Here is a 118943-nt window from a genome sequence, read left to right on the forward strand (position 1 = left end):
GCCACATTAGGGGCTCAGTGTTGTCTCTTCAGCTGGCAGATCAGGCACTCAGCAGTGGCTGTAGCCACATCTGTCTCGGTGAATGCAAGTCCAAGTTGCTGAGCCTATAATGACCTTCATTACTGTCACCACGGCCACTTTGTTCAGGAGTCCACAGGAGCTGCTGGGGAAGGAGGCTGTGTAATGTCTATAGAATGGGGTCATCTTATCCACCTCATTATTAAAACCTTCCTCTACCCTTTGGTGAACATTCACATAGAATACCGATATCTTCATATTCTGCCATTTAGAGAGGTCTGTCCTCATACCACTTTCTGAAGCCTTTTGATTTTCCACTTGTGTTCAAGTCCAACTACCCAGCCAAACCATGATTTGGTGCAGAACCATCTCTTCCCAGGCAAAATGAACAAACTGGTGTACTGCTTCAAGTTCTGTCCACTGGGAAGACATCCCTTCACCACTATCTTCCAGGGCCGTCTCGAGAGAGGCTTTAGTGCTGTGGCTGTCCATTTTCAGGTGATACATGCATATCAGGCAGAACCAGGACTTTTCTTCCTTGGTCAGCTGAACACAGGCAACTCCCCATGAAGGCATGGGTATGCGGAGAGGGAGAATGTGATGTAACAGAAGAGGGGCCTTGGGCAAGTCTGGAAATTGGTTACGAGATCCTATAGGGCTAGAGATTAACTTCCTCAGGTAGGGATGGAAGGGCTGCCTCTCACGGCAAAAAACGGTTGAGGTTCCTAGCTTCATTGGCATCTGCCTATAGAACCCATCCTAAGGTTTGTCACATTCCTTCCCAACCAACACCCTAACTTCTAACAAGAGACCCTGGCAGGCTGAGAATTTGTGCTGTAACTCAATGCCAGGAGGATTCACGATACTGAGTAACTAGTTACACTCATAGCTAAAGTTTTCTTCAGCAAAAGATACCCAGGAGAAGCAGCAGGAGAACAGTATGCATTGGTGCAGTTCGGGGGACCTAGCACAAGGCTCTCAGGTTCCTCCACGTCCCAAGGCACAGAGGTGGGCTGTCCCTCCAAGAGAACTTGGGGATGTGGACACCCTCTGCCCGAGGAGGCCTGCTTCTGTCCCTGGTCAGGAGGCACTGTCCACGTAGGCATCACCTGCTATGAACTCCTTCCTCAGTTCTGCAGGAATGGACTTTGGGTTTAGTTTTCAGTACGTCAGCCCCACAAACACAGGGCCATCACAGAAGCTACCAGATCCTTTATGCAGACCTTAAGCTGTGAATTAAAACTTGTAAGTTCCAAATTTATCATCTTAATTTTAAAGAAATGTTACAGTCCTTTGACTAAATAATTATGCTTTTAGGAATAATAATAAGGATGTGCATAAAAATATAATTGTCAGGATAAATCATCAGAGTACTGTTCATATTAGTGACAAACTAGAAACCACTTACGGGAAACAAGTAGGCATTTAGTACATAAATTATGGTACATCCATAACATGGAATGCTAAGCAGCCATTAAAAATGTCACAGAAGAACATTTATTGACATGAAAAGGTAATCAGGACATACTGATATGGGAACAAAGTAGACAGCAGAATAACATACAGTACTGATTCCACTATTGTAAATTATATGTATACGCAGCAAAAAAAGATTTGCAAGGATGTCCATTAAAGCAGTAACAGTGCTTAACCCTGGGGAGTAGTATATCAATGTTTATTTTGTTCTTTGTTTACCTGTAGGTCCCTTAATTCTATAAATCACATAATTTGCTTTTGTAATAAGAAAATGTTAACATATTTCAATGCTTCATTTTGATTAAAACAAATCCATTTTTTAAAAACAGGTTTTCTCAGAAGCAGAAAGTTGCCACAGAGGCAATGATCTTCTCTGCAGAAGCTGGCCGGAATCACAATCACAATCACAGCTCAAGTGTGATTCAAGGTGCGAACGGTGCTTCCTACAGTTTCAAAGTGCTTGTGTCAGCTCCTGTGACCTGCAGCCAGGTGGCTCACTTCCAGCCCAGCCCGTCCTATTCTTGCTGAGTCACCATCCTCATCATCTTCAGAGCCATGTCCCCTTGGTCAGAAGGAACCTAAAACCAAGCAGTATCTGAGTTAGTGCTCATGGTCCTGAGTTCAGGGGTGACATCCTGAGACCCTACCTCCAGGCAGAGTGCCATCTCTAACAGCACCCTGAGAGGAGAGCTGCACTCGGATGCATTACCTTCTGCAAAATAACTTCTGCACTGGACAAAAGCTTTGTGGACCCCAACCATGATGGCTTTCAGGGGTCTAGAGAAATCAGCATTTATGAAAGAACCTTCTACTCCATTTGGGGCTGATCTGTTGGCTTCTTTGTAAGGACTGTGCTTATGTCACTAGGACCCAGCCTTTGCTCAAGGACAGGGGAAGATTCTAGACACTTTAAAGGGTTCTCTATGTAGAAGGGATCCCAGATTGGGAAAACAGCCAAGAAGAAAGCTAACAGCAAACCTGTAAAAAATACAGACAAGACCCAATGCTGGGTGGCACCCCTATTTTTGTATTGTTATTCAACTTTCTTTCGTCTTTCTCTTTGATTTTTCAAATAATTCCTTTGAAAAATCTCCTCCCCACACACCATCAAGTGCAGGAAAGTAGAGTCCTCAGTTTCTCCTCTATAGAAATTGGGGAAGGGTATATGGCTCCATATTCTGAAATTTCATGGCTCCATGTTTCTCCCTGACTCTCCTGCCAAGAGAGGTCTTTAGGAGGTACAGGCACAGTAGGGCACTCCAAAATCACATTTAATCAAATGAAGGGGAAGTAAGTGGTGGGAATGATTTACTAACAGTCTTCTACAGCTATTTTAAGGCTGCCATAAACTGATTTTTTATTCTGTGACAAACCAAGAAGAAATGGGCCTGCACCAGCACCCTGGTGAGGGCGTGGTGTTAGTGCCTCCCTCCTTCCCCCTCCTGCCTGCCTTTGCAGTAACAGTTGTAGTAACAGTTGTGCTCTGAGACTTCCTACTAGCATTTCCCAGTCAATACTGACAGTCCTCAGACACTGAGGGTCACATGAATGCCCTCTTAACCCCACATCCTACTGCCTTGTTCACTGTCTCCAGATGACGTTTCTTAAAGGGCCAGCTTCTACTTCCCGTTTCTTAACAGAGGCTGTCTTCTGTCCCTCAAGGCTCATTGATTTATTCCATCCTTTCCATGCTGGCTTCTGAGCCTGCCACTTCCCTAAAATGCCTGCCATGATGCCTAAAGGCCTCAGTGCAGCCAGTGTTGCTCAGTCCTTTGTCTGAGTTCTCAGTTTGACACCACTGGCCCCTCTGTGTTGGGGACCCACGTGTCCCTGGTCTCCCTCCTACTTCAAGTGCTCCTTTCTCAAGTCTCATTTGTGGGTCCTCCTTTTGCCTCCTACCTCTTAAGTGCTGGTGTACCCAAGGCCCCATCCCCAGCCTTTTGCGTATTCGACCCCCAAATCTCTATTTCCAAGGACAGACATTTGACTCCAGATCCATGTATACACAGTTGATATATTCAGTTTCTTTATGGACATCCCACATGGCTGTTTGACAGCAGTTACCAAGTCCCGCCAATTCTCCCTCCTAACACTTTACCACATTCCTCTTCTCTCCCTTCTGGATTACTATAAAAAGGACTTGGATCACCTCTTTGCCCCCAGTTTTGTCTCACATCCTTGCTGCTAGAATGTTGTTTCTTAGGCAAATTTGGTAACTTCACTCCTTTGTTTAAAACTGCTCATTGGCACCCCGTTGCTAGGAGGACAGGTCTGAGCTCCTTAACATAGCATGCAGAGCCTCCCTTCCCAGCCTCATCGCTCCTGTGTCCCTCCTGAGGCCCAGGCTGTCTGAAGGCTGCTCTGGACCTGCACACACTGCGCTTCTTGCTCCCACACCTTGTCCTCTGTACTCAGCTAACTCTCGCTCTTGTATAGAGCCCAGTCTTCCATACCCTGAAGCCTGGACTGGGCACCTTCCCTGGGTCAAGCCTCATCTTAGCATTTCTTATGCCATGTGATTAGACTCTTTGCCCGTCTGCCCTCCTGGCCTGTGAGCTCCTTGAGGACAGAGATGGTGCACCATCCACTTATATACCTGGCAGTGATCAGCAGTCACCACTCAATGAATACAGGATCCAAAGAGAAACTGGTTTCTCTTCAATCTTGCAGCATCTTCATTTCTGGGAAATTCTTAGGAGACTAAGGGTCAGACAGGTTAAGGATAGGTGTCTGTGGTCAGACCCCTAATAACTATTGAGGCTAAGTCTACTACACATGAGGCCCCCTTTCTTCCTTATCAGGGTTTCTCGACCTTGACACTACTGAGATATACTGGGGTGGTACAATTCTTTCATGTGGGCTGTCCTGTGCACAGGATCACTGGCCTTTGCCCACTAGATGCCAGTAGCAGCCTCCCCCAAGCTGTGACAACCTAAGTATCTTCAGACACTGCCCAAGTCCCCTGGGGGACAGTTGTGACCCCAGAAGAGAACCACTCATGCCCCTGAAGAGTGGCTTGTGGAGAGGGCCCGTTGGTCCCAAATCTCTCTCAGCACCTTGTCAGCCATCCGAGTAAAAACACTACATGCTTGATGTGCTAAGAGAGCTTTAAGACCAGTTTCCTAGGCCCATTTTCCAGTCAGACAGCGGCCCCTCAGCCCTTTCTGTATGGAGGGTCCGTTCTGGGCATAAAGGAGCCAAGTAGGGAGGGCATGCCAGAGGGTGCCTTGATGCCCCTCCCAACTAATCTCCTGGCAACGGCCATCCTGAGAGAAAGAGAAATACTATTTAATATTTAAGTGGCCGGACCAAAGGAAAACCCTGAGGGAAGTACAATGGCCCCTTCTGCCTCCTCCTGGTATTCTCCCTGTGGCTCCTTTGCAGGTGTGCGAGTGTGTGTGTATGATTAGTTTCATTCCCAAGCAATCTTCCTCAGCCCATGGAAAACCACTCAGACAGCACACAGCCTAAGAGAAAACTGTTCACTCTGCAGGAGTGCGGTAGTCTGAATGCCCATTTTTGCGAACAGAGCCTCTTCTAAACTGCAATTCTAGAGCCACCGCGGCTCACAGACACTTCCCCACCTTGCACCATGCACTGGCGACTCAGCTTTGGAGAGCACCTTAACAGAGCACTGAGCTAAGTTCTCATTCCCTCAAAGTGTCAGAGAAAAACAATTACCTCCCTCTTCCCCCAGGACAACTTGTTCCTTCAGGACAAACTGTTAAAGAGGAAAGCAACACTGAAAAGAGTAAAGGACAGAGAGCCCAGCTTAACTCTCTCAGAAAGATTTACTTTCTAGAATGAGAATTGTTAGAATTTCTCAAATGAAGCAAGCACACCAATAGCAGAATTTCATTACAGACCTTCTGAAACACTCCCAAGTCTAAAAGCATTTCTTATAAGACCAATCCAGGCAGCACAAACACGCAAAATCAATAGCTGTGGCTTCTGTCTCAGAACAGGTTAAAGTCTGGGACAAAAGCTGACTCTCACCATGTGTCCAGCTCTGAGAATCCAGTAGAAAGTCAGGTTCTTGTAGGATTTAACAAAAGCAGATGTTTCAGAAGATGTAGAGTTAATGTACAGGGCCTTCCACTTCAGCTGACTGAATTTGTGCAGTTCTGGCCACTTCAGTTTCCGCATCCAGGCCTCCTGACCTGGTGAGAAGGGCAAAGAAGGGCTTGGCATGAAGAGCTGGGTGGAGCAGAAACAAAAATCTAGGTCCTATAACTTGGTGTTTCCCAAACTGTGATGTGCATAAAACTCACCCAGGGATCTTATTAAAATGCAAATTGTGATTCAGTGGGTTTGGATGGGGCCTGTGCTCTCCATTTCTAGCGACCGGTGGTACCCAGGCTGACTGAGAGAAACCTAACAGCCATGAAGCCCAACTACTGTTTGCCTCAGACTCTCCCACCACCATATGCTTTGTAGAAAGGAAATCAGGGACTTCTGGAGGTGGACAGGCAGCCAGGGCAGAAATTTCAGATTTAGGAGATATAACATGGCTCGTGGAAGAAATGCAAAATCTCTTCAAAATAGTCCTCAGTGGTCTTGGTTTACAAATGGCAGAAATTTCAGTCCTGCTGACTTGAGAGTCGCACCACACCCATCAGACCATGTGCATCGACCTGTCCACAGGTTCTGAGAACATGCCCTGCGCCTCCGCCTGGCCCCACTGAAACCGAGAGAGACCACGCAGTGGCAGGGTGACAGGGAGTCCATGAAGACCGCTTCCCCTGGCACAGGTTTATGGAGTTGGGAGGATTCAGTTTTAATTCACCTTCTAGAGCTGATCTGTGACAGGGCACAAACCCAAGGTTTTCCTTCAATTACATAGTGTATTTGTCTAACGGTCAGGAAAATGTCTTCTTTTTTTTAAATTTTTGTTGTGGGGTAGGTGTTGTTCTTTTCTTTAATTGCACTCGAGGGCCTCAAAATCTGGATGGGCCCTGGCTTCTCAGAAGGGTCAAAGCCTCATACAGTTCTGACCCCTTTAAATAGTCAAGGTCCGGGGTGGACAGATGTAACAGGAAAAGGCCTTCCTCTTTGCATTTCAATGTCACCAGTCCTAAGACAAACCTGTCTGGGTCCCATGGCGCCTCCACATGCCCCTCAGAACAGGTTCCTACCTATGGTGTCCACAATGAGGTCAAGCTGTCCGTTATACACAGTCACATTAACCCCTGCTTCTAGCAACTCGTCCACAATGCTGATGACTGGCTTCATGAAGTCCTTCTCCATATTCAGGAAGACATTGGTCGCCTGGCCTGCACATGGGAAAGGAGAAAGAGGGAGCAGCTTGGAATCTGCCAGTATGTAAGGCATCTTTCAATCCAGAGCACCCTGGGCTCCAGCGCCCAAAAGTAACTCTGTGCAGCAGCGTTAACTTAACAAAGACTTAACAGTTAACTAACAGAGACTGAACTTACAGATGCTTCACTGCCAGGGCCCAGGGGGCCCCAAAATCCAAGTCTTGAGCTGGTCATCCAGAAGGGAACATAACACGCACACATGCTCTATTCACTCAAATGCTGTGAGGACAAGCAGGTGCCATTTTAATGAGGAACTGAAACCTAGAGAAGGCTAACAATGGCTGAGGAAACAGGGAGGCTCAGAAGATCCTGTTTCGGCTGGTCCTCTCAGGGAACAAACTAGGGTTTTTGGCCAATGTTAAGCTTTCCTCCTTTGCTGAGGGCCAAGTTTTAAGTTCTGAACAAGTGGGGCTAGCTTACTGATACACCAAATCAGACTGACACCAGTTCAGAGCTAGCCCTCAGCAAAAACGTGGAAGACTAAAGGAGATGGTCAGGATGCATTCCTGCTGGGTTCCTGTCCATCATCATCATCACACTGAATAGCAAGAACAAGAACAGCTGTCATTTATTTTTATTTACCAGTCACTGTGCTAAGGAACATCCTATCTCACCTCTTCAACAACCCCAGGAAATAGGGAGTCTTAACTTGTGCAATGGTTAAAGAAAAGGAGGCTCAAAGAGGCTAAGAAACATGCCCACGTGAAACAGATACTCGGCAACAAGCTGGGATGTGCATGCTGGCCTGGCTGGCAAGCTGGAAATCAAGTCACTGAGGGCACTGGCTGAGGAGTCTGCCTTTCCAGGCCATACACACATACATCTAAAGCTGGAGAGATTTCTCTATTAGTCATCATCAGCAAAAATGTAGTCGAGACTAAAGATTAAAGATAGCGGTGTGAGAGGTGAGACAGAGGCTTCCTTCTAAAACTACATATAATACAAAAATATAATTAATACAACTAATCCTGAAAGAGCAACAGGAAAGAGGACTGCGCCAGATTGCATACACCTGGAGAGAAGAGCAGACCTCATGGAACGGGGTAATGTACCAAAGCTCGGCTTGGCAGGACCCAAGGCCTTCCCTGACCCCAGCTCACTGGTGGGAGGAAGAGAAACGGAGCGGGGAGGGAGTGGAGGCCTGGGACTGCTGAATACTTAACTCCGGAGATCTGCCCTGGGAGCACAAACCTACATTTCATGGTGCTTTCATGATAGTCTCATGATTAGGGGATTGGAAAGCTAAGACAGGCAGAATTCCTGGAGAGACTGAGATTCCAGCTGCTTGTGGAAAGCAGGAATCCATATCCGGCTGTTCTGGAACAAAAGAAAGGTGAGCAGTCTAAGAGACTTCCTAACAAGGAAGCCCTTAGCAAGAGGGCTGCTAAAGGGGCAAGGATTGCACAAAGCTTACTGCTCAGGAGAAAGGACAGGTAGACAAAATTGTCCAGGTGCACTCCACCCAGCAAGTTGGGAGCTTTCACAGTTTCCAGGTGCTCCAGCTCCCTGGCTGGCTACACAGCTCCAAGGAACCCCTCTATGACAGGAAGCCTACTGTACCTTTCTCCTGGTCAGCCCCACCTGGCTCGAAAACAGGCAAACCCTACTCTGGCGTTAGGCCAGCCAGAGGGAAGATCTGTCTATAGCAACTACAAATGCAAAGCATAGAGGCTTATACTTGTGTGCTCGGCCAACTGGTTCAGGCAGTGGAGACAGGCATAGCAGCCGGGAAACAGGAAACAGCTCTTTCCTCCCCTCAGGCACCAATACCACTCCCCTGCTACCTCCAACATTCCTTCACAGGCTGAGCAGCTACAGAGAGTAGAGCTTCTGGACACCAGAGGGCGCCATATACAAATATGAAATGCCAAAGGAACCTGGTTCAGAGTAAAATTAATATAACTCTTGAGAAAGATGACATGGACCTCATGACTCTTCTTGAAAGGGAGTTCAAAATAAAAATCATTAACATGCTAATGGAGATACGGAAAGATATTCAAGAACTCAGGAATGAATTCCGGTCGGAGATCCAATCGTTGAAGAGCACAATGGAGGATATTAAAAGCAGATTAGATATGGTGGAGATAATAGATGAAATAGAAACTAGAGAAGAAGAATACAAAGAAGCTGAGGCACAGAGAGAAAAACAGATCTCTAAGAATGAAAGAATACTGAGAGAACTGTGTGACCAATCCAAATGGAACAATATTCGTACTATAGGGGTACCAGAAGAAGAGAGAGAAAAGGGATAGAAAGTGTCTTTGAGGAGGTAATTGGTGAAAACTCCCCCAATCTGAGGAAGGAGATAGTCTCTCAGGCCATGGAGATCCACAGATCTCCCAATACAAGGGACCCAAGGAAGACAACACTAGGACATATAGTAATGAAAATGGCAAAGATCAAGGGTAAGGACAGACTACAAAAAGCAGCTAGAGAGAGAAATAAGATCATATACAAAGGAAAACCCATCAGGCTAACATCAGACTTCTCAGCAAAAACCTTACAGGCCAGAAGGGAGTGACATGATGTATTTAATGCAATGAAGCAGAAGGGCCTTTATCCGGCAAGATTATCATTTAAATTTGAAGAGGGTATTAAACAATTTCTAGATAAGCAAAAGCTGAGAGAATTTGCCTCCCACAAACCATCTCTACAGTATATTTTGCAGGGACTACTATAGATGGAAGTGTTCCTAAGGCTTAATAGCTGTCACCAGAGGTAATAAAACCATAGTAAGAAAGTACAACAGCTAATTACTAAGCAAATGCAAAATTAAATTAACTATCCCCAAAGTCAATCAAGGGATAGACAAAGAGTACAGAATATGATACCTAATATATAAAGAAAGGAGGAGGAAGAAAAAGGAGGAGAAAAAGAAAAGAACCTTCAGATTGTGTTTAATATGTAACAGCATATTAAGTGAGTTAAGTTAGAATATTAGATACTAAGGAAGTTAACCTTGAACCTTTGGTAACCATGAATCTAAAGTCTGCAATGGCAATAAATACATACCTATCGATAATCACCCTAAATGTAAATTGACTGAATGCACCAATAAAAAGACACAGAGTCACTGAATGGATAAAAAAAACAAGACCCATCTATAGGCTGCCTACAAGAGACTCACTTCAAACCCAAAGACATACACAGGCTAAAAGTGAAGGGATGGAAAAAGATATTTCATGCAACTAATAGAGAGAAAAAGCAGGAGTTGCAGTACTTGTACCAGACAAAATAGACTTCAAAACAAAGAAAGTTACAAGAGACAAAGGACATTACATAATGATAAAGGGGTCAATCCAACAAGAAGATAAAATCATTATAAATATCTATGTGCCCAACATAGGAGCACCTACATATGTGAAACAAATACTAACTGAATTAAAAGGGGAAATAGAATGCAATGCATTCATTCTAGGAAACTTCACACTCCACTCACTCTAAAGGACAGATCAACCAGACAGAAAATAAGTAAGGACACAGAGGCACTGAACAACATATTAGAACAGATGGACCTAACAGACATCTACAGAACTCTACACCTGAAAACAACAGAATACGCATTCTTCTCAAATGCACATAGAACATTTTCAAGAATACATCATATACTAGGCCACAAAAAGAACCTCGGTAAATTTGAAAAGACTGAAATTGTATCAACCAGTTTCTCAGACCACAAAGGTATGAAACTAGAAATAAATTATGCAAAGAAAATGAAAAATCCCACAAACACATGGAGGCTTCACAACATGCTCCTCAATAACCAATGGATCAATGGCCAAATAAAAACAGAGATCAAGCAACATATGGAGACAAATGACAACAATAATTCAACACTGCAAAATCTGTGGGACTCAGCGAAGGCTGTGCTAAGAGGAAAGTATATTGCAATACAGGCCTACTTCAGGAAAGAAGAACAATCCCATATAAGTAGTATAAACTCACAATTAATGAAACTAGAAAACGAAGAACATATGAGGCCCAAAGTCAGTAGAATGAGGGACATAATAAAGATTAGAGCAGAAATAAATAAAATCGAGAAGAATTAAACAATAGAAAGAATCAATGAAAGCAAGAAATAAACAAAATAGATAAGGCCCTAGTCAGACTTACCACAAAAAAAAGAGTCTACACACATAAACAGAATCAGAAATAAGAAAGGAAAAATCACTACAGACACCACAGAAATACAAATAATTATGAGAGAATACTATGAAAAATTATATGCTAACAAACTGGATAACCAAGAGGAAATGGCCAACTTTCTAGAAAAATACAACCTTCCAAGGCTGACCGAGGAAGAAACAGAAAATCTGAATAGGCCAATTACCAGATATGAAATTGAATTGATAATCAAAAAACTACCTAAGAACAAAACTCCTGGACCAAATGGCTTCACTGCTGTATTTTATGAAACAGTTAGTGAAGACCTAATACCCATCCTCCTTAAAGTTTTCCAAAGAGTAGAAGAAGAGGGAATACTTCCAAACTCATTCTATGAGGCCAGCATCACTCTAATACCAAAACCAAGCAAACACACCACAAAAAAAGAAATGTATAGACCAATATCCCTGATAAACATAGATACAAAAATACTCAACAAAATATTAGCAAACCGAATTAAAAAATACATCAAAAAGGTCATCCATTATGATCAAGTAGGATTCATTCCATGGATGCAAGGATGGTACAACATTTGAAAATCCATCAACATCATCCACCACATCAATAAAAAGGACAAAAACGACATGATCATTTCCATAGATGCTGAAAAAGCATTTGACAAAATTCAACATCCATTCATGATAAAAATTCTCAACAAAATGGGTATAGACGGCAAGTACCTCAACATAATAAAGGCCATATATGACAAACCCACAGCCAACATCATACTTAACAGCGAGAAGCTGAAAGCTTTTCACCTAAGATTGGGAACCAGACAGGGATGCCCACTCTCCCCACTTTTATTCAACATAGTACTGGAGGTCCTAGCCAGGGCAATCAGACAACACAAAGAAATAAAAGGCATCTGGATTGGTAAGGAAGAAGTCAAACTGTCCCTGTTTGCAGATGACATGAGATTGTACATAAAATACCCTAAAGAATCCACTCTAGAAGTGCTAGATCTAATATCTGAATTCAGCAAAGGTGCAGGATACAAAATTAATACACAGAAATCTGTGACATTCCTATACACTAACAATGAGCTATCAGAGAGAGAAATCAGGAAAACAATTCCATTCACATTTGCATCAAAAAGAATAAAATACCTAGAAATAAACCTAACCAAGGAAGTGAAAGACCTATACTCTGAAAATTACAAGACACTCATGAGAGAAATTAAAGAAGATACCAATAAATGGAAACATATCCCATGCTCATGGATGGGAAGAATTGATATTGTCAAAATGGCCAGCCTGCCTAAAGTAATCTATAGATTCAATGCAATTCCTATCAAAACATTAACAGCATTCTTCAACGAACTGGAGAAAATCATTCTAAAATTCATATGGAACCACAAAAGACCTCGAACAGCCAAAACAATCCTGAGAAGGAAGAATAAAGCTGGGGGGATTATGCTACCCAACTTCAAGCTCTACTAGAAAGCCATAGTAATCAAGACAATTTGGTACTGGCACAAGAACAGACCCATAGACCAATGGAACAGACTAGAGGGCCCTGACATAAACCCAACCATATATGGTCAATTAATATATGATAAAGGAGTCATGGACATACAATAGGGAAATGATAGCTTCTTTAACAACTGGTGTTGGCAAAACTGGACAGCTACATGTAAGAGAATGAAACTGGATTATTGTTTAACCCCATACACAAAAGTAAACTTGAAATGGATTAAAGACTTGAATGTAAGTCATGAAACCATGAAATTCTTAGAAGACAACATAGGCAAACATCTCCTGAATATAAGCATGAGCAACTTCTTCCTAAACACATCTCCTCAGGCAAGGGAAAGAAAGCAAAAATGAACTCATGGGACTATATCAAACTAAAAAGTTTCTGTACGGCAAAGGACACCATCAACAGAAAAGGCATCCTACAATATGGGAGAATATATTTGTAAATGACATACCCGACAAGGGGTTAACATCCAAAATGTATAAAGAACTTACATGCCTCAACACCCAAAAAGCAAATAACCTGATTAACAAATGGGCAGAGGATATGAAGAGACAGTTCTCCAAAGAAATTCAGATGGCCAACAGGCACATGAAAAGATGCTCCACATCACTAATCATCGGGGAAATGCAAATTAAAACCACAATGAGATATCATCTCACACCAGTAAGGATGGCCAGCATCGAAAACACTAAGAACAACAAATGTTGGCGAGGATGTGGAGAAAGGAGAACCGTCCTACACTGCTGGTGGGAATGTTAGCTAGTTCAACCATTGTGGAAAGCAATATGGAGGTTCCTCAAAAAACTAAAAATAGAAATACCATTTGACCTGGGAATCCCACTCCTTGGAATTTACCCAAAGAATACAACTTCTCAGACTCAAAGACATACACACCCCTGTGTTTATTGCAGCACTATTTACAATAGCCAAGATATGGAAGCAACCTAAGTATTCATCAGTAGATGAATGGATAAAGAAAATGTGGTACATATACAGAATGGAATACTATTTGGCCATAAGAAAGAAACAAATCTTACCATTTGCAACAACATGGATGGAGCTGGAGGATATTATGCTCAGTGAAATAAGTCAGGTGGAGAAAGACAAATGCCAAATCATTTCCCTCATTTGTGGAGTATAACAATGAAGCAAAACTGAAGGGACAAAATAGCAGCAGACTCAGGGACTCCAAGAATGAATTAGTGGTTATCAAAGGGGAGGGGTGTGGGAGGGTGGGTGGAGAGGGAGAAGGGGATTGAAGGGTATTATGTTTAGAACACATGGTGTGGGGGATCACAGGGAGAACAGTGTAGCACAGAGAAGGCACATAGTGGACCTGTGGCATCTTACTACACTGATGGACAGTGACTGCATTGGGGTATGGGTGGGGACTTGTTAATGTGAAACCTTCATAAGAGTGTATATTAATCATACCTTAATAAAAAATAAAAAATAAATGTAGTCATCTTGCCCGTCCAGCCATATTGGGCAGGGAGACAGGGTCCCTATAGCCAGGGAAGCTGGGGCTGGAAATTACTGTCACAAAGATAAAAAGAGGCAGTTGAGCTGAAAAGATGCACACCTATGAGACTGACCTTTTCTGCCTCCTGTGTTGCTCACAACTCTTTCTGCTCAGTGCCACAGCAGGTTGGGCACACAGTTGTACCCCTCCCTTGCAGCTTGGACACCATTTTCTTTTTGTTTGAGCTAATTAACTTTTTTCTTCATTTCTAGAAAACTCTTAAGGGGTGAGAGAGAGATGAAGATCTAGGAAGAGGATGAGGCTTGAGGTCTTTGCTGACTTTGCAGGCTGGGAAAGTGGCCTGCGCTGCTAAAGGAAGCGAGCGCCAGAGCCAGTCTCAGCTGCTGTCATGGGATTGCCCTAGGAGGGTATAGTCTGGGGTACCTAGGACATGAACAGAATGCTCCTCAGTTGGCAGTGCTTCCCCTCCAGGAGTCTGGGAGGGCCCACTTGCTTGTGGCTTCCCTGCAGGACTCAGCAAGAACTTATCCAAGACTTCTGCCCGGCCTTGGCCCCTGAGGACTCTACTATCTGCTCATTGTAGCCCTCAGACTGGACTGCAGCAGGTGCCAGACCTCATCCAGCATCAGGATGCCTATGGATGATGGCCAGAGGGCTGGTCGAAACCTGTCCCAAATGACCTTTGTCTGAAAGTCACACCCACAGCCGACTGTGGCCTTGGGCATGGCTTTTTAGTATGAACTTTTTATTATGGAAAACTTCAGACTGATACAAATTAAAGAGTTATGATTCCTGTATACCTACACCTGGCTTCAACAATTATCAGCTCATAATCATCCATTTCATTTTCTCTCCCCACCCACTTCCTTACCAACCCCTTACTTTGAATTGATTTGGACATGTTATTTCCTGTCACCTGTTTGCTCATCTGTAAAATATGCACAGTACTATCATTCTACCTATATTACCATCACCACCACCAAAACCCATTCTACAAATGAAGGTCTTTTGAGCTTGTACCCCACCCCCCACCCTACAAATGGGGCAAAGTTAGTAAGTACCTCCCCAGAGGCAATCCTCAGGAATAATTTTGAGCTTCTTTCTGATGGGCCCGTTCATGAGCTGACTTAAGGTGTCCTGCTGTAGGTGTCCCACGTGGCGTTGGCAAAGACGAACTACAACAAACTGGTATATGGTGAGTCAGAGAACTGGACGTAGGACCAAGGGGACATCTTTACCAAGCTGCTGGGGTGCTGTATGTAAGAGGGAGGCTTCCAGCTGGAAAATGAAAAGTGTTGCCTTGATTCACCCCAAAGGGACAGAATCAGAAACACACTGAAAGTGGAGATGCCTTATTAGTTTTGACTGCTGCATTTTATGTGCTTTGGGGTCACTGAGATTATCCAGCATGGCCAAAGGAAGTTGGCTGAGAAGAGGAATCTAGGACTCCCACAGTCTTCATATGCCTCTTATAGGAGGACGGTGCCGGGCCTTTGGCACCCAGTGAAGCTGGGTCAGTCGAGAGTAACTTAATCCAGCCCGATTCAGGAGGACTGACATTGTGATGCTGGCTTCCAGCCAACAGACGACCAACCAGTTAGCCAGCAAGCACACAGAAACTGGTTTCCAAACTTAAAGAACACCATGCTAAGTGAAAGAAGCCAGATACAAAAGACCCCCTCTTGCATGATTCCATTTATATGAAATGTCCTGAAAGGACAAATCCAGAGAGACAGAAAGCAAATCAGTGGCTGCCTGGGGAAGGGAGTGCAAATGAGAACAGACAGCAGACCTGTGGGATCTTCCTGGAGTGATGGAAGTGCCCTAAACCTGCACTGTGATGACTGTACCACTCTGTGAATGGACTAAAACCACTGAATTATACAGTTAACATGGGTGAATTTTATAGTATATGCATTATATGTCAACAAAGCTTTTCAAAAAAATTGATTTCCTCTTGCACAGAGTTGGGGAGAGGGGTCTAGTAACTTCAAAGTTCACTCACCTAGGTAGCTCTGGGTCAATTCTAGGCTCAACTTCATTTCAGACATGGGAGCGCTTTTAGTTAAGATGTTATAGAAGTTCACCCCATCTGCATTCTGAAATACAGAAGTATATCTGGCTGTTTGTTTTCTTTGTTTACACATTACCAAAGCTCCAAAACAGAAAGGCACCTGGCTCTCCATCTCATCCAAGGACAGCTCTAACTCCGTAAATTTCCTCAGACTGGAAAGAAATGCAGCTCTGAAAACTCAGAGACGAGAGGGGTCAGTTCAACCTCCGGGGGACAGCAAGCAGCTCATGTGAGTGGAGCTCAGATGTTGCAGGAGAAAACCAAGGTCCTATGTGTTAATTTACAGAGACAGGGCTGCGGAGGGTCCTACACACTGGAGTCCTCAGCTGTGCATATTTCCCTTCTGCTCACTGGGGTCAGAATGTTGCTTGGCAAAGATTCAAACACTCACCTCTGCAAGACATACTGTTTCTTACAGAAGCCATACATTCAGCCAAGGGACAAGCAAGTCTTGCAGGCCTGGGTGGCTTTCTAACCCTGTCATTGCTCAGACCTGTCAAATTTAGCATTTGGCATGCAATTATTTTCAGATGTGTAGAGCCTTGTGCTAGACCCTAATCCTGACAACACCAACTAAGGGCCCTTTATCCACAGGAAAACACTGAGTGGGCTGGCCCCTGACATGTCCCATTACCTGTTCAATGACCATTTCCGCTTTTCCCCATAGCTGTGTGGCCTTTTTGTAGAGCCCCTGATTTACAGCATCCCGGACTTGTTCTGCAACCTGAATCACCTCTGTCAGACCTTGGTCATCGAGAAGAGACTGGAATACAAACCAAGAATAAAAATGCCCACTTTGTTTAGAGATACAAATCTGGCACCGCTACAGTTAGGAATGGGTAACAGAAAGAGCAGGAGAAAGGAGAAAGGGGGGCTCATGTATAAAAGTACACTGTTACAAGTCACATATTTAATGATGAAAGAAATAGACCAAATGCAAACTAAACTGAGTCTAGATTGTGTTTATGGGTGTTCATGGTGATCTTTAAACTTTTTTGCATATTTGAAAATTTTTTTTTAAGTTTAGGGGATTTTTAAAATGATGTTTCTTCTACCTGAAATAATGGGTGACTGTGCTATTGTTTCTTTCCATTTGGCTAGCTGTTGTTTAGGGTCTCCAGTTTATATGGACTAAGTGTCTGTGCCTAAGGAGCAGAATCAACACATAAGCATCCTTCCTCAGGACAGAGCCAGAAGAGGTCAGCTGGGCTGTTCACCACAGGAGGTGCAGAGGTGCGGACTCATCTACTTACCATGCTGTACAGGTAAGGTCCCCAGGAGAGCACCGAATCTAAAGGAAACCACATGTGTATCAAGTAAGTTGGTCATGGCTGTCCCCCCAACAGGAAAGCCTAGCCAGCTTCCCTCCCAAAGCAGAAAGAGACCGAAGCAAGAAACCCGGTGGCTGTGAGTTTTAAGGCTCCTCACTAAGTCAACAGTGCCTATAAAGGGCTGATGTCCCCAGCAGCCGAGACGTGTGACAAGGGTGTGGGGCCTTTCTGTTGACTCAGGACTAATGACCCGTCATCTGGCCTGATACTTGCCCAGCAAGTGAGTCACAGCCAATGCCCGCATTCCCCCAGGCAGGCCTTACCCTTTCTGACACCTTACCCCACCCTCACGTTTCTGCCCTGCATCCTGTTTGCTCTTCCAGTTGGGGGATACTAGCTTCTGCCAAGGAGCTTCTTAAGGAATAATACTGATGGTTTTGTAATTCAAGCATCTATGACTATACTGCCAATCAATTCCTGTCTGTTTCACAATTATATTGAGAATTTACTAAGAGACTGAAGCCAGCAAAGGGTTTTAGAAAATATAAATATGAATAAGACAATGCTTACCCTCAAAGAGAATTGGGCTTGGTTTAGACAGATTCACAATGACCATAACACTAAGTAAGGCTAGTGCCATTGAGATGTGCTAGCAAAGTATCAAAGACCATAACTTATAAACACATTTGAATGTCACTCCTTTGCTTAAAAGCCTTCAATGGTTCCCTAAGGCCCAGCATCTCAAAGTGTTTTTCAAATAACGTCAGCTCTGCAGGATTTTAGTCTAGGTATTAGAAGAAAAAAACGATCTTTGCTGTTAAATATCTGTGGGGTTATACAAAATATAACACATTTCTTTACTGCAAGACTTCTCAGAGCCTTTAATGTGCCTGTGAAATCTTGAGGAGATGGAGCCAGTATTTAGCACCCCCAAAACTTATTTGACCACAGAGCCTTTTGCAGAGCACCTCACTGGGCTGGTATTCTTCTGAGTACACCCTGAGAAATGCAGGCACACCAGGTCCTCCAGGACCCAGGTATCATTTACCTCCAGTATAACCACCAAGCCTATGCCTTAGGTTCTTGAAATACAGAATCATCTGCAACTCTCCAAAGCATCCCATTCCCTGCTTGATCTTAACCAGGACTGACAAAGTCTTTCTGTAAAGGGACCAAGGCCAGTTCGTAGGCCAGCCATTCTCTATTGCAACTACTTAACTCTGTTGTTGCACCACCACTCACTCACAAATACGTAGATGAATGCACGTGACTGAGTCCCAATAAAAAACTTATTTACCAAAGCAGCAGCACAGCAGAACTGACTCTATTTGTAGGCCACAGTGTGTTTATCTCTGATATAGACCTTAGAGGCCCAACAGAACTTTCTGCAGTGTTGGAAATGTTCTATATCTGTGTGGCCCAAAACAATAGTCAATACCCACATGTGGCTATTGGCACTTGAAAGGTAGTTAGTGCTATTGAAACACTGATAGTTTTATTGTATTTTAATTAGTTTAAATTTAAACAGTCACATGTCACTATGGGTACCATACTGAAGTGCAGGTCTTCTTAAAGCATGCAGCACCACCTGTGTTATCTTTCCTAGCACAACACCTACTACCTAGCAAGCAATTGGTAATTGCTCTTGAAAATTAATAGTACTTCTCCTTCCAAAAGGAGGAGTTCTGGGATGGAGGGGTGAAACTTAAGAGTGGATCGGAAAGGAGGTATTCGATCTGGGCAGGAAGATTCATAAGGGTCACAGCAAGGTGAAAAATGTAGATTCTGGGCAGGATGAGTAGCACCTGCAAAGCCATGAAGCTAAACTTACTGGTCTAGTGTAGGGGGGCACTGTGTGATGGGTCAGGGCATGGATTTTAGTACCTGCTGCCTGGGTATGAATCCTGGCTTCAGCTGTGTGACTTTAGGAAAACTGCTTAACCTCTCTGAGTCTCAGTTTCATCATCTCCAAAATTAAGATAACATCCATCCTTACACCTGAAACTAATACAATGTTATGGCGACTACACTTCAATAAAATTGTTTTTTAAAAATCCATCCCTGGGAGCTGTTGTAAGCATTAAACAAAGTTAACACATACAAAGTAATGTTGTTAGGAAACTGTGATGAAACCCCAGAAGGAAGCAGGAGGGCCAGCACTGTAATTTTTTTTTTTGAGAGGGCATCTCTCATATTTATTGATCAAATGGTTGTTAACAACAATAAAATTCTGTATAGGGGACTCAATGCATAATCATAAATCAACCCCAAGCCTAATTCTCAACAGTCTCCAATCTTCTGAAGCATAACGAACAGGTTCTTACATGGTGAACAAGTTCTTACATAGTGAATAAGTTCTTACATGGTGAACAGTGCAAGGGCAGTCATCACAGAAACTTTCAGTTTTGATTACGCATTATGAACTATAAACAATCAGGTCAAATATGATTATTTGTTTGATTTTTATACCTGATTATATGTGAATCCCACATTTCTCCCTTATTATTATTATTATTATTTTTAATAAAATGCTGAAGTGGTAGGTAGATGCAAGATAAAGGCAGAAAACATAATTTAGTGCTGTAAGAGGGCAAATGTAGATGATCAGGTGTTGCCAAGCTAGACAAGGGCAACAAAACATCCACGGAGCCAGCACTGTAATTTTGAGTGAGATCTGGTGAGATCTGGTCACATGCTGGACCTTCATGCCTCTAATCAAGGCTTTTGCAGTTTCAAGATGTCCTAGAAGCTCATCCAGGAGGGAAAAACAAACAGCAGCCTTCTTGCAATGCTCACTCAGAGCTCTCAGTTACGCGCTGCGGTCCTGCCCAGAGATGCCCAGAATGAGGGCACCACCGGGGAAGAACCATTCCAAGTAGCATCAGAATGACCCAAGTCCATTATGGACATGGCTCTGTATGAAGTCAAGCCCCTATCTTTTTTGGGGAAAACATTACCGTTAATAAATTATTCTTCTTAAAGCAGGCATAATCACACATTGCCAACGGTAAAGGTACATTTAGAAGAATTTTGGTAAACATATACACCCATGTAACGACCACCCCAATGAACATATATAAAGCACAGAAAGTTCCAGTACATCCCTTTCCAGTTTATTCCCCTCCTTTCTCCAGGAAGGAGGCAACTTTTCTGTTTTCTAACTCTGTAGTTTTGCCTATGAAAAGCCACCTTTTGTTTGGTTAGAGAAGTAGTTCTCCACCAGGGGTGATTTTGTTCCCCAGGGGACATTTGGCATTGTCTGGAAATACTTTTGGCTGTCACACTGGGGTAGAAATACTGGCAGCTAAAGATGCTAAGACCCTACAATGCACAGGACAGTCCCCCAAAGCAAAGAATTACAGGACTGAAAATGTCAACAGTGCTGAGATTTAGAATCCTGCGTTGGCGTTAACCCCATGGAGGAGGTGAATATTTCTGAAGTCACACCCCAGATGTTTGCAACATAAACTTTTATCTATACTCCCAACGAGGATGCTCAGGTTAGGAAACTGCAAACCTGAGTTGCAAGACCTGATGGTAATCTTGCCTGCACCATTAATATGAGCAACAGATAGTAATTTCACCCCAAATGCTCATGTTAGTATCAGAGTGGTGGAGGGAAAATGACAAAAAGACCTGGATTTGAATCCTGACCAGGCCACTAATGCTGGGTGTCAGAGGGCAAATTTCATCACCTGAGTCTTTAGACTGTCTTCAACTGTAAAATTTGATTCTTTTGTTATGAGAACCAAGTAAGAGAATATGGTTCAGTCCATAGCAACTCATGGTTGATGCTTTGTACATGAGTTCTCATCCCAAATTTTGTGGATGATCGTGGAGCAAACACTTTCTGTACTGAATTCTGCAAGGACCCAGAAGATTCTATGGCCTTGTTCTTTGACCTGGTCAACACAGCCCAATATCCCAGGGAAGGACGGGGAAAAGGAAGTAAAAAAATGTCTGACAATTCCACACTCACCAACAGGGGAGATCCAGGAGTCACCCAAAGCAACCCCAGCGAAGTTGCACCGGATGGTCCCTTGCTGAATGGCCTGAAGGAAGAAGGGCCAAGAAACATCTTTGCTAAGGACCTCCGTCCCCTCAACAGCAAGCCTTTATCCACTGCCTTTCCTCAGTTGCAGAAAACTTCTGAGTATCCAAAACTTTGGATATTCCCTGGGTATCCAAAGAGCTTGGACACACACTGGGGAACAAAAGTAACTCTTTCCTGCTGCCCTTCACAAAATGAGTAGGGATGTTTGAGCTTCTCTCTAATGTTTTCCCAAGGGTGTTGGCAGGTGTGTGAGGTCTGGTGAGCCCCTATCTTCTTTAAGAGGGACACTGGCACCGTCCCCACTAAAGTCTCACAAAGTGCTCAGGGGACTCCTTGGGTACAATCGTCCGTGTCCAAGTGGCAGTCACTGAAGGGCCTCCTCAGGAGATCCTTAAGGGTGGGATAGATGCTTTAGGACTAGGAGCTCATGCTCCTCTGATCCTTTTAACTTAAATTAATACATCTGTCCAGAAGCAGAAAATTGGAAACAATCTTAGATACTGATCAACCAGATGGGTTAGATGAATTATGGTTATTTCCATGGTACAAGGTGCAACTTAAAAAAATTTGTTAAATTTAAAGAGGCAAAAAATAGTGCATAGTATACACTATCATTTGTATAAAAAAGGGAAAAAAGAATATATACAAAGGGGTTAACATCCAAAATATATAAAGAACTCACACGCCTCAACACCCAAAAAGCAAATAACCCAATTAAAAAATGGGCAGAGGATACGAACAGACAATTCTCCAAAGAAGAAATTCAGATGGCCAACAAGCACATGAAAAGATGCTCCACATCACTAATTATCAGGCAAATGCAAATCAAAACCACAATAAGATATCACCTCACACCAATTAGGGTGGCCAACATCCAAAAGACAAGGAACAACAGATGCTAGCAAGGATGCGGAGAAAGGGGAACCCTCCTACACTGTTGGTGGGACTGTAAATTAGTTCAGCCATTGTGGAAAGCAATATGGAGGTTCCTCAAAAAACTAAAAATAGAAATACCATTTAACCCAGTAATTCCACTCCTAGGAATTTACCTGAAGAAAACAAGATCCCTGATTCAAAAAGACATATGCACCCTTATGTTTATCGCTGCACTATTTACAATAGCCAAGATATGGAAGCAACCTAAGTGTCCATCAATAGATGAATAGATAGAGATGTGGTACACATACAAAATGGAATATTATTCAGCCATAGAAGAAAACAAATCCAACCATTTACAACAACATGATCGGAGCTAGAGGGTATTATGTTCATTGAAATTAGCCAGGCAGAGAAAGACAAGTACCAAATGATTTCCCTTATTTGTGGAGTGTAACAATGAAGCAAAACTGAAGGAACAAAACAGCAGCAGACTCAGATTCCAAGAAGGGACAAGCGGTTACAAAAGGGGAGGGGTGGGGGATGGTGGGTGGGGAGGGAGGGAGAAGGGGATTGATGGGTATTCTGATTGGTACACATGGTGTGTGTGTGTGTGGGGTCACTGGGAAGACAGCGTAGCACAGAGAAGACAAGTAGTGACTCTGGCATCTTACTACACTGATGGACAGTGATTTCAATGGGGCATGGAAGGGACTTGATAATATGGATGAATGTAGTAACTACAATGTTTTTCATGTGGAACCTTCATAAGAGTGTATCTCAATGATACCTTAATAAAAAAAAAAGAATATATATGAATTAGCTTACATAGGCATGACAAACCTCCAGAAAGACACAGAAAAAAACTACTAACAGAGGTTGCCTTACAGGAGGAGACAAAGGCAAGAGAGAGAATTTTTTTACAGTATAACTTCTACATTTTCTGAACTTTGAATTATGTGCATGCATAAGATATTCAAAGATCTAAAATAAGAAAGCAATTAATATCCTGACTTTAAACACTGGTAATTAAAGGGAAAGAATTATCCATTTATCTGGCTTTTCCATAAGGAATTTATTTCAAAGTACCAAAATAGTCCCAGATGATGAGGGCAAGTTCACTTTATAGAATACCAGGCTCACAGATGTGAACGAAACGTCAGGAGGAGAAAAACCGTCATTTTGAAACTCCTAATAAAATTGCTGACTTAGGTAAGAATGACAAATTAATGCTAAAACCATTAGGTGAGAGATGAATGAAAATTGGGAAATCTATATAGTGTGAAATAACACTACTCAGGGGACTTTCTGCCCAGGGGGAGGGTGTAAGAGTTCAATGGAGAGATCAGATTAGATCTAGACATTATGTGCCTTCTGATAGGAAGCAAAATGAAGTTCAAAACATCACCTACATCAGAGGTTGGCAATTTTTTTTTTCTAAAAAGGGCCAGATATTAGATATTTTAGGCTGCGTAGACCAAACAGTCTCTGTTGCATATACTTAACTCTGCCATCATATTGCTGAGGCAGCCACAGGCAATATGTAAACAAATGAGAGTTCTAAGAAAACTTTTGGACACTGAAATTTGAGTTTCATATAATTTTCATGTTTCCTGAAATAGTCCTTTTCTTTTAACATCACCCCCAACCCCAACTTGAAAATGTAAAATCATTCTTAGTTTATGAGTGATATAAAGACAGGTGGTGGACTAGATCAGATCTATGGGCCATAGTTTCCTGAAACCTGACCTATTATAATATATTCTAGCCAAAACTTTTACCTTGAATGAATCAGGCCTCTAGTTATAACTTCGTTTTGTAGAACAGACAGTGAAAAGAGGAATAAACTAAATAACACCATGAAGATGTTACCAAACAAACCCAGAAAATGGGACATTCTGTAAGTTAAGTAGTCTGCTTTCTTTTTCAGATCAGGGTCATAAAAAGGGACTGTGCTAGATGAAAACAGCCGGATGTAATTCATGGATCTGGGTTGAGTACTGGCTTACACAAACCAGACAAAAAGTACATGTTGGAACCATTAAACAAGTCTGAATATTTGAGGTGAAAATTTACTGAAGTGGGAAGGTGAGGATTAGTGGTTGAAGAAAGCAGGCTGCAGACCTATGGATAATATGATATTGTATTGGTTAAAAATCTTTTTATTTATAAAAGCCCAGAAAAAGATGTAAAGGCTACACTAAGGTGTTAATAGTAGTTATCTCTATCTGGTTAGAAGGTGAACTTTTAACTTTTAATTTGTTTGTTATATTTTTGAATTTTCTGTCATGCACATACTGCTTCTTATAAAAGGTTCATTTTTTAAAAGAACCAATAAATCTTAAAAAAGCAAAAGTCATATAAACTCACTAAAAAATGTAAACACCATAGGCAGGACAAACTGTGACAAATTCTTACCTCTGCCCCACTTGTGCCTCACACTCACTAATTAACCACAGTTAACAGGTTATATATCCTTCTAACCCCTTTGCTGTCACAAGCATTAATACACACGTATATGTGTACAGATCTATCCATTCTTTATGATGATGGCTGCGAAGTATTCCATCATGCAAGGTATACCATTTTATTTAACTAATCCTGTACAGACAGCCATGAACTTATTTTCAGTTGATGGACATTATAAGCAATGGAATATCAAACATCCTCTGACACATGTATATTTGTTAAGTATTCCCAAGGGAAAGATTCCTGGGAGTGAAATTACTGGGTCAACAGGCACATACATTTAAAAAATTGATAAATACTGTAAACTGCCCCTTTAAAATGATTTGCCCAATTTCCATTCCCACCAAAAGTGCACAAGAACACTTATTTTCCTGGCTGGGTGTTACCAATCTTGTAAATATTTGCAAACTCATAGATTTGGCTTACTGATAAAAGTCGAGTGTTTTCACATAGTCCATAGCTGTTTGCATTTCTTTTATAAATTGCTGGCTATATCCTTTGCCAATTTTCAATGTAGGAGATTGTCCTTTTTTTTATGGATTTATTGATATGAATACTTTTTCTTATCATATATATTTATGTATGTGTGTGTATCTTTTAAAATCATTTATGGAACTCTAAGAAGTTTTAAATTTGTATGTGGTCTACATCTGTCAAACTTATCCTCTGGGTGTTTCATCTTATGAAGGAATAGCCTTTCCTACCCAAGATTTTAAAACTCTTTCCCTAAATTCTCAGGTTCTCTTATAGTTTAGATGTTTAATCTGTCTGGAACTGGTGTTTAATGCAAAGCAAGAATCCAACTTTACTATTTTCCAAAGTGATAACCATTTGTGTCCATACCATTTACTGAATATTCTATTTATTCCCCAATGACTTGAAATACTATCTTATCATTTATATATGACTACATATATGATACATTTATAAGTATCTATAAAATATTTCTAGACTCTATCCTGTTGCATTTAACCTATTTTTCTGTTTTAATGCCAGTACCACAGTATAATACTGGCTATAGCTTTTTAGTTTGTTGAATATCTGGCCAGGGAAACTTCACTGTTCTTTTTGAAACTCTTTATGATTATTATTACAGATTTACTCTTACTTTATATGCACAAGGTCCTATTCAAAGAATGTTCAATAACATCTGAATACAAAAAGTAACAAAACCAGTTTTATCTGAAGCCAATACACTGAAGTCATCTTCCCTGTTACCTTATGAAGTTCTGGACCAATGCCAGCAGCCATTTTTCCTCCATACGACTCTGAGAAAATGTAGAATGGAATCGTCTAGCAAGAAAAGGAATTTATGAAGAATTAAATTAGAATGTTTACTGCATGTAAGGCCATGCCAAAAAATCTGATTTTGTCGGTCTTTCCCCCCATATCTGATTATTCTATCTCAGTAGAATACTGGCTCCAGGGTCACTCTTTCAAGCTAAAAACCATGTTTAGTGATGATAGAAACAAAAGTCCACAGCCTGTTCTTGGGCACAAAAAGGTTTTCTCTGGAATCAGCTGGGCATTGAACTCTTGGAGAAGTTTACATTTATTCTGAAGCTTTAGTGCTGCAACTGCTCGCCCTGTGCATAGCTGCTCCTGAGTCACTGCTCACCTGGAATTCTTTGTGGCTATCGAAGAAGGTCTTCAGGAGAACCATCATGTCTGACACCACAGTAGCAAGGTCTTTGGCATATGCATCACTCCTGTTCACATAGCTGAACCCAGTACCCACAGGGTTATCCACAAATAGCAGACTGGCCGACTGGAGCTACATGCCACAGAAATCAAATGCTGCAATCAGTTGGTCAGGCACCAATTATCTTTTGATCATTTCATATAAGCTCAATAAAAACCACACCTGTGCGGTATCAGTGTAGTTATAATCCTATTGCTAAAAGCGTTTTAAAAAATAAGGGGCAGGGACATAGGCTACTATGAAAAGAAAGGAAAAGAAAAGGAACAGCAAGAAGGGAAGAGCGACATATACATAGGGGCAAAGCATCTAAGCTGTCACTTCCAACAGTTTGCAGATGTCCTAAATGTAATAATCAGTGCAGGTAGAACCACACAGTGTCAGTCTGAGCAAGAGCCTGAAGCACTAAGAGTACATCCAAGGTCTGACTACCACACAGTTTTCTTCAAAATGAATCCAATTTCCACATTGGCTTGGCTTTCCTCTATACTACAAGGATATATAATCTATACCCCTTCCAAAGGGGCTTAGGGTTATAGAATTTTACATCTAGAAGGATCCTTAGTGATGACACAGTCCTGCCATGTCCTTTAATGATCAGGAAATTAAAGCCCAGAAAAGGCCCTGTACTTGTCCAAGGTCACAAAGTCGGACAGGTAATGGCAGCATCTGGAATAAGGCCTGGGTCTCCTCACTTTTCATTCAGGCTCTTTCCCAATTGTATTACCCTCTCAGTTCTGAGAGGTCTGGAGACAAGCCAGTCAGGCACTCTGCTCCTGCAAGCAGAAGTGAAATTTCAGTTGGAAGTGCATACAGGAATGTTCTAGGCCAAGGGAACAGCATGTGCAAAGACCCCGAGGCAAGAGTAAGTAAGATGCACTTAAATTAGACTAGTACGGAGATAGATAAAAATCAAAGGACTCAGAGGGGACCTTAAGGAAAAGGTGATCCTGCATTGAGTCCTCAAGAAGTTCTAAATATATATATGAGTATGGTGAGGGAGGTGTGAATGTGTGGATGAAGGAATGAAGTCCAACCAGGAAAACTGCCCATGCAGAGGCCTGAAGGTAGAGTGCACATGGACAGATGTTGGAAGATGTGGCTGGAGGTAGGCAGGGGCCAGCTTAAGCCCAGGAATCTGATCTGATCCTTCAGGTAACTGAAAGATGTTTAACTAAGGACTGATTTGCACTGTAGAGTTTCCACTCCCTTGGCGTGTGGAAAGTGGACAGGGTAGGGGGACACTTTGAAAGCAGCCTCTAGAGGGGATGGAAAAGGGATGATGAAGAACACTAACAATATGTGGGTCACAGAGCAACCACAAGACCTAGCAATTTCACTCTTAGGTATGTATCCCCCAAAAACTGATAACAGAGGTACAATATTTGTACACCAGTGTTCCCTACACTATTCACAAGAGCCAAAGGGTGCCAGTGTCCATAACAGGTGAGTGGATAAATAAAATGTGATATATCCACACAACAGACTACTCGGCCTTAAAAAGGAAAGAAGAACTGATGTATGCTACATGGACAAGCCTTGTAAACACTATGCTAAGTGAAAGAAGCCACACACCAAAGGCCACATATTGTACGATTCCATTTTCATAAAATGTCTACAATAGGCAAATCTATAGAAACAGAAAAGTAGATCAGTGGTTGCCTAAGGAGAAACTGGAGGTAAAAGCTAAGGGGTGTGAGGTTCTGTGGGCTGAGAGGGTACGAAAATGTTCTGAAATCACTGGTGATAGCTGTAAAATTCTGAATATACTAAAAGCCTTGAATCGTATACACTTTAAATGGGTGAGTTGTACAGTATGTGAATTATATATCAATAAAGCTATGTTTTAGGGAATCATTTTCAAGCAAAACTGATTGGACAACAGGGATGAGGGGCAGGGGAAGACGAGGATGGCTCTAATTTCTGGCTTAGGCACCTGAGTGGAAATTGGCTGGTTTTGTGGGTGGATAAAGGGTCTGGTGTAGGACAGAATAATGAGCACCACCTGGGGTTCTACTGAATTGGGATGTACGAGGGACAACCATATGGAGATATCCAAGAGACAAGTGGCAAAATAGTTTTGGGGCAAAAGAGCAAGTTCTGAGCTAGAGATACTGACTTGGGAGTCACCTTCCTTGCACTGTTTATGCAGTTTTCAAGGATGGAGTTGCCCAAAGAAGACATAGGAGGGAAAGTTGCCGAGGACACAGTACTGGGAAATAGCAACATCTAAGACATGTCAGTGACCAACAGTGCTGCACAGAAGTCAATGAAAATGAATCCCAAGAAGCACCCAGTGGACTTGGACTTGAAAGCTAGCTCACCTCAGGGACAACAGCTCGAGTAGAGTTATGGGGACAGATTGCAGTGACTTAGGGCAGTGCTTCCCAACCTCATCGTGGCCACAGAGGAAATAATCCTAGAGTTAATGCGCTGGGTTCACTAGCACCTACTTCCTCCTGTGCCCAGATCCCTGGTGGGAAAGCTCTGGGCTAAGGGGTATGCAGGAGGTAAAGAACAGGCAAGAGCAAACACAAAGAATTCTGGTAAGAAAGGGTGGGAGCTGGAGGGGTTTGTGAGGTCAGGCAAGAATTTGTTTTTAGGTTGGGAAAGACCTGTGTACATTGGCACCTCCAGGAAAAGAAAGCTAAGGGGCATAAAGATACAGAAAGGTGCTGACTCCCGAAGTGGAGCTGGGGAGGAAGTGACTCACAGAGCACACCCTTGCTTGTTGTTCTAAGATGGGCAGGATAGTAAGAAAGGGCAGAGGGGCAAATACATTTATTAGTGAGGACAGCTGGTCATGTGTGATGGCTTCTGTTTGCTGGTGGGGCAGGGAGACAGGTTAGCTCCCGGGGAGGGAGGGAGGCCACAGTAGGAGCCCCGAGGATAGTGGAGAACATATGCAGCAGGGGGCTGTTGGGAGAGGAGCGGAGCAGGAGCTCAGAGCAGAGGGTGGCTGTGCGCCCAGAGCAAAGCCACAACTGGGAAACAGCATCACCCGGCTGACAGTGTGGCTCTGCCCACCAGTATTGGGCAGCCTGTGGATAGGGGCCGAGCTGGTGCAGACTGGGATTGACCCAAGGCTGGGCCTGGCGAGGCTGTGACGGGAGGAGGACGGGGAGCCAGCACTGGGAGGCTGACTGGAGAGAGGGTCAGGGTAGGAAGTGATGCTAAGAATAGGGGAAATAGGCAGAGAGCTAGACATCAAAAGGGTAGAGGACAAGGGGTTTGAGGTGAGGAAGTCAAGAAGCAACACAGGAGAGTAGTAGAGAGGAAAGGGTTGGAGACGTGACCAGAGAGTAGGACCCTGGTGTCAGACTGCAGAGATGACCTGTATGTAGGAAATGACAGGTCCAGGGTATCTGCCAGAATAGGTTTCTGCACACAAGTGAAGGGAAGGTCATGTAGTTGGAAAGGCAAGAGAGACCAGTGTGGGACAAGCTGTCCTGAGAAATTAAGAAGCTGGCTCGAGAAGAAGCCTGTGGTAATACCCACAGTCCCAGGACACACTGAGAACAGGAAGGGGTTGTGGGGCAGGATTGCTAAACTTGTGACTCCACCCAGAATGGGGCAGGGCCCTGTAAGGCTCAGCCTCCGAGAGCCCATGTGACAGTTTCAGTTAGGGGCCATCCTCACTGTACCCAGGTAGCTCTTCGTGGTTTGAGAGCACTGTCAAGGGGCCCAATTTCCTCAAAGTTTCCAAATCCAGTGCTGGAGCCACCTGGACCACCCTGTGGAAGAGAAAAGAAACAGAAATAAACCCAGAGAACACATTAGTCCAATCACAGTCACTACAATGACAAGCACAGTTACTACGATTTAGGATTTTGTGATGGCTGGTCAACCCTATACAAAAGGCACGGTTGCTCTAAGTTAGGCAGGGACATGGGACACGCATCATAATGAACTTTTCCTGCCTCTGATGAAAATGCTGAGATATGAACAGTATAGTAAGAACAGGAGGGATTCCATCTTAAGGCAAAGATTCCATTTTAAAAACCAGGGAGTTAGGAGGTAAGATTCCTAATATATTCTTTGGTAATCAGACAATAACCCACCCTACCTTAAGGCAAGGCAAGCAGTCCTAACTGATATGTTCCCAGGGAACATGCTCTAGGGAAACCACTATCTTAGAGAAGAACAGGATCTATTAATTTCTTGTGTTAAGTTTATCTTACACAACATCTAGAGGACTGACCGTGGATGGTAACATAATGTCTCTCACCAGAGAGAGACATCATGAGACCACATACGAAGCCTACACATCCCTCCCTCCTGCACCGCCACCCGTTGCCCCATTCTTGAAAGCCTTAAAAGACAGAATCCTAGGCCCTTAAGTGGGCCTCTCTCTGAGGCTGCCCTCACTCCCCTGTCCTCCAGTGTATACTTTTTAAATAAAGCTTTCTCACTGCTCAACTTACTGCGTTTTGTCTCTGTGCTTTTCCAGTGGTGTCTTTGTCACTATGTTATTTCATTCTATTCTCTAGACTTAAGCACAAGTCTTCACTCTCTCTGTCCTACTTCAGACAAGTAGGGAGGTGCTGCTGAGAGCTCTGATTTGGGCTTGCACGTTCCCGTCACCTGGGTGACCCAGACAGGACTGCAGCTGTGTGATCAAGCTCTTTAGTAGCCTGCCCAAAAATCTTTCTTTGCCTTTGGGAAGTTCTCAGAACATAATCTCCATCCAGTGCTCTGCAGCTCCCCCATATCCTGGGGTGGAAGGGGCTTCATTCCCACACCATGCAGATACAAGCAGATCCTGGATGCCAGGTGACCCTGGCTTTAGGAGTTGGCAAGGGATCTGCCCTATGCCAAGCAGAAGTTAAACGAGCTTCCCTTTTCTTTCTCTGCTCTTCCTTGCTCTCTCTCTATTCCCTGCTACTCTCAATTTAATAAACTCCTTCCTTACCTATGCTTGTTTGACCTGCTCAAGAATTCTTTCTCCATCAGAGTCAAGAACCCTCCCCCATCCAGGCTGAGGTTTCCACCTGGTGTTCCACCTAGTGCACAGGGAGAGACCCCCCCCCTCAAGACACAACTACCTGGCAACAGATCCAGTGAACCTGGGGTGTCTGTACTGAACCCTCCTAGTAACTGAAGTCTTTCTAAAAGGAAAAGGCCCCAGAGGGAACTTTCCTACCTACTATTCTCCAAGCTTGAACCCTAGCCTGCCATGGAGCTCACTGGCCTTCAAAATACTTTGTCTAACCCCTTTCCTTTCAGAGAGCACTGTCAAGGGGATGTGGTAATCAGGGGCTCTGCCAGGACTGGATCTGGAGCCTAGTGACTCTCCTCCCTACCACCCTCTCCTCAGCGTCTCTGAAGATTAGCAAGGGGCCCAGACTGAGGAGTAGTTGGATCAAGTCGATCCCCAGGATACAATGTGGCTGACATAAAAGTCCCAGGGCAGGGAGCACACAATACTCCGGGCCTCTAGGGCCAAAGGTAAAGCAGGATTCTGAGTGGAAGCGTGGTGCTGGGATCCCCAGCTGTGAGAGGCAGAGTTTCTATGGGTTCTAAAGGGCTAAGAGAGGGAGGAGGCCCTTCAGGAGACAGGGGTAAGATGGTACTTTACCAGACAAAACCTTGGGGCCACCAGAGCCAAGGAGGCTTTGCTAAAAGCATTACCAACTGAGATGAAGGGACAAGTCAAGGGCCTTAAAAAAAAAAAAGGCTACTGCCTCACTGCACATGAGCAAGATGGATAGGAAAAGGAGATGTGCAAAGATAGAAGAGAATAACTCAAGCGAAACAGAAGTCAGGGCAATTTGGATTGGGAAACCTAAAGAAGAAAAAGATATATAAAATCAGCACTTGGGTAACTAGGACCCCAAAAGGGAAGGTCTTTATGAAACTAATGTTTTGAACCCACACCAACCTACCTATTACAAAATCAGGAGGCTACAAATCCCTGTAATTACATGCACTCTGTATCTTAAGATTTCCTAAAGCACTATTAAAAAACTCACAAACCGGAGGGAGCTGATCTTCACAGTGGTATCGATAACAGCAAAAAGACTCAGCCCCAATGTCCCTCAGTAGAGGAACAGGTCAGTAAATCATGACGTCTACAGGATGTAATGTGAAACTGCCATGTAGAATCACAAACTATGAAAAATTATATTGAAAAATTGAAAAATGCTTATAATGCAATAAGTAAAAAATAAAAAACCTAGAAAGTATGTACCCTCGAGTGAGTGCTGGGCCCCTTTTCCCAGTGGGCTTATTAGGATGGGCCAGGAGGGAAGCCAGGAATCCTAGGGGGCTTGGTCTTTGAGGAAAAAGCTCAATTTCCTGTTCTGCTTCTGATAAGCCATGGTTGGCAGCAGGAGGTGATCCACCCCCAGCCCAATGGCAACAAGAAGCTGGCTGAAGGATGCTTTTGGTCTCTTCGTACAGAAGCATCCTGCAGCGGCATCTTTTTTGTCTAGAACTTTGGGATGAGATACTATCATGGCCCAGCGCTACCCAGGGACTGAAACATGGTTGAAGGTCAAATGCTTAGATGGCTTCAAAGTGTACCAAAAATAGCTCACTATTCCACTCAGTGTTACTTCACTCAGATGACATGACCTCAATTCTCAAGACCTGCCCAGAGAAGTTTGTGCATGGGTCCTCGGCAGACTGCTAAAACAGGTCTCCTTTTAATCTAAATTGATTATTTCGTCCTTAATATTATATTTTTTTCTTTTCTCTGAGGGCTCTGAGGAAATGAAAAGCAGGTTAGTTAGCCAGCCAGCTGATAACCTTCAAGAGCATCTCAGCTCAGAGTGTTAACTTAACCAAAGGGCACAAACTATGGGGGCCAGGAAGTGCCTGGGCACCGCATGGAGCAGAGGAATCTGAGGGCTCCGCCTCCTCCAGGAGCTCCTGCCCTGTCTGAAAGGGAGCCAAGCCACTCAGCTTTGGCATAGTAAATTCATGCCCCAGATTGCTAAGTCTCCTGATTTTTAGAAAAAGGAAATCTCTTGATTTTTAAATGTTGGAAATTAATTCAAATAGGACAACCACTCCACTCAGCAATAGACCAAAAGAAAGGTTTGCAACTTCTGACATTCAGTGGTTTTCAAATTGCGCTCCTGAGAGCCCAGAAAGTGCCACACGGGGGGCATGTGACAAAGGGGAGGATGAAAGGATGGGACGGGGCACCCCACCCCCACCCTAGGGCTTCTGCTTTCTTTTGCTTTGGCCCGTGTGTTAGCTTTCACTTGGGGGTGGAAAAAGTTCTGTTGATTAATAAGAAGTTGGAAAACCATTGAAATCCCCAAGATTAGAAAGCCCAGAAAAGGGAAGTGTCTTCCCATAGCTTTAAGTGGCAGGAAGGCATCAGGAACCGCGGTCTCCTGACTGGAGGACCTGGCCTTGTCCACAGCACTGCTCTCCCCAGTCCTTGACAACCTGGTTTATCTTCATCTCCAGCCACCCCAGAGGTGGACAGAAATTCCCTGGGCTACATGTATGGGTTCCTCTGAAACATTTTCACACCTGCACCCTTGGTTAAGCTTCACCTCCAGCCCTCAAGGGAGACACTTGGGATAATCCTAAAAAAGAAAGGCCCATCCCTGCAAACTGCTTAGTTTTGCTTTCTCTCACCAGGAAGTCTGCACGGGCTGACCCAGGAGGCGAAGCCTGGGGCAATAGGAGGCTGCTTGTGATACAGACATTTTTAGAGGAAGTGACATTTGTGTCCCATGGAGGTGAACACCAGGGCACCTTATTTCCTGCTGAGCAACCTGGGGGCCCATCTAGGCCCATACCTACAGTTTCTAGAGACTGAAGCAAGACCGTTCTTCAACTCCTCCCTAGAGACTGATCTTGGTGAGTGTGGGCCACCTTTGACAGGTATCTCAGATATGCAAGGAAGGATCCTCTGCTTGACCCCAAATATCCTTCAACCAGTTTCCTGCCTTCCATCCTACAATCAAAGCCCAAATTTAGAGTGCAAAGACACCTATAGAGGAGAAGGCTCAATATTTAACATGAATATACAAAAGGCTGAGTCATTTGAAAAGACTGGCTTTTTCTGGGAGCAAGAAGTTAAAGTCTAGGAAAGGACTGGGAAAAGAGGGAGAGAGAGGGAGGGCTGGTCAGGGTACCTCTCTTTGCTTTGGAACCTTCAAAAGACTTTCTGTTAGCATATGGTCAACGGTATCTTCAGGAGCTTCCAATAAAGGGTCCTGTTGCTGTCTGGGCTCAATATAAAAGGACCCTGCCAAAAGGCTAGAATCCCTCCCTCTCTGATTTGGCCTCCCTGGCACATCACTGCCTTGAAGGACAATGCACCCAAGCATAGGATCCCCCAGCTGGCTACTGCACCAGATCAGTCCTTTACTGCTGAGCTGTGAGCACTTGAGAATAAGCAAAGTGGTAGGTAAGTGGGCCAGGCAGTGAAGCCGATTTTACCTGAAGCCACATGACCAGGGGCAGCTCTGAGTAGTTCTTGCAGGGGCTGGTGGCATAATAGAGCCACCAGAACATGTGGGCATCCTTCCGGACGGTCACATAATCCCACACTTCCTTTCCGTCCTCTGTGGGCCAGTCGATGACAGCGCCTGAAACAAGAACAATTCGATATTCCTGAAGAATGTCTAATGTCCAGGTAAATCCCAAGCCCAGTAGATACGGCTATGCTAGGCTAGAAATGATCTGGTTTATATCTCAGGCAGATTACTCATTCTAACATATTGTGGATAAGGAAAACTACCTCAGTTACGAAAAACAAACCAAACTTAGATAGTGGAATAGGAGGTGGGGGGCTTTCACTTTTTCCTCTACACCCTCTGTAATATTTGGATTTTTAACCATAAGTGTGAAACACTATTACAGTTGTTTTAAAAAAGAGAGATTTACATATTTGGGAGAAAAAAAAATCTCAAAAGGCAACATGCTGGTTTTTGTATCTCATTTAATAGATGATTAAAGGGCATCACAAATGACTGGAGCCAAGATCTGACTCTATTATGCCAGGGCAACTGTTAGGTTTTTTTGAAGGAAAAAATAGAAATGTAGGTCCTCTCTTAATGTTATAAACCAAAATAATCCCCAAGCAGATTAAGTATTTCAATTTTAGAATTAAAATATTAAAAGTAACATTAAAACATAGTTGAATACTTTCCTGACCTCTGGATGAGGAAATGATGTAAGCATACCCCAGAGACTACAAAGGAAAATACCAACACAGCTGAGGACAGAAACTGACTATATTTCTGTACAAAAAAATTTCTGTACATTAAAAATAAGGCAGACCACAAAGAAAGATCTGCAACAAATATGACAAAAGTTAATTTTCCTTATTTATGTAAACCATTTAAGAAAGGGAAGTTTCTAATAGTTAGATAGATGGGTAAAGGCCATGAGGAAATAATTTCTGATAAATATGTGAAAGAACGGTTAACATCACTAATACTCAAAGATATGAAAATTAAAGCAATGAGGTCACTATACAATCTTTGCTCATTTTCGTGTGACAGACAAAAAATGATGGCAGGTGCTTGATGTCCACAAGAAGACAGGAAATGCCCCTCAGCACTGTTGGCTAGCATGAACAGTGGCGTGACTTTCAGGGAAGGCAGTCTGACAAAAAATTTATCGAAAGCCATGTATACATTCCATCCTGTTAGATATGTCTTAACATCTCCTGGTCTGAATCAACAACTGAGAATTCGAACTGAACACAAACTTGCCTTGTGACCTTAGGCAAGCTGCTGAACAGTTCTGTTTTCCCTATTGTAAAATGGGGATCTAGCCCTCCAGCTTTAATCCTGCAACTCCAATTTTCGTTAATTAACTTTTCTAGCACTGCAAAACATGTATCAAGGAGAGTAGGTTAAATACATTTTCTAAGTCACTTTTGCTAAAGTAACTACTTTCAAGGCACCATCTTTTTTTCTCAAATACCACTCTGTGGGTAAAAAAAAGGTTGATGTTAAAATGTGATGAGAGAGGTGACCCTTGGTGACTGGAGTTCTCTGCCTTCCCTTCCTCCTTTCTTAATTTCAAGCCCCAGTGGCAAGTCAATGAACAAAAATTGGTCTTGAGAATATAAGGAAGTAGATGAACAATGCAGATTTGTACCTGGTAAGGATGGAGATGAGGAGAACCTTCAGCAAGTGGCCTGAAGAACCAAACAGGACCACTAGAGTATTATAGATGTGGCTATAAGGTCTATACACAAGTAACACAGGTGTACCGTCTCCTTGAAAATGACAGATAAGGCTCAGGTCCCTTTTGACCTAACCCATGGCACTTCTCCCTCCCCAGGCACTGACCACTGTTAAAAACTTTGGAGGCAACATATTTGACAACATTTCCCAGCCACAAGCTGAAGATCCATATTTTACAAAAGGGAAAACAAGAACTCTTAAGCAACTCGCAAGTTTGAGGCCCGTTCAAATTCTCAGTTTGAATTTAGACCAGGGGATGTTATGTTGAAAGAAAAGAATACAAGTCATCCTTATTAAAAGTGAATTTGCTTTTGCCAAGAAGATTTGTGGTGGGAGAGATGTTATCTTGTCTGTTGTGATCAAGCAGAGGGAGAAAGGCCTTATCTCAATGAAACATGCACTTTGTGGCAGTATTTTCCAGGGTCTTTTGGACTGCAAGTTTCAGCTCAAAGTAAAAACAACATCAGGAAAAGGCAGGTGGTCTTAGAATATTAGAAACCTCAACTGATCAGTTGTTCCTCCAAATCATATATTTTGCACAACTGCTGCTACGTAGGCATAGGGAGGAAAAAGGCACCAGACCATGCGGAACCAAAAATGGGTGGAAAAAGCACTTTCAATTTAAAAAAAGAAAAAGAAAAAAAAGATTCACAAGCAATATAATTACTCAAGGTAAAAACCGGGGAAAAGAAATTTGCTTTAAAGAGCACAAACTCACTAAGAGGCTCTCATCCTTGGAGCAGGCAACGGCCGCCGAGGCACCTTTTGCCCGAACCTACCCGTGCTGAGGCCCAGAAGCTGCACCACCACCAGGAAAGAGCTCGAAAGCACCAGCTCCATGACGAACACTGCGCGGCAGCATTTGCGGCAGGCTGGACAGGCGCCCCACCACGTGATGGCGGCGGGCGGGGCCCGGGTGGGGCCCGGGCGGGGGACGGCATGGGGCGGGGCCCTGTCCGTCTGGTAAGTCTGGGGGCGGGGTCTTTGAGGGCGAGTCGCTAGCATCACCCGCGTGCGCTCCGTGGGCGGGCCCATGGAACAGTGCTCAAGTGTTCTGTCCGCCCGACGATGGCGTTCTTGGCGGTTTTGGGGTCAGAGCAGAGAGTAAGAGACGTTTAATGCATTTTCTGACTTAGGTTGTGCGACAGGACTGAGACGCTACGGAGAAATAACCAGGAGGACGAGCCTGCTTGCCCCATCCAGCTTTTTACTTTCCAACAAATGGCCTGGCATTTCAAAAACTGCTGCATCTGCCTCATAACAGATTAAGCCCAAATCAGCTGGTTCTTGGAAACTGTTGAATTCTGGATTTTCACAGATCTTTTAAAAGTTATTTTTCATATAAAATTACATACATAAAGTTTGTTTTTGGCAGGGAGAATTCCCAAGGAATCAGTACCAGGGGTCTCAGTATCAGTGGCACATCCCTGAGCCTGACATAGGCAGTGAGTACTTACGTCTCCCCATCTTTATTCATCTCCTTAATAAATTTGTGTATTATTCCTTAAGGCAGAGTGTTTAAGACCACAGACCTTGAAGATTGGCAGGTTGGGATCTGAAACCCAATTCCAAGGCTTTGACTTCTATATTTTTATCACCACCATGGGTTTGGAAATCTTAGACATGACCCTCCATACCACACCCCCGATTCTGGGCTGCAGGAGGACTACCAAGCGCAGCATGGACCTGCAATGGCCCAGTCAAGGAGGTAGAAAAGTAAGGTGCATTTGGGCCCTTTGTAGAGAGCTCTGAACTCTCTAAAAAATGGTAACAAGGCAGTTAAGTATATATTAAAATTATGTACATTATGGACGTTTTGGAAATTTGAAAAAATTTTACATCCTATATAACCATTGTTGGCATTTGGGATATTTTTTTCCTCCAGTCTTCTACTTAAGTTTTTTACATACAATTGTAAAAATGCTATTTTTTTCTTTCGATAATTTTCATCAGCATTGTTCTGTGTTGTTAACATCTTCACAACAGTCATTTTAAAGAGGAAGGGGAAGAGAAGAAAACGATGGTAGAGATGTTTTTGTGTGTGTGTATTTGTGTTTAAAGGTCATTTTTAAATGAGGGTGTGCTGAATAACTCTCTGAGTTAGGGAACTGGATTATGCGGGGGCTGTATGAGGGTCGGGTCACTTTTGAATACTCTGCTTCAAACGTACACGACAAAAAATGCATAGTGTGTAGTACCTGAGAGTATCATATGAGAACCATGTGCCTGGCTTATTAGAAAATGCTCTACCTTAGTATCAGAAGGTCAGTCACTTTGCCTTCTTCCAAGTTTGGGATAAATTATTTTTCTAGTATGTGCAGAGCCTGGGACACCCACCATATTCTGGGTGTTGTTGGGGAATAAAGTATAAAAGGACTTGGGTTAGTCTGGATCACAACGCAGAATCCTGAGCACAACAGCGAGTAGCATGCTACCAATATAGGATTCACACAGGTGATGTGCCTCTGGGCAGGAGGGTTGGACAGGCAGCCACTAGACCAGATCTGTGCTACATTAGGTTTTATGTTGATGCAATGAAAATGTCCCTCCTCTTCCTCAGAGCTAACCCACTGAAGGAACTAATCACCTGAAGGAATGTGGCTAATTTCCACAGCAACTACCTACCAAAACTCACATAGGCAGTAACGAACTAGAATCGTCAAGGAGAAAGAAGATGTGAATGTACTTGACAAAGTTGAGTGAGGACTGGAAAATATGGGAGAAGAAATGGACTGGAAATCATTCTTAGAAGCAAGTGAAATCCAGACAGGCCAGAGGGATTTTTTGTGCTTCCAATTTTCAGTTTCAGTTTCTAAATTTAAATTCTTTGCAGGTGCAACAAAAGGAATAATAATTCAACTCTCTCATGTTACGTAGAATGCACTGGAATACAGTTTATTTCTTGAATTTCCAAACTCAAATAAAAATACGTCAGGAACCAGCGACTAAGAGTTTGAGTCCATTTGTACACGTTAGCTGGTCTGGGACCTTCTACGTGAAGTTGCCACCAGAGCAGCAGTGATAAGAAGCTCCCCCAGCTCCTGCCTTCAGGTGTCAACAGAGCCTGAGTAGGGAACCTGGACTATGGCCCTGGTGGTAATGAGCACCCCCTCCCCTCCTGCACCAGAACAGTGTCAGAGAAAGGCAGCTAAAACAGAATAAATAAAATCCAGAGTCTCAGAACTTAATTTGAAAATGTTCAGATTTAAATTGAAAATTACTCATTATACCAAGCACCACGACGTCTCAAACTGAAAAAACAAACAAATAAAACAGTCAAGAGATGCCAACCCTGAGGTAACAGTACATGTTAATAATAATGTATTGTTAAAAAGAAAACTGCAGGCTGAAAACGGAGTCATTTATGTTAAGGCCCTACATCAGTAAACCAAAATTTAATGCCTAACCTAATTACGGTTTCAGCCCCCTCAGGAATATAACCTTTGACCAGCCAAACTGGAGTTCCCTGGAGGTAATTCCTGAGAGACACCTTCACCCATAGGAGGGCGACCTTGTCTAAACAATGCATTCCTGGTTAATAAATTTCTTATTTTTTAAAATAGCCCTCTCTCTACTTTTAAAAACCCTTCTTTATCTGCAGCTCAGTGGAGCTCCCATCTACTTGCTGGATGGGATGTTGTGCAAAGCAAGAATCATTTAATAAAGCCAATTAGATCTTCAAATTTAATATATTGAATTTTGTTTTTTAATGTTATCAGTATTCATTCATCAATTGTAACAATATGAAACACACTAATGCAAGTTGTTAATATGGGAAACTGAGTGTGTGGGTTAGGGTGGGGGGAGACCGAGGATATACAGGAAGCTGTGCATATTTTAGTCTCAATTTTTATAAACCTAAAACTGCTCCAAAAATAAACTTTTTATTAAGTTAAAGAAACCCTGCTCTGCAAAAAGATATGTCAAGTTCAGTGTCTTCACTGGAGAATTCTAACAAACATTGAAAGAATTAACAGCAATTCTAAACAATCTCTTCCAGAAAATAGAAGGTGGCACACATCCTAACTCATATTATGAAGCTATTATTACCCTGGCATATATGAAGTCATTATTATTAAAACCAGATAAAGACATCACAAGAGAATAAAACTATAGACCAAAAGCCTTCATGAATTGAGCCATGAAAATCTGTAACAAAATATTAACAAATAGAACTTAACCATAGTTAAAAAACAAAATTCAACTGAGTAAACTTGAAGATCTAATTGGCTATATTCAATGATTTATGAAATCGGCAGCATCCCACACAGCAAGTAGAAAGGAGTTTTGAGGAGCAGTTACAAAGGGGAAGACTCTTATAGGCAGAAATGGGGCAGGACATAAAAGTTATTAGAAAAAGAAAAAAAGGATTATTTCAGACAGGGTCACCTTCCTTTGGAGGACAGGGTGGGTGTCTGTCATCCAGATTAGTTCACCAGTGCAAATCAGGAAATTTCAGATTAATTGGTTAAAAAAATCACATTCCTTCAGTTAAGTCTTGGTTTGCTGGCCCTAGGGAAAATAATGCCATTTTGGGACTCTCTTCCTCCCCTCCTCCATCCTCCCCTCCTCCATCCTCCCCTCCTCCCCTCCTCCATCCTCCCCTCCTCCATCCTCCCCTCCTCCCCTCCTCCCCTCCTCCATCCTCCCCTCGCCTCCTCCCCTCTTTCATTCCTTTTTTCCTTCTCTCTCTCTTTTTCTCTTTCTTCTTAAACAGCATTATATGAAAATAATTATTTACCATGACAAAATAGGATTTATTGTAACAATGTAAGACTGGTTCAATATGCAAAAATCTATCCATCATATTAACAGGATAAAAAATCATTTGATCATATAAATTGAATCAGAAAAAGCATTGACAAAATTAAACATCCATACATACATGATAAAACTTTCAAAAAATAGGTCTGGAAGGGAATTTCCTCAGTTTGATAAGGAACATTTATAAACCCTTCTGCTAACATAAACTTAATGGTGAAAGATGGAATGCTTTCCTCCTAAAATTGGGGACAAGCAAGTATATCCTCTCTTTTTCAATATAATGCTAGAACTTCTAGCCAGGCAAGAAGAGGAAAGAAAAGGCATACAGACTGGAAGTGAATAAATAAAACTATCCTTATTTACAGATGACATGATTGCCTACATAGAGAATCCCAAGGAATCAATGCACACCAAAAACCCTTCTAGAATTAATAATTTAGTTCAGTAAGGTTGCAGGATATGAGATAAACATATTAAAAATGAATTGTAGTTCCATATAATAGGGAACACATGCACACCAAAATATAATTTCATTTACAATTGCTTTAAAAAGTAGGTATAAATCTAATAACACATGTATAGGATTTATATGCTGAAAACCACACAATGCTGATGAAAGAAATCAAAGATCCATGTAAATGGACAGTTCATACCATGCTCAAAGATTGGAAGGCTCAACATAGTAAAGATAGCAATTAGTCCTCCCACAAAAAATTAAATATATAGATGGATATTCAGGAACTAGAGTAAAGGTAAAAGAACTAGAATAGCTAAAACAATTTTGATAAAGCACAAACAAAGTGGATAGAATTCATTGTGTGATTTTTAGACTTACTGTATAACTACAGTGATGAGGACTGTGTGGTCACAGAGAACAGAAATAAATCTGCACAAATATGCCTAACTGATTTTTACAAAGGTGCAAAAGCAATTCAATGGAGGAAACATAGACTTTTCAACAACGGTGCTGAAGTAACTGGATATCCAGCAGCAAAGAAAATAAACCTTGCAGTAAGTCTCACACCTTATCCAAAAATTAACTCAAAATGGACCATTGTCATAAATACAAAGCATAAAACATTGGGGGATGGCGAAGTAGAAAATTTGGAATACAGTGCTAGGCGAAGAGTTATTTGATTTGAGACTAAGAGCATGACCCATAAAATTAAAAAGAAGCAAGAAACCCAAGTACAACATGGATAAGAGACTGGAAGAGAAATTTCACTAAAGAAGATAACAGGCAAAGACACAGAAAGATACTCAACAGTATTAGACATTAAAGAAATGCAGATTAATACCACAGTGAAATATCACTACATACCCCTTCAGAATGACTAAAATAAAAAATATCAGCAATGCCAAGGATATGGAGAAATTGGATCACTTCATACATTGCTAGTGGGAATGCAAAAGGGTACAGCCATTCTGGAAAACAGTTTAGCAATTTCTTACAAAACTAAACATGTAGCTATCATATGACCCAGCAATTGCAATCCTGGGCATTTATCCCAGAGAAATGAGAACTTGCATTCACATAAAAACCTGTAAATAAATGTTTATGTCAGCTTTATTTGTCATAGCTCTAAACTGGCAACTGTCCTTATATCCTTCAACAGGTGAATGCTTAAAATGCCATGAAACGAATCATTGATATACACACCGACCTGGATGAATCTCCAGGTTGCTGAGGGAAGAAAGCCAATGCCAAGGGTTACATACTTTATGATTTCACCCATATAACATTCTTGAAATGACAAAATTAGAGAAATGGAAAACAGTGGAGGGGGGGTTCTATAACAGAGCAACAGAAAAGATAATGGTGATGATGGAATTATTCTGTATTTTGAGACTCATCAATGTCAATATCCTGGTTTCACAGGGGGAAATTGGGTAAAGAGTACCTGGGATCTCTCTGTATTATTTTCTACAACTGCATATGAATGTATAATTATCTCATATTAAAAGGTTTAATTTAAAAGAAGAAAGCAAAGAGAAGCATACAATATAAATTGATCTGCTTCTTGCTCTTTATATCATATCCTAGACACCATTCCATGATAATGTATTTGGAAGTACTTCATAGGGATTAATTGAATAAATGATACATTCATACGGTGGAATTCCATATAGTGTTCTATGGATGTACACTAATTTTATTCAGTTAAATCCATGTTGATGGACATTTACTTTGTTTCTTGTTGTTTGCTATCACAATGTTTCAATAAACATTGCACAGGATTATTTGCACATAGTCTTAGTCTATTTGTAGAGTAAGTGATTAGACTTGGAACTGCTGGGTCAAAGAATACATGGATTTATAATTTAGACAAATATTGCCAAATGACCCTATAGAGACCTCTTAGACCCTAAATGGGTCTTGACTCCCCTCCCCCAAGAAAAATCCTCTCCACCGATTTTTGCAATCATGAACATTACAAAATAAATAAGCACACAGAATTAGGAACCTACTACTCAGCCTTATTAATGTAATGTTAGCACTTTGATTCTTAAATTAGATCCAATTTAATCACATTAGATCTGACTCTTGGATTTATAGTTTAGATTCACTGTTTTTTCCTCACTTGAGGTAACCATAGTAGGGGAAATGGGAGTATTTTACTTATTTGCAGAAAGGAAACAAAAAATAGACAGGCAAGCACTGAGAAGCTATCCACTGCTTAGGTAACTTTCCATGTTTTGGAGAAGCGTTTTCAGACTGGGGATAGACAGACCCTGAGGAGTACTCAAATCGGCTTGAGCACTTCCTAAACACAGGCCTGTGTGGTTTTAAGAGAATTTAGTTCCAGATCTCCTTTTCTCACTTAGATTCCTTCCTAGACCTACCCGAGAATGTGCCTGTGTTTCTATTCTCCCAAAAGAAATGTATCTTTTTCTCCCTTCTGCCCCATCTACACAGCCTCACTAGCACCTGCTACTATACTTGCTTATTTGTTTCTACCAGACATTTTTTAATTTACGTTAACTTTAGGGGAAAATGTAGTGGATTCTGCTGTAAATAATGCACACAACAATGACTATTGATACACAAAAATCTAGTATCCTGAACTTGAAAAAACTGCTTCATTTTATTAACTCCTCTTAGATTTCTTATGCCCTTTCAGTTCCATCAGTTGCTTATTTATAAGATAATTGATTTCATCTACCAGATTAAATTGCTAGTACATCTGGATATAATAGTTCATAAATGTCTGTCTCTCTGGCCATCTGCCATGAATATACAATCCTTTTTATGGAATTGTCATTTTCACCCCAGTTTCATCTAACTTTAGCTCCATAAACCTGAGCAAGTGGTGTAATCACTTAAGTTTTAATAGAGCTTTCCCAGATATTGAGAAAGTGAATGACTCTAATGACTGGGTAATTATTGATCCTACCTGAATTGGTGGCTGATGGAGTACTGAAAATAATTTTTTTTAAAGAACGCTCTTTAGGTGATTTTAGCATGTTACTTGGAAGGAGTTTAAGGAATTGACTAACATTGCCAATAAAATAAGTCCTTCCATTCTTATGTACTTATATAAAGGAACATGTTTTCTCAGGACTTTATATCTATAAAAACACAAGTAGGTCCATAATTGATGTGGACCCCCGTATCATTTAGCAATGTTCACCAACGGACTTTGATTCACTACACATACACAAACACACACACACAAAGCTCCATGTATTTCATAAATAGATATGTTTCCATGTCTATTTTATTTTCCCTATTTGCTAATTATGTAACAAAATGTGTGATGTTTTATGTTATTTTGATCAATTGTGTACCACTAATAATAGTAATGATAACTCAATCAGAAGACCTAGAGCATTAGGGTCTCAGGAAAATAACAGAAAAAAAATTTTTTTTCAGTGTATCTATTGACTACAAAGTATTAGCTACTTACTAGTCCACTGACCTGGGGAAGTTACTCAACCTCTCTGAACTTTGGGCTTTTTAAAAATCATCAAAATGGGAATAATAGTTCATAATTCATATCTTTTTAAGGAAAACTAAAAAAAATTCTTATGAGGGAGAATGAAATGGAATTTTAATGATGTAAAATTTCTGACTTATTTACCTAGAGGCTTATTTTTAAATTTTATTTTATGGCTAGTGGTGGTATTAAACTACTAAGATATTCCACTGGATACATTTAAAAAAGTGATTATAAAATATCGATATTTACAATACACTAGGAATTACATCTTTTCCGACTTTTTTAAAGATAATTTTTTTGTCAAAGCATAGTTGACATTAAATATTATATTGGTTTCAGGTATACAACAGTGGTTCGACAATATATATTACAAAATGCTCATCATGATAAGTGTACTGTGTGTCACCATACAAAGGTATTATAATATTTTTTACTGTATCCCCTAAGTTGTACATTTCATCCCCATAACTTATTTTATAATTGGAAATTTGTATCTCTTTATCTCCTTCACCTATTTCGTCTGTCCCTCCACCCTCACTTCCAACCGCTTATGATGAAAAATTTTGTCAACTAAGTATATTGGGAGTTACTGATTTTTCACATTCTTTTATGTATGTGAGCACGTATCTTAGAAGACCACTGGTGAGAATTGCTTGTTTATCCATACAGTTACCGATCCTACGCAGCGCTCAGGAGGAAAGGGATGAAGCCCTTGCATCTGTACTATACTTTCCCTAGCCCTGTCAACAGAACCGAACCATCCCCGCTCCGCGTTCTTGCCCTTCACTAAGCCTGTAGTAGCCACTTGCTACCAATAGGTGGCACACGTTAAAGGTTCCAGGGGGCGGGCCGGCGGAGCGCGCGTCTCTGAAGCTCTGTGGTGCCTCGCGACTTCCGCTGAGCGAGGAGCAAGATGGCAGCCTCCGAGACGGTCAGGCTGCGGCTTCAGTTTGATTATCCACCACCAGCCACTCCGCACTGCACGGCCTTCTGGCTTCTGGTCGACCTGAACAGATGCCGAGTAGTCACGGATCTCATCAGTCTCATCCGCCAGCGCTTCGGCTTCAGTTCTGGGGCCCTCTTGGGCCTCTATTTGGAGGGGGGGCTCTTGCCCCCCACCGAGAGCGCGCGCCTGGTGCGAGACAACGACTGCCTCAGGTGCGCGCGGGCCGGGTGAGGCGGCGGGCCTCCGGAAACCGGGGTCCGTGGGGGCCGGCGCGGGGATGGGGTGGGGATGTCAAACTGCACAGAAGTGAACCTCGGAGATTCTGATTGGTCTAGTCGGCTGTGGAGCTCAGGAATCTACACTGGAGCGAGCATCTGATACCAGGATGCTTCTGATGCAGGTGGTTGGTGGACCAAAGGTGGAAAAACCCAGATCTTGTGTGAGCAGGGCCCGTGTTTATTTGAGCTTTGATTTAGCAAATGCTCACTTAGCCAGGCACTGCAGGGTCAGGTGCAGGAGACCCAAGCAAACAGAGGGCTGTCATGTTTTTTTTCATAAAGGTGCAGCTTTTCTAACAGTGCTGCTGCAGTATTTCCTGGGACTTCTGGTGGGTGTCATTCTGTGTTTCACATGGGCGTTTTGTGGTTCACTTAAATAGGTGTTTGGGATCTCTTGGGGTATAAGAACATGTGCCCAATTATATATAACAGCAATAAATGTCTTACTCATATCAAGGTCATTTTCATATATTTCATTTGCTGCTGTCTTCAGTTAACCAAGATACCATTCATATCCGCGTCTCTGTTCCAGAGCCCTATCTGTGAATTCAGTAAATTCACATGGTAACTATATAAAAATATAGTTGGAAATGTCACTATATAAGGTAATTAATTCACTGTCAAATCAGGTAAAGGGTGACCATTTTAAACTTAAAATAACCAATCTAAGGGTGTAAATATTTCTGAGTTCAACAAAAACAAGTTTGAGTCCATCACTTGCTCTTGGAATATTTTTTAAATGATTCGAGATGTGTATCGAGGAGCAGGTGTGGTAAGAATTGCTCATGTATGGTTGATTTGTCTCAATAAAATGGTAAAATATGATCACTTCAGTTTGGACTCATATTAGATTGATTTATTCAAGACTTTATTTTATTTTTCAGATCTCTTCCTTTATTTTTTAGATTAAAATATAGTTGATATACTTAGGACTTCTTTTTAAAGCTCCAGCTACAGTGGATAAATTCGAGTTGTGAACTGGCAGACTACTTCCTCTTGCTTGCACTTTGTTGAATATTCTTTTCCCTAGATCGTAAGGTTTCTTCAGAACATTAGGGACTTTTAATTTGGAACAATTACTACATCTTTGACTGTGTGTGTGTCTCTTAAAATCAGGAATACTACGATTTATTAATAATGTTTAGCTGCTTCTAATAACAATTTGAAGTAGTCCAAATTTCAGAAACAGTTCTTTCTCCTTTTCATCCTCTGTGACTAAATCTCCCCTCTCTCTGCAGTTCAGGGACTATTTAAATATTGCAGTTGTGAGGAATGCAGCCTCTCCTATGAAGTTTAGTTTTTTTTTTAGCTGCCCTTAAGTTTACTTTCTGAATTGTCCCCTGCGCAGTGAATTAATAACTTGTGACTAGCTAGCTGTCAGCATACTGCAGTTATACTTAAGTTAATGAATTGCTTGAGGATTGTAACTCTTTATAATGAAGTTAATGTCAAAAGCAAACTGTGAAAACTGGTAAAAGAAAAAAATACAGCAACTTGGCAGGAAGAATTTCTACTAAATGAGTCAAATGCACAATTGCATATGGAAAGAAATACTTCTGTAGCTGGCTACAGTGGTAAATGGGCCAAACCTTAGGAAACAATTGAAATTGTAAAATTGTTTTGTGTTTTTGCGGTTTCATGTTGCCAGTCATTCTGTCTTCCCCTGCCTCACTTTCCGTAGAGCTACAGAAGAAAAGTCTCTTTTCTCAAATGTACCTGACACTGTTGGAGCAGACCAAAATAAGTAGCTTTGTGCTTCTGTATATTATCTTCTTGTGTGATGCAGGCAGTCAGGCTGACTAATTATGCCAGGTTACGATGCTAAGTGCAGAATTTGGTTGAGAAAGGAGAGGTCACCATGGAACACAGGTGGCCAGGGAACTTCGGAGTACTTGGAAGGAGAGGTTGGAAAGGTTGGATGCTCCAGTATAGTTGTGGAGGCAAAAGCTAGCCTGACTTGGCAAAGCAACAAGTCTGATGAACAAAAGGATTCTGTTGGGTTTGCTGGGAGTATTGACAAAAGTGTAATGAGAAAGGGGGAGTCAGGTTGTCGGAGTACTGAGAAATGACCCCAGAAGCTGGAGAGGTAAGCTCCATGCCTGGCTGGCCTGGCCATTTCCCCATAGCGTATTCTCCTTAGCCCCCAGCATCTGATTTTCTCTGCTCCTAAGTTGCTGACAGTGGGTTCTTGACGGATGTCCCAACTCTCCTGAGAGGAAGAAATGCTCCCATTTGCTTGGAGCCCCTTTAATTGTTTGCTAGGGTCGCCGTAACAGCATACCACAGACATGGGGTGACTGAAACAACAGAAATTTCTTTCTCACAGCTCTGGAGGCCAGGAGTCTACGATTAAGATGTTGACAAATTTTGTTTTTTTCTGAGGTTGTAGATGGTGCCCTTCCCAATGTGTCTCGCATGACCTTTCCTCTGTACGCAAGCATTCCTGGTGTCTCTGTGTGTCCAAATTTCCTCTCTTACCAGGATACCAGTCAGATTGGATTGGGACCCACTTTAATGGTCTCATCTTAATTTTATCACTGGGTAAAGTCTGGGGGGACATAATTCATTGTATTAATAAAAATTAGAGCTAACATTTGGGTAGCACTTGTTCTAAGCCTGGCACTACTGTGAATATATGATAGCTCATTTGAGTACTATACTCATTATCACTACCCATTTTTACAGATGAAAAAGGCTGAGGTAATGATAATTTAAAAATTTAATTGAAGTGAGAGAAAGGATTTGAACCCAGACAGTCACTTTGGCCTTGGCAGGCGGTAGGTGGGAGTTCTCAGTGTGCATATAGTCTGTATTTCTTTTGATAGCATCCTAGAAGTAAAATTGAAGGTTTAAAGGAATTACCATGTTATTTTGATAATACCACTCAAGTTGCCCTGCCAAGAGTTTGTGTAAACAGTGGAGAGTCTGTTTAAAAATTTCTTGTAATCAAATCTCTCTCATCGCTAATCACACAGGTAACTCACATCTTTTTGTAAAAAGAAAGCTACATTTGTTGTCTGTGATCCAAGTAGAGAAATGAAGAACATTGCCAGGGAATGTATACACTCTGAAAGGGAAGGCAGAGCAGGCACAGGTGAACCATTTCTTGTTCTCCACATGGCATTTGTCTCTCAATCTTGGTATATTCCAAACCGAAATTATTCTCTTCTAGAATAGCAGATAGTGAGGCTTCAGCAATCACAGGTCATACCTCCATGCCAAATATCCACAGGGCCAGTGTCTTCAGAATGGGTGAGATGATGCCAAGGGTTGCATTTGAAAGCGTGGTGGTGTTCCGAGCTATTCTGAAAGGCAGGGTTCTGTGTATATTGGGTGCAGCACATCCTGCATTCCAGTGATTTAATAAACCACAATGACTGAACAGAGGGTCTTGTAACCATTTTCAAAATTTAATGGAAAGTTTGGTCCTAATATTGGTTGTCTCAGAATGGAAACTTGAATCATAACATTGCTACAAGTTAAAAACAAATTGATCAAGAATGTCAAGGACCAGCACCATATTCTGCAAGTTTCCCAATAGTTCTTAGGTTTACTGAATGCCAAACTAGCTCTTGCCAGTTAAGAATTACTTTATGTAAATTTAATGTCAAAAGGAGAAATAAAAAGAGAACTATAAACAGGTATTAAAATCTGTATCAAATTATATGCAGATGTGTTTGGAGGTAGAGCATACTGATGTCTCAACTTCTTTTGAAACACCAAAAAATAAGACAGATTGATAGTTATAGGCATGGATGAATGGATAGATATGTCATAAGAGAAGTATAGTAATGCTGATTACAGAATCTAAGTGATATGAATATCGCTGTAAATTCATTGTAAATTCTTTTAACTTCTATGTATGTTTGAAAAGTGTCATAACATTTTGGAAAATGTAATCAGTGGAAGAACTAAAATTAAACTATGAAATATGGCAAAGGAAAAGTAGGGGGGACTGGAGGTGAGCTAAATCCTTATTTTTCATTTTAGAGAGTCAGACATTGTCTAAATTTAATAAATCAATACATGTGTGTTCATGTTATTTAGAGCAATGGAGGTAACAGAGGTAAGCAAATAGAAACATTTAAAGAAATTATCTCTGAAATGAGATGAAGGTGTTGTATGCATTAAACTTGCCTTTCATAATAACCTAAAAAAAGGAAAAAAAAGAATTACTTCCGTGCTGCTATGTGCCGAGGTCCACAGCTGGGAATACAGGTAATATGTTTGTATAATTTAAACCCCTGATTTTTCAGAGCTTATTTTTCTCTTAATTGAACTGTGCTGTTGGTAGCTTTTATTTTACCTTGATTTGTATGTGTGTATTTGTGTATTCTGAAGAATAATTAAGGATTTTTTTTGACTACCACATTGAGATAAATCCATATGGCTATTACACCTTAAACATTTTGAAAGAGTACTTGTATCTTCTTATTCACTAATTGTACTTTTTTTTCCTAATTACTGGCATACATTTTTTTAATTTTTTAATTTTTTAAATTAAGGTATCATTGATACACACTTATGAAGGTTTCACAAGAAAAACAATGTGGTTACTACATTCACCCTTATTATTGAGTCCCCCATACCCCATTGCAGTCACTGTCCGTCAGCATAGTAAGATGTCACAGAGTCCCTATTTGTCTTCTCTGAGCTACACTGTCTTGCCCATGACACCCCCACACCATGTGCACCAATCATGTTACCCCACAATCTACTTCTCCCTCCCTCCCAACCTGCCCTTCCCGACCCTCCCCTTTGGTAACTGCTAGTCTGAGTCTGCTGCTGTTTTTTTCCTTCAGTTTTGCTTCATTGTTATACTCCACAAATGAGGGAAATCATTTGGTATTTGTCTTTCTCTGCCTGACTTATTTCACTGAGCATAATACCCTCTAGCTCCATCCATGTTGTTGTAAATGGTAGGATTTGTTTCTTTCTTATGGCTGAATAGTATTCCATTGTGTATATGTATCACATCTTCTTTATCCATTCATCTATTGATGAACACTTAGGTTGCTTTCATATCTTGGCTATTGTAAGTAGTGCTGCAGTAAACATAGGGGTGCATATGTCTTTTTGAATCTGAGATCTTGTTTCCTTTGGGTAAATTCCAAGGAGTGGAATTCCTGGGTGGAATGGTATTTCTATTTTTAGTTTTTTGAGGAACCTCCATATTGCTTTCCACAATGGTTGAAATAGTTTTCATTCCTACCAGCAGTGTAGGAGGGTTCTCCTTTCTCCACATCCTCACCAACATTTGTTGTTCCTAGTTTTTGATGTTGGCCATCCTAACTGGTGTGAGGTGATATGATACCTCATTGCGGTTTTAATTTACATTTCCCTGATAATTAGCAATGTGGAACATCTTTTCATGTGTCTGTTAGCCATCTGAATTTCTTCTTTATATCCTTTGTCCATTTTTAATCAGGTTATTTGCTTTTTGGGTGTTGAGGTATGTGAGTTCTTTATATATTTTGGATGTTAACCCCTTGTCGGAGATGTCATTTACAAATGTATTCTCCCATAATGTGGGATGCCTTTTTGTTCTGCTGATAGTGTCCTTTGCTGTACAGAAGCTTTTTAGTTTAATGTAGTTCCATTTGTTCATTTTTTTGGCAAGCTTTTTTATGCACCCACTGTGCTTGACATTGGGGAGACTCTCAGCTTTCCATCATAGGTCTGAACTTATTAGAAATAGCCAGCTGCCAGTTTATGGGGGAACAGAATTCCAAAATTCCTGATATAATTTTGTCTGAAACATGTATTAGCCAGGGTTCTCTAGAGAAACAGAAGCAACAGGATGTAGTATAGACATAGATGTATAGATGTAGTTTTAGATACAGATATGAGATTTATTATAAGGAACTGACTCATGTGATGATGGAGGCTGAAAGGTCCCAACATCTGTTGGCAACCTGAAGGCCTTGGAGAGCCAGTAATATAATTCCAAACCAAGTCCAAAAGCTTGAGAACCGGGAGAGTTGATAGCGTAAATTCCAGTCCTAGTCTAAGTCTGAAGGAAGGAAAAGACTGAAGTCTCAGCCCAAAGACAGTCAGCCATAGGGAGGGAATTCTCCTTTGTTCAGCCATTTTCTTCATTCAGGCTTCAATGGACAGGGTGAGGCCCATTCGCTGTGGGGCAGGCAGCCTGCTTTACGAAGTCTATCAATTCAAAGGTTAATATCATCCAGAAACACCCTCACAGACACACCCAGAACAATTTTTAAGCAAATATTTGGGTACCCCATGGCCTAATCAGGTTGACACATAAAATTAATAATCACAAAATGTCATGGAATTTTATGATGGCTGTCACCACTCCAGAGAACGTAAATTGTTCAGTATTTTCCTAAGTTTAAACAAAATAAAAATAAAATATGATATTACAAGAGTAGTGCACATTTAAAAATAAAAATGGATGCTTAGCATTATCACTGCTTGGGATAGGCAACATAATATAATGGAAAGATTATGAACTTTGAAATGAGACACTGAGGTTTGAATCCCATATCTGCATTTACTAGCTGTGGATCTTGAGCAAGTTACTTGTCTGAACTATAATTTTGTGATGTTTTCAAATGAAAGGTACTTCATGGTGATGTTGAGATGAGAGAAAATATGTAGAAAATGTTTGGAACACAGTAGTCAATCAAATCATTCATTTGAAAGTTGACCATAAATGATGCCATATTGACCATTTTGTTACAAACTTTTGGCCTTAAGTGGTTGGACATTTTTATCATTGACTAATGGCACTGACCATTTATAGTCATCATAGCACATAACTACATCTTGGAGACATGCCTGTGAATTACTCATTCTGGCTCTCTCTCATTCTTTTGATAGAGTTAAATTAGAAGAGCAAAGAGTTGCTGAGAATCCTGTGGGAGTCAGTAATGGTGACAGTACTCATTTATTACCTAGAAAAGCAAAGAAGCGGGCATTTGAGTTGGAGGAAGATGAAGAGGCTGAATTAGGTTACAGAAATTCAAAGAAGCATTGGAAGAGTCAAGAGAACAACAGTGAGACAATGTTGGATCTAGAACCAAAAGTTGTCACACATCAGAGTGTAAGGAAAAAAAACAAGAGGAAAAGCAAAGCTGCGTGGAATGTAGTGGATGGTGAAGAAGCGACCAAAAGAAAGGCACCCAAGAAAAAGGAGAAATGTGGATATAAAAAACAGACAAAGAATCCCAAGTCTTCTAAATCACAGACAGTGAAAGAATGGGCTGCCCAGAACTGTAGTTCCTCAAAAGGTTCCCCTGCTAGAAACAGCTTTGTTAAAGCCAGAAAGAAAGTTGGTGTGGGCATTCATGTAAAAGATAGTCCCAGTTACTCCTCAGAGTCTGAGTCTAATCATGAGTCCACCAGTGATGGGCTCAGCAGTGTCACTGTGGAGGTTGGAAATTCCTCAGAGAAAGTATCAGCAGAGTTATCAAAGGAAGGACCCTCTACAAAAAACACAACTGCAAACAAAGGGGCTACAAAAACTGACCTTAATGCTACTGCCATCAAGGGCCAGACAACCAGAACATCATCTTCTAGTTCAGAATCAGACGACCAATGTGTGACGTTAAAGAGCGCCCTGGAGCGTGCTGCAGATTTCCGAAAGACAGTAGGCCTCTTCACAGGCTGCCCAGGCCCAGGGCCGTCATCACAGCCTCCAAATACTGCTGGATGGAAGTACTCTGACTCAAAGGGTGGCAGACAGGCTCCTGGTCCTCCCAATGTGACTCTCCCCACCAGTTTGGGAAGAGGTTGGGGCAGAGGAGAGAACCTTCTTTCTTGGAAGGGAGCTAGGGGTCGGGGCATGCGGGGGAGAGGTCGAGGACGGGCACATGCTCTTTCCTCAGCTTTAAATAGAAACGCTGAATTTCAGAAGCAGCAGCAATTAAACGATATGGTAACAAACACATCTACTATTATTCAGGCAAGTATTTATTGTGAGTTTACCTCCTTCCTTTTCCATGGTGGTGTGTCTGGAGTTGATGTGATGGGTTCACGTTTTCCATCAGTAACAAAGTCCCATGGCTAATACTGTTTTTCAGAATCCAGTTGAGACACACAAAAAGGACTACAGTCTGTTACCGCTGTTAGCAGCTGCTCCTCAAGTTGGAGAAAAGATTGCATTTAAGGTATATTTTTAAAACAACAATTACAACAAAAAAGATTATCTTCCATCCAAACAAACTTAGTCATTAGCAGGGCAAATATATATGTGTGCATACACACACACACACACACACAGTTGATCCTTGAACAGCATTGGTTTTGAACTCTGGGTCCACTTATATGCAGATATTTTTCAATAAATACAATGGAAAATTTTTTGGAGATTTTAACATTTGAAAAAATATTTTTTTTAGCCTACTTTACAGTAAGAATATACTGTGTAATCCATACACCATACATAATTGTCTTAATTGTCTGCTTATGTTATCAGTAAGGCTTCTAATCAACAGTAGACTATTAAGTTTTTGGGGAGTCAAAAGTTATGTATGGATTTTTGACTACATGGGCAGGGGGGTTAATATCCATTGTTCAAGAGTCAACTGTATATATATATATATATAAATTATTCCCAGATCATATCTTATCTATTCTCTGCCTAGCATATAGTAGGTACCCAGTAATTGTTTAATTAATGAATAAAAATAGCTCAGCTTGGTGTCTGGAATATAGCAAGTGCTCAATAAAAATGCGTGTACATACATACATAGCATCAAAAAAGTTCCCCCAAACCAAAGACACCCTGCTCAAAACCAAACATACCTTTCCCACTGGAAGCCCTACACCACAAGTAGGGCTCCCAGAATGGTGGAGTGGGCACCTCAATGCTGCACATTTTTTCAGAGGTCGGGGAAAGGAGCTGCAAGGCTTGTGTATTTGTGGGCTTTTTCTTCTTTTTTAGCTTTTGGAACTAACATCTGATTATTCTCCTGATGTCTCTGACTACAAGGTAAGGCCATTTATTTAAAAATAACTAAGTGTCAGTATATTAAAGAAGCTAAAGTCATATTTAATACTAATATGGTAATAGAGTTTTTCAAATAATTTAAGTGTCATAAAGTAGAACATAAAAGCATTGCAAGAATATAAACTTTTTAATAGTATCATTGTGAAGTCTCCCAGTGTTATTTTCCTTTCACTTGGAAAGAATATAGAATGAGAATGATGAGTTTAATTTTTTTATTAATATTTTTCTAGTTAACTTAGATACACAAACTTACTGGAGTAACCTGTCCCCTGTGAACCTAAACTTTGAAAAGACATAATAAGTACCTCTCACCCAGAAATAAACTTGATTATTTTCATCATAGGAATCTATTTCATATATTGTTGAGTTACTGCTGGTTATTATGCTATAATATGGCTTCTTTTGCATTATCAGTTAACCAAAGGCAATTCACAAATATTATCTTTGGAATTTACTCACTTAATATCTGTATGGAACTTTGTATTAGCATCTGAGCTTTATTTATCACAGTTCAGTAAAGACTTGACTCAGTCAGTGGGATTATGTGTTTCCTTCCCTTTTTTACCCATTCAAAATTTTGTTGAAAATCTCAGTAAAATGCATACTTTCTTGTTTTGGTGTAATATACTGAATGTAAGCTCATTTTAAAGTGACAGTTGGGAATTTTAACATAGTAATAAAAAGTACACAGAGATTTGATTATGAGCTGATACTTTAGAAGGCTCTTAAAATCTTGGTAAGAACCTTTCCTCAAAAGCATGCTAGAAGAAAAATCTGTTCATGAAGGGATTTGGTAGGTTAGTTCTGGTAATTGGTGTTTTAACATATTTTTCATCATCTTAACTCCTTAATAGAGGTGACCTTATAATTTATCATCTAAATTATCTAAATCAGTGAAAAGGATTAATATTATATTAAAAATTATACTGGAAGGAAATGTAAACAGATCAGTCTTGGGTAAACCAAGATGTCTTGTCACCTTGTCATAGATAACTCATTTAATTATGTGATATATGAGGAAATGGAAATATAGAATTGTTATATCCCACAGCCTCTGCAAATTGTGAGTATTGATGATACTAATTTTTTTGGTATTATTAATATACACTTATATGAACAACATTGTGGTTCCTAGATTCCCCCCATTATCAAGTCCCCACCACATACTCTATTACAGTCACTGTCCATCAGTGTAGTAAGATGCTATAGAATCACTACTTGTCTTCTCTGTGCTGTACTGCCTTCCCTGTGACCCCTGCTACATTATGTGTGCTAATCGTAATGCCCCTTTTACCCCTTATACCTCCCTTCCTACCCATTCTCCTCAGTCTCTTTCCCTTTGGTGATTGTTAGACCATTCCTGAGTTCTGTGAGTCTGCTGCTCTTTTCTTCCTTCAGTTTTGCTTAATTGTTATACTCCACAAATGAGGGATATCATTTGGTATTTGTCTTTCTCTGCCTGACTTATTTCACTGAGTATAATACCCTCTAGCTCCATCCATGTTGTTGGAAATGGTAGGATTTGTTTTGTTCTTATGGCTGAATAATATTCCATTGTGTATATGTACAACATCTTCTTTATCCATTCATCTACTGATAGACACTAAGGTTGCTTCCATCTCTTGACTATTGTAAATAGAGCAGCAATAAACGTAAGGGTGCCTATGTCTTTTTCAAACTGGGCTCCTGCATTCTTACCATAAATTCATAGGGGTGGAATTCCTGGGTCAAATGGTATTTCTATTTTCAGTTTTTTGAGGAACCTCCATACTGCTTTCCACAATGGTTGAACTAGCTTACATTCCCACCAGCAGTGTAGGAGGGTTCCCCTTTCTCCACATCTTTGCCAACATTTGTTGTTGTTTGTCTTTTGAATGTTGGCCATCCTAACTGGTGTGAGGTGTTATCTCGTGGTTTTAATTTGCATTTCTCTGATGATTAGGGATGTGGAACATCTTTTCATGTGCCTGTTGGTCATCTGAATTTCTTTGGAAAAGTGTCTGTTCAGATCCTCTGCCCATTTTTTAATTGGCTTATTTGCTTTTTGTTTGTTCAGGTACATGAGCTCTTTGTATAATTTGGATGTCAACCCCATATCAGATGTGCCATTTATGAATTTATTCTTCCATACTGTAGGATGCCTTTTTTTTCTACTGATAGTGTCCTTTGCTGAACAGAAGCTTTTTAGTTTGATATAGTACCACTTGGTCATTTTTGCTTTTGTTTCCCTTGCCCAGGGAGATATGTTCATGAAGAAGTTGCTTGCTCATGTTTACATTCAAGAGAGTTTTGCCTATATTTTCTTCTAAGAGTTTTATGGTTTCATGACTTACATTCAGATCTTTGATCCATTTTGAGTTTACTTTTGTATATGGAGTTAGACAGTAATCCAGTTTCATTCTCTTACATGTAGATGTCCAGTTTTACCAACATCAGCAGTTTGAAGAGGCTGTCATTTCCCCATTGTATGTCCATGGCTCCTGTATCATATATTAATTGACCATATGTTTGGGTTTATATCTGGACTCTATTCTGTTCCACAGGTCTATGAGTCTGTTCTTGTGCCAGTACCAAATTGTCTTGATTACTGTGGCTTTGTAGTAGAGCTTAAAGTTGGAAAGTGAGATCCCCACTGCTTTATTCTTCACCTCAGGATTGCTTTGGCTATTTGGGGCTTTTTGTGGTTCCATATGAATTTTAGAACTACTTGTTGCAGTTTGTTGAAGTGTGCTGTCGGTATTTTGATAGGGATTGCATTGAATCTGTAGATTGCTTTAGGCAGGATGGCCATTTTTTTTTTTTTGGTATCGTTAATGTACAATTACTTGAACAACATTGTGGTTACTAGACTCCCCCTATTATCAAGTCACCTCCACATACCCCATTACAGCTGTCCATCAGCATAGTAATATGCTCTAGAATCATTACTTGTCTTCTCTGTATATACTGCCTTTCCCCTGTTCCGCCCCCTTGCTACATTATGTGTGCTAATTGTAATGCCCCCTTTTCCCCCTTATCCCTCCCTTCCCACCCATCCTCCCCAGTCCCTTTCCCTTTGGTAACTGTTAGTCCATATGTGTGCTAATTGTAATGCCCCCTTTCCCCCTTATCCCTCCCTTCCCACCCATCCTCCCCAGTCCCTTTCCCTTTGGTAACTGTTAGTCCATTCTTGGGTTCTGTGAGTCTGCTGCTGTTTTGTTCCTTCAGTTTTTGCTTTGTTCTTATACTCCGCAGATGAGTGAAATCATTTGATACTTGTCTTTCTCCACCTGCTTATTTCACTGAGCATAATACCCTCTAGCTCCATCCATGTTGTTGCAAATGGTAGGGTTTGTTTTCTTCTTATGGCTGAATAATATTCCATTGTATATATGTACCACATCTTCTTTATTCATTCATCTACTGATGGACACTTAGGTTGCTTCCATTTCTTGGCTATTGTAAATAGTGCTGTGATAAACATAGGGGTGCATATGTCTTTTTCAAACTGGGCTCCTGCATTCTTAGGGTAAATTCCTAGGAGTGGAATTCCTGGGTCAAATGGTATTTCTATTTTGAGTTTTTTGAGGAACCTCCATACTACTTTCTACAATGGTTGAACCTATTTACATTCCCACCAGCAGTGTAGAAGGGTTCCCCTTTCTCCACATCCTCGCCAACATTTGTTGTTGTCTGTCTTTTGGATGTTGGCCATCCTAACTGGTGTGAGGTGATATCTCATTGTGATTTTAATTTGCATTTCCCTTATGATTAGGGATGTGGAGCATCTTTTCATGTGCCTGTTGGCCATCTGTATTTCTTCTTTGGAGAAGTGTCTGTTCAGCTCCTCTGCCCATTTTTTAATTGGGTTATTTGCTTTTTGTTTGTTGAGATGCGTGAGCTTTTTATATAATTTGGATGTCAACCCCTTATAGGGTATGTCATTTATGAATATATTCTCCCATACTGTAGGATATCATTTTGTTCTACTAATGGAGTCCTTTGCTGTACAGAAGCTTTTTAGTTTGACATAGGCCCACTTGCTCATTTTTGCTTTTGTTTCCCTTGCCCGGGGAGATACGTTCATGAAAAAGTTGCTCATGTTTATGTCCAAGAGATTTTTGCCTATGTTTTTTTCTAAGACTTTTATGGTTTCATGACTTACATTCAGGTCTTTGATCCATTTTGAGTTTACTTTTGTGTATGGGGTTAGACAATGATCCAGTTTCAATCTCTTACATGTAGCTGTCCAGTTTTGCCAACACCAGCTGTTGAAGAGGCTGTCATTTCCCCATTGTATATCTATGGCTCCTTTATCATATATTAATTGACGATATATGCTTGGGTTTATATCTGGGCTCTTTATTCCTTTCCACTGGTCTATGGGTCTGTTCTTGTGCCAGTACCAAATTGTCTTGATTACTGTGGCTTCGTAGTAGAGCTTGAAGTCAGGGAGCATAATTCCCCCTGCTTTATTCTTCTCAGAATTGCTTTGGCTCTTCTGGGTCTTTTGTCGTTCCATATGAATGTTAGAACTATTTGCTCTATTACATTGAAGAATGCTGTAGGTGTTTTGATAGGTATTGCATTGAATCTGTAGATTGCTTTAGGCAAGATGGCCGTTTTGACCATATTAATTCTTCCTAGCCAAGAGCATGGGATGAATTTCCATTTATTAGTATCCTCTTTAATTTCTCTTAGGAGTGTCTTGTAATTTTCAGGGCATAGGTCTTTCACTTCCTTAATTAGATTTATTCCTAGATATTTCATTCTTTTTGATGCAATTGTGAATGGAATTGTTTTCCCGATTTGTCTTTCTGCTAGTTTATCATTAGTGTATAGGAATGCCACAGATTTCTGTGTATGAATTTTGTATCCCGCAACTTTGCTGAATTCAGGTATAGTTCTAGTAGTTTTGGAGTGGATTCTTTAGGGCTTTTAACATACTGCATCATGTCATCTGCAAGCAGTGATAGTTTGTCTTCTTCCTTACCAATCTGGATGCCTTTTTTTTCTTTGTGTTGTCTGATTGCCATGGCTAGGACCTCCAGTACTACGTTGAATAAAAGCAGAGAGAGTGGGCATCCTTGTTTTGTTCCCGATTTTAGAGGAAAAGCTTTCAGCTTCTCACTGTTAAGTATGATGTTGGCTATAGGTTTGTCATATATGGCCTTTATTATGTTGAGGTACTTTCCCTCTGTGCCCATTTTGTTGAGAGTTTTTATAATGAATGGATGTTGAATTTTGTCAAATGCTTTTTCAGCATCTATGGAGATGATCATGTAGTTTTTGTCCTTCTTTTGTTCATATGGTGGATGATGTTGATGGATTTTTGAATGTTGTACCATCCTTGCATCCCTGGAATAGGTCCTACTTGGTCATGATGGATGATCTTTTTGATGTATTTTTGAATTCAGTTTGCTAATATTTTGTTGAGTATTTTTGCATCTATGTTCATCATGGATATTGGTCTATAATTTTCTTTTTTTGTGGTGTGTTTGCTTGGTTTTGGTATTAGAGTGATGCTGGCCTCATAGAATGAGTTTGGAAGTATTCCCTCTTCTCTTTGGAAAACTTTAAGGAGAATGGGTATTATGTCTTCTCTAAATGTCTGAGAAAATTCAGCAGTGAATCCATCTGGTCCAGGAGTTTTGTTCTTGGGTAGTTTTTTGATTACCGATTCAATTTCATTGCTGGTAATTGGTCTGTTCAGATTATCTGTTTCTTCCTGGGTCGTCTTGGAAGGTTGTATTTTTCTAGAAAGTTGTCCATTTCGTCTAGGTTATCCAGCTTGTTAGTATATAGATTTTCATAGTATTCTCTAATAATTCTTTGTATTTCTGTGGTGTCCGTCATGATTTTTCCTTTCTCATTTCTGATTCTGTTTGTGTGTGTAGATTCTCTTTTTTTCTTAATAAGTCTGGCTAGTGGTTTATCTATTTTATTTTCTCGAAGAACCAGCTCTTGGTTTCATTAATTTTTTCTATAGTTTTATTGTTCTCAATTTTATTTATTTCTTCTCTGATCTTTATTATGTCCCTCCTTCTGCTGACTTTTGGCTTCATTTGTTCTTCTTTTTCCAGTTTCAGTAATTGTCAATTTTGACTATTAATTTGGGATTGTTCTTCCTTCTTTAAATAGGCCTGGATTGCTGTATACTTTCCGCTTAGCACGGCCTTGACTGTGTCCCACAGATTTTGTGGTGTTGAATTATTGTTGTCTTTGGCTCCATATATTGCTTGATCTCTGTTTTTATTTGGTCATTTATCCATTGGTTATTTAGGACCATGTTGTTAAGCCTCCATATGTTTGTGAGCCTTTTTATTTTCTTTGTACAATTTATTTCTAGTTTTATACCTTTGTGATCTGAGAAGTTGGCTGGTACAATTTCAGTCTTTTTGAATTTACTGAGGCTCTTTTTGTGGTCTAATATGTGGACTATTCTGGAAAATGTTCTGTGGGCACTTGAAAAGAATGTGTATCCTGTTGTTTTTGGGTGGAGAGTTCTGTAGATGTATGTTACCTCCATCTGTTCTAATGTGTTGTTCAATGCCTCTCTCTCCTTACTTATTTTCTGTCTGGTTGATCTGTCCTTCAGAGTGAGTGGAGTGATGAAGTCTCCTAGAATGAATACATTACATTCTATTTCTCCTTTTAATTCTGTTAGCATTTGTTTCACATATGTAGGTGCTCCTCTGTTGTATAGATATTTATAATGGTTATATCCTCTTGTTGGATTGACCCCTTTATTATTATGTAATGTCCTTCTTTGTCTCTTGTGGCTTTCTTTGTTTTGAAGTCTATTTTTTCTGATACCAGTACTGCCAGACCTGCTTTTTTCTCCCTATTAGTTCTATGAAATACCTTTTTTCATACCTTCATTTTTAGTCTGTGTATGTCTTTGGGTTTGAAGTGAGTCACTTGTAGGCAGCATATAGTTGGGTCTTGGTTTTTTATCCATTCAGTGACTCTCTGTCTTTTGATTGGTGCATTTAGATCATTTATATTTAGGGTGATTATTGATAGGTATGTACTTATTGCCATTGCAGGCTTTAGATTCATGATTACCAAAGGCTCAAGGTTAGCTTCCTTACTATCTAAGAGTCTACCTTAACTCACTTAATATGCTGTTACAAACACAATCTAAAGGTTCTTTTTTTTTTCCCCCTCCTTTTTTTCCTCCTCCATTGTTTATGTATTAGGTATCATATTCTGTACTCTTTGTCTGTCCCTTTTTATTACCTCTGTTCACAGCTATTTAACCTTAGGAACACTTCCATCTATAGCAGTTCCTCCAAAATACACTGTAGAGATGGTTTGTTGGAGGTAAATTCTCTCAGCTTTTGCTTATCTAGAAATTGTTTAATCCCTCCTTCAAATTTAAATGATAATGTTGCCAGATAAAGTATTTTTGGTTTGAGGCCCTTCTGCTTCATTGCATTAAATATATCATGCCACTCCCTTCTGGCGTGTAAGGTTTCTACTGAGAAGTCTGATGATCTGATTGGTTTTCCTTTGTATGTGTTCTTATTTCTCTGGCTGCTTTTAATAGTCTGTCCTTATCCTTGATCTTTGCCATTTTAATTATTGTATGTCTTGGTGTTAATCCTCGTTGGGTCTCTTGTGTTGGGAGATCTGTGTACCTCCATGGCCTGAGAGACTTATCTCCTTCCCCAGATTCGGGAATTTTTCAGCAGTTACTTCCTCAGAGATACTTTCTATCTCCTCTTCTCTCTCTTCTTCTGTTACCCCTATAATACAAATATTGTTCCGTTTGGATTGGTCGCACAGTTCTCTCAGTATTCTTTCATTCTTAGAGATCCTTTTTTCTCTCGGTGCCTCAGCTTCTTTGTATTCCTCTTCCCTAATTTCTATTTCATTTATCATCTCCTCCACTGTATCTAATCTGCTTTTAATACCATCCATTGTGTTCTTCAACGATTGGATCTCCCTTCTAAATTCATTCCTAAGATCTTGAATATTTTTCTGTACCTCCATGAGCATGTTAATGATTTTTATTTTGAAATCTCTTTTAGGAAGATTCATGAGGTCGATTTCATTTGACTCTTTCTCAGGTGTATTCATCATTTTGTCTTGAACCAGGTTCCTTTGACATTTCATAATTTGTCTGTGATGCCCTCTACTGCCCAGAAACACTACTCCCTTGAGTTGCTCAGCCCCTGGATCGATGTTGGAGGTTGCAGGGGAATGGTGTTAGTGCTTGGGGGGAGGAAAGAGCTGTTCCCTGCTTCCTGGCTGCTATGCCTGTCTCCACTGCCAGAACTACTGGGCTGAACACACAGGTATAAGCCTCTATGCTTTGTGTTTGTAGCTTCCGTAGGCGGGGCTTCCCTCTGGCTGCCTTGATGCCAGGGCAGGGGTTGCCTGTTTTCGAGCCTGAGCCAGGTGCAGGCTAGCCGACAGGAAGATACAGCAGGCTTCATATCATGGTGGGAGTCCTTGGAGCTGCGTAGCCAGCCAGGGGGATGGAGCACCTGAAGATCATTTAAGCTCCCAACCTGCTGGGCAGAGTGCACCCAAACAACTTTGTCTACGTGTCTTTTCTCCTGAGCAGTTAGCTCTCTGCAATCCTTGCCCCTTTAGCAGCCCTCTCACTTTTAGGAAGTCTCTTAGACTGCCCACCCAGATTAGCCGGATATGAATCCCTGTTTTCCACAAGCAGCTGGAATCTCTGTCTCTCCAGGTATTCTGCCTGTCTTAGCTTTCCAACCCCACTAAATCACCAGAGCACCATGCAATGTTGGTTCATGTTCCCAGAGCAGATCTCCAGGGCTAGGTGTTCAGCAGTTCCAGGCCTCCACTCCCTCCCCACTCCGTTTCTCTTTCTCTTTCTCCCACCAGTGAGCTGGGGTGAGGGAAGGGCTTGGGTCCCACTGGGCCACAGCTTTGGTATGTTACCCTGGTCTGTGAGGTATGCTCTTTTCTCCAGGTGTATGTAGTCTGATGCAGCCTTCTTTCCTGTTGCTCTTTGAGGATTAGTTGTATTAATTATATTTTCATATTACATGTGGTTTTAGGAGGAGGTCTCTGACTTCTCATGTCACCATCTTTAATCTTGTCCATGATACTGATTTTTTAAAAAATTTTTGTTGAGAGGGTAGGGATACTTTTAGCTGCCTAATATATGTTAGAGATGGACTTTCCAAGGAGTTGTACTAATTCTTTTTTTGTTATCATTAATCTACAATTACGTGAGCAACATTATGGTTACTAGACTTTCCCCATCATCAAGTCCCCACCACATACCCCATTACAATCACTGTCCATCAGCGTAGTAAGATGCTATAGAATCACTACTTGTCTTCTCTGTGTTGTACAGCCCTCCCCGTGCCCTCCCCTACATTATGTCTGCTAATTGTAATTCCCCTTTTCCCTCCCTTTTCCCCCTTATCCCTCCCTTCCCATGATACTGATTTTTTAAAACACATATTCAATGGGTGTTGGTCCTCATAGTTATTACCTTGGAAACCTGTTTGCTTACTTTATTTCCTGATATTTTTAGACCTTCTTTGAAACTGTTTAAAAAACCATTTTTGAGAGTTGACTTATTTTTAATTTTTCTTGAGATAAAATTTGTATAACATAAAATTCATTCTGATGTTTTTAAAGTGTACAATTAAGTGGCTTTAGCATATGTTTAGTTTTATATGTTTTCAATACAGTGTGTCCCATGTTGATTTTTAACTTGGACTTTTATGTTTGAAAGGAAGGAAAAATATTAAGCCATAATTCAGAGACCCAGCAAGTAGACATAGAAATTCTTTCATCTTTACCTGGTGAGTCTTCTAGAAAACAATTTGGAAATTAAAGCTTCTCATGTCTGCATTGGTTTCTAAATAACTCTGCTAGCTCTTCAGTCCACCGATCACTACTGATTAACAGATGCCCATCATGATCAGTGACCAATCACATCACTTCTTTCAGAGTCTCTTGATGATTGGTCATTGCATCTGTTTACTCAGTCCCCTACACACAACAAAGTGGGTAGTTGTGCTGTCTCCTTGTCTCATTGGTAAACCCATGTGACATTTTACAAAAATGGGTAATGGAAATAGGGAATTGGTCAACAAAGATGAAAGCACAACAGAGAAACAGGGATAATACTGGAAGTGACATCCAAATCATGTTTAAGTGAAATTAGAGAAGAAATAGCTAACCAAGGGAATGTTGACACTCAGTTTATGGAACTTCTTGGCATAGATGCAGAAAGGGGTTATAAAGAAAGGGACAAAGATGTCACAGAAGTGACATCAGCCAAAAACTTCACAAAATTGTGAAATGAAACAAACTCTCAGAACTATTTTATGACATTAAAAGCTCAAAGGATTAAAATATTGAAAGCTGTTCTAGACTTAAAAAGAAATATAACAATGCTGCAAGGAGGGCATAGGGAAGATTTTCATTCTGTAGCATTTCATTCTCATGACAGGAAGGCTAGCAGTGTTCAAACTACCCTTGGTAAGTTGTTTACAAAAAAGTAGAATAATTCTCATTGTTTCTGTTGTTTTAAATTATTGTGTACTATATAAATATTAGTTTTACTCTTTTTTAATTTCCCTAAATGGTAAAGGTCTTAATGTTTTAACAAAAATTTTTAAAGTTTGTGAGACAATCATAATTTCCCCCACTGATTATCAAGATTGCTTTGCGTGATTTAACCTTGCTTTGCTTGCATGGTCATGTTTGTGGTCTGCGCCAATGTGCGAGGTGAGGGCTGCTGTATCACCAAGTAGTAAGTATGTGTAATTTCTGTTGGAGCAAGACATAGGAATTTTGCAGAATTCATATTACCTTCCCCTGTTGAAACATTATCAATTATTTTTGGGTATTGTCCTGTGGTTATTTTTTTCTGGGAGTACTAATAATGACAGTAGATCAAGCTCATTTTTTTTTTTCTGTGAGAGATAAATGTTAATCTTTATTGCAAACAAAAGTTTTTTTTTTTTATTAAGGTATCATTGATATATAATCTTATGAAGGTTTCACATGAGCAACGTTGTGGTTACAACATTCACCCATATTATCAAGTCCCCCTCACACCCCATTGCAGTCACTGTCCATCAGCATATTAAGATGCTATGGCAGCTCATTTCTTTTTGAAGAAGGGAAGATTGTCTCTGATAAATGGCCAAGAAGCTCCCTTCTGCTGGTGCAGGATTTCATAAGGGTCTTCTGTCACTGAGCACTCTGTATGTTTATGTGCATATCCCGCTTCCACATCAGTGGACAGTTTGTGGTGGTTTTCAAATGATGTAAATACCCTGTTGAGAAATATTTTCACTACTGGGAAATTACTTACTGTCTTTCCTCCCTGCCATCTGCTTTCAGCCATGAAAGAACCTGGGAAATTTGATTTGGTGTATCACAACGAAAACGGCACTGAGGTAGTGGAGTACGCTGTGACACAGGAGAAGAGGGTAGGCACGCTTCTCTTCTTGGGGTTGCTTGGTCATCCTTTCTCTACTGGTTACTGGTGGTCTGGAAGCTGACATTGCAGAGCCTATGTGACAAGACGCAGAAATAACAAACTCTTGTTTAAGTCTAGAATGGCATAAAAGCATAGTTAATTAAGGATTTCAGTAGAGAGTAGCATATTTTTAAGAACTTTTTATTGATGTATACATTTAGAAAGTGTGCATAAGTGTATATAGCTTGAATGATTTTCTCAAATGAATATATCCATGTAACCAGCACCCTGATGAAGAAATAGAACATTAACAGCCTCTCTGGAAATAAATCTCCATTATGTTTCTTTGCAGCCACAACTAGCCACCAGATGTTACCATGATTCTTAATGTATAACAAAATCTGAAGAATGACATAAAATGATGATTCTGTCTCTTGATTTTTCTTAAATCCTTAAACTGCCATTTTAGGGAGTATATCATTTATAGAGTTTTTTAAGCAGCCAGACTTCCAGAGTTGCTGGCAATGGCTGGCTCATTAGGCTATGCTAGTGTTGAAGTAAATAGACTTTATATTTAAGAAAATGCTTTCTCTTACGGTGTTTATAGTTGAAATGTTTTAGATATTATTCTGTAAGTTTCAGTCTTGCAAACTCTCATTTTACCTGAAGTGTAAAGAACCTGTAGAAACCCTAGCCAGACTGTATTATTTTTGCTTAGTCTTTAGGACAGATGACATACTTAGAGATTTGTTCCAAAGACACATTTTTAGGGTCTGTCGTAGGATCAACAGATTTGGCCCAGTCTCCTGTAATTCTTTATTTGCAACATATGCAGCCCCCACTTTTTTGTTGAAATGTGTTCTGGAAACTACATCGGAAAATTAAACGTAAAGCTTTCCTTTTCCATGCCTTTTACTGAACAGAGGCCTGAAGTAGAGCCTGTAATTACCTTTTTTGACACTAGATGGCCCTCATCATCCATATAGCCAAGTATCAGAGTTTGCTTTCCCTTGGTAAAATGCCTGTTTTTAGGCAGCACAGAGTAAGAACTACAGAGCTACACAAAAGGGCATCAGCAGCCTAGTGATAACCTTTTTGGACCATATCTGCTTCCAAAGAGGTCTGTGGGCCACGTGTCCACAGGGTCTTATTGGACAAATCCTCTTGCTTCTTGATAACTATTTACCCCATAGCCTCCCCCTTTCCCCCCAACCCTGCCCAACTCCTGCTTGAAATCAAAGATGTAAAGTTTCTATGTGAAGTTTAGTTGCATTCTAGGTAAACAAGTTCTCATACCCTTATTGAAGTCAGTTTAACTGGGACTTAAATTATTCCAGGCCTTCATTCTGTGCAAATGGAAATTTTCTTGACTGAAGTTTTTTAGTCACTAAAATCTATAGGACCTCCAGATGAAGTCTCTAAACTGAATACTTTGCATTTTTCCTCAGATCACTGTTTTTTGGAGAGAGTTGATTGATCCAAGACTGATTGTTGACTCTCCGAATAACCCATCAAGTTCAGAGCTTGCCTTAGTGTGACCTCTCCACCTGATAGTTTATAAACGTCTTGTTTGTAAAAGTGACTGTAACCTGAACTTTAAAAAAAAAAGATTTGAAAGGTGTATGCGTTTTGTTATCTTCACTTTACTGCATAGGAAAAAAATCTACCTCATGATTTAAAATAACATGGGTGTTGTTTTTGTAGACCTTCCCCCCAACCAGGTTTAATTTCAGTAACAAAATTTAAAACATGACATTCCCTGCAGGCATTGTTATAAACCAATGTGTATAATTTCTTCTCTTTTTTTATTTTTTTGACCATCAAGTAGCCATCGTCAGTAGGAGTTTATAATACCAAGTGCAAGAAAGTGCTGCATATCTTGTCTCAGTAAGTCTTATTAAGTAACATTTTAAACATGAAAGCATGTATATTTGACCTAATTTTTTAACATTTGAGTTGTTCTACTAAATGTGGAACATCTTAGAAATTTCAAGTATTTTATACGTGGAATTATCAGGAATTAACAAGTAGTTGAGTTTGTTGAAGTAATGAGTTAAGGAATCCTTTCACATTTTTCTCAACTTTAAAATTAAGGCTTCTCAGGGTCTGTGCAGATCAGTTGAGAATAAGACCTTATGTGTGTGCCTAGGGAAGAATGGGTGTCCCACTGGGTGAGAGGATCCACTCTGAGTCAGACCAAGGAGTGTGTTACTTTGCTTCAAGATCCCAAGCACCTGATTGAGTATGCTGGAGTGAGGATCTCAAACAGAAATGTCCTTTTCTGTTATTAATAAACACAAAGCTAAAGTGGCTAAATATATACTATGAAAATCACTGGAAAAGAAAGATCAGATTCCTCCTTCAGCTTTGCAGATTCTTAAATAAAATCATATTGAACTAAACTTCCATGCTGAGTCCTCATCTTTAGTTGAGTATTGGCAAATCACTCTTATTTTACAGTAAAGACATTAAATTTGTCTGGGACACAGTTTGCCTAGACTGAAGAATCTGGTGTTGAAAAGTTTAGTTCAGCAGAGTTTGTTAGATCTGGGAGCTGTTGGATTAATGAAGATGCTGTGTAGGTTTAATTTGCATGACATTGGTGTCTATCAAATGTGATTTTATTGATTTGTAATGCATTACTCCAGAAAGAGTGAGATTAATATGAGTGGTGGGATCTTGGTACTGGGGTTCTTGTGTAGCACACTTTCTTTCCAGAGTTTGAAAAGATAACTGGTAAACACCAACAGGTACATTTAAAAATGTTCAAAATCACTAAACATCAGAGAAATGCAAATCAGAACCACAGTGAGATATTACCTCTCATACTGTCAGAATGGCTAGTACCAAAAAGACAAGAAATAACGAGTGTTGACGTGGATGTGAAAAAAAGGGAAGCCTTGGGCACTGTTCATGGGAATGTATATTGGTGCAGCCACTATGAAAAACAGTATGGAGGTTCTTCAAAAAATTAAAAATAGAACTACTATATGATCCAGCAATTCCACTTCTGGGTATTTATCTGAAGAAAATGTGAAAACATCAGCTTGAAAAGATAGATGCACCCCCATGTTCACTACAGCATTATTCACAATAGCCAAGATGTGGGGAGATAACCTAAGTGTCCACTGAAGGATTAATGGATAAAGAAAATGAGGTATACGTGTGTGTAGTTCATTCAGTTATAAAAAAAAGAGTGAAATCTTGTCATTTGTGACAACCTGGGTGGACCTCGAGGGCATTAGGCTAAGTAAAATAAGTCAGACAGAAAAAGACAAATACTATATGATCTCACTTATATGTGGAGTGTAAAAAAAAAACAACTAAAATTCATAGATACAGAGAGCAGATTGGTAGCTGCCAGAGGTGGGGTTAGGAGTGGGCAAAAATGGTGAAGGGACACCAAAGGTTCAAACTTCCAGTTATAAAATAAGTCATGGGAATGTAATGTACAGCACAGTGACCATAGTTAATAATACTGTATTGCATATTTGAGGGTTGCTAAGGGACTAGATTTCAATAGTTCTCATCAGAAGAAAAAGTTGTAACTATGATGATGGATGTTAGATAGACTTACTGTGATCATTTTGCAATGCATGTATACAAACACTGAATCATTATGTTGTACATCTGAAACTAATTTAACAGTTATATTTAATTATGTCTCAATTAAAAAAATACCTAGTAAACACTGACTAGACCAAAAGAAGTGTTGACCTCAGAATGTGTTTTCTTCACATTATAATCAGTTTGTGAGTCGCCTTTTTTCTCTATTAGCAGTGTTTTTCAAACTATGAATAGTCTGCTGGAAGGGTCATGAAATCAATGTAGGGGGTCATGACCTGCTTTTTGAAAAATGAAATGCAATAGAATAGAAAAAACAAGTACTGTATCCAACTAACCCTGTCAGTTTTTCTTGATGTGTGAGGCTCATTTTGTTCATTGTGAAGAGACTGCCTGCCAACCCCATGTCTGAATGGCTACAGGTTTTCTGTCAGTAATTATTTCAAGTAACAATGTGTCCCATGGAAACTAAGGTCAGCTCTGCTCATAGTACAACAGATTGCACAAGTGCTTTTCCTTGTGACAACCACTGTACTGTGTTATGCAGAAGAAAATGTACCTTCAAGGGTCACACAAATAATTGTTACTGCTCCATGAAGGACATTCTTAAATGCAAAAGGCTTTTTTTTCCTACTGCAAGCTCAAGGCCAAGCGGTCCCACTGGCTAGGTTCATGCTGAAGTGCAGCAGTTCATTGCTTTTGCACCATCATTGCAAACACCAACGCGGTGAAAAGACAAGTAGCATCTCAGTAATTTTGACCTCATGGACACCCAAAAGCATCTTGAGGACCCACAGGAGTCCACAGACAACACTTAGAGAATAGCTGATATAGTAGGAAGGAGATGGGTGTGGGCGTCAGCATTGAGTCCCCATCTGAGCTGGGTGGCATAGAGCGAATGTCTTCATTAGAATGGGCCTAACCCACCCTCAGACTTGTAGTAAAAAGTCAAAATAATGCTTGTGAAATGTGATATTCAGAAAGTGTCAGTCTACTCCTAAACCTCTAATAAGACACAAAAGAGGCTAATTAATACAATAAATCAACTCATTAATATTCAGAAAGAAAAGTCACAACAGTATTAGCATGGGATCTTTTTGAAGGTGGATTCATTTTACTCTGCAAAAGTTATATGGATTAGACAAAAGGATATTTGCATCATGTCTAAAAATATTCATTTTAAAAATTCACTGTATTAGTAGGAATGTAATTACAGTTAGCACCTACCTCTTTAAACAATCCAGGTATGCCCATGGAAATGTGATGGCTGTGAAAATACCATTTCTCCTGTGTCCCAGTGGACTCAAGAGAAATAAAGCTCAGGTCTAAACCATGAGTCTACTGGAATCTAAGCACCCAATCTGGGGTCATATCATGTTAAAGCCAGAAGCCACCTTTGGAACAATGAAGCACAACCTCCATTTTACTCTGAGACAACAGACCCAGAGGAAGTGAAATAACAGAGACAGTATGTGGTTAGAATGTGGACTCCAGAGTCTGATGACACAGGCACAAATTTTGCCTTGGGTTTTAGTCACTTCACCTTAGACAAATTATCTAACCTTGGTTAGCCTCAATTTCCTCCTCATAGTACCTACCCACTGGAGTGGGGGCAGATAATAATGCATGTAAAGCATTTAGCACGGAACCTGGCACATAGGAAGGGCTTGATGAGATTTTGTCATTTATTTATGTTCCTATTATGTGACTTGCCCAAGTGTGTAGGCTCCTGCCTCCCCATCACCTGGTTAGTAATGAAGCAAGAGGAAACAAATATGAAATTCCATCATTAGGAATTAAGCAAAAGGTTTGGAGCTGAATCCCTTAAGAATGTGTTCTTGCAAAATCATTAAGTGAAAAAGCTGAACACTACTGAGTACAAGAATGTGCTTTTGGCACCAGCTGCTGGGTGTGTGCAACATGAATAAGGGTCCTGGTGGTTTATTTTTTCCTAATATCTAAGATAATTACCAATGCAATATTTTTAAAGTTTTTCCCTTAAGTATAAATTCAGATGTATGTTGTTTCATTCCTGGTCATAGTAAGATTTTTAACTACACATACAACCTCTTCCCCCCTTCCATTTTTAAAAAACAAAAATGGTGTCTTACAAAGCCCTTGGAATTCCAAACAGTTGTTCCATTAATGCTACCAGTTTGCCGTACTTCTTTTGACATCCTTTTGGAGAACAATCTTGAGGACCCTTGTCAAACAATCGTAGTAATGACAGTAATAAAAATACAGCTAATTGACTATTTTGAATTCACACCTGTTAAGCATAGATTTAATTTCTGGAAACATCCAAGGTTGGTGACTCCCGATCCATTTTTAAAAATAGTCTTTATTTCTAGGACAGTTTTCACAGGAAAATGGAGTAGAAAGTATAGAGAGTTCCCATACATCTCCTGATCATCCCTGCCGCCAGAGCGCCCCCCCCACCATCAGTGTCCCATGCCACAGTGGTATATTTGTTACAACTGATGAACCTACAATGACATCATTATCACTCCAAATCCATGATTTACATTAGGGTTCACTCTTGGTATATATTCTTTGGCTTTTGCTAAATGTGTAATGACCTGTATCCACCATTACAGTATCATACAGAACAGTTTCACTGCCCTAAAAACCCTCTGTGCTCTGCCTGTTTATTCATTCTTCTGTACTACCCCTGGTAAACACTGATCTGTTTACTGTATCCATATATTTTACTTTATCCAGAATGTCATAAAGTTGGAATCTCATAGCATGTAGTCTTTTTAGATTGGCTTCTTTCACTTAATATGAAATTGAAGTTCTTCCATGTCTTCTCATGGCTTCATAGCTCATTTCTGTTTGGCACTGAATAATCTATTGTTCGAGTACCATAGTTTATCCATTCACTTACTGTAGGACATCTTGGTTGCTTCCAAGTTTTAGCAGTCATGGATAGGGCTGCTCTAAATATCTGTGTGCAGGTTTTTGTGTGGACGTTAAGTTTTTGACTCCTTTGGGTAAATCCCAAGGAGCATGATTGCTGTATCATATGGTTAAGATGGTTTTGTAAGAAACCACCAAATTGTTTTCCAAATGGCCAGTCCATTTTGCATTCCCACCAGCCATGAATGAGAGTTCCCTACTGTGGCCCATTCTCGCCAGCATTTGGTCTTGTCAGTGTTCCAGATTTTGCCCATTATAGTTGGTGTGTGGTGGTATCTTGTTTTAATTTGCATTTCCCTGATGACTTATGACAAGCATCTTTTAATATGCTTATTTGCCATCTGTTTATCTTCCTGGATGAGGTGTCTGTTCAGATCTTTTGCCCTTTTTATATTTGGGATGTTCATCTTACTGAGTTTTAATTGCTGTTTGTATATTTTGAATAACAGTTTTTTGTTAGTATGTGTTCTGTAAATATTTTCTACCACTGTGTGGCTTGTCTTCTTATTCTCTTGATCCTAAACCATTTTTAGGATTAGGAGATAGAATGAAAAACAATGAAAAAAATGAAGTAGGTGACAGGGTGGTGCTGGAGTATACAAATGGTAGAGTAGGCCTAAGCTCAGGGTACCAGTAGAAAAACATGAGAAAAAAAATGTGGAAAGAATCTGATGCCAGAAAAAGACATAATAACATCCACCTTTGGCTGTGATGAGTAATTGGTGCATGACTTGCCTTCCCACTGAAAAACTACAAAACTGAGCAAAATATATGATGCAACTTTTTTCAAGCATTGGGGAAAAGATAGTATAGGATTATGATCCTGCAGAAAAGGGGAACCCCTAAGGAAGGTATGCCTTATAATCACCCCAGATTTCTGCTGTGGTGCAGGGAGGTGGATCCCAAGTGGTATGGTGTCTTGTTGAGCTGAAAGGGCAGAGGATGGATTAGTAGGCTACTGAACAACAAAAAAATTGGGGCAGGTTGCTAAAGAAGAGAAAACTGTTTGGGGGAGGAAGATCCTGGATGTCTGCATGGAGTTTCACATGGGTCCTTGGTTGAGGGCTAGGTTGCATAGGTACAGGGTGAGGCTGTGTGAGGCCTAGCAGAGATGATCTGTTGTGCAGATAAGAGAGCTGAATGGTGATACTAGAGATTGTGCAGTTCTGGGAGATGATGGTGTTCAGGCCTAGTCAGAGTGGAGAGAGACTTCTATGAGCTCCTTCACTGTTCAGGCCAGACTCCAGAAAAGACATGTTTTAGGAGTCAGGAATACATCTTAGTTGAAGGACCAGGTCCCAGGATTAAAGTCAAATTAAAATATACCCACTCTAATAGAGAATAAAATCAAGGCTGACAGGGCCAAAGGGATATATCTGTTATTTAACTGCCTAGCAGAACAAAAATCAATACCCTTTAAAGGAAAACAATATAATCAAGACTTCCTAAAACATATCATCCACAATGCCCAGCATAAAGTAATTATTATTGTGAAAAAGCAGGGAGATCTGACCCTTGATCAAGAAAACCAACAACAAAAACATCAGCAGACTCCAGGATAACTGAAGTTTGGACTAACAGACAAGGATGTTAAAGTAGCTATTATGAATATTCTTCAGGACTTAAAGGAAAATACAATCAGTGGATGGGTGGGAAATCTCACAAAGCAATGGAAGCCATTAAAATAAAAAAGAACCAAGTGAAAATTCTAGAATGGAAAAGTAAAATATCTGGAATTAAAATTTAACTGTAGGGGATTAACATCAAATTGGAGACTTCAGAAGAAAGGGTGACTAAACCTATCATCAGATGAATAGAAATTATCTGATGACTAGAAAGAAAACAGATTAACAAAGTCCCAGTAACTCAATAGGACAATACCGAACAAGCTAACATGTTTAATTGGTAAGAGAGAATGGGGCTAAAAAGTTGAAGAAACAAAGTCCAAAAAATTGCCCAAATTTGGAGAAAAACATGAAGTTACAAATCCGAGAAGTCTAGCAAACCCCAAACAGGATTAAAAAAAAAAAAAAAAGACACATAGGCATATCATAGTCAAAATGCTGAAAATCATAAAGAGATCATCTCAAAACCCACCAGAGGAAATAAAAAACATTCCCACAGAAGAACAGCAATACAAAGGACAGTTGTCTCATCACAAACAATGGAGCCAGAAGACTAGAATGATATTTTTAAAGAGTTGAAAGGAAAGAAAGTCAACCTAGAATTGTTTTCAATTGTCAATAGTCAATACTGTGAAATTATCCATTAAAAATGAAGATGGAATAAAGACATTTTCAGATAAATAAAAGCTGAGAGAATTCATTTCCAGGAGACCTGCACTACAGGATATGCTGAAATAAACTTGTATCCATAGGAAGGAATGAAGAGTACTGGGAATGATAAATATGGAGAGTATATCTATCTTTTTATATGTAATTTTTTTTCTTCCTCTTTTATTTTCTTTGGAAGTTAACTGTTTAAAGTAAATGTAATTATATACTGCTAAAAGATAAACTGAGGCACTTAAAAGATTTGAATAGTTTATTTGAGCAAACATCAATTCGAATCAGGCCAGTGCCAAACCAGAAGTGGTTAGGGGCACTCCACTCTCAGGAGCTACGGGAAAGCTTTTAGTATTTAATTTGCTATAGCTTAATCTATGGCTTTCCTTACTTGGGAAAGCCTAGTTAGCCATTTGTGATTGACTGTCCTTAAGTTTTGCTTTCCTAACCTTGGGCATTTACAGGAATTGCCTCTGACTTCAGTTTTGCTTGTTCACGTTGCCTGACAAAGCAACAGTGCCACCTCAGTCTAGTGACCTATTTGTTACTGACTTTCACAATAGTGTGTGCTTTATTATGTAAGCATATGTAAAATAGATGATAGCAAAAGGGCAACAATAGCAAAAGAGGCTGTAAGTAAAAATTTAATGTAAATGAGATTCTCCAATTTTATATGAATCATTAATACAATATTCTATATAGACTATGATAAGTTAAGGAAGTGTATAGTAATCCCTAGACAACCACTAGAAATATAATAAAAAGTATAAGTAAAAGGACAGTAAGAGGAAATAAAAATGAAATGTATCATATATTTGATTAATCCAAAGAAAGACTGGAAAAGAGGAACACTGGAACAAAAACCAGAGACAACTAAAAACAAGTAACAATTTGGTAGACTTAAAATCAATACGTCCATTTAATACAATAAAAGACAGATTGTCAGGCTAAATAAAAAAATCAAGATCCAACTGTATTCAACCTATAGGAGAGACACTTTAAACATAAAGATTCAGTGAATTGGAAGTAACAGGATAGAAAGGTATACCACACAGATAGTAGGATAAAGCTAGTGTGACCGTATTGCTTTCAGACAAGGAAGATTTGAAGAGAAAGATTATTATGAGAGGTAAAGGGGGATTTTTCTTCATTATAGAAGGGTTAAACAAACATATATAAAATCCCTAATCTGTATGTACCTGTATTAGTTTCCTAGGGTTGTCACAACAACTACCACAAACGAGGTGATATCAACCAATGAAAGTTTATTCTCTTGCAGTTCAAGAGGCCAGAGGTCTGAAATCGAGGTGTGGGAAGGGCCATGCTGCCTCTAGAACCTGCAGGCGGGACTCCTTTCTTGCTTCTTAGCTTATAGTGGTTTACTAGCAGTCTTTCATGTTCCTTGGATTACAGCTACAGCATTTCGGTCTCTGCCTCCACTGGCATATGGTATTCTCTCCTTCTGTGTGAATGTTTTCCCATGGAATTTTCCTAAGTCATATTGAATTAGGGCGTATCCTAATGACCCCATCTTAATTGATTACATTTGCAAAGACTCTATTTCCAAATAAGATCATATTCGCAGATACCAGGGGTCAGTATTTTAACATATTTTGGGCATATAAAATTCAACCCATAATAGTACATAACAACAAAGTGTCACACTACATGAAGAAAAAAGCAAAGTGAGAAATAGACAAGTTCGTTATCATATTGAAGAAATTAACATCTGTCAGAAATTTGTAGAACTAGACAAAAAAAATTGAGAAGGGTATAGAATATCTGAACCTTGATATAATTAATATTTAAATATTCAACAGCTGCAATACATACTTTTAAAAAAGTGCTACTAGGAATGTTCACTAAGATAGACCAAATGCTGATAACATAGGCCTCGACATATGTCAAAAAACAAACATCTTAGATAGTAGAACTGACTGAAATGGAATTAAATCAGAAATCAATAATAATAAAATATCCAGGATAAATAAAATAAAAATATCCAGATATTTCATAATGAAGCCATATCCTTATAGGTAGCTGATGTATTAAAGAAGAAATTACAAAGGAAATTAGGACATATTTTGAATGGAATGATAATGAAAACACATATATCAAAACTTGTGGAATACAGCTAAAGGAGTATTTAAAAATTTATAGTTTTAAGAGCCTACATTAGAAAAGAAGAGTTTAACAACAGTAATCTATGTTCGAACTTAACAAGCTTAAAAAGAGCAAATTAAGCCAAAAGTAAGTAGAAGGAAATAATAGATAAGAGAATGAACCAATGAAAAAGAGAGCAGACAAATGACAGAGAAAATCAAAGCCAAAAGTTGATTCTATGAAAAGTTAATAAAATTAATAATTTATTGGGTGGATTAATCAAGGAAAAAAGAAATTGCTTAAATTAGGAATGAAAGGGGTTATTACTACAAACTCTACTGACATGAAATGAGCAATATGGTAACATCAGCAAAGATGGCAGAGTAAGGGCCTCAGAAAATTCTGCCTCCAGAAAAGGAAACTAATGAGAATTGTCAGGATCAACTTTTTCAGAACTCTGGAGATTAGTGAAGAGCTTACAACAATTCAAGGAGTGCTTATTCAATGCAAGTGGCTGAATCTTGGTAAGAACAGCATGCTTTGTGGTGTTTTAACTTGCCCTATTGCCATTATCCATCCCCAACACCCCCCTCCTCCCCAGCTCTCCATGATAGTCTTGGAAACCAATAGTCTGCAAATGTGAGCTCTTGGAAAACACTGGGGAACTTATTGGTTCTAAGCATTTAAGGAAATCCCTATCCAATCATTAGGTGATCGCTAAGACAACTAAGAGACTTTAGAAGCAACACATGACAAAGAATACAGACTTAATGAAATGCAGGAAAACCACTAAATAAATAGCAAGAACAAACAGTCACAACAACAAATCCTTGGAGGGGAGGGGGGATCAGGGTTCCACAGAGCCACACTATATTAAGTGTCCAGTTTTGAACAATACACACAAAATTATATTAAATGTCCAGTTTTTATGATACAAAGAAACAAGAGTGACCCATATGTATGTCCAGGGAGAGGAAATCCCAGGGCAAAATACCTCTAAAAACCAAAATCAGTCAAAAAGAGAAAGTTTAAAACCCATTTATTGCTCACAAACTGCAGTCCAGGGCCGTCTCTTTCCTCTGCTCCTGAAGAAGCCAGCAAGCAAGCCAGCCCCTCCCTTTAAACTCTCAGGTTCAGATATGCCCTGGATTGCCCAGGTAATTACCCACTGACATGGAGATGAACTTCTCTCCACCCCTGAGGACATGCAAATGCACTAAAACGAGGCCAGATATTCTGGAAATGTTACAAATTTTACCCACACCATATATAAGAAAAAATAGAAACTGTCCCTGAAGTGCAAATGTTGGGACTTACTAGACAAAGACTTTAAATCAACTATTTTAAATAGGTTTAAAGAACATTAGGAAACCAAGTCTAAAGAAATAAAGGAAAGTATGTGAATTATGTCTCTCTAAATAGAGAATATCAGTAAGGAGATATAATTTGTATTTACTTGTTTTGAGATTTTTTTTTAACTAAATTCCAGAGTTGAAAAGTAAACAAGTGAAAAATTCATTAGAGGGACTCAACAATGGGTTTGAGCAAGCAGACGAAAGAATTTGTGAATCTGGATATGATCAATTGAGATTATCCAATCTGTGAAACAGGAAAAAGAATAAAGAAAAATGAGCAGAATTTCAGAAACCTGTGGAAGGGACACCAACAAGCATACCAACCTACATGAAAGGGAGTTCCTATAGGTAAGGGGCAAGAGGGAGGGCAGGAAGAATATTTGAAGAAATAACAAAGGAATAAAAATATTGCACTGGAAAATAACAAAAGATGGCAGTAATGGAGAAATAGAGGAGCAACAAAGATGTAAGACATAAGTAGCAAATGGCAGATGTAAACCTTACCAGTAATTTAATGTAAATGGATTAAATGCTCCAATTAAAAGGCAGAGATTAGTTGGGTGCATAAAAACCATGATCTGAGACTATATGCTGTCTACAAGAGCCATACTTCAGCTTCAAAGACACAAACAGGTTGAAAGTAAAAGATGGAACAAGAGATACTATACAAACAGTAACCCATAAGATATTACATTTGGGTAATAAAACAAGTCTCAATAAAATTTGAAAGACTGAAATGATATAAGTATATTTTCTAGCCACAGTGGAATGAATTTAGCCTGTAGGTGTTAGTAAATATCTACTGCATGGAATTTGATAACCAAAGTATATGTCCCTCCTTGCTGTCTTGACTGTGAAACCAGCCCTTCCCAACTTCTCCATCTGGAAAAAGAAGTCTACAAATATTCTGTCCTGAGTCAACAGGCCACCTCATCCACAAGAGCTAGCTCATAGGGGACTTCATAGCGTTTAGTTCCTGGGAACTGCTCTATTCTTTCCATCCAGAGGCAGCATTACAGAGTAGGAAATGCTTGGTTTCTGGAATCAGGCTGGATGCCAGTATCAATTGTCTCAGGTAAGTTACTTTCTCTAAGCCTCAATTTTCTCATCTGTAACATGAGATAATTACACCTACTTCAAAGATTTACTGTGACAATTAGAGATACAATGCATACATGTTAATTTCCTTCATCCTGTCTTCCTCCTCCCCATGCAAACACCATTGCCAAAGGAAAGAGAACAAATGGGGTAAGGGTCCTGGAAGAATAGAAATAGGGCAACCAGGAATTAGAATGCTGAGTAAGGCAATCCTGAGCTAGAACTTCAGCACTATTTTGTATAAAATATGTGACTTTCATTTGTAAAAATGTCTATAAAGACTTCTGTCTTGTAGTTTATAAGGGTTGTAAGAGATAATACAACTGACTCATCTAACGCAGAGTAGGTGCCCCATCTAGCGCTGAGTAGGAGCTATTGCTTTTAGCAGTAGTTTAAGACATCTTTACCTTTTCTCCTTTTTGATGCTCACCCTGTCCCCAATGCAAACTCCAGCTAACTCCTTCTCAAATGCTTTCTCTGCTCCCCATCCTTTTGTGGGGGGGGGGGGGCGGGAACAATTCTCTCCTCCTGTACACCCACTTTTCCTGCACTCAGACCAGAGAAGGGGGAAAACAGAGCGCAAAGAATTAGAGAAAAACCTAAATAAACAATTTTGAGACAAATGTTTAAGTTGCAGTATTGTATGTGTCTGTGTGAGAGAAAACCTTTGTTAAACTGGGATGTCTTCAAACCTCAATAGGAAATAAAAAACACCAAAGAGATTCACTAATTCAAGCATGGGTGTGTTACGGGCTCCAGCCTTCCAGGGATCCTACGTAGATAAGCCAGAGCCCAATCAGGGAAGAGGAAGGAAGGATTAAAAAAAAAAAAGAACCTTTTGTTCCTACAGTTAGTTTTTAAAGTCCTGTCCTGACAGCCTTTATTCGCGGGGCAGTGGGGACATCTCCGGTCTGGATGTGTTCTTCGTAGGTAGGGACTCCCTGCAGGCGCGTTCATGCAGAAGCCCAACTGGGTCCGAGGCTCCCCACTTGCCACGTCGGTCCCCTCATCCGCAGAGTGGGCCTAAGATCTCCCTGCTAGTAGTGAGGATAGAAACCCCGAGCCTCGCGCCCACCCCGTGGAAGCCATCGGTGGATCCAGCGTTGCCGACCTGCAACTAGCTCGCGCCACGGGCCGCCCGGTCCCCCGCGGGCACCCCGCGCCCCGCCCCCGCGCCCACGTGACTTCCTGGAAGGCCGCGGAGGCCGCCCTCTGCCCCGCTCAGTTTCGTTTCCTCTGCCTCTGCCCGAGTGCAGCAGTTTCACCCTCAGTCCCAGCTCGTCGCGTCAGGAGCGCCATGGCTGAGCTGATCCCCCTGGCCGAGGAGCTGTCGTGCTCCATCTGCCTGGAGCCCTTCAAGGAGCCGGTCACCACTCCGTGTGGCCACAACTTCTGCCGGTTATGCCTGGACGGGACGTGGGCGGTCCAGGGCCCGCCGTTCCTGTGCCCGCAGTGCCGCGCGGTGTACCAGACGCGGCCGCAGCTGCACAAGAACACGGTGCTGTGCGCGGTGGTGGAGCAGTTCCAGCAGGCCGAGTTGGCCCGGGATTTGCCCCCCGACGGCTGGACGCCGCCTTCCCGCTCCACGACCCCGAGTCAGGCCAGCCAGGTGGCCTGCGACCACTGCCTAAAGGCCACCGCCGTCAAGACGTGCCTCGTGTGCATGGCCTCGTTCTGCCAGGAGCACCTGCGGCCGCACCTTGACAGCCCTGCCTTCCAGGACCACCCGCTGCAGCCGCCTGTCCGCAACCTGCTGCGCCGCAAGTGTCCCCAGCACAGCCGGCTGCGGGACTTTTTCTGCCTCCAGCATGGCGAGTCCATCTGCCACATCTGCCTGGTGGGGCACAAGACCTGCTCTACTGCGTCCCTGAACCAGGCCAGCGCTGACCTGGAGGTAAGGGGTGCCAGGTGCGGGCACGCCGAGGGGCAATCTGGGCCTGCAGTGTTGTTCAGCGCGCGCGACTGTGGGCATCATGCACGGCCTTCCCTGGATCGCCTGGGTCGGGAGGCTGGGACTTGCAGGGCCTGAGACCCGGGGCAGGGGCATCCCCCAGGATAGAGTAGAAAGGGTTGGGAAGAACGTACAGTCCTCCTCTATCGTCCGTGGTCCGCCTTTCCCTCCTCTCCCCCTCCCCCACTCCCACCCACCCATTTTACAGAGGGGACCACTGAAGACACAGGTGATGTTGCTTGGCTTAAGCTTTGTACTTCTCTGACAGCATTTAGTAGAGCATTTTGAACCTCAAGTATGAGCCCCTAGGTTACCTCTGTTCCCTCATTAAATCCTGGCAGCACCCAGGAGGTAGGTATAATTAGTTCCATTTTACAGCTGAGGAAACTGGAGGTCAGAGAAGTTAATTTAGCCTGAGGTAATCCAGTAAGCAGCCCAGCAGGCATTAGACGTCCAGCTGGTTTGACTGCATGGTTTGCCCTTTCTCCCCGTGGACTAGCCTCGTATCTACGTCTACAGAGTCCAGAGCATGGGACATTCCTGGAGGCTTGAGATCATGTCCGCAAAAGCCAGAGATTTTTCTAGTGAGCAGGGAGGATTATTATTGCTGGGCAGGGTGGGCAGAGTCCCAAGAATCCTTGGGTAGGGCACAGCATGATTAATGGTGAATAAAATCTTTCAAAATACAGGGTTCTGGGATGCACACTAAGAGACAGGGAGGCCAGAGTCTCACACATAGTGCCCTCCATCTGGGCTGTGAGACTTGGACCACAGGGTTTGGCTCCTGGACCTGAGTCCTCGTCAATAAAGGGAGGACGTGGGACCGGTGGATTGCTAAGGGGCCTTCCAAGCCCATGGTGCTTTGGGCTCTGGAGAGCTGAGCTGTGTGGGAAATTCGTCCTAGGCAGGCCCCAGCCTCAGGCAGCATGGCTGGTTGACACGGCTCCGACCAGAGCTGGTTGTCGAGACCTGGGTTTAAAAGGTCCAGCTGCTTCCTCCCTGGGAAATAAAAGGGGACAATAACAGTACCTATCTCAGAAAGTTATCAGGAGGATTGAATGAGGCCATCTATGAACAGCGTTTCACAGTGAATGCTCCCGAAGAGCTGCCTGTATCATGTCTGTTACTCTGGCCCAGGGTAGAGGAGAGCTGGTTGGGGTGGAGGCTGTCAGGCTGGTGGAGGCTTCCCCGATCTTTGCTGCAGGATGCAAGGGTCTGTCTTTGAGGACTGGGGCAGCCTGGTCCTACCAAAAGGCCCTTCTAGAAGTTCTTATCCGTGGAGGCAGCAAGCAAGTAGAGGGCAGGGGGCTCCTTCATCAGGCCCAGAGGCACAGCTCTCATGGCCTCTAGGCCCCAAGCTGGAGTCCTCACCCAGTCTGTGCAGAGCACTCTCTGAAGTTTAACCCTTGTAGTGTGCCTTCCCGCCATCTCCCCACTCCCTCGCTGTCCTCGCTGGCTGAGCCCTTTAAGCAGCCTCCTTTTCCAGCCCTGCTGCTTCTCACTACTGGTGGCAGGACCAGCCCCAGCTGAGCAGTGCCCCAGGCTTGGGTGGCTGGCTTGTCTTAGCCACTAGCTGGGCGCAGTCTTAGAACTCTGGTTTGTCCCATGTGGAGCACCCAAATCTGCAGTGTGTGAAGGGATCCTCAGAACTTTACGAAGTTCTCTACCCTTGATTAGGGGATTGTCATGACTATCAAAGTCCTTGGGCCACTTTCATTTTGTTCGGAGCCATTTGGGCCCCTCTCCACCATGAGAGGACTGTCACATGTGTTTGATTAATGGTGAATAAAATCTTTCAAAATACAGAGTTCAGGGATGCACACTAAGAGTGGCTCTGGGAGGTGAGTCAGTTGTCAACCCCCAGTGTTCTGAGTTCTCTTATGCTCTGAGACCTGTGAGGCTGGGTCTGCCTGGGACTGGCCTTCTGCCCTGGGCCCACAGTTTATTTTGGCCACTGTTAGAGGCCAGGTCAAAGGACACTGTGACAGATGTCGAATCTGAAACATCATGAGTGACTTGGGCTTTTGGGGTCAAGCTAGTACGGGCCTTGGTCTCTGCTTCCAGCTCTTACATATGACTGTCACGGGGTTGTTCAAATCCAGATTCAAGGTCAAATTCAGACCTGAATATCTCTAATGGAGTGGGGAAGCAGGAAAGTAGAAGGGAGGGCCAGAATATGTTGAGCCAGCTAGTTAGGGGAAGTAAATGTTTTTTTCTAGAAATTTCCAGTATGCTCAGTTTGGACACTAGACTGTATTTGTAACACCAGTTAATAGTGATGTGACCTAGGGGAAGCCACTTAACTACTGTTTTTTAGTGTGGGTAACTCCTACTTCTTAGTGTTCTTAGCTTTAAATAAATTAATACATGTAAAGTACTAGAACAATGGCTGGCTGAGAGTAAGTCCATGATGAGCACTAGCTGCTATTATTTGAGTGGTGAGGTTGTTCTCTTCTTTACCGTTTCTATGCCCCAACATTTCACTTGAGCAAGGAGGTAGGAGACTCAAATTTTGATTATGAAAATGTATAGAAGTAGTAAGAGACCCCAGATGACATTATCTTCCTTCATGCATAATTTACTTTTGTTTCTGGTGGTGGCCAGGGACCTAGCAATTCTGAGTCATCTTAATTCCGTGTCAGGGATTGAACTGATGGTGGGCTGGCTCATCCTTATTTTCCTAGGGTGGAGTTCTTGGAGATCTGCCTGTGGGGCTTACAAGTGAGCCTTGGACTCTGATGTTTGTCCTCCTGCCTCCCTGAGGCTGATGTACAACAGAGACTCTCCCAGCTGGCTTCCGGGATGTGATGGCTCTGGGAGAGCAGCCCCAGATAGCAGCCTTATCTCCCTGGGGTTCCTCCCACATCTTGGCTCTAAAGTCCTTCCCTGCTTTGTTAGCTTTCCATTATCTTTTAGCAGATTCCTCCCAAATATTCTGTCTGTTTCTGTGGTTGTTTGCAGTGGGAGGGTAGGTTTGCATGATGTTGCATGCTATCACCGTCCCAGCTCGTTTTGTCTGTGTGACTATGGCAACCTTGCTCTCCTCCTCACCTCAGTTTCATCATCTTTAAAATGGGTGCTAGTGAAGAAACTCACAGTAATACAAGCTGACATTCAGTTTGTCCTTACTGAGATTCAGGCTCTGTGCTGAGAACTTAACATTGTTTCAGTTAATCCTCCTACCAGCCCTGTGAGGTGGGGGACAGTTGTTATCTATTTCGTGGCCAAGGAAAACAGGTGAGGGGCTTTTGGACAGCTGGGAATAGGGACTAGAATCCTGGTCTGGCCAGCTCTGAATCCTGTGCTTCTAACTACTATAATGTTCCTCTAAAAGGAGGAAGGGAGGCAGAAAATAAGACAATACTTCAAAAAGCTGTAAGCAGGCAAGACATGGGGTGGCAGGGGAGGCAGAAACACCATGGGAGAGCTTCAGCATGGTCCCTGGTGTGGGGTGCTGGCAGGGGCTGGGCTGAGGAGCTTTCTTACCCTGGTTTGCTTCTTCCGCAGACCCAGCTGAAACATAAGCTGATCATCATCCACAGTCAGATCAATGGGGCAACGCGAGCGCTGGAGGATGTGAGAGCCAGGCAGGAGGCTATGTGGGTAAGTGGCAGGGCTTGCCACCACTGGCCTGGCCCTCGGGCCTCCCATGGCCTCCAGGCAGGACAGGCAGGATGAGCTCAGCTCTGATCTCTGCAAGGCTCACGTTGGCTTCACTCAGTGTCAGACCTTAAACATCAACCTTGTGAAACATGCAATCAGATATGTGCCCAGCAGAGAGCCTTCACAGACTCATACTGAAGAACACCTACAAGCCTGCACTTAGGGTGGGGTGGGGGAATCACTAAAACCTGGGATTAAAAAGTAATAGTATAAAAAGTGGTTATGGCTTAAGTGGGAGAAAAAATAGGAAGCTGAAATGTATGCCCACGAGAGTTGCATCTATTTATGTAAATGCAATATATTGGTTCTCTAGAGTTGCTGTAACAAATTACCACAGACTTGGCTTAAAATTACAGAAATGTGTTCTCTCACAGCTCTGGAGGCCAGAAGTCCAAAATCAAAGTGTTGACAGGGCCACATTCCCTCCAAAGGTCCTAGGGAGAATCTTTGTGGCTTCTCCCAGCGCCCAGTGGCTCAGGCGTTCCCTGCCTTGCGGCTGCACCACTCCAGCCTGTGCCTCTGTCACCTTCTGTCCTCACGTGGCCTCCCCTTTTCTGTGTGTCTCTTCTCTCTCCAGTAAGGACACTTGTCATTGGATTTAGGGCCCACCTGGGTCATCCAGGGCGATCTCTAAGATTCCCATCTTAATTACCTCTGCCAAGACTTTTTCTAAGTAAGTCACATTCGCAGGTCCTGGGATGTGGACATCTCTTTTTGGGGGCCACCATTCAACTCATTCCAGAAACTGTAGGAACAAAAAGCCTGGAAAGAAGTATAGTAAAAGGAGAGGGGTGCAAGTGTTGGAGTAGTAGGATTAGACATGGTTTTTTCCCTCTAGTTTTCACAATTTTTATAAGGTTTTTAACACACACACACACACACGTGTGTGTGTGTGTGTATGTGTGTGTGTATAATATCTTTTATATTAAAGTATGATTAAGTTTCCTGTTCTGGAGCTGCGGCACCTGCTTTATTGAAGCAGCTGTGGCTTAATCAGGTGAGATCTGGGTTAGAATACCAGCTGTGGTACATACCAACCTGTGATACTTTGGTCTTGTCAGCACATCTCTAAGCCTCAGTTTTCCCATGTGCACAATGGAATCAAGACTTCTTTCTGAAGGTGACTGTGAGGCTTCAGTGAAAGAATGCACATGGTGGGGTGAGGGCGGTGAGCAGGCTAAACTGCTAGCAAAGAGAACCCAAAAATTCAGGGACTGAAATAAGAGAGAAGTCTCTTTTGCTCACTGGGACCTGAGTTCAAGACAAGACCTGAGCAACTCAGACTAGTGGGATCGTTCTGCTCCATGTGATCATTCAGGGCTCAGGGTCTTGTTTTCCTGTTGCCTCACCACCCCACAGGGTGTTTTCCTCATGTCTTTGGTTGCAGCTGGGTCACCGTGACATCTCTGTTGGAGTCTGTGAAAAGGGGCACAAGGAAGAAGAGTGTTGCACACATCACTTTTGCCCCACTTTCTTTCTCCCTTTTTTAATCCCCCTTCCTCTCTTCCAAAAGTGACCACTATCCTGAATTTATTCACTCACTCCTATGTGTGTCTTTATACTTTTATTATGCATATGTTATTCCTTTAGCAATAAATACTCTGTTCCATTTGTTTCTAAGTTTTATATAAAGAGCATCAAACTATATGTCTTCTGCAAGTCATTTTTCTCTCATGGAAATTTATCCTCACACTGCTCTGGTTCATTAATTTTTATTGCTGTTTAATATTCCACTCAGAATAATTTGCAGTCTGCATATCCAGTCTCCTATTGATCGACATTCAGAGTGTTTGCAGAGTTTTGCTTATTCGCACAATGCTGCTTATAAGCATTCTTGCGTCTGTCTCTGGGGCAGGTGTCTGAGAAATTTTCTAGAGTATCTTCCTTGGGTCGGTTGTTGGATCACAGGGTGTGAGTACCTTCAGATTCACTAGATACTGCCAGATTGCCCTCCAAAGTGGCTGTATCCATTTGTACTCACATGAAATACAGGTAAGAGGTCCTGGTGCTGCATGTCTCACCAACGTGTGGTACTGCAGGCCGAGCTTTGCTGCCCATCTGATGGATGCCCTGTTGTCTTGGCCCTCTCAGGATGCTGCGCACAAGAAGATGGAGCAGCTTAGACAAGACTACATAGAGATGAAGGCTCTCATTGATGCTTCAGAGGCCAGCTCGACACAGAAGATAAAGGAAGAGGAGAAGAGGGTCAGCAGCAAGTTCGACAACATTTACCAGATCCTCCTCAAGAAGAAGAATGAGATTGAGATCCTCAAGGAGGAGATTGAGCTTGCCCTGACTGAGGGGGACGAGTTTGAGTTTCTGGAGGTGGGTCTTGATGAGGACATCATTGGACACTCTGCCTGGCATGACAGTGTTGTTTATAGGTGCCCTGGGGCCCTTAAGGAGTTGGGGTGTAAGAGGTCATTGGAAGCATCCCCGACACACGCACAGTATCCATTTTCTATGCTGTGTGACAACCAACCCCAAACTTAGTGGCTCAAGAGAACTTACCTTTGCTCTCTCACGCTTTCTATGCTCAGGAGCCTGAGCATGGCTTAGGGGCCCACAGGCTGCAGTCTGAGTGTCGGCTGGCCCGCATTCCTCTTGGGGCTCAGAGGTAGTTTCCAAGCTCAGGTTGGTTGGCAGAATTCAGTTCCTCGTGCGGGACTGAGGCCCCTGCTGTCTTGCTGGCTGTTAGCCAGGGTCTCTCAGTTCCTAGAGGCTGCTGTGGCTTCCTGCCATGTAGCCCTCTCTAAACTTGGCAGCTTGCTTCTAAGCCAGCAGAGAATTTCTCCCTCCAGAAAGGCCCAGGCCCTCTTTTAAAGGCTTTTACTTGGGTAAGTCAGGCCCACCCAGGATAATCACCTTTTTGATTAACTCAAAACCAAAAGACTTGGGTCTTAATTATATCTGCCATATTCCTTCAATTTTTCCATATAAGGTAACCTACCCAAGAGCGATATCCTTTCGTAATCACCATCCTGCCCATATTCAGGGGGAGGGGATTATATATGGTGTGTTCCCTAGGGCAGGTGGGAACCCTGGGAGCCAAGATTTATGATTCTGTGTCGTCTTCTGCATAAGCCTCCACTCCCTTCCCCCCATCCCTCCACTGCACCACCTCTGGAAGTGTCTTTCTAAAGCAGAGACACCCCTCCGCCCTATCTTCATGTTATTTAGTGTGGTCCCCGAGGCCCTGGGTGCTGGGCCCTGCCTTTGCCGGCAGCCTCGTCTCTTGTCCCCCAGCCCTGCCTGGTGCCCTGACTGCAGCAGAGCACTCACCATTCCCCAGGCACACCTGGCATTGGTGGGGACGCCACGGCTGACCGTTGCCTAATAAATCCTGTCTTTCTTGGGGGGCCGCTCCACTGTCCCCTTGTCTTGGGTCCTGCTAGTCTGCTGTTGCTGGTGTGGTGTCCCAGGGTGTGTTATACCCGCTGTAGCCCTCCATAGCAGTGTTTTAGGCGGGCTTGTTTTCATGTCTGTTCAGACTTCTGGGAGGGGCCCACCTGCCCTTCCTCCTCCTGGCATGTCTGGTGCTTAGAAGACTGCCTGGCATGTCGGTGTTCCAGTGAGCCCCATTGACTGGGTGATGGGCCAGGACACCTCAAAGGCCCCGATTCCTTGTTCAGCTCCTGCAGAGGGTACATGAGAGACTGGTAACCTCTTATGCCTGCTTGGACTTTTATCCTTGCCTCAGCCGGATGGCATTAGCTTTCCTCTCAGTTACTTAATTCCTGTTTATTGGAGTAGCTGCCTTGAGCTCTCAGAATTCTGCATCTGCGTCTGGATAACTGAATGACCTGATTTGGTCTCAGAGTTTGGGGCCTTCCGTAAGACCCTTCTTTTTCACTGATGTGCCTTGGCTGAATTGTGCACCCCTTGAGGTATCCTGTGTTTTCAGAACACATGTTCACATCTGGTCCTTAGAGTGGATGGTCCTGAGTCCCCTGTCCTTTTTCAGCCATAGCTGGAGGGGCTGAAGGGGCATTACCCCTGGGGGTCAGGAGACTTTCAACTTTGTCCCTGCCACTAATTAGCAGCATTGCTGGCAGGAAACTTGTTATTTCTTGGCTTCAGTGTTCCCATCTGTGAGGTGAGTGACCTCTGAGGGCCCTTCCAGCTTTAGATCACTGTGTCGTAAGTGCCACTTCACGACCTCTGGCCTGTAGCTGGGACTTAGCACCTACAGGCACAGGGAAACTCGTCTCAGGATTCATGAGGCTTGAGCTGAGCCCTGGCTTCACTGGTGCTGCCTGAACTAACCCCCTGGCTCATTCCAGAAAGCGGCAAAACTGCACGGAGTCTTGACAAAGCCAGTCTACGTCCCCAGGATGGAGCTGAATCACAAGCTGATACACAGTGTCTGCCAGGGCACCACGGACCTCAAAAACGAGCTGAAGCAGTATATAAAGCAGGTCAAGAAGGCTGAGGAGCCCAGTGGCTCAGGTGACCATTAACAACCCCCACCCTCTCCCTCTGGGACCCTGAATTGGGATGCGTCCCCTCAGCATTTTGGGTGGGAGAGAGGGTCTTGATCCAGAGCACTGGGCCTGGTTTCAGGAGTCCTGGAACCTCTAGGACTTGCATCTAGGAGGTAGTGGGGAGTCTTTGCCTGATTCTAAGGTTGTAGCCATTCTTCATAAAAACATTTTTTGGGGCTTGGTGTTAGGATGGGACTTGCTGAGTGGGCTCTTTGTGTCTGGGATCTTGAGGCTGACTCAATGGGTTTTGACTCTGGGTTGTGGGTGTATTTGGTGGGGTAATGGCTAGTTTTGGGGCCAGAGAAACCTGGAATTCCTCCTTGACACCCACTTTCCTTTCTTCTATATCCAATCCTTCAGCAGATTTTGTTTCTTAATATCTCCTGACTCATTACATTGGTCCCACTGCTGGCCACCACCTCTCCATTGCCATCAGTGGTGGTAGCTTCCTAAATAGTCCTCTGACCACTCCTGCTGCAGTCAGAGCTTTTCAGGGTACAAGTTTGACCTCTTAGAACCTTCTCCATCCACCCTTTCCAGAGAATTTTCATTGCCTTTAGATTGTATACTAGACTCTTGACCATGGCCTACAAGAACCTGCCTGGGCAGGCCTTGTCTGTCTCTCCAGCCCTGAAGTGCCCCCTCATCCTGTGCACCTCTTTGCATTCAGGTCCCAAAAATATATAAGTTTTCCGCCACAGGACCTTTGTACATGCTCTTCCCACTGATTAGAAGGTCCCTTGTAGGTAGACACTAGGAAGCATTTTCTAGATTATATATTCACCAGTTAACGCCTCTTATCCTTTGAAGATCTGTTGAAATATTATATTTCTCAGCAAACCCCCCCTGTCACCACTCCCTTTCTCAGACTAGGTTCCAGGATCCTTATCATCCACTGGGGCCTTCTGCACAGCTGAGTTTACTTTTCCTTGTCATTCCTGTCTGCTTCCCCCACCAGAGTGTGACCTCTGTGAGGCTGGGGGCTTGGCCTGTTTTTTCCAACACACTCTCCCCAGTGCCAGGCACATAGTGAATCTTTGCTGTGTGATCTAGGGGGTGAACTTGAATTTCTGCTTGGCAAACCAAGTGTCCTTGCAGAAGGGCCTCTGAAACAGGTGTGGCCAGGCTCTATAGTAGAGGGTAAAGGTGTCGATGAATTAGCCGCACATATTTATTTCCTGATACATCAGTGATCACTGGTCTTGGGGAGGAGGGGTGAGAGAAAAAGAGGGAAAGGAGAGGAGCTACCACTACACTCTAGGCGTCTTGATCTCATCACTGTGAGCAAGGGTAGTCAGCCATGTTGTGTTCTGGAGGACACAGAAGCTCAGAGAAGGTTCAGAGGTCATGGAGCTAGGTGCTTTTGGAGAAAAGACTTGACCCCAGTTATATTGGAAGCCAGAGAAGAGAGTGAACATACCAAAGTCATCTTCTGTTACCGTATTTCTAGCTCTTGTAAATGACTGGATGGGGAAGGTCACTGGAAATTGTCTTCTTAAACCCTTTACCTGCCTGCTTATGGCAGTGCCGGCTCCTAGGTTTGGTTTGGAAGAACCGTGTAAACTAAGCCCTTCTTCTTTGGCACAGGGGACCCTGGAGAGCATGGCCCAGAGCCCACGAGCAAAGCGGCACGCCCTGTGAAGAAGGTCCAAAGTAAGTAGCCCCACCACTGTCCCCAGGGCGACAGCATGCCTGTGGCTGGCCAGTGCTCTGACTGAGGTGCTCTGAGGGGTCGCTGCTCCTTCCAGATGGGTACAGCCTGTCCCAAGTCTCCAGGGGGCCCCAGTGCATCTGGAGATGAGTGTGCTGCAGCACCACTGAGCAGACGTTGCAGGAGCTCCTAGGGCACTTAGCTGGACTGGCCCATTGGCCAGGGTGCCGAAGCTTGCTTGTCTTGAGAACTACATGACACCCCAGTTCTGGCACTCGGGGACAGCCCCTGGAAGAGGCTGGCAAGGCAGTGGTCCCAGAAGAGCAGAGGCTCAGCCTCACTCATAGCTCAGAGCTGTTCAGCCTTGAGTTGAGATGTGCCTCTGCTGTCACCGCGCTTCCCGGCCTTGTTTCAGTATTGCCCTCCTCTCCCCGGCCCCCCATCCATTTAAGAAATATTTTTTTAATTGCCGCCACCCATGATATTTTATACCACATGTATACTGTGTATCTGTTATATTCTGTGCTTTTAGGCATAAAAAGAGTAAGATTTTCTTCTCCTCCTCCCCCTGCCAAGAATCCATTTTTGCCCCTTGGAGGGTGATACCACCCTTGTTGAGGTAGGCATGTGCTGATGGCTTGGGGGCTGGAGAGAAGAAAGGTCCTCAGTTTTCTCATCTGTCAGATCTGGACCATAATGATACTGACCTTGTAGGATTATTCTGAGTGAGGTTTACATGGACACTGATGGTGAAGGCTCTTTAGAGGCCATAAATACGCCACCGTTGGCTGCTCCTGCTCCCCTGAAAGGTCACTAGGAACCGAGGAGCGTTGCTCCCCCCTGGGAGGTTGGGGAGAAAACTCTGGGTGTGTTTTGCTTGTGGTGACTTGCTTTCATGTTTAGGTTGTCTTTGGCAGACAAATGTGTGGCATTGATCCCCGAGTGGAGTAGAGTCCGGGACCAGGATACCTGGTGCAGCGGCGGAAGGGAGCCCCCGCGAAGCCGGGAAATGTGGGTGGGCACTTGGTGTGAAAAGGGAAGTGAAAGAGTAGGTGGAAAAAATGCTGTGACACTGTCCCCACTCCTCACTGCAGCCCGTCATGCAGGGGTGAGCTGGGGGTGCTGGCCGAGGCTGACCTGGGGAAGCAGGCAATGGATGGTGGGCCAGGGGGCAGGGGGAGGGGACTGAGACCCCGGAGAATTGTGACACCAGGGAGGGGCCTGTGCCCCCAGACCCACCCCCAGCCTGGGCCCTCCGGAGGTGCAGGTGCAGTGGGGATGGGCGGGAGCAGAAGATGAGGAAGTGGGGTTAAGTGAGGTCACCTTCTGAGAAATGGTACTGAAGTAGGAGGAACAGGGAGTCTTGCGGGGCCAAGGCTTGAGGGTGATGTGAAGTGTCCTGTCGACGGGTGGGGTTGAGATCCCAAGCACCCCTTTGCATTCTGCAGTGGGGAAGGTGGCAGAGGGAGCCTGAGATCTTCCAGCCTCTGTAGACTTGAGCAGGCATGGGACTCACCCAGGGGCCTTGTAAAACAGCTTGCTGGACCCCACCCCTGGACTACAGACTCAGCAGGCCTGAGGTAGGGTCCCAGCATCTGGATTTCCTGCAGATTCCCACATGATAGGGATGCAGCTCGTTTGGGGACCCGTTTTGAGAGCTGTTTTTTTTAAATTAAATATCATTGATACACAATCATATGTTGGTTTCAAATACATAACACCATTGTTCAACATTTACCCATATTATCAAGTTCTCACCCCCTCCAGTGTGGTCACAATGTGTCCTCAATGTGGTAAGATGTTACAGAGTCATTAACTGTCTTCTCCATGCTGTACTACTGTCCCCATGACCAGCTTGTATTGTGATTGCAAATTACTGTGCCCTTGAATCCCCTTCTCCAACCCCTCCCTCTTGGTAACCACTAGTCCCTTCGGTGTCTGTGAGTCCGCTGCTATTTTGTTCCTTCTGTTTTGCTTTGTTATACTCTAAAATAAGTGAAGTCATTTTGTATTTGTTTTTCTCTGCCTGACTTATTTCACTGAGCATAATACCCTCTAGCTCCATCTATGTTGTTGCAAATGGGAGGATTTCTTTTCTTTTTATGGCTGAATCATACTCCATTGTGTATATGTACCACATCTTTATCTATTCATCTACTGGTGGACACTAAGTTGCTTCCCTATCTTGGCTTTTGTAAATAGTGCTGCGATAAACAGGGATACATATGTCATTTTGAATCAGGGATCTTGTTTTCTTTGGGTAAGTTTCTAGGAGTAGAATTTCTGGGTCGAATGGTATTTCTGTTTTTAGTTTTTTGAGGAACCTCCATATTGCTTTCCACAGCAGTTGTACCAATTTACATTCCCACCAACAGTGTAGGAGGGTTCCCCTTTTTCCACATCCTCGCCAGCATTTGTTTTTTCTTGTATTTTGGATGTTGTCCATCCTAACTAGTGTGAAGTGATATCTCATTGTGGTTTTAATTTGCATTTCCCTGATGATTAGCGATGTGGAGCATCTTTTCATGTGCCTGTTGGCCATCTACCTGTATTTCTAGTTTGGAGAAAGTGTCTGTTCAGGTCCTCCACCCATTTTTTAATTGAGTCATTTGTTTTTTCGGTGTTAAGGCATATGAGTTATTTATATATTTTGGGTGTTAACCCCTTATCAGATAAATCATTTATGAATATGTTCTCCCATACTGTAAGATGCCTTTTAGTTCTGCTGATGGTGTCCTTTGCTGTGCAGAAGCTTTTTATTTGATGTAGTCCCATTTGTTCATTTATTTATTTATTTATTTATTTATTTATTTATTTATTTATTTATATTTTTATTTTATTTATTTTATTTTATTTTTGAGAGGGCATCTCTCATATTTATTGATCAAATGGTTGTTAACAACAATAAAATTCTGTACAGGGGACTCAATGCACAGTCATTAATCAACCCCAAACCTATATCTCAACAGTCTCCAATCTTCTGAAGCATAACAAACAAGTTCTTACATGGTGAATAAGGTCTTACATAGTGAATAAGTTCTTACATGGTGAACAGTGCAAGGGCAGTCATCACAGAAACTTTCGGTTTTGATCACGCATTGTGAACTATAAATAATCAGGTCAAATATGAATATTCGTTTGATTATTATGCTTGATTTATATGTGAATCCCACATTTCTCCCTTATTATTATTATTATTATTATGTTTAATAAAATGCTGAAGTGGTAGGTAGATGAAAGATAAAGGTAGAAAACATAGTTTAGTGCTGTAAGAAAGCAAATGTAGATGATCAGGTGTGTGCCTATAGACTAAGTATTAATCCAAGCTAGACAAGGGCAACAAAACATCCACAGATGCAGAAGATTTCTCTCAAAACAGGGGGGGTGATGTTCTAAGCCTCACCTCTTGATCCCCAATTTCTCACCTGATGGCCCCCCTGTGACTGTGCCTGTCTTAGGTTGTTCCTCCCTTGAGGAATCTTACCCATCTCTGGCTAACCAGTCATCTTCCGGGGCCATACAGGGAAATGTAAAGTTGGTAAGTGAGAGAGAAGCAATATTGTTTGAAAAGGTTAGCTTTTTACTTCTTTGCAGATTTATGCCCTGTGGCTTTTATCCCCAACATTTGTCTTGAGGTATCTTTACCACTTGGAAGAATTATGATACTCGGTAATTTCGATATGAGGTACGAATTCTACTTAAGTGTTATAATTAGGAAGGAAGAAGAAAAGCTAGAGAAGTAGCAGATGGAAGAAAACATGGGAAGATTGATTATTTCTTTGACATATCTTCTTGTAGAGTAACATAAGCATGTATAGGTTTTAAACTACTAATTAAATTGTGCACACACATTAACATAATAGGAATATCGCTACATAACCAAAGCAGACCTACAATTACCAGCCATCTCCAGTGAAACCAAGAAAACCAGTTAGGCACCCTAGGCATTTGTGAAAACTTATCAATGATATGATGGATATTGTCTAACTGAATTTGAATAGTTTGAGAAAAATCAGACAAATTAAAACAACCCATTCCTGGGAACTGTTCACATCCCATATGTTCTTTTAACAGTAGATAGTCTGTAGTCGCAAGATTTTGGAGCGCTGCAACTTGCACTTCTCCTAATTCTTGGTTGAGTTCCGACAGTATAGATCCAGTCAAATTTGTTGTTTTACTGTATGCACAGGCCAGCTTAGATATCTCCTTCTTCATTCCAATGGCAAGTCCAGGAACCGGTGGGATGAATGCAGCTACAACTGCAACAGGATCTTTGTTGAAGTTTTTTGATGATCATCTTCTGGAATGACTCTTCCAGAGAATGTTGATGTTGGAAGTTCTTCATATCGTATCTTAATTCGTTTTCTGGGTAGCCAAATTAGGCTTTGATCCTCTGTATAAACACAAACAAACCCTTTGCCCGGCCTTTGATATGCCCTTTATACCACTGTGAAGAACTTATTGGAGATCACCACACAGGAACTGCTTTTTTTTTTTTGTTAAGAGAAAGGAATGTTATCAGAAAAATGTACTTCCATAGCTGATCATCTGACACCCTTTAAATAATCAAAATTAAGGATATTTAAAGCATGCATTAATCATTGATTTACAGTTAGTTTTATCCTATAAGGGAGTAATGCCCCTTTTCTTTCTTTTTTTTCTTTTTTTGTTATCCTTAATCTACAATTACATGAAGAATATTATGTTTACTAGGCTCTCCCCTATACCAGGTCCCCCCCAAAAAACCCCTTTACAGTCACTGTCCATCAGCATAGCAAAATGTTGTAGAATCACTACTTATCTTCTCTGTGTTGTACAGCCCTCCCCTTTCTCCCACCCCCCCATTATGCATGCTAATCATAATACCCTCTTTCTTCTTCCCCCCTCTTATCCCTCCCTACCCACACATCCTCCCCAGTCCCTTTGCCTTTGGTACCTGTTAGTCCATTCTTGGGTTCTGTGAGTCTGCTGCTGTTTTGTTCCTTCAGGTTTTCCTTTGTTCTTATACTCCACAGATGAGTGAAATCATTTGGTATTTCTCTTTCTCCGCTTGGCTTATTTCACTGAGCATAATACCCTCTAGCTTCACCCATGTTGTTGCAAATGGTAGGGTTTGTTTTCTTCTTATGGCTGAGTAATATTCCACTGTATATATGTACCACATCTTCTTTATCCATTTATCTACTGATGGACACTTAGGTTGCTTCCAACTCTTGGCTATTGTAAATAGTGCTGCGATAAACATAGGGGTGCATCTGTCTTTTTCAAACTTGAGTGCTGCGTTCTTAGGGTAAATTCCTAGGAGTCCTGGGTCAAATGGTAAGTCTATTTTGAGCGTTTTGAGGAGCCTCCATACTGCTTTCCACAATGGTTGAACTAATTTATATTCCCACCAGCAGTGTAGGAGGGTTCCCTTTTCTCCACAACCTCGCCAACGTTTGTTGTTGTTTGTCTTTTGGATGGTAGCCATCCTTACTGGTGTGAGGTGATACCTCATTGTGGTTTTAATTTGCATTTCTCTGATAATTAGCGATGTGGAGCATCTTTTCATGTGTCTGTTGGCCATCTGTATTTCTTTTTTGGAGAACTGTCTGTTCAGTTTCTCTGCCCATTTTTTAATTGCATTATTTGTTTTTTGTTTGTGAGGTGGGTGAGCTCTTTATATATTTTGGATGTCAAGCCTTTATCGGATCTGTCATTTACAAATATATTCTCCCATATTGTAGGGTTCATTTTTGTTCTATTGATGGTGTCTTTTGCTGTACAGAAGCTTTTCAGCTTAATATAGTCCCACTTGTTCATTTTTGCTGTTTTTTTCCTTGCCCGGGGAGATATGTTCAAGAAGAGGTCACTCATGTTTATGTCCAAGAGGTTTTTGCCTATGTTTTTTTCTAAGAGTTTTATGGTTTCATGACTTACATTCAGGTCTTTGATTCATTTTGAATTTACTTTTGTGTATGGGGTTAGACAATGGTCCAGTTTCATTCTCCTACATGTAGCTGTCCAGTTTTGCCAGCACCATCTGTTGAAGAGACTGTCATTTTGCCATTGTATGTCCATGGCTCCTTTATCAAATATTAATTGACCATATATGTTTGGGTTAATTTCTGGGGTCTCTAATCTGTTCCACTGGTCTGTGGCTCTGTTCTTGTGCCAGTACCAAATTGTCTTGATTACTATGGCTTTGTAGTAGAGCTTGAAGTTGGGGAGTGAGATCCCCCCTACTTTATTCTTCTCTTTCAGGATTGCTTTGGCTATTCGGGGTCTTTGGTGTTTCCATATGAATTTTTGAATTATTTGTTCCAATTCATTGAAGAATGTTGCTGGTAATTTGAGAGGGATTGCATCAAATCTGTATATTGCTTTGGGCAGGATGGCCATTTTGACGATATTAATTCTTCCTAGCCATGAGCATGGGATGAGTTTCCATTTATTAGTGTCCCCTTTAATTTCTCTTAAGAGTGACTTGTAGTTTTCAGAGTATAAGTCTTTCACTTCTTTGGTTAGGTTTTATTCTTTTTGATGCAATGGTGAATGGAATTGTTTTCCTGATTTCTCTTTCTATTGATTCACTGTTGGTGTATAGGAAAGCTACAGATTTCTGTATGTTAATTTTGTATCCTGCAACTTTGCTGTATTCTGATATCAGTTCTAGTAGTTTTGGAGTGGAGTCTTTAGGGTTTTTTATGTACAGTATCATATCATCTGCAAATAGTGACAGTTTAACTTCTTCTTTACCAATCTCGATTCCTTGTATTTCTTTGTTTTGTCTGAGTGCTGTGGCTAGGACCTCCAGTACTATGTTAAATAACAGTGGGGAGAGTGGGCATCCCTGTCTAGTTCCCGATCTCAGAGGAAAAGCTTTCGGCTTCTCGCTGTTCAGTATAATGTTGGCTGTGGGTTTATCGTATATGGCCTTTAACCCTCTATACCCATTTTGCTGAGAGTTTTTATCACAAATGGATGTTGAATTTTGTCAAATGCTTTTTCAGCATCTATGGAGATGATCATGTGGTTTTTGTCTTTCTTTTTGTTGATGTGGTGGATGATGTTGATGGATTTTCGAATGTTGTACCATCCTTGCATCCCTGGGATGAATCCCACTTGGTCATGGTGTATGATCCTTTTGATAAATTTTTGGATTCGGTTTGCTAATATTTTATTGAGTATTTTTGCATCTACATTCATCAGGGATATTGGTCTGTAAGTTTCTTTTTTGGTGGGGTCTTTGCCTGGTTTTGGTATTAGGGTGATGTTGGCTTCATAGAATGAGTTTGGGAGTATTCCCTCCTCTTCTATTTTTTGGAAAACTTTAAGGAGAATGGGTATTATGTCTTCTCTGTGTGTCTGATAAAATTCCGAGGTAAATCCGTCCAGCCTGGGGGTTTTGTTCTTGGGTAGTTTTTTTATTACCATTTCAATTTCTTTGCTCGTAATTGGTTTGTTTAACTTTTGTGTTTCTTCCTTGGTCAGTCTTGGAAGGTTGTATTTTTCTAGGAAGTTGTTCATTTCTTCTAGGTTTTTCAGCTTGTTGGCATGTAGGTTTTCATAGTAGTCTTTAATAATTCTTTGTATTTCTGTGGTGTCTGTCGTGATTTTTCCGTTCTCATTTCTGATTCTGTTGATTTCTGTGATTCTCTTTTTCTCTTAATAAGTTTGGCTAGAGGCTTATCTATTTTGTTTATTTTCTCAAAGAACCAGTTCTTGGTTTCATTGATTTTTGCTATTGTTTTATTCTTCTCAATTTTGTTTATTTCTTCTCTGATCTTTATTATGTCCCTCCTTCTGCTGACTTTAGGCCTCATTTGTTCTTCTTTTTCCAGTTTTGATAATTGTGATGTTAGACTATTCATTTGGGATTGTTCTTCCTTCTTCAAGTGTGCCTGGATCACTATATACTTTCCTCTTAAGACTGCTTTCACTGCATCCCACAGAAGTTGGGGCTTTGTGTTGTTGTCGTTTGTTTCCACATATTCCTTGATATCTATTTTAATTTGTTTGTTGATCCATTGATTTTTTAGGAGCATGTTGTTAAGCCTCCATGTGTTTGTGAGCCTTTTTGTTTTCTTTGTAGAATTTATTTCTAGTTTTATACCTTTGTGGTCTGAAAAGTTGGTTGGTAGAATTTCAATATTTTGGAATTTACTCTGGCTCTTTTTGTGGGCTAGTATGTGATCTATTCTGGAGAATGTTCCATGTGCACTTGAGAAGAATGTATATCCTGTTGCTTTTGGATATAGAGTTCTATAGATGTCTGTTAGGTCCATCTGTTCTTCTGTGTTGTTCAGTGCCTCCGTGTCCTTACTTATTTTCTGCCCGGTGGATCTATCCTTTGGGGTGAGTGGCGTGTTGAAGTCTCCTAAAATGACTGCATTGCAGTCTATTTCCCCCTTTAGTTCTGTTAGTATTTATTTCACATATGCTGGTGCTCCTGTGTTTGGTGAATGGTTATATCCTCTTGTTGGACTGAGCCCTTTATCATTATGTAGTGTCCTTCTTTATCTCTTGTTACTTTCTTTGTTTTGAAGTCTATTTTGTCTGATATTAGTACTGCAACCCCTGCTTTCTTCTCTCTGTTGTTTGCCTGAAATATGTTTTTCCATCCCTTGACTTTTAGTCTGTGCATGTCTTTGGGTTTGAGGTGAGTTTCTTGTAAGCAGCATATATCCATTCTATTGCTTTTTTATCCATTCTATTACTCTGTGTCTTTTGATTGGTGCATTAAGTCCATTTCCATTTAGGGTGACTATTGGAAGATACGTACTTATTGCCATTGCAGGCTTTAAATTCGTGGTTACCAAAGGTTCAAGGTTAGCCTCTTTAGTATCTTACTGCCTAACTTAGCTCGCTTATTGAGCTGTTATATACACTTTCTGAAGATTCTTTTCTTCTCTCCCTTCTTATTCCTCCTCTTCCATTCTTCATATGTTGGGTGTTTTGTTCTGTGCTCTTTTTAGGAATGCTCCCATCTAGAGCAGTCCCAGTAAGATGCCCTGTAGAGGTGGTTTGTGGGAGGCAAATTCCCTCAGCTTTTGCTTATCTGGGAATTGTTTAATCCCTCCATCATATTTAAATGATAATCGTGCTGGATACAGTATCCTTGGTTCAAGGCCCTTCTGTTTCATTGCATTAAATATATCATGCCATTCTCTTCTGGCCTGTAAGGTTTCTGTTGAGAAGTCTGATGATAGTCTGATGGGTTTTCCTTTGTAAGTGACCTTTTTCCTCTCTCTAGCTGCCTTTAAAACTCTGTCCTTGTCCTTGATCTTTGCCATTTTAATTATTATGTGTCTTGGTGTTGTCCTCCTTGGGTCCTTTTTGTTGGGAGTTCTGTGTATTTCCATGGTCTGTTTGATTATTTCCTCCCCCAGTTTGGGGAAGTTTTCAGCAGTTATTTCCTCCAAGACACTTTCTATCCCTTTTTCTCTCTCTTCTTCTGGTACCCCTATAATACAGATATTGTTCCTTTTGGATTGGTCACACAGTTCTCTTAATGTTCTTTCATTCCTGGAGATCCTTTTATCTCTATGTCAGCTTCTATGCATTCCTCTTCTCTGGTTTCTATTCCATCAATGGCCTCTTGCATCTTATCCATTCTGCTTATAAATCCTTCCAGAGTTTGTTTCACTTCTGTAATCTCCTTCCTGGCATCTGTGATCTTCCTCCGGACTTCATCCCTTAGCTCTTGCATATTTCTCTGCATCTCCATCACCATGTTTATGATTTTTATTTTGAATTCTTTTTCAGGAAGACTGGTTAGGTCTGTCTCCTTCTCTGGTGTTGTCTCTGTGATCTTGGTTTGCCTGTAATTTTGCCTTTTCATGGTGATAGAAATAGTTTGCAGAGCTGGGACGAGTGACGGCTGGAAGAACTTCCCTTCTTGTTGGTTTGTGGCCTTCCTCTCCTGGGAGAACAGCGACCTCTAGTGGCTTGTGCTGGGCAGCTGTGCGTAGACGGGGTTTCTGATTCCTGTAGGCTGCTATGGAGTTTATCTCCGCTCTTGCTGTGGGTGTAGCCTGGCTCGGGCTGCTGCTCCAAAATGGTGGAGCCGTGTTGGAGGGGGAGCGGCCGGTAGGGTATTTATCTCCGTGAGGGGCCTCTGTGCTCCCTGCTGCCCAGGGTGTTAGAATGCCCAGAGATCCCCAGATTCCCTGCCTCTGAACTAAGTGTCCCACCCTGTCCCTTTAAGAGTTCAAAAAAGCACTTGCAAAACAAAACAAAACAAAAACAAAAACAAAAAGAAAAACAAAAACAAACAAAAAAATTAAATAAATAATTTAAAAAAAGAAAAGAAAAGCTGCTCGCTTTTCTTTGGCCTCAGGCGCCGGCCTCAGGGACCTGCTCACCGGTCTTGCTGCCCTGTTTCCCTAGTATTGGGGTCCCTGTCCGTTTAAGACTTCCAAAAAGCACTCGCAAAAAAAAAGCCACTTGCTTTTCTTTGTTCTCTGGCACCGGCCTCTGGGACCCGCTCACAGGTCTTGCTGTCCTGTTTCCCTAGTATCCAGGACCCCACGCATGTACTGTGTCTGCTGTCTGGTGCGGATGGCTGGGGCTGGGTGTTCAGCAGTCCTGGGCTCCCTCTCCCTCCCGGCTTGGACTCCTCTCCTCCCGCCCTGAGCTGGGGGGAGGGGTGCTCAGGTCCCGCTGGGCTTGGGCTTGTATCTTACCCCCTTTGCGAGGCGCTGGGTTCTCGCAGGTGTGGATGTGGTCTGGATGTTGTCTTGTGTCCTCTGGTCTCTATTCTAGGAAGAGTTGTCTTCGTTATATTTTCATAAATATATGTGGTTTTGGGAGGAGATTTCCGCTGCTCTACTCATGCTGCCATCTTGGCTCCACCTCCGTTCATTTTTTATTTGTTTTCCTTTGCCCAGGAGATGTGTCTAGGAAGAAGTTGGTCATGTTATATTCAAGAGATTTTTGCCTGTCTTTCTTATAAGAGTTTATGGTTTCATGACTTACATTCAATTCTTTGATCCATTTTGAGTTACTTTTGTGTGTGGAGTTAGATAATAATCCAGTTTCATTCTCTTACATGTAGCTGTCCAGGTCTCCAAACAACAGTTGTTGAAGAGGCTGTCTTTTCTCTATTATATATTCATGGTTCCTTTATCGTATATTAATTGACCATACATGTGTGGATTTTTATCTGGGCTTTCTATTTTGTTCTGTTGATCTGTGGGTCTGTTCAGAGAGCTGTTGTTTTAACTATACTTAGTTCCCATAGGCACATGCTCCAGTCATTTTTAAAAGACTATTGTGTTACTTAACAAGCATATTTTTTTTGCTGACTCCCTGTTTTTTGGTTGTTGTTTTTTTGGGGTTTTTTTCTTTTCCAGAGATAGAATTTCCTACAGTAAAATGCATAGATCTTAAATGTACAGTTAGATTAATTTTGACAAATTCATACATGTGTGTTGCCATACCTGAATAAAGATAAAGGCTTTCTGTTAGCCCAGAAAATTCCTTCATGTTCCTCATTAGTCAGTCCCTTCCCACCCCGACAAAACCATTCATGTAGGTTTCTATCACCATAGATTAATTTACCAGTTAACCTCTTATATTTTTCAAATTAAAACATCCTAGCTTTATTTGTATGGATCAGATTCCTACAAATGTTTGTTATTATGGTGTTTTGAGTCTCATTTAAAAGATCCTAATTCTGAATATTTTCTTTTTCAGAAGAAGAAAAGAAACCCAAGAAACCTCGTAAGTTGTGCATTTCTGCATCTCTGTTTCTTGAGACTAGCCAAGTGCAGAACTAAATGCTGGCAGTGAAGCTGAGCTGTTTTATCAGGGTTCTGTGATGGGGTGGGAGCTCTGTGATTATGTTATGCAGTGGCAGGGGGTCCTGAGGACAAGTGTAAGTGTCCAGACAGATGAGGACCCACCAGTGTTGTCCAGGCTGTCCAGGAGTGTGTTTGTAGAAGTGGCTCTTGAAAAGGAGCATGGAAAGGAGTACAGGCCACCAAGTCACACTGTGTGTCATGTCCCTATTCATCCCCAGCTGTTGCCATGGCTTGCCCTGCCACACCCTGCAAGACTCCCACCTTTGGAGCCCCGGAACAGTCGGTGGATGTAAAACAAGCTGCCAGTCTGGACGGTGAGTTACCTGGGGGCAAGGGCAGTGGGGTGGCCGCTCTTTGTTCTGAAAACGTACAGACTCTCCCTGTATCCTCACCCAGCTTCAGTCAAAGCCACCAGCGTGCAGCCGAACTCAGCGTCTCTCAAGACCAAGGTGCTGGAGACCTTCTTAGCCAAGTCGCGGCCTGAGCTCCTGGAGTGTGAGTGGTCTCTTCTCGGGCTCGGGCTCTCCTGTGCAGCCCTTGCCCTTGTGTCTGTCCAGAGGGCCAGTGTGGTCGGCTCCTGTGCTTGTCAGCCATACACCAGTCCTGCGCCATGTCCACTCTTACAGGCTCCCTTCTGTCAGCTCCTGCCTTCTTAGCCAGCAGTCCTTTGAATGCCCTTTTGCTGTCCAGTCTGGCTAAGCCCAGGCCAGGTTGAATCCAGCCCACCCCTTTCTCTGCACCTGCCACCAGCGGCCGTGCGGGTGCCGTCACTGGTGGTCCCCTGCCAGCCCTGCTGCTCTGGTTTCCTGTCAGCCCCATCATTCCAGAACCTTCCCATGTGCCGTAAGTGCAGTCTTCTCCCTGTCCCACCCACCATCCTCTGCTTCACAGAGAAGAGAGACTCCCCAGAGGGGCTCCCCATCCTCTCACTGTATTGCCATCTCCTGGGCACCTGCACCCTCTCCCTCCAGCCCTTCCTGCTCCTTCCCAGAGCCCGTCCCTCCTGCTGCTGGATCCCACCCCTCCTGTTCTGGGCCTTCTTGGTCCCGCTGCTTCACCCTCACCTTCTGTCCTGGGGTTTGCCCATCCATTGCATGTTTAAATTTCCCTCATCACAAAAGTCAAACAAAACAAAACGGGCCACACCTGCCGACCTTTCTTGGCTACAGCCCTGGGTCTGCCTCCCTCTCACCTGAGTACTTGTTAAAGATACGAATTCCTGGGCCCCACTCCAGTCCTAAGGATCAGATTGCAGGGGACTAGCAGAAAAAGTTGTGTGTTGAACTCATTTTTTCTATGACCCTTTTAAGGAAAGTTGGAAAAGTACAGCTGTCAGGACGGTCTGTGGTGGTGGTGCTCCACTGCTCTGCACCTTGGACTCCCCGAAGGGCTTTTTAACATCCCTGATGCCCAAGCTGTCACCCAGCTGGCTCCAGGTTCAGTGTTTCTGGAAGGTGCCCCTGGGTAGTGGTGAGGCCGAGGGCCTTGTCTAATCGCTGGACCAGCACAGTCTGGCCTCCATCCCCACCCCTCTAGCAGGACAGCTCTGGCAGAGGTAGCCAGGGCCTCTGTGAGGCTGCATTCAAAGGACGGTCCAGCTTTCATCTGGCCTGTAAGGGTCAGCGTCCTCCTTGTAACCTCTTCCCCATGGCTGCCCAAGCCCTGGTACTCCCCTGGGCTTCACCTGCCCCTGGGGCTACTCCTTCTCAGGCCCCTTGAAGCTCACACTCCTCTTCTCTGAACAACAGCAAGTGGTTGGAAATCTTTACGTAAGGCCAGGCCTAGGGAGTTCCTCCCACTATTGCATCCATGGCTTTACACACACGGCGCCCTCCACTCGTGCCCACATCCATGCAGCGGCCAAAACCTGTCTCTGAGAAGTGCATTCCTGGCCCTCCTTCCTCTGTACCTGAGCAGTTTTGATGGGGATGTGTAGGTGGCTTCAATTTCTCAGGGCTGGCCTCCTCGGCCTTCTCTGCAGTGCTGGTCCTGGGCCAGAGCTGACTGTGGATCATCAGCTTCTGGTGGGGGTGCCGAGCCGCCCGTTTCTGGAGCCCCCTCTGCTCTGTGGAATAGCCATGTAAGCAGGGAAAGTGAATTCTGGCAACTTAGGAGAACATTTTCCCTAGCCCACTCCTTTTGCCCAGGGGAAGGTGTGGGCTCCAGTGAAAAGCATTCTGCCTTAAGCCACCTAGCCATGGAGTGGCAGTGGGTGGTGCAAACCTAGTCTCCTGGTTCCTGAGTTTCTGAGTTCCTGAGCTAGGGATTGACCTTCTCTGCTATGCTGCCCATAATGTGTCTCCCACGGGTCTAGGATCCCCTGTGAGGAGGGGGACAGGGATGGGTGTGTCCCAGCGGGGAGGTGGATGGTAGAGACAACCCTCTGCGGAGTTCAGTCTTCAGATGGGGAACTGGTTGGAAGGGTGGGGAGGCCATGCTAGTGTCCCCACCAAGGACAGAGTCAGGTCATTTGTGTGGTTAAAACTTCACCCGGCTCCCTGCTTCCCACCAATTGAAGTATAGACCCCTTGTCTCTCCACTCTGTGGCTCCAGCGTGTGTCCCGTCCCTGCTGTGGCCTCTGTGCCCCTGGCTGCCCAGCTCTCCTGGCCCCAGTGCATGCCCGTGGCCTTGTGACTCCATGGCTTACCTTCCCTGTCCCCTTGCTCAGGGCAGCTTTTCTCTCTCCTCTCTTCTGTTCAGTTTTCTCTTCCTATTGCTTGGCTCAGATTCCAGCCTATTTTGCTCTCTCCACTCTTCAAGTACAGCCAGTTGTCCATGTCTGTTCTTATAGCAATGTGCCCACCCTTTCAGCAGAGTGGGGGGCTTCTGGTGCTGTTACTGATGGGCTTGCCTTGCTTGTTAAGAGTTTGAAGGCCAGGGGGCCAGGCACTATGTCTGCTTTGGGATTGTGTGTCTTGCACAGAATCTGGCATGAATCATGTACTCAGTAAATGGTTTTAGATGGATGAATAGACAGATTGATTGGTGACTGACAGATGGACAGATGGATGGGTAGACTGATGGACAAATATCTGGCTGGCTAGACTAGATGGATGGATGGATGGATGGATGCATGGATGGGTGGATGGATGGATAGATGGATAGATGGGGAGACAGATGACTGGATGGATGAATAAAACAAATGAGCAAGTACTACCAATTGGAGAGAGTTTTAAAAGTGAGGGCACTTTGGGCTCTTTGTAATTGATTGCTTGGGGTAATGCTTTCGTAGATGCTGTTAAGTTAACCCTGGACTACAACACCGCCCACAACAAGGTGGCTCTGTCAGAGAACTACACTGTTGCCTCAGTGGCGGACTTACCCCAGAGCTACCGGCCACATCCCCAGAGGTTCACGTACTGCTCTCAGGTGCTGGGCCTGCACTGCTATAAGAAGGGGATCCACTACTGGGAGGTGGAGCTGCAGAAGAACAACTTCTGTGGGGTGGGCATCTGCTACGGAAGCATGAAACGGCAGGGCCCTGAGAGCCGGCTCGGCCGCAACAGCGCCTCCTGGTGTGTGGAGTGGTTCAACACCAAGATCTCTGCCTGGCACAACAATGTGGAGAAAAGCCTGCCCTCCACCAAGGCCACGCGGGTCGGGGTGCTGCTCAGCTGTGACCATGGCTTCGTCATCTTCTTTGCCATTACTGACAAGGTCCACCTGATGTATAAGTTCAAGGTGGACTTTGCCGAAGCCCTGTACCCGGCCTTCTGGGTGTTCTCTGCAGGTGCCACGCTCTCCATCTGCTCCTCCAAGTAGGAGCAGCTCTCCAGCTCCTGCTGCCTGTGGAGTGCCCAGACTCCGATGAAAATGCTGCAGGAGGAACTTGGAGAGCTTCCCTCAGAGTCCCCGAGGGCTGGGGTGGGGGTGATTTGGTGGGAGGTGAGAAGGTGGGGAGATGGGGTAAGAGGAGGGGCTCTGCCAGGGAAAGCTGGGGCATGGGGGTGGTTGTACTGTGGGCAAGGAAGCATCTCCACCTCCCAGTGCCCATTAGGGCATGATGACCTCCTCCCCCTGTCCTGGTAGCTCTCCAGGCTGCTGGGCAGCTGGCCAGGGCTTTGAGTCAGGTCAGTGCCCCTCCCCTCCTGGAGAAGCCACAGCCCCACCCAGGCTCTCCGGCCTCTTGGCGCCTCCCCTTTTGCTCTCTGCAGTAACCTTCAGATCTTGGTGTTCAGTTAGTCTCTGAAGGGCTATCACAAAGTCATTGAATTTCAATATTACCCCCCAGTATCCATATGTAGGGGCTGGGGTGACACTCAGATTCCTGGTTATTTTCTGTGCTTGCAGGAAATGGCCCACAACAGGCCTCCACCCAGCCAAGTTTCCCAAAGAAGGGGGTCCTCTTCCTCCACTGGGAAAGAGCCCTACTTCCCTCCCTGCCCTGTGCCCCTCATCACCCCATCGGCGGTTTAAAAATATTAAATGGAAGAGAAGCCTTTTCAGCCTAAGGCTTCAAATCATGATCTGAATCAGCCTGTGTTGAATTTGTGATTCAAGGTCAGTGTGAACATGGCCCCAAGTGGAGGGAACCCCTCCCACTGAAGTGTGACCAAAGGCTTCGTGGCAGAGATGCTCCGGCTGCAGCTGTGAGGCCTTGCTGGAGGCCTTCCACGGCCTAGGCTTTGGGGCAAGGATCTGCTGGGCAGCCGAAGCCCTAACTGGGTTGGCAGAAGTGTGCTGGTTTTGCCTTTAGGAGGAGTGGCTTGCCTTTTTACTCATAACTCCCCTGAGTGATAATCTCCCCTCCCCAGGACTGTGAGATACTGGACTGGCTGGGGTAGGTACCACTCTGGCCAGCACAGTAAAGTGGACAGCCAAGCTAGATGTCTGGAGCCTGCTATCACAGTGATGGGCCTTGAGTGGCTGCCTCAGGGACCATCCTAGGTTACCTGATGGGCCTTCCAGCAGATCCCATGTGAAATGGTGGCACTGCTGTTCATCCCCAGCCACAGGCTGCAGACCCAGTGCCGCCCCTCACCTGAGTCAGAGGTCTGGCACCAGCCCTGGCCCCTTCTGCTCCCTTCCTCATTTGAACCAGTTCCAAATGTGAGAATTGGCCAGGCTAGGGATCATGAAGACTAACGACCAGGGACAAGCTCCAGGTCTCAAGCACAGGGGCTATTTTTCCTGCAGTGTTTCTGTGCAGTAAAAATAACCTCAGTCCAGTAAGGGGCGGGAGTGAATGGGTTGCTGGATTTTCCCAAGCTCCTCAGCACCTGATGTCAAGAGGTAAATTCTCATCCCAGAAGTGGGAGAAACTGAACTTGTTGTGAAACAAGTCCTGCTCTGGGCTTGCCCAAGAAGGGAGCTCTTTGTGGTATGAAAAAGAGGTTACCCCTGGGGGAGTGGGGACCCCAGACCTTTTCATACGGGTATTTGAGAATTTAATGCATCTCTGGCCTGATGCTGAATTCCAGGGTGCTCTAGTCAGGTCCAGAGCACTTGATATTCCAGACAGATGTGTCCATCTGTGTGCATCTCCCGGCAAGGACTTGAACTTCCTTGGGGGAGAGAGCATTGTAGGGAAGACATCCCTGCAATAGCTGAGGTGTGGTTTTAAAAATTTTTCTTCCTTTGCTACTGGGAAGAAAAGTTCTTTGGTGATTGTCCTCTGCTTTTGGAGATGGTCAAAGCACCTTCATTGGTCTTCTGAAGCAAAAGCCTTTTGAAGCCAAGGCATACTTGGGAAATAGCTGAGTAGAGGAAAAGAATGCTAGGGATTAATCCATGGGACCTGCTGTGGCTCTCATCTGCAGAAATGAGGGCAACAGAGAGGGATCTTCCCTGATGATCACCCAGCACAGGATAGGGAAGGGAGTCCCTCTGTTTATAAGAAAGCAAGTAGGTGACCCCAGCTGAACCCTGTGAATCCTACTTTGGAGATGTAAATTGAGTAGTGCGCCCTTGCTGTCTTGAGCAGTTCTGTTTTCAACAGTGAACCCTTGCATTCCCTCCCTTGCAGGGCAGCTCCCCAACCCTGGAGTCCTAGAGTTGGGGAAAACTATTCATTGGTCTCCTTTGGCAGAATAAGTCAGACAGGGAGGTAGTGGATGACGCTGCTCACTGCTCTTACCAGCCCATCATGGAGGAGCTGCCTCCTAGGTGCCTTCTGACTCACTCTGGTGTGACCAGGCCAGGGTCACGTGTTTTTTTATTATTCAAGAGTGGACAGTTCCCCTATTGTAATGAAATGGATCTAGGATCTATAACTAATATTGATATGTTATCTTGTGCCTTATTCTGTCCCCACTCCCACTATTGATTTTAATTAATTAGGAGTATTGGGACTGTTAGTTCTCGAGTTTATGCATTTAAAGAGCTGATTCCTTAGGAGCTAATCAGAGTAGATCTGGATCTTTTGAGACCCTTAAGAAATACCAGGGTCCAGGCTGGCTGACATGACTTAGAAGCTTTGGATGTAGTAAATCAGTGGTAGGTATTCTTCCTTGCATCTCAGTATAGCACTTTTCTGAGTTCTGTGAGTTGCAGTGAATGAATCTCAGGGAGGTCATGTGCTATAGGCTGGATGTTTGTGTTACCCCCAAATTCCTATGTGGAAATAACCTCCCAAAATGTGATGGTGTTGGAGGGGATTGGGTCATGAAAGGGGAGCCCTCATAAATGGGATTAGAACTCATAAAAGAGACCCCACAGAGCACCCTCACTCCTGCCGTGTGAGGACATGGCAAGATGGTTGTCTATAAACCAGGAAATGGCTCCTCACCAGCCGCTGAATTGGCCAGTCTGTGGATCTTAGGCTTCCAGCCTTCAGAACCTGTGAAAAATGTTATTTAAGCCACCAGTATTTTTGTTACACATCCTGGATTGAGACATCATGGGAACTGCGAAACTGATTGAAGGAAACCTCATTTAAAATGGAGTTAATGAGCCCAAAAAGGGTAACTCTCTCACTAAGCCACTCTGCAACCCTTTGCAGATCCCAACAGGAAGAGCGTACCTTTTGTTCTTAACAGGAGGAAACCTCTACTTTATGCCAACAGGAGCAAGATTTTCTCCTTGCCTGGCAACAGTCCAGCCTATGAGAGACTTGTCACAACTCAGCCGAAGAAAGCCACTACACTTTGAAATCCCAGATTACTGTACTGGACTTTATGTTTGTAGCAGCGCCTTGCAACTCCCCCCTTTCCTCTCCAAAAGGGCATTCCTTTCCTTTGTTCTCTGGACTTGCCTATAGTTTTACTATAGCTTGCATGTTTCAAATTATAATGATTTTCTATTCCTAAATAAACTCATTTTTGGTGGTAAAATTACTGACCTTTTTTTTTTGTAAAGTTAATATTACCTCTGGATTTGCAGCCTGTCAGAAGTGTGAGTGGCCTGGGGCCCCCTGAAGTGGGGCTGGTGTCTGGACTGGGATGTGCCTTCAGCCTGTGGATGGTTCCAGTGCTTGCTCTCTGTCCCTTGGATTGTGTTTTGGGACAGGAAGGCTAGGGGGACTGGAAGTGGGTACTTCCCTTCCCCCAGGTCGGTCCCGCTGTGATAAGCGCCAGCAGGTGAGGCTTCGGTTAACTAGTTTCTCCTGAGGGCAGGCCTTGTTAAGGACTGAGTGCTCTGGCTGTCTCAGAGTGGTTCCTTTTCCCTTCCTGCAGCCAGAAGCTGGAGGGGATTTTTCTCCAATATTTCTTGTGGACACTGGTTGAACTCCTGAAGGTAAATCTCACAATAGGGTGGGGCTCCCTCTGGCTGGGTCTCCTTGAATTTTTTAACTCAAACTTGTCCACCCTGAGCCTCCTGCCATTGGTCGTCACACTTGAGGTGTTCCTGCCCTGGCACTGTTTCCTCTGGTGGTTTCCGCTTAGGACTCTCTGCTCTGGGAATTTGCACTTCCCTCTGTTTGCCTCTCCAATCCTGGGGGCAGCAGTTTGCCCTGTATCCTCCCCTCTCTCATTGGATCCAAGAGGAATTGTTGCTTTTTCAGTCTGTTCAGCTTTTTACTTGTTAGGAAGTAAATGGCACCTTGCAGTTCTTATGTATGGAACTGGAAAGTGGGTCCATGGTTTCATTTTTATTCAGTCCAAAATACTTGGAGTTTCCCTTATTTCCCATTGGTTATTTAGAAGAGTGTTGTTTAGTTTTCACATAGTTGGGGGTTTTCCAGGTATCTTTCTGTTAATTGGTAGCCTAAGAATATACCTTGCATCATTTGAATTATTTTAAGTTTATCGAGCTTTGTTTTATGACTCAGAATATGATCTCGTTGGGAAAATATTACATGTGTATTTGAAAAGGATGTATATGCTGCTACTGTTGGGCAGTGTTCCATAATGTCAGTTGACAGAGCTGTGCAAGGCTTTTTAGACCCTTACTGCTGTATGTCTCCTTGTACCAGTTACTGTACAATTTACTGTGGATGTTTCTATTTGTCCATAAAGTTCTATCAGTCTTCATTCTATGTAACTTGAAGCTCTCTTATTAAATGATAAGTATTTAGGGTTTTTATGTCCCTTTGTCATTACCAAGTGGCCCTTTTTATCCTTGCTAATATTCTGTGCACTGAAAACTACTTTTGTCTGATTAATAGAGACATTCTAGCTTTCTTTTGATTAATATTAGCATGACGTATCTTTTTCTCCATCTTTTTGCTTTTAACCTGTGGCATATTTAAAGTGTCATTCTTACAGATGGCATGTATTTGGGTCTTGCTTTTTTTTTGAAGTCTGACAGTCTCTGTGTTTAATTGGTGTGTTTAGACCATTTACGTTTATGTAACTAAGCACGTACAATGGGAAATAAGGCTGGGGTCATCTTAGAAAAAAATCTGTCATAATTGTCTCAGTCTTTTATTCTCCTTGAACACTTACATACTGGGCTCCAGTTGGTCAGCATCTGTGTCAATTTACTGTTGTTTTGAGAAATAACTGTTGTTCCCCTCTTGAGGAGAAGGAAATGTTTATGTATATATATTATATATATATATATAATTTTTCAGTTTGCAATTTTACATTCATCTTTGTCTATGTAAAATGTTCACACACAAAAAATAAATAGCATTTGACCTTCAATACCAATACCCTTTAATAATATCAGATTATTAATCACCCTTTGATGTTATAGTGACTACCAGATGCAGTAACCCTTGAAGTGACACAGAGTAGTGTCACCTGTGTAGAGGGAACTAAATTCTTAAAATTCCAAACCAAATCAATGCTTTAAAAGAAACTACCTCTTTTTTAAAAAGCTCAGAAACATATTCCAACTTTGTAAAGCACTCCTTGCTTATCTATAAAAAAGGACACCTCTTTATGAAAAACTGAGCAAAAAACTTAGCAAAAAAACTGAATGCAGTCTGTGTTGTCTTTCCTTTTTAGAAAGTTTTTTTAAAAAAAATACAGATCTAAACTTACTAATGATGTAGGCAGTGCCAACTCTCTTGAGTCAGAAATAGATGCCAGGCAATGTAATCTTAAAAAAAAATTGTGAAATATAAACAAAACAGCTTCTGCATTTATTTCCCTGTTGTAAGGTTGCTATCTGTACTGCTCTGAGCTGACCTTTGCTCTCTGATTGGTAGCCCCACCTGATTGGAAGGGTGGTTTCTGCTTTCTCTTCTATTCCTTGGTGACTCAATGATATTCTACTCCTTCTGTCTGTTTATATGCCTCAGGATTTCCTCAGCACATTTGAACAATAACACACTGACCTTTCATTTGTCACTTCAGGAAACAGCTGGTTGCTAGAAACTAAGCACAGCAATCTTTACTGTGTGGAAAAGGAGAGAACACTGCAAATGAGAATGCCCAGCCTTCTGGCGACCACGAGCTGGACGTGGGTGCCAGGACTCCAGCCCAGTTACCACTTGGGCAGTTTTCATCTTGCCCCTTTGCATTAGGCGGCTCCTCTGCCCTGTGGTGCCGGTGACACCCTGGTATTCCCTAACAAAGCAGCGCTCTTTAACGGGACCCTCACCGACTTGCTACCACTGTGGTAGCCCCAGGGCCTGCCTCCCAGGTCTTGGGCCATCTTGTATTACTCTGTTGAGGAGCTGTTCCTCCACAAACCTTGTCCCACCCCTTCTCTCCCAGGTAAGTGGCTCACCGTGGTCCTGCCTGGAACTCCGGCCCCCCGACCCCCTCCATACAGTGCTCTGTTGCCAGGCTGGCCTCATGGAGGGGTGACTTACTCATCTAGTGAATGAGTACCTGCTGTGGGTCCGGTTTTGTTCTCAGTGCTGGGGATACAGCAGTGAAAGCTCTGAACCCAAATCCCTGCCTCTGTGGAGCCTGTGTTCTAGTAAAGCGAACAGACAACAAGAACACTGCTCCTGCAAATGTACTGCAAAGCAAGGTTAGGGCATAGTGCGAGCTGGTCTGGTAAGGGTGTTTAGGGAAGACCCCTCTCGTGAGGTGACATTTGATCAGCGTCCAGAATGAAGTGAGGGAGAGAGTCAGACCCTGCAGAGCTCCGGAAGATAAGCAAAGGCCCGGAGGAACGTCTGGTGTTTGGAGGACACTGTGGCATGGTTTTGGATTTTATTCCGAGTATGAGGTGATGTGAGGAAGGCCACACTTTCCTCTAGTCCTCCTCTCTCTCTTTTAGAAAGTGAGTCTTATTAGGGCAGGAGCTTCGTCTCTTCTTTACCGCTATTTCCCAAATACACAGAAAAATACCTGGGACATAGATGCACAGATATGTTTACTGAATGTGTGAATGCATCGTGAGTGTAAACCTCACTGTGCATAAGAGACTCTGCTGTATGTTTGGGTCAGCCTGAGAAATTTATAACAGAGGAATCTAAAGAGTAAAATCTAAAACCCAAGGCTAAACATGACTATTCCTAGAATCCTACAAAAAAAGAAAAAAGCAAGTTAAATCCTTCACAAGGGCCCCCTTGAAGCACTAGATCTTAGCCTATCTTTTCTGTCCTGGGTCTGTCCTCTGATGTTTCTGCAAAGAGAGAGCCCTTCAATGTTGCACAGAGAAAATCTCCATCTCCTATAGGAATTCCTCACCATCTCCCCCCAGGGATTGATTTTTGCCCTGGGGTTTAGTTTCTTCCATTTCTCCCTATAGGGCAATTCAGAGGACACAACATTCTTAGGAACAAATTCCCTAGCCTCCAGGTGTTTAGCTGGGATGATTCTCAGACTTTAGAGACATTTAAATCTCCTGGAGGACTTGATAAAACCGATTTCTGGACACCCCTTCACCGGCCTGCCAAGATTCTGATTCAGTAGGTCTAGGGTGGGGCTTGAGAATGTCTGTTTCTAGCAACTTCTGAGGTGTTGCTCTACTGCTGATGTGGGGTCTGCATTTTGAGAATCACTAGTCCAAAAGAGCACCTCAAAGGGCATCAGCAAATACACGCACCGGGGCTCTTGTGGGTGTCTGGTCCCCTTTGAGGTCGGCTCCCGCGTGAAGGGAAGGGAACCTGCTCTTCGGCGATCCGTGCCGCGGAAGCGCCCCTCGCATGTGGATTTTTCCATGTGGTTGGCTTGGTGATTCTTCGCTTCCCTTTTCCCTTCCTGGCTGGTTGATATTTCATTCGCTGTGGATTCTACTTGTCTGCTGTTCCCGAAAAGCAGCTCCCTCCAGGGTCCAGGGGCCGCACTTCTCACCCTAGCGTTCTGCCCGCTGGGAATCCACCCCTTTTCTACTGCCTCTTCTCCTCCTCCTAGCTGACATTTACCTCCACGGACTTGAGCCTCTGTTCCTGGTAATGTACCAGGCTTTACATCAACATTCAGGAGGCTGCTTTTGGTGGCAATAAATAGAAAACCCAGCTTCATACAATCTCATCTCACATACCCGTCGCCCCACGGCCGGGCGGTTCTGGGGCCGGTCGCCTCGCTGCGGCACCTTGCCTTCAGTGGGTGTCTTCCTCCCCTCCGCAGGCCGTCCTTGGCCCTTGGGCTCTGCTGAGGTCTGCGTACCTCCTGGGGGAGACGGCTACAGCGCTTGGAGGTGTCCCATGTGGTTGTCCCAGAAGGTGGTGTTTTCCTTCTGCATCTCATTTTTAAGAGTTTAGGCAGCCTGTTCTGGAGGCACCCCAGCCCGTCCCCACTGTACGTCTTATTGCTAGAAGTGGGTCACAGGTTCCCCTCCAACTGCCAAGAGAATGGGATTACCAAGTGGTTAGTTACCCCTGAGTTGGGGTGGGGTCACTCTTGTTGGCCTTTGGAGGTATGGGAAGAAGGCAAAGGGTGCTGGGTGGTAAATCAGCCTCCTGTGTACAGATTCTGGTTACCTGCTGCTTAACAACACCAAAACTTGGGGATGACAGCATGTTACTCCGCATCCGACTCCGCAGTTTGTGTAAGGTTCGGCTGGGAGAGCTCGTTTCTGCTCCGCTCGGCGTCTGCCGAGGTGGCCTGATGGCCGGGTATGGCCGGGAATGTGGGCTGGAGCCCGGCCACTTAGAAACTTGCTTTCCTCGCGGCCAGTAGATTTTCTGTGGGCAAGGCTGAAGGAAGGGTGGTTCCAAGGGCAAGTGTCCCACCAAGACCAGGTGGGAGCCTGTCAGCTTTTATGCCTGAGCCTCCAAAGGCCTTTGACGTCCCACTGCATTCGCTCCCCTGGAAGCAGACCACTAAGGCCAGCCCACATAAATGGAACCAGACTCCATTGCTTGACGGGAGGAGTGACAAGGCATTTGTAGACCACATTATGTCTCATCTTATTAAATCCCCCAAGCAGCCCTGTGAGGTAGGTTCTATCCTCCACTTCTTACAGACTAGGAAACAGGCTCGAGAGATCATGCTAGGATCTTGAAAACATTACATTCAACAAAATGAGTCAGACACAAAAGGACAAATATGGTATGATTCTGCACACACGAGTTACCTAGAATAAAGACAGAAAGCAGAACAGTGCCCACCCTGGGGGTGGAAGAAGTGAGGAATAGGGAGTTCTTGTTTCATGGGTACAGTTTCTGTTTAGGATGAAGAAAAAGTTCTGGAAGTGGATAGTGGTGATGGTCATACAACATTGTGAATGTACTTACTGCCACTGGATTGCACATTTAAAAGTGGTTAAAATGGCAAATTTTTATGTGTATTTGACCAATGAAAGTGGGCACACACACACACGTTCTGGCAGATTGTATTTTTCAAAAATGGCCACAGCCCTCTTTCTAGTCCCACGTGCTCTTCCAGAACCTTGCCACACTCTAGTAAGGGGCAGAGTCTATTTCTCCTGTTGAGCCTGGACAGAGCTGTGTCATGGCCGTGGGGAGTAGAATATGGTGTGCCCCTGCGAGACTTCTGAGGCAAGGCCACATGGGAGAGAGGGCTTCTGCTCGGTTCTCCCTCTGGGAATGCTCTCCTGGGAGCTGGGATACTACGAGTGAGGAGCTGGCTGGAGTCTCGGCTGACAGCCAGCTTCAGCTGCCTGACAGGAGAAGGAGTGAGCTTTCACTGATTGAGTCCCCATTCTTTGAGCCATCCCACAGACAAGGGGAAGAGACGTACACCGTGGGAGAAATCTGGGAGCCTTGCGCAAGTTGGAGATTCAGGAGCAAAATAAGTGTTATTTTCAGCCATGCAGTTTTCAGGTAATTTTTTACACAGCCAATGGGGCCTGGGACACACATCTAGGAGTGACAGACCAGGACCTGCTGTATGTGTGCAGCACTGAGGGTCTGTTCTTGTGTGTCCACAGCTCTAACCAGCCAGAGGGCTGCTTGGACTCAGCAAAGGCTAAGAACCTCTGACCTAGACAGAAGATGGAATAACTTAGTGAAAAAACAAAGCAGTAACACACCCCGCTGGATTTTGGCGCCACAAGGCTAGATTGGTACCCCAGCTCTGTGAGACGCTGGCATGTCACTGACCTTTCTGAAACACAGTCTGCGCATTTAGAAAACACTACATCTGCTTGGCCTACTCAGGTTGTGAGGAATGAAATACTTTGTATAAAATTGCTTTATGAATGATCAGATGTTCTACAAATACAAGTTGTTATGCCACTGAATTCAAGACCATATGGTTCTGGGTTTTTATGTTCCGCTTTCTGTAATTTCTTACCTGTCTTGAATGAATAGGCTCTAACTGGTCTTCCCTCCTCTCCCTCCTGTGGTTGGGGTGTTTCACTGGTCCGAAGTCCATTGCTGTTAACCTGGGTCATGGCCACAAGCTTTGGTATCAGACACTAAAGGTCGCTGCTCCCTTTATCAAATAAAAACAAACCTCCTGTAACACTTTGGTCGGAGCTTACGTGTTTGTAAGGAACAGAAACTCACTGCGGCTGGGCCCCCTCCTCTCCCAAAGCAAGCATGGTATTTAAAACTGTGTTTCTCAAACTGTCAATGGTGAAGAACCAGGTACTTGTTTTTAATTTTCAATACATCATTATCGATAGTATTATCAAGTAGAGAGAAATGACATGAAAAAGACATACAAAATACAAGCCACATTATATTATGATTAGATTCAGTAGTCCCTGGTTGAAATAGCTATAAAAACTTCTTAACTAAATGTCTGTATTTATTTCCTGGCGGATTATAAGCGAGCAGTTCGTGGGCCAGGCTTTAAGCAGTATGGATTAAAGGATATAAGGACAGTGAAGCCCAGCAGAGAATCTGGTTGGCTGCTGGTCAAGATGGGCCCCTGGTCAGATAAGCCACAAGGGAGGCATGATCCTATGGCATGAACAGAGCCCTTTGGCAGTTTTTGGTTGGGGAACTTCCCCGAGAACAGGGCATGAGATCATCTGGCATGCCATGGGAGCAGGGAGGGGTGCTATTTCACTGGGCTGCCCTGTGAAGGCCGTGCCTCTGCAGCTTCATTTGTTCAAAGACTGCTGAGTGCCCCACAGGCTGGAAACTGTAGGCTGAAAGTAATATCCTGCGGAATAAGTGTCTGATAACACACAGAACATAATCTTCACAAAGATATACACATGCTTGTTAACTGAATGCAGAAGTTTGTTTACAAGATAAAGCTCTCTGACCTTTAGAGCTCAGTGGACCCAGCTTTCTCACAGACTAATTTAGTTTTCTATCTACTCCCACATGAGAAAAATCCTGTTTGTATTAATTAGCCCCAAAACCCCACCAAAAAAATAAATTCTTATAGGTAGTAATACTTTCAGCGCATCAAAATCCTTGAATTCCTTCCATGAGTAATTTATTTTTGTGTGTATATAACCTAAATGTATGAAGGGTCTCTTTTGGAGTTTTCCACAGTCCCCACTACTCCTACCTTCATCAAGTGCCTTGTCCCTCCAAGCATGAGTTTGCAGCACTAGTTGGACATTAACTCCC

General features: G+C 42.6%; 3 protein-coding genes across 4 annotated transcripts; 2 read left to right on the forward strand and 1 right to left on the reverse strand.

Moving 5' to 3' along the window:
* Positions 1 to 1492: 1492 nt before the first annotated feature.
* Positions 1493 to 37482, reverse strand: SCPEP1 (serine carboxypeptidase 1). Its single transcript, XM_017674571.3, has 13 exons — positions 37327 to 37482; positions 34788 to 34936; positions 30026 to 30115; positions 26301 to 26456; positions 25901 to 25975; positions 21263 to 21335; positions 17266 to 17303; positions 16647 to 16775; positions 15944 to 16037; positions 15000 to 15113; positions 6630 to 6767; positions 5491 to 5654; positions 1493 to 2072 (listed from the first exon to the last, which is right to left on the reverse strand). Exons 1-13 carry the CDS (start codon positions 37385 to 37387, stop codon positions 2010 to 2012), a joined length of 1344 nt encoding a protein of 447 aa, XP_017530060.1. The 5' UTR covers positions 37388 to 37482; the 3' UTR covers positions 1493 to 2009.
* Positions 37483 to 46142: 8660 nt separating this feature from the next.
* COIL (coilin) lies at positions 46143 to 68481 on the forward strand. Its single transcript, XM_073235401.1, has 7 exons — positions 46143 to 46410; positions 53323 to 54406; positions 54525 to 54611; positions 55388 to 55435; positions 65160 to 65229; positions 66782 to 66870; positions 68309 to 68481. Exons 1-7 carry the CDS (start codon positions 46166 to 46168, stop codon positions 68396 to 68398), a joined length of 1713 nt encoding a protein of 570 aa, XP_073091502.1. The 5' UTR covers positions 46143 to 46165; the 3' UTR covers positions 68399 to 68481.
* A 12609-nt stretch (positions 68482 to 81090) lies between these two features.
* Positions 81091 to 110991, forward strand: TRIM25 (tripartite motif containing 25). Of its 2 annotated transcripts, XM_036999018.2 has the most exons (9): positions 81094 to 82078; positions 85643 to 85738; positions 87890 to 88123; positions 90082 to 90247; positions 91870 to 91935; positions 103613 to 103639; positions 103938 to 104033; positions 104116 to 104214; positions 106953 to 110991. In XM_036999018.2, exons 1-9 carry the CDS (start codon positions 81482 to 81484, stop codon positions 107480 to 107482), a joined length of 1911 nt encoding a protein of 636 aa, XP_036854913.2. In that variant the 5' UTR covers positions 81094 to 81481; the 3' UTR covers positions 107483 to 110991. The 2 variants fall into 2 exon arrangements, with proteins under 2 accessions (XP_036854914.2, XP_036854913.2); XM_036999019.2 differs by lacking the exon at positions 85643 to 85738 and having other exon boundaries at positions 81091 to 82078.
* Positions 110992 to 118943: the final 7952 nt, after the last annotated feature.

Source organism: Manis javanica, chromosome 4 (genome assembly GCF_040802235.1).
Source record: "Manis javanica isolate MJ-LG chromosome 4, MJ_LKY, whole genome shotgun sequence".
Taxonomy (NCBI): domain Eukaryota; kingdom Metazoa; phylum Chordata; class Mammalia; order Pholidota; family Manidae; genus Manis; species Manis javanica.

Coding starts and splice junctions, on each gene's coding strand:
- TRIM25 (XM_036999018.2), top strand. CDS start 81,482: ATGGCTGAGCTGATCCCCCTGGCCGAGGAGCTGTCGTGCTCCATCTGC. Junction 90,248..91,869: donor TGAGGAGCCCAGTGGCTCAG/GTGACCATTAAC, acceptor TCTTTGGCACAG/GGGACCCTGGAGAGCATGGC. Junction 91,936..103,612: donor CCCTGTGAAGAAGGTCCAAA/GTAAGTAGCCCC, acceptor TTTCTTTTTCAG/AAGAAGAAAAGAAACCCAAG.
- SCPEP1 (XM_017674571.3), bottom strand. CDS start 37,387: ATGGAGCTGGTGCTTTCGAGCTCTTTCCTGGTGGTGGTGCAGCTTCTG. Junction 21,336..25,900: donor TTGGTCCAGAACTTCATAAG/GTAACAGGGAAG, acceptor TTCTTCCTTCAG/GCCATTCAGCAAGGGACCAT. Junction 2,073..5,490: donor TTCTCAGAGCTGGACACATG/GTGAGAGTCAGC, acceptor GCTTGGTTTTAG/GTTCCTTCTGACCAAGGGGA.
- COIL (XM_073235401.1), top strand. CDS start 46,166: ATGGCAGCCTCCGAGACGGTCAGGCTGCGGCTTCAGTTTGATTATCCA. Junction 54,407..54,524: donor ACACATCTACTATTATTCAG/GCAAGTATTTAT, acceptor ACTGTTTTTCAG/AATCCAGTTGAGACACACAA. Junction 65,230..66,781: donor AATTCTTTCATCTTTACCTG/GTGAGTCTTCTA, acceptor ATCTGCTTTCAG/CCATGAAAGAACCTGGGAAA.